Here is a 144179-nt window from a genome sequence, read left to right as displayed (position 1 = left end):
AAAATAACATAACAAACCCACCGCCGCAAAAACACAACCCCCAATCATCACCAACTCCCCCCCCACCCCGGGTTGCTGCAGAGACCGACCACTCTCTACCCCTTCGCCAGGAAATCAGAAAAGGGCTGCCACAAACGGAAGAACCCCTGTACCGACCCCTTCAGGGCAAATTTCATCCTCTCCAACTTGATGAACCCAGCAATGTTGTTGACCCAAGTCGTCGAACTCAGGGGCCGTGTATCCCTCCACTGCAACAGAATCCTACGCCAGGCTACTAGAGACGCAAAGGCCTCTCTCGCCTCCTGCACTCCCAGCTCCGAAGCTACCCCAAAAATCGCAAGCCCCCAGCCCGGACTGACCCTAGACCCAACCACTTCCGACAAGATCCCTGCCGCCCCCTTCCAAAACCCCTCCAGAGCCGGACATGCCCAAAACATATGGGTGTGGTTTGCCGGGCCACCCAAACCTCCCACACCTGTCTTCCCCTCCGAAAAACTGGCTCATCCTTGCCCCCGTCATGTGAGCCCTGTGCAGCACCTTCAGCTGAATTTGGCTGAGCCGTGCGCAAGAGGAGGAAGAATTCACCCTCTCCAGAGCGTCCGACCATGTCCCATCCTCAATCTCTTCCCCTAGCTCTTCCATTTATCTTTGAGCTCATCAACTGAGGCCTCCTCCTCTTCCTGCATCAGTTGGTAGATAGCTGAGATCTTCCCTTTCCCGACCCACGTCCCTGAAAGCACCCTGTCCTGCAGCCCCCTTGGCGGCAGCCGCGGAAACTCCTCCACCTGCATCTTAACAAAGTCCCTGACCTGCATATACCTAAAAGCATTCCCAGGGGGGAGGTTTCACTTCACCACCAGCTCCTCCAGAGTCGCGAACATCCCATCCAAGAAGAGGTCCCCAAACTGTCTGATGCCTGCCCTGTGCCAACTCCCAAATCCCCCACCCATTCTCCCTGGCGCAAAACAGTGATTGCCCCGTATCGGGGCCCAAACTGAGGCCTTCACTTTCCCCCTATGCCGCCTCCACTGTCCCCAGATTTTGAGGGACGCAACCACCACCGGACTTGTGGAGTACTTTGCTGGGGGGAGTGGAAGTGGGGCCGTCACCAAGGCCTCCAGACTCATACCCGCACAGGATGCCACCTCCAGCCTCTTCCACACGTCACCCTCCCCTTCCGTCACCCACCTGCGAATCATCGCCATGTTCGCCGCCCAATAATATCCACACAGGTTGGGCAGCGCCAGGCCCCCTACCTCCCTTCTTCGCTCCAAAAATACCCTCCTTACTCTCAGGGACTTCCGTGTCCACACAAACCACAGAATCGACTTATTCACCCTTCTAAAAAAAGCCTTCGGGATCAACATGCGGAGGCACTGGAAAAGAAACAAAAACCTCAGGAGCACCGTCATTTCAACCGACTGGACCTTGCCCACCAACGAGAGAGGCAACGCATCCCACCTCCTAAACTCCTCCTCCATCTGCCCCACCAGCCTCGAAAAGTTAAGCCTATGCACAGGTCCTAGCCACGTGGACCCCAAAATACCTAAAGCTCCCCTCAGCCCTCCTCAACGGGAGTTCCCCTTTCTCCCTCTCCTGATCCCCCGGATGCAGGACAAACAGCTTTCTTTTCCCCACATTTAGCTTATATCCCAAAAAGTCCCCAAACTCCTCAAGTATCCTCAGCACCTCTGGCATCCCCTGAGCCGGGTCCGCGACATACAGCAGCAGATCATCTGCATACAGCGACAACCGGTGCTCCTCCTCCCCACCCGCACAATCCCCCTCCAACCCTTCGAGTCCCTCAGCGCCATGGCCAGGGGCTTTATTCCAAGAACTTTGTTAACATACTTGCATCAACAGACACCAAGAATGTTTATCAATTACGAGACTTCCGGTGGCAGCTATGAGGGAATAAGTCACGCTTTTGGTGGCTCTCGCTCCGGTCAGTATTTTAGACCTTTTCCCCCGACTTTTTTGAACTTTTTAGGGCTGGAGTGGAAAACAATATCAATCTAGATCTGAATCCATACAGAATTGTATGGATTTAAGGAGCAGAAGGGAGCGAAAACAGGCAAAGAAGGGTCTGAATAAAGGTGCTGTGGAAGTTCAAGTGGGAGGAAAGATGGCCAACGAACGGACCACGGAACGGACGGTACAGGCAGCACTGGACAATATGCTGCAGATCATGAAAGAGAGCTTCGCAGCACTGAAACAGGATAATTTGGAACCGCTCCAGAAAGCGGACCAGAGGCTGGACGCTCAGGATAAGAAGGTCCAGGCACTGGAGAAGACAGTGGAAGAGCAGGCGGATTTCCAAACGGTAGCAGATGTGGAAATTAGAATGTTGAAGGAGCAACAATCAAGGCTGATGGATAAGCTGGAGGACCTGGAACACAGGTCTCGCCGGCATAATCTGAGAATCATTGTGCTCGCGGAGGGGGTCGAGGGAGTAGATGCCACGGCATCTGTGGCAGACATGCTGCAGAAGCTGGTGGGAGATGATTTCTTCCCCCATCCGTTGGAGCTAGAAAGGGCACACAGAGTGCAGGCAAGGGAGCCGCGAGGGTGGGGTTGCCCCCGGGCGATGGTGGTCAGGTTCCATAGGTTCGTGGACAAGGAGGGGGTTCCACAGTGGGCCAAGAGCACAAAGAGCTGCTCATGGAACAACAGTGTCCTGCGCATCTACCAGGATCTGAGCCAGGAGGTGGCCATAAGGAGAGCAGCCTACAGACAATTAAAGGGATCGTGTTTATAAAGGTCAAGTTCTAGCTATGTTTCCCGGCACGCCTTTGGGTCACATACCAGGAACAGCAACATTATTTTGATGACACGGATGTGTGTGTTTGCCGGTTTGAAAGTTTAAAAGTTCAAGCCAAATGTATAGTTAAAGTGTAAGTTATTGTGTGCTGGGGGGCTGTTCGGGTTTTTTTGCTATTATCCTGGGAATGTTAGGAGGGGGGTGGGTGGTAGCGCCCACCTCATTACACAGTTTAAATTGCACCATTGTGGGGGCGAGCTTTGTTCTTTGTTTGTTTTCTCCCTGTTTCGGTCCCAGAGTGATTGCTCGAACAGGGCTGTTCTGGGGAGGTGGTGTCGATAGGCGGGAGGGAAGGGGAGTGAGGGGACAATAGGTGGGAGACATGGTGATGCCGGATTTGAGAGCCACCAGGCTAGCTGCTTTGAGCTAGTCAATGGGAGCGAGGTGGGGAGTGTGTATACAGCCAGTATATGGCAGGGGTTTGGTTACAGGGGATTCTGGTTTGGGGGGGAAGATGATCTGCTGACGAGGGAGGGAACTGAACCAAGTAACAGGGAGGAGGTCGGATGTGGGAGCTGGCAAGAGGCGGACCAGGGGAGGCACGGCACATGGGCAGTGGGTGGGACCAAGAAGGGGGATGGCTGATCGGCGTTGGGGGGGTGGGGGGGGGGGGGCGGTGCAGGGTGCCCTCCAACCAGGCTGATCACCTGGAATGTTAGAGGATTAAACCTGCCGGTCAAGAGGGCACATACGGGCTCTGAAGGCGGATATAATGTTGCTGCAGGAGACACATTTGAAAGTAGTGGACCAAATTAGATTACAGAAGGGCTGGTTTAGCAGGTCTTCCATTCGGGACTTGACGATAAGACCAGAGGGGTCGCGATCATGATTAACAAATGGGTTCCATTTCAGGCAGACAGCACAGTTGCGGATGGGGGTGGTCGATTTCTCATGGTCCGGGCTAAGCTTGAGGGGGTGAGGGTGGTCCTAGTGAATGTTTACGCTCCAAACTGGGATGATGTAGAGGCTGCTGGCGAAAATCCCCGACTTGGATTCGCACAAGTTGATTATGGGTGGGGACTTTAATACAGTCCTCGACCCCGACCTGGACCGGTCGTGCTCCAGAACGGGCAGGGTCCCGGCAATGGCAAGGGAACTGAGAGGGTTCATGGAACAAATAGGGGGGTAGACCCCTGGAGAATCAGCCGGCTGTCGGGGAAGACGTTCTCATTCTAATCACATGTTCACAAGGTTTATTCTCTTATTGGCTTCTTTATTATGAGTAGGGACTTTTTAGAGGGGGTGAGGGATACAGAATACTCGACGGTCACTATTTTGGACCATGCTCCACATTGGGCCGACCTGCTGGTCTGCAAAGAAAGTTACCAGCGCCCACTATGGAGGTTAGAGGTGGGATTGTTGGCAGAGGAGAAGGTGTGTGAGAGAGTGGGGAAATGCATACAGGACTACCTGCAGTTCAACGATACAAGGGAAGTCTCAGCAGCGGTGCTCTGGGAGGCGCTGAAGGCGGTGGTGAGAGGGGAACTCATCTCAATCCGAGCCCATAGGGAAGAACAGACAGGGCAGAGATGGACAGACTGCTGCAGGAGATGATACGGACGAATAGGGAATATGCGGAGTCCCTGAGGGCAGAGCTACTTAGGAAATGTCAGAGACTGCAGGCAGAGCTGGGGGCACTATCCACAGGGAAGACCGGAGAGCAGCTCAGAAAGGCCAGGGGCGCGGTGTATGAGTATGGGGAGAAAGCCAGCAGAATGTTTGCACAGCAACTTAGGAAGAGGGAGGTGCCAGAGAAATAGGGACGGTAGTGGGCGGGGCAGGGAACCAGGTTGGAGACCCGGCAGGACTGAACAGGGTATTCAGGGACTTTTACAACAAGCTATATACCTCGGAACCACCCAGGGGCCGGACGGGCTGAGGCACTTCTTAGAAGGACTGACCTTCCCAAAAGTGGGCAGGGGGATGGTAGAGGGGCTGGGGGCCCCGATTAGAGCCAAAGAAGTAATGGGGGGCCTGAAGGCCATGCAGTCGGGTAAAGCCACAGGTCCGGACGGATATCCAGTGGAGTTCTACAAAACCTCCCGGGGATAGTGGGGCCAGTGCTGGTTAGGGTGTTTAACGAGGTGAGGGACAATGGGATGCTACCCCCATGTCGCTAGCCACCATGTTGCTGATATTAAAACGGGATAAAGATCCGGAAGCTTGTGGGTCCTATAGGCCAATCTCCCTGATTAATGTGGACGCTAAACTGCTGGCTAAGATCCTGGAATCCAGAATCGAAGACTGGGTACCGGACGTGATTGTGGAGGACCAAACGGGGTTTATAAAGGGCAGGCAGCTGGTAACCAACTGAAGAAGGCTAGTCAATATGATTAGGATGCCTCCGGAGGGCAGAAAGGTGGAGGTAGTGGTGGCAATGGATGCCGAAAAGGCCTTTGACCGGGTGCAGGAGATGATATGGATGGATAGGGAATATGCGGACTCCCTGAAGGCAGAGCTACTTGGGGAATGATGGAGACTGCAGGTGGAGCTGGGGGCGTTATCCACTTGGAAGGCCGGAGAGCAGCTCAGAAAGGCCAGGGGCGCGGTGTATGAGTATGGGGAGAAACCCAGCAGAATTTTTGCACAGCAACTTAGGAAGAGGGGGGCGGCCAGAGAGATAGGGGTGGTAGTCGGCGGGGCAGAGAGCCGGTTTGAAGTCCCGACAGATTAAACGGGGTATTCAGGGACTTTTACCGCAAGCTGTATACCTCGGAACCCCCCATGGGGCCGGAGGTGATGAGGCGCTTCTTAGATGGGCTGACCTTCCCAAAGGTGGGCAGGGGGATGGTAGAGGGGCGTGGGTCCCCGGTTAGAGCTGAAGAAATAATGGGGCGTCTGAAGGCCATGCAGTTGTGTAAAGCCCCAGTGCCGGACGGGTATCTAGTGGAGTGCTACAAAAAGTTCCCAGGGATAATGGGGCCAGTGCTGGTTGGGGTGTTTAACGAGGCGAGGGACAATGGGGTGCTACCCCCGATGTTGTCGCAAGCTACCATGTCGCTGATATTAAAATGTGGTAAAGATCCGGAGGCTTGTGGGTCCAATAGGCCAATCTCCATGGTTAATCTGGAAGCTAAACTGCTGGCCAAGATCCTGGACGTGTTTGTGGAGGACCAAACGGGGGTTGCAAAGGGCACGCAGCTGGTAGCCAACTGAAGAAGGCTAGTCAATATGATTATGATGCCCCTGGAGCGCAGAGAGGTGGAGATAGTGGTGGCAATGGATTCCAAAAAGGCTTTTGACCAGGTGGAGTGGGATTATTTATGGGAGGTGCTGAGACGGTTTGGGTTTGGGGAAGGCTTTGTGGACTGGGTTAGACTGCTATATCAGGCCCCGGAGGCTAGTGTAAGGATGAACAGTATTTTAATATTTTAATCTGAGTATTTTAGACTACACCGCGGGACAAGACAGGGATGCCCCGTCTCTCCATTGCTATTTGCGTTGGCCATAGAACCGCTGGCAATTGCTCTGAGAGCGGCAAGGGGATGGAAGGGAATGGTCGGGGCGGCGGGTGGGGGGGGGGGGGGGGGGGAGGGTCTCGCTCTACGTGGATGACCTGCTTCTGTACGTGTTGGATCCAGTGGCAGGGATGGACGGGATTATGGAAATCCTCTGGGAATGTGGCTAGTTTTTGGGGTACAAGTTGAATATGGAAAAAAGGGAGATGTTTGTGGTGCAGGCGAGGGGTCAGGAGAATAGGCTGAGGGAGCTACCATTTAGGCTGGTTAGGGAAAGTTTTAGGTATTTCGGGATACAAGTCGCGCGGGACTGGGGCAAGATGCATAAGGTGAACTTGTCTAGGCTGGTGCACTAAATGAGGAGCGAGTTTCGGAGGTGGGATGCTCTCCCACTGTCACTAGCACGTAAAATACAGACTGTGAAGATGACGAATCTCCCAAGATTCCTGTTAATTTTTCATTGTCTCCCTATTTTCATTCCGTGATCCTTCTTTAAAAGAGTGAATAATGTCATCCTGGGATTTGTTTGGGTGGGAAAGTCCCCGTGGGTAAAGAGGGGGTTGCAGGAGTGGAACCATAGCGAGGGGGGACTGGTGTTGCTTAACCTCAGCAACTACAACTGGATGGCTAGCATAGCCATGATAAGGAAATGGATGGTGTACGTGGTCAGTTTAGGAGCGGGTGGAGGCTGCTTCATGCATGGGCACCAGCATGGCTGCCCTGGTCACGGCTCCTCTGCCGCTCCTGCTGGCCAGGTACTCCACCCGCCCAAGAGTGGTGGCAGCTCTGCGGACTTGGGGCTAATGGAGGAAGCATGTGGGGGAAGTGGGAGAGTCGGTCTGGTACCCATATATGTGACAACTACCGATTTGTCCCAGGGAAGTTGGAAGGCGGGTTTCGAGCGTGGCGGAGGGTGGGAGTGGGATGGATGGCGACTTGTTCCTGGACGGGAGCTTCGCGAACATGAGGGCGCTGGAGAAGAAGTTCAGGCTGTCGAGGGGGAATTACTGTCGGTACTTGCAGGTGCGGGATTTCGTACATAGACAGGTCCCGTCTCTTCCACGCCTTCCACTAAGGGGGATCCAGGACAGGGTAGTTTCCAGGGGTGAGGTAGGAGAGGGGAGAGTCTCGGATATTGCAACCGCAACATGGGCCAGGCTCGGCCTGATTCAGTTTAAGGTAGTCCACTGGGCCCACATGACGGGGTCCCGGACGAACAAATTCTTTGGGCTGGAGGACAAGTGCTAGATGTGGGGGAGGACGAGCAAACCATGTCCACATGTTCTGGGCATGTCCAAAACTCAGTGGGTACTGGCAGGGATTCGCGGACATCATGCCCCGTGTATTGAAAACAAGGGTGCGGATGAGTCCAGAGGTGGCGATTATTGCGGTGTCGGAGGTCCTGGTAGTCCAGGCGGAGATAGAGGCTGACGTTGTGGCCATTGCTTCCCTGGCAGCCCGGCAACGAATACTGTTAGCCTGGAGGAACTCAAAGCCCCCAACGACCCAAGACCCAAGTATTGCTGTCGGATATGGCAAGCTTTCTTGGCTTGGAGAAAATCAAATTCGCCTTACGAGGATCATTATCGGGTTCGCCCGGAGGTGGCAACCACTCATCGACTTCTTTGCGGGGAACTAATTGCCAGCAGGGAGTGGAGTGGGGGGGGGGGGGGATTAGACTAGTGTACAGTAGGCGGGAAGAATAGGCGGGTCTATTTGCGAGAGAGGAACTGTTATTTGCACTATGTTTTTGTAATTGGTATTTGCACACTAACGTATTGTGGGCAGCACGGTAGCATTGTGGATAGCACAATGGCTTCACAGCTCCAGGGACCCAGGTTCGATTCTGGCTTGGGTCACTGTCTGTGCGGAGTCTGCACATCCTCCCCGTGTGTGTTTCCACCGGGTGCTCCGATTTACTCCTACAGTCCAAAGATGTGCAGGTTAGGTGGATTGGCCATGATAAATTGCCCTTAGTGTCCAAAATTGCCCTTAGTGTTGGGTGGGGTTACTGGGTTACGGGGATAGGGTGGACGTGTTGACCTTGGGTAGGGTGCTCTTTCCAAGAGCTGGTGCAGACTCGATGGGCTGAATGGAGTCTGCACTGTAAATTCTATGTATATTGTTACTGTTTACAATGCCAAAAAATAGCTCAATAAAATTGTCTGTTTAAAAAAAAGAATGCTTATCAATTAGAAACATAAAGACCCTCCACATCGACAGTAATGGATGTATAACACTCAATGAGTTCCCTCTTAACTGTTCCAATTCAGAAACATAATCCCATCAACTACAAAAGCATTTTAAGGGCATGGCCCTGAACTCTGCATTCTCACGTGAATAAGACTGGCTTTCCATGAGATTCTGACCCCATCACGTTTAAACCCTCCCGGAAAGCAAACTCTATATTTTAAGTTACCACAGCAGAAGGTAGCTATAATCAATGGGACTCTCAAGAATGAAAATAGAGAGGCAGGCGAGAACACTTATTTTCTCTGTCTGTAGTCCACAGCAGGCATACTGAAAGCAAAACCAAAAACCTCACACAGCCACAGCCCAGCTCCACCCACACAATGACATCATTGAAGCCATGTGAGATAAGACAATAACCTTTCTGAAAGGGACACTCACATGACAAATGAAATACATCACCTCTCAGCCAGACAACACTTGAACTGAAAAATGTATGTGACTGAAATGTGTGTGTGCCTGTGTTCAGTCGGCAGTAGATACAGTTTTTGCTGCTCACCTCAACAAAGTTAACTTTCATCCTCCAGTCCAATCGATTGCAATCGAAGACCACGCTCTACTACTTCCAGTTGCAGTTTGAATAGATTAGAATTTAAATTCTAGCCTGTTGAGTTGTTCAAGTTCCATTGGGAACAAAATGAATTACCGCGCTAATATCTGCAAATTCTGTTGTAAATGTCAGTTTGCTGTAACTCTCAATCCGAAATGTAAACTCTATTTAATTACATGGCAGATATTCTCCGCTCTGATACTGATCTGGAAATGATGATACTCTCAGCCCTGGCTCAGTTCCAGCATTCTCACTCCCCAGTCAGAAGAGACTGCAGTACAAACTCGAGACTTATTTAAAATTCGGAGTCCCGATATTTTTCATATTTAAGGGACAATTGAGCGTGTCCAATCCACCTACCCTGAACATCTTTGGGTTGTGGGACAGAGATCCAGGCAGACACGAGGAGAATGTGCAAACTCCACAAGGACAGTGACCCGGAGCTGGAATGGAACATGGGATCTCAAAACATTTTTAAAAATGGATATTCACATCTTGGATCTTACTATTCAGCTTCCGTCGTTACTGCCCACTGTAACCCCTCCTCATCCCTTCTACCCTCCTGGGTCTGAGAAAGCTCCCTCCTCAGTCCCAGCTTCACAATCCCTCTCAAATATCACACCTCATGGCAAGCGGTCTGCGCAGACGCAGAGCAAGCAGGATGGCGCATGCGCGGTAGTGGCTGCTGTTTTGTGAATGGAGATTGTGACATTTCCATCAATTCAGTTCATTCACTGCGGCCTCAGGCTAAATATCAATGGAATCTTCTGCCTTCACTGTCAATATAAAGAGCATCAGACCCTTACTGCTTTTGGTGAGGCGTGTATTAAATGCAGTACCAGGGATATAAAATAAAGCAACTCGTCATCCTATATTAATATAATGTGAATAATCACTGGAGAATTCCTAATTTGTTATTATCTCCGGCGGCACGGTGCGCAGTGGTTAGCACTGCTGCCTCGCGGCGCCGAGGTCCCAGGTTCAATCCCAGCTCGGGGTCACTGTACATGTGGAATTTGCACATTCTCCCCGTGTCTATTCTTGCCTCACCCCCACAACCCAAAGGCTGTGCAGGGTAGGTGGATTGGCCACGTTAAATTGTCCCTTAATTGGAATATGAATACATTAAATTAAAGAAACAATCATCTCACTTTCCCGATTATTGCTATTCAGCTTTTAATGAAACCAGCATATCCGGTGGGTAACGAGAGGCAGCAGGAGGATTCTTACCTGAGCAGATGACACCGGCATCATCGGAGTGTGATGATCCGGTCTCATGCTCCCATTCAAATGATGGACACTGTGACAGGGCGCTCTCCTTCCCGGTGCACCCAACATCTCCTGTCAGAAGAGATCCGGTTCCTTCTCCAAAGTGAGCCCTGCCCACTGCAAAGAGCGCCGTCCCGCAGTCCAGCTCCCGACACACAACAGCGGCGTCCCGCATGTCCCACAATCCGTGTTGCACAGTCCCCCACTGACCCCTGTAGTGAATCTCCAATCTCCCAGAGCATGGACTTCCCCCATCCACCAGTCTCAGTGTTTGTAATTCTGTAATAATCAGAAATAATATCAAGGGTAACAGTGCACAAAACCCACAGCCTCCCAGCGCACCGCCCGTCCCCATGGCCAGATAAAGGGGGAGGTGGGTCATTGGGAACATTGGATTCTGTCCAGACCCGAATAAATCCCAGTGTAAATATTCAGCATGGTTAATGGGAAATAGACACAATGTTAAGCGGGAAAAGTGAGCAGGGAAACTGGATTCTGAGGGAAGTTTCCACCATCACAGCTATTCCAATGGGATCGAACTGGTGTGAGTTTCAGCAGAGATTTAAACTTCCAGAGGTCGGGAGTTGGACTGGGGAGAAATGATCTCTTGTCCTGGTGGTCAATCCTGATTGGACCAAAACATTTGAATCGCGTCCCAGGAACGATCAGGAGAAATGACCTCAGACCATCACAGCCAATGAATCTCGGCCTGGATGTTCATTTGATCTCGGTGTGACTGCTGATTGGTCAGGTGGAACATGGAGACCGGCAGCAGTGTGAGTGAGGCGAATCTTCACACTCTGATCCTCACTGTGCTGCAGTTGTGATCTCTGGGAATGAAGACAGCAGCAGTCTGTCAGCTGGAGTGAAAGATCATTCGGGACAGTCCGCGGGACACTCCGCCATTCTTTTTTTAAAATTTCAGAGTGCCCAATTCGTTTTTTACAAATATGCGGCAATTTAGTGTGGCCAATCGACGTCGCCTGCACATCGTTGGGTTGTGGGGGCGAAACCCACGCAAACACAGGCAGAATGTGCAAACTGCACACAGACTGTGACCAAGTGCAGTGATCGAACCTGGGGCATTGGCGCCCTGAGGCAGCTGGGCTAACCCACTGCACCAACGCGCTGTCCACACTCCGCGGGACACTCTCACCCTCTGATTGGCAAGCAGACAGCAGCTTAATCTGTGATCAAACAGACATTGAGACGGGGACCTAGTCTTCACAGTTAATAGATTGGAGAGGGAACTGCGATAGAAAGCATCTGACAATAAAGGGCGATTACCTGATGCGGGTGTCTGACTAACCCCGGGGCTGCCTGAAATGAGACGTTGAGAATTAGAGTGCACTAAACCAGGACATGAATGAGACCGTCACAAATAACAGATCACAAACGGCGCAGTAAGAATTCACGCTAAAACAGAGGGAATCTTTTCCAGTCACTCACACAATGGAAGGGCTCCGGAAAAATGCATGTTTTAATAACTTCACTGCAATAAATAAGCACAAATGAACTCGGGGTAATGACTTAATAGGTAACCACATACTTAATTGTTCACTTCAATTACTCATATTACAAGTTGCCAAATATTAGAGATGGGAGGATTTTGTTCATGTTTGTTGTTCGATTTGGTTTATTGGCTTTTATTTCAATAAATATTTTTCATCCAAATTGGTAGTTTCATTTTGTGATTGTGAAGAATGGCTTGTTGCCACACGCAACTTTCCAATTGATAAACATGAGATGCTGAACTCAGATGGATGACCATCTCCAACAGGAGAGAATCTAACCATATCTCCGTGACTTTTAACAGCATTACCATAGACCACAATTTACTGAATTCCCCACCATAAACATCCTGGATGATGTTACCATTGACCAGAAACTTAACTGGACCAAGGCTGGAAGTTCTGCGGTGGATAACTTACCACCTGACCCACCAAATTTTGTTCACCATCTACAAGCCAGCGGTACGATGAAATGCAGGGCCACAGTTCCCTAAAAGTGGCAACATAGGATGGCCAAAGTGATTAAGAAGGCATATGGCCTGCTTACCTTCATCAGCCGAGGAATTGAGTATTGGAATTGGGAAATCATGTTGCAGCTATATAAAACCTTGGTTAGACCGCATTTGGAGTATTGCATGTAGTTCTGGTCACCACATTATCAGAAGGACGTGGAAGCTTTGGAGAGAGAAGCGTTGCAAAGAAGGTTCACTAGGATGTTGCCCGGTATCGAGAATATTGGCTATGAGGAGAGGTTGAATACACTTGGTTTGTTTTTGCTGGAAAGATGGAGGCTGAGGGGAGACCTGACAGCAGTCTGGCAAACTGTGTGAGGCATAGGCAGGGTTGGTTTTCAAAGGCTTTGTCCGAGCTTGGAAGTGCCAACTACAAGGGTACAGAGCTTCAACGTGAGAGGGGGAAAGTTAAGGGAGATTTGTGGGAAATTGTTCCCCACAGAGAGTGGTGGGTGCCTAGAACGCGTTGCTAGAGGATGTGGTGAAGGCAGACACATGAGCAACATTTAAGAGGCATCTGGATGGGTACATGAATAAAGTGGAAATAGAGGGATACGGACTAAGGGCCGGAAGTTTTGTTTTTAGTCAGGGCATCATTATTGGTACAGTCTTGGAGGGCCGAAGGGCCCGTTTCTGTGCTGTCCGTTTTTTTGTTCTTTGAAACTGTGTACTGTTTTGATCGCTGTTGTCAAGAGGTACCTTTACTTTAAGGCACGTCCAAAGATCTTTGGAGGTGGAAACACAAGTGGACAAGGTAGTCAAGAAAGCATATGGAACGGTTGCCTTCGTTGGACGGGGCATCGAATATAAAAACTGGCAAGTCATGCGACAGTTGTTCGAACCTTGGTAAGGCCACACTTGGAATACTGTGCACAAGATTATAAGGGCCATGGATAGTCAGGTATTCTTTTCCAAGGTGGAGGTATCAGTCTCAGGGGGCAGAGGTTTAAAGTCCGGGGGGGAAAAGTTTAGTCATGTGCTAGGCAGGGCTTTTACGCAGAAGATGGTGCCTGGAAAGCGTTGCCAGGGGAGGTTGCGGAAGCAGATACATTAACGGCGTTCAAAAGGCATCTTGACAAACACATGGATAGGATGGGGATGGAGGGATACGGCACAAAGAAGTGCTGAGGGTTTTGACAAAGGCTTGTATCATGACCGGTACAGGTCTGGAGGGCCAAAGGGCCTGTTCCTGTGCTGCACATTCCTTTGTTCTTTGAAGCCGTCTACTGTTTGGATCACTGTTGTCAAGAGGTACGTTTACTTTCAGGTTAATGATCTCTCATTGCCAGGTCCAGGATATCCGGCTCCCTGTTTGGCTCAAGATCACATGGCTCCCAGAAATTGTCCCGTATACATTGTATGAACTCGTGTTCCCGTTATATTGGCCCATTAGATTCGCCAACACAATGTGTAGTTTAAACTCACTGATGATTATGGTGGTACTTTCCTTCCATGTCCCATTTACCGCATCCTGTATACCATGTCATACAGCAACTATTGTAAGGGGGCTGTTTACTACCCCTAAAGTCATTTCTATTTATTGTCTCTACATAATCAGATTTAGCATCTTGCTCTTTCGATCTAAGATCTTCTTTAACGGCTGTACTAATGCTATTTTTAATTAGCAGAGTATTGCCACCATATTGTCTTACCTTCCTGTCATTCTGAACTGTCCATCACCCTCCAATGTTCAGCTCCCTGCCTTGATCAACTTTCAACCGTCTCTGTAATGGCTGTCAGGTCACATGTATTTCTGAGCTTCCAGTGAAACTCAACCCAAACTGGAGGAACAATACCTCATCTTCCGGTTAGGCACACTACAGCCTTCCGGCCTGAACATCGAATTCAACAACTTCAGATGATCAGCTCTACCCCACCTCGACCCATTTGTTTTCATCCCATTTCAGTTTAATTGTCTTTTACCATCTCTTTTTTTCTTACTATATATTTAATTCCCTCCCCTCTCCCCCAATCTTATCCACCTTTCCTTAACCATTCTCCTCTTTGCTTCCCCCTTACCCCATATCTACAGTTCATCCTCTGATGTTAGTTTCCCTGCTGTTTGACCTTTCACATCCTTTGTTCTCTCTGAGGACTGCTATTAGTTCTCTTTCCACTTGGTTTCTATGACCATTAGCACCCGGTTTCCCTGGGTTTCTGTGGCTATGACTCATCATTAATTCTCACCCCACAGCATAAATATTTCCCAATTTCTCTGTCTGTTCGCTTTGACAAAGAGTCATCGGACTCGAAACATTAGCTCTTTTCTCTCCCTACTAATGCTGCCAGACATGCTGAGATTTTCCAGCATTTTCTCTTTCGTATTTATTTCTATTTGTGCCTTCGATTCATCCATTTTCTTATGAATGCTACCTGCATTCACAAACAGAGACTTTAATTCAGCCGTGTTAATACTTTATGGAATTTCTGGCCTTCTCTGCTGGTAACACTGAACTTTGTACTTTATGTCTCTTCCTGCCACTCTCTGGATAGCGTTTCACAAATCGGTACTCTGCTCTATTCCCTTCTAGTTTCCCTTTGATTTAGGACATCTGGGCTCGCATAATCGCCTCTCCTCTCTATTCAGTTTCAAGCTCTCCACTGCCTTAGTTATGGACGACGTCAGAGTCCTGAAGTCAACACAGTTCAGACTAAGGCCAACCCAATGGTACAGCTCCCACTTCCCCAGGAGAGGTGACAGTGACCATGTATGGAAACATATTTCTCCCATACGAAAATGAAAATGAAAATCTCTTATTATCACGAGTAGGCTTCAATGAAGTTACTGTGAAAAACCCCTAGTCGCCACATTCCGGCGCCTGTCCGGGGAGGCTGGTACGGGATTCGAACCGTGCTGCTGGCCTGTTTAGTCTGCTTTAAAAGTCAGCAATGTAGCTGAGTGAGCTAAACCAGCTCCCGTACAGTTTGAAGCGCGCATTCATCTCTCTAATTATTTACCCTACATCAATTCGCTCAAGGCTCAGGTAATAATCCAGAGATAATTACCTCTCTGGCACTGGGTTGGAAACACAACCTCCTAGACAGACCCAAAGATTTTTTTTCTCGTCTTCTGACTGTACTATGCTGAGCTACCACTATATTTCTTTCAAATTTTGAATGGCTTTCTGTACCATGATCATCATAGATCATAGAATTTACAGTGCAGAAGGAGGCCATTCGGCCCATCGAGTCTGCACCGGCTCCTGGAAAGAGCATCCTTCCCAAGGTTAACACCTCCACCCTATCCCCATAACCCAGTAACCCCACCCAACACTGAGGGCAATTTTGGATCTAAGGGCAATTTTTCATGTCCAATCCACCTAACTTGCACATCTTTGGATTTTGGACTGATGCTAAGGTCCACCAGGCTGCAACCCCTGCTTTAATAGTTACCTGCTGCAGATACCTCGAATCTGTTGCACAATTCCAAGGGCCACTTCTATCCCCCGGATCCTACTATCTCTCTCTCTCCCGCAGTCACGCCATCCCGCCCCTGACCGAATCAAAAGTCTATCCTAAAGTGTGTGACGGCTACCTGGAATGAAATGTCCAGGTAACTCGCCCCTCCCAGTGTCTGCATCTCGGCCTCCAGACCAACGCCCGAAACTGAACTGCCCCAAATTTCCCCACCGTCACCCCACCCACCCCCCCCCCACCCCCCCCCCCCCCCCCCCACCCCCCACCCCCCACCCCCCCCCCCCACCCCCCCACCCCCCACCCCCCACCCAGAGATCTTCAGGTGCCGTATATGCCCAACATTGTCCAGTGTGCTTGCGCAGAATTTTCCATCATTCCAATTGGCCAACCATTGACCTCTTTCTGTCCTGGTTCCGTAATATAAATTGTATGTGATCATTGTTTGCCGTCTGGAGTCTCAACCGTCTTTGCCAAATCTCTCTGATATCAGTCAGCATCCTGAAATAGCCCATTGCCTGCATTTCAGTGAAAGATCAGAGGCAATATTTTTTCAATATTTATTCCGAAATGTTCTGAATCTGAATGTGTATGTGGTTTGCGTGAATCTGCTTCAATCCATTCAGTCTTTTCGATCGTCTTCCTGTGTCCCCTTTCAGCCCGCCAACCAAGCAGATTAATCGCCCTCAGTTATCCCTGTCACTGTGGACCTTATTCCAATAATTTATTGTCTGTCGAAGTACTCTCACTTCCACCTTTTCTGGATAACTCGGGTCGATCAATTCATTCCGCGCTCGCCAACGCTGCTTACCTCGCGGAAATTAGTAACAATAATCTAGAACCGAGGCTCCCATTCTCACCTATTCGCCTGGATTTTCTCCTGGTAACTCAGATAGGTGTTCAAACACTGTTCTTTCTCACAATTTACTGCTTTCGCATTTATTTACACGACTCCTATTATCTCCATTTTTTCCCATTTTTAATCCGCTGTCTTTGCTGCTATGGTCACGAAGTGTGAATGTATTTTTCTGTTAACCCCTTGTCCAAATCGCAGGTATATGCGTCTAGATATCAAACTGACGATTCCTTCCGCGTCCTGGTCAGTTGCTGAACACGCTAAACCACAACTGACTGGGAATCCCGCCTCAATTTTCAGTGGGAATACTACAATTCGGAGTTATCTTCTTGGTGGCCAACTGAGAAATTACTTTAAAACGTTGCACCTCAGTTAACTTGTCGTTGAAGCTTCTTAAGACAAACAGTCCAATTTTAGTATAAATAACAAGAAACTCAGAGGAGTCGAAGTAAGCAGGGACAAACTGAAATTCCATAGTCCGCAATTGAACTTCCTGCATGACATTTAAAAACATGGGCATTTCAGCTGCTGGAAGTTAATTCCATGGGTGATCTTTGAGATTGGAAAATATCAGTTCATGTGTCTCCAATAGATTATTGACTGCGTGAATAATTGAAATCATTATTTTACATTAAACCGTTTAATGTCCGTTTACAACAACTTTCGCAGCTCAGTGAGTTCTTATTGGCGGAGGAAGCAACATTTTTTTTAACAATGCGATAATGCACCATTAAAATAGCGGACACGAATAATTCAGCTCAAAGAAACCGGACAAACATCAATAGTGTCAGCCGTAGCTTCCAAAAAAACAATCTCTAACTTCCTGAGCTTGTGCCTGAATAAAAGTTATCTTCGGGAGACAATAAGCAAACACGTAGCAAAGATTTACTGGAACCGTGCAAATTGTTCTGGTCACATTTAAATATGGGATTTGTCACAGAAAGGGACCACAATGTGGAATTTGTGAAAGGAGACGAAGGAGCATTCACTAGAGCAGGAAGCAACCACAGAGCCCACCCACCAAGCCTGTTCCACTGTTCAATAATATCCTTTCTGATCTACTGTCCCAAGTTGTTCTTGTCGTTCTGGATGGTAGCGCCCGTGCATTTGGAAGGTGCTGTCGAAGGCACCTTGGCGAGTTCGTGCAGTGCATCTTGTAGATCCACATTGCACCCCTCTCCCAGGAGATGCCGGACATATACATAAAGATTCTAGGGCATGTGGAAGGACGTTCAGAAACATGTCTGGGTATGAAATACTGCATCAACTTACGGATCACGTGGAAAGAGACCAAATACAGGAAATATCTCAAGGCACTACATTTGCCAATGTATGACATCCAAAATTAATTTGATGAAAAAGGTCAGACAGATACAGCAGATCCGCATCAGATCAATGGCATCATGTCTGGATTGTGCAGCTTGGAATATCTCCATTAATAATTAATAACAATGTCACAATATTGTTTCCACCCCTGATTAATAGATAGTTTGAGCCATTGTCCAACCAGATAAATAGTGTACAGACTATTTACGCTCAGTTAGTTCCTTCTTTGAATCACACTGCGAAATTTCGGGGACAGAATTATGAATGCGGCATGAATGGGGATCAAAATATGTCGAAAATCTCCCGTCCAAATTCAGTTACCAGTGAATGGCGGGATCAGATATAATGCACATTTTACTGACTGCGACCAGAATGAAGAATTGTGCCTTTCTTAATTTGAGGCTCTTAAAAAAAAAACATTGGACATATATTGAGTTAAATTTCTTTAAAGTGCTCAAATCTGTTTTTCCAATTAAGGGGCAATTTAGCATGTCCAATTCTCCTAACCTTCACACCTTTTCGGATTGTGGGGGTGAGACCCACGCAGACACGGGGAGGATGTGTAAAATCCACACGGACACGGACCCCGGGCCGGGATCAAACGGGTCCTCGGCGCCGGGAGGCAGCAGGGCTAACCACTGTACCACTGTGTTGCCCTAACATCAAATTAGAAATACACAAATGAAATGAATGGTTTGAACTGTTCACCCTCCCTCACCCTGTATTGAAGAGAAATATGTCCCTTTTCATCGCCCCATTGGTGAAAAATGTTTCCAGGAGCAATCCGCACTGGAAGTAACGGGAAAGAGCAAACTTTGAGCTGCAGATTACTCTCTAAATCTATTTCTCCCATCGTTTGGTGATCAAAATCTGTTGAGAAAAGCGGCTTTATTTTATTACAGTTTATTACCGAATGCTTCCGTAAAAAGTGAATAGTTTGTGCAGTTTCTGGAATTCACATTTAACACACGTCTCGACTGAGTTGATTTCAAACTCCATCAACATCTATCAGGAAACCCTGACCATCTCTGTCACTCAGTCAATATTTTTGTCCAATATCTTACATCGGATTAACACGCATTCTAATTCCCAACCTCATATTTCCACTAAAATGGAACACCAATGCATCGCCCGTCTGCTTCACTTGGTTCTCCGCGGCGCATGTACAGAGATAACAGACACAAATTGAAGCAGACTATTTAGACCAGGGGTGGGCAAACTACGGCCCGCGGGCCGCATGCGGCCCGCCAAAGGTATTTCTGCGGCCCTCCAAGTCATTAAAAAAAAAAAAAAAAAAAATTTTTTTTAAATATTTTTTTTTTTTTTTTTTTTTTTTTGAGGTTAATGGGGGGGGCTGTTGGGTTACTTACTGGTATAGGGTGGATACGTTGACTTGAGTAGGATGATCATTGCTCAGCACAACGTCGAGGGCTGAAGGGCCTGTTCTGTGCTGTACTGTTCTATGTTCTATATGAGGCGCCCAGAATCATAACCGGTGAAGTAATTATTTTACTTAATATACTATGCGGCCCTTTGTGAATTGTGAATTTCTGAATGTGGCCCTTGCACGGAAAAGTTTGCCCACCCCTGATTTAGACCCAACCTGTTGGACGTGACCACTCCAATTATATCAGAGCCTGGAGAGTCAATTAACTCCGTGAGTGTACAGCACAAGTCCAAGTTATACCTACTACCTACTGAACTCAGCAGGGTATTCCTATGGCAATATTGAGCAATCCAGGTGCAGGCTCAAACCCAGCGACATACTGAATGGAACTTGAAGATAGTGGAACTTTAATTAATCCACATATACCGGATTTTAACATCCAATATTGGCTACCTGCACAAAGTATCAGGGAGCAGTGGCAGAAATTGTCCCTGGCAGCAAACCAGAATACTTTTCTAGTATAAAAAGCAACTAATGTAACCAAGCAGGTTTGTTCCACAGACACATATTGGAGGTAGTGGGAACCTGGATGGAGTCAACTCAAACAACATATGGTGTCGGTGGAAATGTAATGAAGAGCAAGTTTCCATGTCATTAAACACAACATGATTCTGTGTAAATATACATGGAGCATATGGTCCATTGTTAAATGTGCATCAACACAAGGCACTGTGTATAAATACATGAAATAGAACATATTGAGCAATATTAAAGGTGATCATTTTGAAGGTCACCACTATCTTATCAATAACGCAGAGCCAATCCCGCAACATATTTTGGGATTTTCAGTAACATAATTTTCTGAATACATCAGTCTATTTAATAATGCCAATAATAAAGACACTTTTGAAAAACACGTTCCATATATACCTAGGATACTGAGAGCAACGTTTTCACCCCGAACAAAGGCCGCAAATACTTTAATTTGACGACCTGTGCCACATGGATTTCAGACTGAACTTCTATTCAGAAATATTTATAACAGGACCATATGTGTGTGATCAGTCGGCAGTCGATACAGTTTTGACTGGTGTTCTGCACTAGGTAGGTTAATTTAAACCCAGATGGTAAGACACTCTGATCGAACAAAGACAGCACACTCCTTCTCGCATGCTCGCTTTAAATGATCAGATTAGAATTTCACTTCTAGTTTGTCATTTCTGCAGATAGCGACAGCGGGCAAAGTAAAGCAAACTGCATTGTATTTGCTTTCGCTTTTAAAGCTAAGTTTGACAGGACTCATAACGGGTAATATGAAATATATTTTGATTAGAGGTGAAATATTCGAAACTCCGAAGTTGCACGGAAACACTGTTCCTGTTGGCCCAGGCTAAGTTTCCAGCACTCTCCCCTGTTTGGTGAAGAGGTCCTGCCGACGAGAGCCATTGTCAATCAAGACTTGAGCCTAAATTCCAGGCTGCAAAGCTGCTGCCGCACTGACCGTGTGCCACACGGTCGGAGATGGTCTCTACTGAACGAGGCGCTATTCTGACGCTCAGCTTTCCTCGCCAACATTAAGCCCTCAGCCAACATCCCAAACCGATGGGGTTAGTTATGATCATGTTATTGTTTGTTGGGACTTTCTGTACCTAATGTAACGGCCGCGTTGCCTCCATTATAGCAGCGAATGCACTTCAGCAATGTGTCCTCTGACAGTCGAACTCTTTGGCATTTCCTGAACTCTACAAGCGCGATATGAATATCACCGGTCATTACTCATTAGCAGAAATGGAGGACATTTCCCCGTTGCAGATGATAGAATTGAAATGCGAACCAAACAATCCACAAAATGTATCAGCTGAGGTTCTGCAAATGAAATAAACCATTTCAATATCCATTCCACTCCATCCCAATGAACGGCAGCTTTGATTCAGATGGATGGTTTTCTGTCATGGGTTTCTGGAATACTTTTGCAGACACCGGCACACCCTGTGATCTGGGTGATCGCACTCTCTGTATAACAGACTCAGTTCAATAAACCACTACGAGTTTGAAATCCAGCCTGCGCTCTGGACCATAGTCACAAATCTAAGGCGAGAGCCACGATTTCTGACATCTCATTAAACGACCCATCACAAAATGAAAAGTGAAGAAAATATCTTTTACTTTTCACATCAGCTCATTATGTTGTGTTAGTGTGGACGGAGATCAATATTAATAATGAAAATGAAAATGGCTTATTGTCACGAGTAGGCTTCAATGAAGTTACTGTGAACAGTCCCTAGTCGCCTCATTCCGGCGCCTGTCCGCTGGTACGGGAATCGAACTGTGCTGCTGGCCTGCTTGTTCTGCTTTAAAAGCCAACGATTTAGCGCAATGAGCTAAAGCAGCCTCTAGGAATAATGTACATATTTCAGTAATGATCAGTGTATCATTGGAGAATCGAAGACATTCAAAAACTTACATATCAAAAGCTGCAGTAGAATTAAGGTCAGGCAGGACCGTGACATCGTTCCAGCTGCCAGTTACAGCGATACAGTCTGAAGATTGACCCAATTCTGAGCGGCCGCTTCAGCACCTTTCAACTCTCCGCCTCTTCTGGACCTTAATCCTTTGACAACAGAGTCTACAGATACTTCCTTCCAAACACCCAATAGGATTTGGTATGTGTAAACCGTCAATTGCAGTCTGGTCAAATGCACCAATGAGAAGTAATGTGACCTTTAATAGATAAAATGTGTCCAGGTTCCCTACCAGCTTGTCCTGAGAGGCTAATGACGTTCAACAGTCTGAAATGAAAATGAGTCAATGATCTTGCATCTAGAGTATAGGTTCAATCAAGAACAGGAGGAATCTGCTCGGTTCAGCTTCTTTGAAATAGCTGTGTGAGAGAGTATCATTAACGCAGCTTCTCCCCAGAACCCAGCAAATAGGACTCTTCATGTTGATCAATCGCCTTTAAAGAGCTCCTCTAGAATCGCATTTCATCACTCTGCTAGCTCGTGCTTTAAATTTGTTTTAAAACCACTGTGCATTAATTTCCCTAATTACTTCTGTCCTTTTATTAAATTTGTTCAATTTACCAATTGCTGTCCCTGACCCACTTGTGGGAGCAAATCGTTCCCCTCTACTTCCTCTATCAAAACCTCTCAGCATTCTGAATAACTGTTGAATTTCCCCTCAGCCTCTCTGCTCCAAGCTGATCAATGCAAGTTCCTCCATCAAACGGAATTGCTTCACCCATGGTGACTTCCTGCTAGACCACCTCGGTGCCATGTCCAGGGCCTTCATGCCCTACAGACAGTGCAGTGTTTAGAATTGTAGACAATGCTCCAACTGAAGCATAAAGCATAAAGGTTTACCGCGATTTCTTTATATTCTCTTTAACATCGTATTCAAACACACATCTGCCTTTTGAAAATCACCTTCTCTACTTTCCCAGTGACCTTCTGAGAATTGTGGGCCTTTCCCCCACGCATCTTGGTTCCTGAATCATCTCAAAATACCATTATTTACATACTGTCACTGCATGTCTTTTTGCACAATATGCATCACTTCTCACTCAATCCCAATAAACTGAACCTTACACCCCGTCTGCCCATTTTAACAGTATCTCTATGTCCTCCTGAATTCTATTGTTGATATGTTCACGATTTGCTTCACCGCCAACTTTTGTGCCGTCTGCATATATGGGAATTCTGCTTTCTACACGTGATCCAGGGCCATTTGTACACGTCAAGAAAATCAAGCCTTCGGTAGAACTTGACCTCAGACGAGGGCCTGTCCTCGGCTTCTAAACCACCGCTGATGTTCCGAGGATTAGTTCCTCGTTCCAACAGTTATCTTGCCCATCATTTATCATCAGGGGTGTTCTATTGGTAATCTTCCAGTCTGCAGGCAGCAGAGTAATATCCAAGAAGCATTGAACGCTTTTTGTCAGAGTTTTAGCGTTATTATTTTGTTCCTCTTCTCGGAATGAATTTAGTTTATATCCGAATAATGTCTGCCCTGGACGCTAACATTATCTACAATCCTTTCTTCTATCACTGGCAATGCCTCACGTTATGATGAAAATTGGCCTCTTTGACTTTTCTTCTGCCCTGCCTCATTTCTTTATACCTAATTATATTCTGCTTTCCGGGCTTAGATTTCCTTCCTCTGAAACACTTGTGTTATATCATTCCCCGGAACTACTTGGAAAAATGGTCCATTACTCTTTGAGCTGCAACCATAGTGATTTGGGGAATTCTAGTCTCCACAATTGAGGAATCATTCACCCATCTTGATTCTTACTGTCGTCAGCACCAGTCTACATTAGGGCCATTGAAAAGGCCTGACATTGCTGCTTTATTATTTGGACATTGCCATAACGTTCACCGACAGATTAACTTCGGAATCTGTAACCCACTGTTTGGGAATCTATGATATACGGCGCGCTATTAAACATGTTGTATCCCCACAGCTCCTCCATTAGATGTAGTTGCTGAATCCTCTGGTTTATCGTTCCACACTTCAATATTGTCCCTGATCAGTGGGCCTCCCATTCTCTTCTTTTCCCTTCTCTATCCCTTAAGAATATATTGCTGGCAGAAATATTCAGTTTCTGTTGCTGCCGATGTTGAATAAAGATGTAATGCACAATTAATAGAAAACCATGTGATAACTTGCTGCTCTTTTCTCCATTCCCTCCCGAGTTGCTGTTTCCTACCCCTGTAACTGGCTCCTAGAATCATAACCCTGCCAGATGTTTTGAACTCTCGCACAACGCTAGTTATCGTTCGTGTCTGTACATTGACCCCAATCCCGTTCTGGTGGAACGTGTGTGGTTTATCCACGACCCTCTTGCTCCACATCTTGTCTCGTGTTTCAGGGAACTGAAGCCATCCCTCCTCCATCGCTTCTTCGAACAAGCATTCCCCTGAACTGACTTTCTGATTCAGTAACCCAAAGCCCATGGATGTGGGAGAAATCTCGGGACTATCACGTTGGTCTCTCCCTCTTCTTTCCACGTTATTGTAGCTGCTGAAACTCTGCCAGTTTGACTTGATCCATTCGCTAACCAGGCCATTTGTTTGTTTCCCAACCATGTCTTCCGGATTTTCCCCTTTCCTTCAGGGAATTTCCTTCATCCATTCAGGGATATTCTCTGCTCCCAATACTGTAGCTACAGAAAGGGCTGCAACCCTCTGGGAATTTGATGGCCCTACAACTGCGCATGTGCCTCCCGGTGTAGCCGAATCCCGCACAGGGCCTCGACATTGTTCTGATTGCAATTCCTCATCGAGTTACCATCGACCTTATTGAAACTTAATACTGAAAACCAGTTATAAAATATCAGGCTAGAGATTTGAATGGATTTACATTCATACAGTGAATGAAAATCACTTTCAAACAATAGGTCCATATCCAAAATACAAATAAACAATCCGAACGTCCTAATTAGTGACTCATTCGAATCAATATTAAACATGTCCTCCAAGAATGCTGATTGCCAGTTTCCTTAATTATACTTTGCCACAACCTGACTCTTGTGTGCACTCTGCTGCATTCTCTTCGACTCTCCATCTCTGCGACTTCCATTCAGATAATGCTAGCTTCCATACTCATGTATCTGATATCCCTTCCTTTGCCTCACCTCTGGATCTGTTCGCACTGTGGGGCACCGTAGTTGCCGGGACCATGGGCATATCTGTCCCATTGCACACATTTCTGGTCTAACACCTTCTCATCCCTCTGCTCGGTATAATATGCTTTCCCTTCTCATCAGCATCCACGCCAGCAGCCAGAACTTGAGGTCCTGCCACTTCCATCGCACGGAGCGTCAGACTCCCAACTGACACAGTCGCTCCTGCTCTTCCTTTACAGAATTTCGAGGGTCAAATTCCCGACACCTTTTTTTGATACACTTCACCATAATTGCTTTGCTGAGTGCCACCGCCAGATCCGCAAGCAAAGCCCGAACTTTCACTAACTTTCTCATATCATCCTCTGCCCCTCTCCCACCCTGACCTCTCCCTCTCAGCCCCGGCGCTGTTACAGTGAAAATCAGACGTAGTTCAAGGAGCAGCGCCTCATCTTCTGATCAGACAGGTCAGTGATTTTCGAATTCAGTCGCGTTGAAAAGAATCAGGCCGTGACCACTGCTCCCATTTTATTGCTGTCAGGATGCGCTGGTAATAATTCAGTCTTTCATGTAATCGCTCCCTGACTCTCATCCGATCACAATGTTTCTTCCCAGTGTTTTCAGATCCTTCCTCCCCCCCCCCCCCTCCCCGCAGCCTGTGTTCTGACTTAAACACCACTGGAACTTTTATCCCAGTTCACACCAAAGGACAAGGGCCTGAAATGTGAATACCCTTCTCTCTCGACAAATGCTGACTGTTCAGCTAAGTTTGGATTGGATTGGATTTGTTTATTGTCACGTGTACTGAGGTACAGTGAAAAGTATTTTTCTGCAAGCAGCTCAACAGATCATTCAGTACATGGGAAGAAAAGGGAATTAAACAGAATTCAAGAAAATACATGAGAATACATAATAGGGCAACACAATATATACAATGTTACAATATATACAAATAAAATCCCACAGGTTTGTTTGGAATCAATAGCTTTCGGAGCGCAACCCCTCTATCAGATCACATACCCGATGAAGGAGGTGCGCTCCGAAAGCTAGTGATTCCAAACAAATCTGTGGGATTTTGACCTGGTGTTATAAGACTTCTTACTGTGCCCATCCCCTCTTATGCGATGTAGCTGAGGCATTGTCTGCTGGTTGTTAGAATTGCTGCATTTGCAGAGTTTTACTTTCTAAGGAGACAGGGAGGGAGGTGGGATGCAAATGATGTTAAATAAAATGACCGGCAAAATGTGTAAAGAACTGTGGAGAGTTTGGCAGCAAGCATAATGATGGGATTAGGAGAGTGGCCTGCTTTGTGGCAGACATGGTGACTGCTGCTTTGATGTTGAGGGCAGTCACCTTGGTTAACATGAGCATCATACTGACTGAGTAGCCCAGTTTCTCTTCATTGCCCATTGGAGGGCGGCAGACCGTATAAACGGTGCCTGTCAGAAGTGCTGCAGAATTGCACAACAAACAGGGGCCACGTGTATTTCCCGGGCATCTTGCCAAGCGCATGAGGAAATGTCAGCACTCAGTGTGAAACAAGTCACACAAACACGTTTACTGCGAATGTGAAGTTCACAAATGCCCCCGTCGTAGACCCGCAGGGATAGCTGATATGGTCCTTGTTTCCAACCAGGAGCACGGTTTGTAGGATGTTATCACTTGGAATGAAGGAAGACTCCCATAAATCCCAATGCATGGAAATCAGCTGCCTGTCTGCAGAGCCCCAGAGCAGTCTCTGCGTGTTTTGGTGTTGTGTTGAACTAACAGGAAACACCTGGCGCGGTGGGGATTTCCATGTTCTTGTTTTGATAGCAGCTCCCTGTAGTATTAGTAGAATGTTGCTGGACATTTAAACTTGTAATTTGAATTCAGGCTGCATAAAATCCAAGAAGGAAATGTACCAACTTGTGTTCTGTGCATCTGGTCAATATCATTAATTCATTACAAATACATGGAGCTCACAAGTTTGCAAATAAAATTGACCCTGACCACAAAGACTGAGTCACAATACAAAATTATGATAATCTGCATACACTTTCCTGAAGACCTAACTCAGAACATCAACAGGCCAAGGATACGCCACTCTGTCCAAATCAATCAGCAAAATCAATGAGACCAGGAGCAGCAATCCTCCCTGTCCTTTCAATGTGGAATTAAAAAAGGCACGAGGTGTCTGATTCTCAAGGTAATCATACTGTAGGAATCAGATGGAAAATCAGGGTCATTCAGTCTGTGTCAACATAAATGACTAACTTGCTGTTGTCCAATCACAGGGAGGTCAACCCTGAATCCATATCTGGTAACCTGCTGTGATTCCATTGGAGGACAGGAGCTGAAGACATCTGCTGTTCCCATACATTGTCCACTGGAGCCCGAACAAACACACGGTAATATCAGCCTGATCTCTCCTGGAGTGTAATAAGATCTGGAGAATGACAAGTGAGAGGATTTAATAAATATTATTAAACTGCTGAGGGGTCACTCTAAAGTTACCAAAAGTTCAGCAAATTAAAATTATTCATATGAGTTGGCGGGGGGGGGGGGGGGGGGGATCTCTCCGGAAATGGACATTTCACTGAAGAATTCTGCAAACTGTATTGTGAATGGAATGAATTGGAACAGGATAATGCCCTTCATATCACTGCCAACCACTCCTTTGTCTCTCCAGGTATATCCAATACTGTCCCAATTTGACAGACTCTCCTCCCTTCCTGGATATCAAACTGCATTTCAGTGAGGAAGAGGCCTGAGTGGTTACTCCAACCCGTTTTACAGCCGCTTAAAAAGACACACGCAGAACGGCGGAACATTAAGGTATTTGTCTCGGTCTCTTGCATCTGTGACCAGCTAGTCAACCCTGTTAATATTGGCGCTTATACATGAACAATGTAGTCATGTCACTGGACTAACAAAATGGCTGATGTTCTGTGGTCAGGTGTTTAAAACAGCGACAGGGCGGCTGGGATTTAAATACAATTAATGATTTGAAGGTCTGAAATTGCAAGCTGATCTCTTTCATGTTGACCATGAAACGATGGCTGTAAAATCCCATCTGCTTCACCAATGCCCCTTTAGGGTGAAATTTGTCATCATTGCCCAAGCGAGGCTCCAGGCCCACAGCAATGTAATTCACACTTACTGAAATTTGGGAGAGGGAACAAGTGGGTGCCAGAAACACCATGAACCAATCAGACAATGAATCCTGAAAATGTTAACACGAAGGAATGTCTAACAGTCACTGATATTCAGCAAGGACCCAAGAAATAAGCTTTGACAAAGGGTCATCGGTACTCCAAACGTTAGCTCTTTTCTCTCCCTGCAGATGCTGCCAGACCTGCTGAGATTTCCCAGCATTTTCTCTTTTATTTCAGATTCCAGCATCCGCAGTAATTTGCTTTTACCCAAGTAAATAATGTGGCACGCCAAGATATCCTCATAATTACTGAGATATTTCATGGAATCGTCTCTGAGCTTGAGACTCTCCAGTAAATCGGGTCATTTCCTCCGACCCGTGTTAATAACGTAACTATAACATAACGATACATACATAACATTTACGTATGTGTATACTCGCCGACACCCAGAGATTCTGTTCCAATACTGGCAATGACATGGACCAATTGGAAACATGGACAGACAATTCCTGAGCCATCTATAAATGACGAAATCCTGAATGGAATGTTAAAGTCGACAGTGCTCATAGAATCTTGTAAAAACTGGCAGTCTCACTTCCAGAAATCTGTGGTAAGTAGAATATGACAGAGAGGTCTCTCAGTGGTTCAAGTATGACCAATGTAAAGCGATGCCAATTACAGGCAATAAACAAGCGAGTTCAGCGAAACACGCTCAGGTGAACAGTCCAGACCGTCATGCACACTTAACTCCAAAGCCCGCAGATGGAAATTCAAACTTCCCAAGATGCAGTGTACCCATGCAGCGCATTGGTTGGACTAAGGCAGTATTACCTCTCTCTGCTGGTGAATAGTGCAATAGTAATGCCTGACGTTATCCAGCAATTCTACAATCCACCCCCTTGTGGATACGTTAGTGCAGTGATACAGAGTCTCAGTTTTGTCCTTCGTTTGATGTGACGGTTCAGACAATGGTTTTCGGATCATTTTTTGGGGGATTGGATTCACCTCTGCACAAAGAGTCAGATTCTGAGTGTCCAGTTAGTTAATGAGTGTTATTCCGTTTATTGGAGTGATTCAGTTTATTGATAGTGGATGTTTTTACAGGTAATCTAATGGTAAATGAGTACAGCGCATCACAAGGACAGTGTGTCCATGTGTTGGTACTGGGGCAGATTGTCATTGCCGATCGGTGTATTGTGCTGGACAAGTATATTATCCTGGCATCAGTTTATGGGTGTTTGGGAAGTTTATTGATATTGGGTCAGTTGATTTGTAACGTCATAATACAGACGTTTACTATTCGACTTGACTTTATCTGTAGTGGTACAGTTTTTGTTTCAGTAAATCAGAGTGTGGCTTTATGCGGTCCTTTTTATTGCTCAGATGCAATAGCCCGATTTAAGGCGGCTCTTGTTATTTGTTATTTACAGTACAGAAGGAGGGCATTCAGGCATCGTGTCTGCACTGGTCCCAAAAGTGCAACCTAGCTAGTCCCATTCCCGCGCCTCGGCCCTGACGCCCTCTAAATTCGTCACTTTCAATATATATCCAGCTCTCTTTTAAAACCTCCTGTGGAATCCACCTGCATCACTCTCTCAGGTAGTGGATTCCAAATCCCAACAACTCTCTGAGTAAAGATGTTCCTCCTCCCTCACTCCTAGCTCTCTTGCTGACCACCTTGAAATTGTGATCCCGAGTCACTGACATATAAACTCGTAGAAACAGAATATCCTCTTTTCACTGTCAAAATTGTTCAGAATGTTGAATACCTCAGTAAGGTCGCCTCCTAATCGTCTCTACTCCGAGGAGAACAGGCACAATTTCGCCAATCTTTCCTGGTATCTAAAATACCTCATTCCTGGTATCATTCGAGTAAATCTCCTCTGCTCTCTCTCCAGGGCTGTAATATCCTTCGTTTAATAAGGTGCCCAGATCTGAATACTCCACACGTGATCTGACCAATGATTGGTAGAGGTTTCGCATCACTTCCGACATTTTATTCTCTATGCCTCTATTTATAAACCCGACGATGCCATAATCTTTCTTAACAACTGTTTCAACTTGCCTGGCCACTTCAGAGAATTATGCACTTGAACCCCGAGGTCCCTCTGCTCCTGTCTTCAAAGTCATGCCATTATATCTATATTTTCTTCCCGTGTTTCCCAGTGACAATATCACTATGCCACCACCTCCCCATAATGTGCTAGTGCATGTCAAAACATTTAGTTTGAGGGTAGTAGGCTAGCGCATGGTTGGTGGGTTAGTTTAATGGTAGTGGGTCAGTGTATGGTCGGTGGGATAGTTAAAGTGGAATGTATATTGTATGATTGTAGGTTTGTTTAAGGATTGCGGTGTTGTTTCTGTTTGGTGAGTTAGTTTAAAGGTTGTGAGTTAGTTTAAGGGTAGTGAAGTAGGTTATGTTTGTTCTATTTGTTAATGGATAGTGTGTTAGCGTGTGGTTGGTGTCTTAATAATAATATTTATTAGTGTCACAAGTGGGCTTACATTAACATTGCAATGAAGTTCCTGTGAAAATCCCCTCGTCGCCACACTACGGCACCTGTTCAGGTACACTGAGGGAGAATTCGGAACGTCCAATTTACCTAACGAGTATTTTGTAGTGGCTTAGTGTATGGTTGGTGGGCTTGTTTAAGGGTAATAGATTAGTTCAAGGGTAATGGGTTCCTGGATTAGTTTAATGGTGGTGGGGTAGTTTATCTTTCATGAGTTAGTTTAAGGGTAGTGGATTAGCTTAGAGTTGGTGGATTAGCTTAATAGTCGTGTGTTAGTTTATGGTTGGTGTGTTAATTTAATAGTAGTGGGTTAATGTATGTTTGGCTGGTTAGTTTAACGGTAGTGCATTAGTGTATGCTTGGTGGCTTTGACTAAGTGTAGTGGGTTAGCTATGCTCGGTTGGTTAGTTAGATTGAGTATCTTGTGTTAGCGTATGTCTAGTCAGTTTGTTTAAGTGCCGTGGGTTAGTGTATGGGTGGGGTTAGTTTAAGGGCAGTAGGTTAGTTTAAGGGTAGTGGGTTAGCGTATGGCTGTTGGGTTAGTTTAAGAGTAGTGGGTTAGTTTATGGTTAGTGGGCTAGTTTAACTGTAGTGGGTCAGTTTATGGTGGGTAGGTGAGTTTAAGTGTAGTTTGCTCGCGTATGCTTGGTGGCTTTGATTAAGTATAGTGGGTTAGTTTATCGTGGGTTGGTTAGTTTGAGGGTCGTGTGTTTGTGTGTCTGGTTAGTTAGTTTAAGGGTTGTAGGTTAGTTTAAGGGTAGTGGGTCAGTTTATGGTTTTGGGTTAGTTTAAGAAGAATACGTTAGTTTAAGTGTTAGGGTATGGTTGGTGGGTTAGTTTAAGGAGAGTAGGCTAGTTTAAAGGTAAGAATATGGTTAGTGGGTTAGTTTGAGCATAGTCTGGTAGTTTATGTTTGATGAGTTAGTTTAAGGGTACGGGGTTAGTGTCTGTTTGGTGAGTCAGTTTGATGTTAGTGATGTAGTTTATGTTTGTTAGGTTAGTTTATGGATAGTGGGTTAGTGCATGGCTGGGTAGTTTAAGGGTAGTGTGTTCGTGTATGGTTGGTGGGTTAGTTTAAGTGTAGTGGGTTAGTGTAAAATGGTGGATTAATTTAAGGGTGGTAGAGTAGTTTATGTTTGCTGGGTGAGTTAATGGATAGCGGGTTAGTGTATGGTTGGTGTGAATTTAATGGTAGTGGGTTAGTGTATGGTTTGTGGATTAGTTTAAGATTAGTGGGTTAGTGTATGGTTTGTGGATTAGTTTAAGTCTAGTGGGTTAGTATATGGTTGGTGGGTTAGTTTATGCATTGTAGGTTAGTTTATCATTGGTGAGTTAGTCTTAGCATAGCGGGTTAGTTTAAGCGTATTGGTTAGTGTATGATTGGTGTGTGAGTTTAAGGGTAATGGGTTAGTGTAAGGTTGGTGGGTTAGTTTGAGTGTAGTGAGTTAGTATATGGTTGGTGGGTTAGTTTAAGATTAGTGGGTTAGTCTATGGTTGGTGGGTTAGTTTAAGCATAGTGGGTTAGTTTATCATTGGTGAGTTAGTCTTAGCATAGCGGGCTAGTTTAAGCGTATTGGGTTAGTGTATGATTGGTGTGTGAATTTAAGGGTAGTGGGTTAGTGTAAGGTTGGTGGGTTAGTTTAAGTGTAGCGAGTTAATGTAAGGTTGATGGCTTAGTTTAAATGTGTTGGGTTAATGTCAGTTGGTGGGTCAATTTAAGTGTAGTGGGGTAATGTAAATTAGTGGGTTAGTTTCAGTGTAGTCAGTTAATATAAGGTCGGTGGGTTAGTTTAAGGCTAGTAGGTAGTTCATGTTTGTTGGGTTAGTTCATGGATAGCGGTTAGTGTCTGGTTGGTAGGTTAGTTTAAGTGCACTGGGTAAGTTAATGCTTGGCTGCTTGCTTACTTTGAGGGCGTTGGGTAGTTTATGGAGTCTGTGTCAGTTTGGATGTAATCAACCCCTTTAAAGTCACTGGATTAAGTGATTCTGTTAGAAACGGGCAGCACGGTAGCACAAGTGGATAGCACTGTGGCTTCCCAGCTCCAGGGTCCCAGGTTTGTTTCCCCGCTGGGTCACTGTCTGTGCGGAGTCTGCACAATCCCCCCACGTCTGTGTGAGTTTCATCTGGGTGCTCTGGTTTCCTCCCACAGTCCAAAGACGTGCAGGTTAGGTGGATTGGCCATGAGCAAAAAGGTTAGAGGGGTTATTGGGATAGGTAGAAGTGAGGGCTAAAGTGGGTCAGTGCAGACACGATGGGCCAAATGGCCTCCTTCTGTACTGTATGTTCTATAAGTATAACTTTATACTTCGATAAGGGGCTGGTTTAGCTCACTAGGGGCTGGTTTAGCTCACTAGGGGCTGGTTTAGCTCACTCAGCTAAATCGCTGGCTTTTAAAAGCAGACCAAGCAGGCCAGCAGCACGGTTCGATTCCCGTGGCGACTCGGGGGTGTTTCACAGTAACTTCATTGAAGCCTACTCGTGACAATAAGCGATTTTCATTTCATTTCAAACAGTTCATCGGCAGTGTGTAGCTGACGAATACCGATGGCTGTGGAGTCCCATTGTGGTCGATGGCTCAATTGGAAAATATGTGATTGTTTGTAGTAGTTACATAAGGTGCTGGTCAAGTGCTTCCCTTGCAAGGGTCATCTTAGATCCAGGATTCTGGAAGAATGCATGCATACAAGAATATTTTCAATCAATTTCAGACCTGGGTCAATCCTGGATTTCTGTTTAGGGTGCAAATGTTGGATCGATTTGTGAAATCTCTGCAAATTTTCAGGCTGTGGATGAGTTTGGCCGATTCGTTTTGAATTGTTCCATTATTCTGTAATCAGTGTTAGCGTATAGTCACTGTGACAGTTTATGCATCAGTTGTTACTGTATAGTCCCGGTGTCAGTCACTTTCCTTAAGGTAGTTTCTGTGAGCTAAACTAATATTGTCAGTGTTTCACAACACAGCTTGATTTTATTCATGTACATGTGTGTGTGTGGGGGGGGGGGGGGGGGTAGGTTCAATTATTCACATAACATAATCCACTCAGATGCTATGTTGATTTATTCAAAGCAGGAACTTCAAGCATAAAACAAAATACTTTTCGCCAAGTGAATTTAATTACGGAAACAATAGTTACAATTCATTCACTCACTCTTTCCGACTAATTGATCTACATTTATTCTAATTCACCTCTTGGTTTGGTGCAAAAAGTAGATTTTATGGCATTTCCAGGATGGAAGCATGGGCCAATTTCCCTTGGCCCGCGACAGGATATCATTGCTGGGTGACAGTGTGCAGCGTACAAAGCTTCTTTGATATGGACGAAGTGGACCTAACTGTCTGTCACTGTTAGCAAATGTCCATTGCCATAAATGATGTGTTTCCTCTGATGTTGCAGTCCTTGAGGTGTGCAGACCATTGATTATCGAAGTATTCTCAAGTATAGGAACCAGCAATTTCAAGTGCGTCTTCTAACAGCTCCAACCTACTCTAACAAAGAGGTAAAGTGTGCAAGTTCTTTAGAATTCTGAATCCAGACGCCTGAGCCCATATCCATCCGTTGTGGTTTACATTTTAGATAGGTGGTCAGCTATTGGATAGTAGGGAAGTCTCTGCGTAATTAAACAGATGATATGTATTGTCCCAGAAAGCGGTGTAGGGTTTGGCTTTGAGGTGATGGATACTGTGAGTTATGGAAATAGAATTAGTGTCCAGTTCTGGATTCAGTTGATGAGTGTTGGTTAGTTTATTGTTCAATTGTTTGTTTGATCAATTTGGACACAGTCGGTTCGCCTCGACAAAAGAGCACAGTGTTCAGGCTGTGTGCTGTGTTCTCATAGCCGTATCGCCTCCAATAACCTGCCTTCCTCCGATTCTGGTCTGTCCTTTATCCCCAATTTCCTTTAGGGCAACATTTCTGGCAATTGTCTCAACTGTTTCGTCAAGATTTGAAATTCCAGAAGCCCAGAAGTGAACGTCAGTTTGAGGTGCAAAGTTGTTCCGAGGCCGAGTTCGGCCGTATTCTTGTTGAAATTAGGACTTGTCACTGCGTCCCGATTTTCTACCCTCTTGTAGCCAAGGTGCTCCCTTTGCTGCCTTGTCAATTTTGGTCAACCAACGCTGTATTGTTTCCATTGTCTCGTTATGAACAGTCAATTATAAAACTATTCTCAGTAACAAACTATTAGTTTTCAAAGACAATTGCAATTGTGGAAATTGACAGGTTTGGATCTGGTTAATTTGTGAATGTGATTCTTAACTCTCCCAGTTTCAGGTGAGTGTCGCTTATTACGCTGCATCTCTTGGAAGATTTCTCTCTTTCGGCATGTTAAGCTACACGTGGTTTCAAGTTCCTTTGAGTCGATGACTTATTTTTAGTTGCCCTTGCTGTTGCAGATTCAGAGTGGGTGCTTGGGCCTTGTTGTGATGTCACTTTGTGTCCAGTCCTTAGTGCTCACTCTAAGGAGTGGACACAGACAGATAAGGAATTGAACACTTGGGACATGTTGCATCAATTTGGGGATGTCAGAAGACCCCTTGAGAAGTGGTCCTCAATCCATTTAGCTAGAACGGCCAGATTGAGAGAAAGGCAAGTATTGGATAGGATATCAATCTAAATGCATCAATCTAAATACAGTATAGTTATGGCAGGGGATATTTCACAGACATGGATTGCCAAAATAGTTACTCACTGTGTGCCTCGAAGAGACAATAATAAAATTCAGCAAGTTGATCATTGAAGCCTCAAACGAAATTGCATTCAATACTGAACGATAAAGACATGACCAGTTATTGTCACAATTCCAGTTTACATATGTTTTTGGTTCACTACAATGACAGGTGCAACCCCAAGATTTCTAGCTTTTCACAGCTCCATATTGTAGCAGATACAAAACCTTGTAACTGTTAATTATTATAGAACACAGTAATATCTCTCACTGGCTCAGCCAGTCATTAAATCAAGAATAAGTTGATTTTAAAAGGAGAGTTTATAATACTTCTCAGTATCCAATCAAATTTGCCAGACAGATTGGTTCAGACAGGAAATTCAGACAGGTTCTTTTCACTTATCCTCTTTCATCACTGATGGAAACCAAAGCCAGCCAGCAGTTCAACAACTCATTGAGAACTGTGGTCAAGTGTTTAGAGTTGGACAATAAGCTGTTGGAAGCTGCTGGTTCGACACAAATGAGCTCGAGGACCGAGGACCAGATGCCTGGCAAGTCCAGCCTGCACCAAAACTTAGTCTGGGCTGTGCAGCTGAGTGCTAAAGAATAAGCCCCTCCCATACTTGGGCCTCTCGCTATTGGGAGTGCTCAGCCTGCACACAACCTAATGTAGACACAAGAATGTGCCCAAACCAAAATCCTTCCTTTTTAGAGTCAGATCGGTCGACAACAGAAACAGAATGGATTCAGATGGAATTCCCCATCCGGGAAACACCATGTCCATTTTCCTTCCTACTGAACTTATCCCAAAGATAAGTATGCAATGTCTTGGACTGATTTTGGCTGTACAATGGATTACAAAACGATTCTCAAGAGTTATTTGCGAGTGTTGTAGTACTTGGGAATCATATTTAAGGTGTATTTTTGACTGACCAATTTCAATGTTCTATACTTTGCAGGTCATTTTGACTCAGGTTTTTACGGTGAGTAAATTGAGTCTCTGTGGGTTCATTCATATTTAAGTTCTATGCTTTAGGGTTTTGTTTATACATAGAACGACTCTGGAACGAGACTAAATTGGATAGAGTACAAATTGGAATTAAACTGTAATGCTAGAAATCTTCAGTTCTTCACGTCATTATAGAATTGAACAATTACATTAAATGGATATTTGATCACGTATGTGAAGTCTTCTCTGAACTTACCCAGAAATACAACATAAATGCAAGGTTTTGTGCAGTAACTCAGGAGTTGAAGCATGAAGCCAATTTCCCTTACAAACTGAGGTAGGTATCTTGATGTTTTTCCCAACCAAGATATCTGGCTCAATATAGAATAGAACACGAGTACGGCCCACAGCAATATAAAATTAACTGACATGGCAAACAGCAGATTGATGCATTTTCTCTGGCTCTCCATCTCAAGGTCACTGGGATGCTCCTCAATGCTGTGCCCCCTGGAACTCCGTGATTCTCTGCTGGTCAATACAATATGTCTAATTGTTAAAACATTGAGCAACAGGATCAAAATAAATGGGATTACGGGTGATAGAATATAATGAATAAATTCAATTACATCCCACGCGATTGAATCGATAGCCCCATCTCTTTCAGCACAAAACAAGGGCACATTCCGAAACTGATACATATCAGCCAACATAAAATACCAGATGGTGTTCACTAAACTAAACAGTGCAATCATTGCTCCGAGAACCAGGACCGCTGTTTTATCAGTGCAATATTCAGTTCTCAGTTTCTGACAACAAATCATCACAAATTGATCAAATATAAAAGCGACTGTGAACCAGACAGAACAGTCTGTGACTGCATAAAGCAGTATGGCATGGTTGTTACACAAGGGGATGGAGTACATGAACCTAAATTGATTCTCGTAATGTGTAGGAATATGCCTTAATATCAGATCGCTGAAAATTACCAGTAGATCTGCCACTGTCATAGCCATCAGGTACCGAGTCACGTGTTTGGAGAGGTCGCACTTTTCCCGATACAGGATCGCAATCGTCAGTGCATTACCTGGTGGAAAGGGAAATCAATGGGGAAAATAGACATCAGCCTTGGAGAACAAAAGTGGTTTAATAGCTTCTTGTAAAATTTGCAGTTTTGTTGCTCCATTCAATGTTGGGATTTAATTATTGTGCCTGCGGCAGAACCTTTTTGTCTGAGAAAATATTTGAATCAAGACAGAAAGGAATAATGCCGACGGGAAAGAATTTAACATCACAAATAATGGGATTCTAATATGAGATCACTCTCAAAGGCTTACAACCCTCTAGGCATTGGTGTAGTTTTCGGTATCCATTTGTAAATAATTGTATGATTCTTGGATTTCTGTTAGTTGATGACAACATCGGATTCCCTTGCAAACATTAATAAACTTGGATTGAAAGAAGTTATAGATTCAGTGTCTGCAAAACATAGTCCATATCCAGAGATCAGTGTTTATGCAGCCCGTAGCTCCCAATGCAAATATTAGTACTGTGTTTGAATTTCCTTTAAGTATTTGTGGTATCTCAATCTCCAGTAAACACTATTCAGCATTAGACACCAGGAATAGATCCATTTTTCTAACACTGGCAAAGTAGGAATCGCGAGTGATCTGTAAGATATGAAGACCAAATACTGAACCCGCATGTAAAATCTGATTAACAAAAGTTAATTGAAATGTTAATGCAATTCGACCCGAATTAGAGCACTGAAATACAAAAAGGTGCAATTCAGGGTAGACCCAGTCTGGAAGAATTGGTTCCTGGCACTGAGGAAGATTCACCAGATTCATCCAAATACAATTGGGGTTAAAGTGATTAAATTATGAGCTTAGCTACTTTAGACTAGGCTTATGTTCCTTGAATATGCACAATAAAAAATTGTTCTAACGGAGGCATTTGAGATGATCAGGTTAGAGAGAGAAAAATACTCTTTTGTCTGGTCTCAAGAATGAGGCATTACTGTAATATAAGAGATCGAGGGTCGATGTCAGAAGGCAAAGAGTGGTGAAAACATAGAATTTTGCTCCGCGACAAGCTGTTAAGTACAGCTCAATTGAATTCTCAAAGTTGAGATTCTTTGATTATTACAAAGGCTGCAGATACACAAAAGCAGGGTCAAATTTGTGGTTGTACAATAATGTTCAACAATGGGAATTCAATCCTGTTTTGTTATGCACGTGCATCAACTGTTCCACAACCAAGGCAGCTAAAATACAGATCAATCTGAACTTACTGGAACACCGGAAGTGTTTGCAAAGCTTCTACTTTACATTTCTCCGGGTACTCCGGTTTCCTCCCACAGTCCAAAGATGTGCAGGTTGGGTGGATTGGCCATGAAAAATTGTCCAAAATTCTATGATTAACCTAGGACAAAAGTTCGGCGCAACATCGTGGGCCGAAGGGCCTGTTCTGTGCTGTATTTCTCTATCTATTTGTGATACATGCTGGTGGTCCCTAAATATGAACGTTCCCAGGTGGCTCAGTAACTATCGACTTAACGCTACTGTGCACTGCCTGAATGTTTACTATTCTAGATCGTCTTTCCAAATATTATTTTCATGAAGACATATCTCTTCTCAACTCAAACCTGCCCCACAGAACCACAAACGCGTTCCCCTCCCCACCCCCACATCGTGCGAATCAGACCTGCACAATCAATCCATCATCTTCCATCACTACCACCCGCTCCAGTGTGATGCCTCTACATTGCAAAAGGGGTCTTCCCTCTATTCTGCCCTCACACACCCGAAACAACCTCTCTCCTTCACGAAGCTCTTTCCTACAGGAAATGCATCGCCTGAATATTTTGTTCCATCCACCCATAGAGCAAGGCCCCAACCATTCATTTTAAATGAATAAATTATTTACTTGTACGTTTGTCAATTTGGGATACTCTGGTTCATCGTTCAGGATGAATCCCACTTACAACTGGCGAGGCCAAAGCACTCGGGTGACTAATTTGCCGAAAACTAACTACTCAGTCCACGGGCATTTTCCTCAGCTGTGGGTGGTCCGGATTTTCATTCTGCACTGTATTGCCACATCAACCTTTCTGATCGTGTCCTCCAAGACGGTGCCACTGAAATTCAGCTAAATATCAAGATTCAAACGTTAAATGTCAGCACCGTGCCGTTTGTTGAAGCGTATGGACTCAAAACTAACTTCAACAATTCCAGATCCTGTCCACAATTCCGTTTTTTTTCTTTTAGGGCTGTAGCTATTGGAAGCAGTTCTAGAATTTCATTCAAGACTTCCTCTGGACTCCACCTTTGTCTCTTTACTTGTCTCCATGACTACCACCTTGGTCTTGCACCATCATGCCTTTTGTCATTTAATCTCTCCTACTTTTGTACACCATCAAAGACTTCCCTTTCCATTATATCCATCCTTCCTCCATTTCCTTGTCTGTGTGCATGCTTCAAACCTTTTTCCAGTTCTGATGTAATATCAGAAACCATTAACTTTGTTTCCCTGTCAACCGGTGGTTGCTAGACTTGCTGTGTTTACCTGAAATTCTCTCTTTCAAATTTGCGGCACCCACAGCATTTGCATTTGTTCCCTTGTAACGATCCCAGAGTTCCCCTTGGTCACCTCCAATCTATCTCCCATAAACATCTATTTTAGGGATTAACTTTAATATTTTGTCACATTCCAGCATTGCATGAACTGTGTCTTCCTTTACAGTGGCGCCTTGTAAATGCATGTCCCTTTTCTGGGTTTGTCTAAAATCTCTCTCTCCAGGATATCTTCAAATATATATTCCATCCGAAGGAGACTGGTGAATGTATATTTGTGCTGGCGTTCTCCGTCAATGTATCTCAATCCACAGTATATCCCCGTGGTGCACATTCAGTAGAATCATTAATCCCACATTGCCCATTTTCGGGAGTACTGTATGCAAGTCCTGTCCCAGCTATCCAAATAATAGAGAACAACAATATTGCAATGAAAAAGATTATACAAGTAATTGAGATTTGTCAGAAAATCCAATAATTGTGGATACGAGTATTAAAAGACAAACAGTGATACAATTAAACAGGGTTAAGGAATTTACAGCAGAACAGAGACTTACCAATCACACCTATGGCAGCGAGGATCGGAAAGTAAATCTGTTCGATGTTATGAAACACATCTAGTGTCCCATAATTTGGTGGTATTTGCCTGCGAAAATGCATTGCCGTATTATTCCATTCTATTGCACTCAGTCTCTCATCCATTTTTGGGAGACTCCAATCAATTGATACGAGTGTCTGATCGAGTCTTGACCTCAATGTAAAGCTGGAAATGCACGTTAGTGCTCGATACTCCAACCGGGAATATGATGCAGAGGATTGAATTATTCTTAGATATATATATATATATATATAGCAAAAGGGAACCTTCTGCAACACTTAACCATCTGTAACATTGCAAATCTGTAACATTGTAACGTCCATTTAGTCCACTAAATAGTCACAGTTAATTAGCACCAAAGTAACAACCGTCATAATATCTGAAATGTTGGGAGTACTCTCACTACCTCAGGAACATTACAGGATATTGACACACTCGGGGAATCTGACAATTCCTTGGAGATTCCCGTGATCAACACAATTCACGAAGAAACCCGTATCAACACTAAAACCCAATCGTGTACATTCTGTAATATTGGCGAGTCACCACACAAACAAACAGTCTATCCACGCTTAAATTAATGTTGGAACATCCAGTATTGACTGAAAACCATTCAGTAACATTCTCCAAATTGTAGCCACCTCCCAGGGACCTTCCGGAGGCCACGGGACACTCCAAGACGAATTGCAAATATTGGTCCGTTACATTTTCCCAGATAAAGACACATTGCCAAAATCACCCCATAAATATAGACATTGAGGGTCCCTCGAAGTCAGTGCTGGGCAACCTCTTATGAATGGAGTGCACGTCGCAAGGGCGATGAAGTGAGGTGCAGTCTGATTGCTCACAACATTGTCTGAGAGCCGTGCACTGTGTAAATGTGTATTTTGCGTTTAACCATTTGAAGTTGACGATAGCTCCATTCATATATGATTAAGCATTTTCTATAACTCGTTATGAAGTATTCGGCGTGTGTTAAATGTATTCAATCTTATTGATGGGGTCACGGTTAGTAATCAAGCCCAATTTCAATCTCGAGATTAGGGAGGACTAGTCACGCAGCCCACTCACTCGCCTCGGTTGCCAATCGCTGCTCTAAGAGTCCGGTCTTCCTCAGAAAATGTTTTAGAGGACTGACAGACTCCGAACTCCAGAATTCCCCGTCACGATTCCACCCCAAGCATGCTGCCAATATTAATGGTATACTGATAATTATTGGCAATAAACCATATAAATGCAGTGACACACTGATCCCCATAAAAATGGCAGGTTGACTGCAATTAGTTTGACCACACGTGTACACGCACACATATGGGCAAACACATCCATAAACACAGACAAGCATACGCAATCTCTCTCGCGCACACACACACTCCACAATTGTACATTAAGTCCTTTATCCCCAGACCACCTGCAATAAATCTTCAGATTTACGGAGCTGTAATGAACAATCGAATGCGAGATTTCACAACCCAGGAGCTCAGTAAGAAGTCTTACTACACCAGGTTAAAGTCCAACAGGTTTGTTTCAAACACGAGCTTTCGGAGCACTGCTCCTTCCTCGGGTGAATGTAAAGCATTTCACGTCCTCAAAATGGATCTAAGAACCCAGAAACTCTCGTATAATAAACCCGAGATCCCACAAGGTACCCATATAGTGCGTCTTATATCCCAAAAAGTCCTACAGTACAGTTGACTTTGCAGCGTACTGAAATCCCTCTGCAAGACATTTCACATGCCATGGACTCCTTTTAATACACGCCACAGCACAGGGACCCCATCGCAGCGAATGTCCTAACCATAAGGCCACCTGAAATGTATGCCCCCTATCATGAGACCCTGTAATAAAACTGGCAAGCTGGTGACCAGACCTTGAGCACATCTCAGACGTCAGAACCCGCTGTAATAGACAGTACATCACAGGACCTTATTAAAAGCGTCCAATGTTATGGACAAAAACGGAACACAGAACCAATGAGTGCTCTTTTTGACTGTCCTTGAATTCATCTGCATGATAATTATTTCCTTCTGTTCTTGCAGAATCTGCCATGGGAATACCTTATCAAATGTTTCCCATCGAGCAGTCTCATTAGCTAATGGTTTACTAACCCATTGGCTCAGATCGGAACATTCGCCAGAGTTCCGAGTTCGTCTTGACCTTGATCGCCGATTGAAATTTGAATCACGTTCAGAAATATTACTACACGTTGAGACATGGAAAATTCCCTCCCCGAGCTGGAAATGGGAAACAGGTAGAAAAGGATGTCCCAAGCTGACCAGGAAAAATCGATCCCATCTTTCTCTTTCAGATCAGGTCCGGCTAATTTACATTGCTACTTGAAGATCGAACGCTGCACAATGGAGTTTGAATCAGAACACGGATAGTCATTGCATTATATGACCAACAGCAGCCAATCGGTACATGTGCTGGGGAGTGAGTGGACAGTGCAACATGCAAGAGACAGGGGACTTGACAGCATGCGACGGAAGGTTAGTGCGGAGTCTGGCCCCAAAGATGCTGGCAATTGCTGAGCTGTGGGAAGAGAACCAGAGTTAACAGTTTAGCTCAACATCATTGCGATAGAACTGGGAAAGGAACAGATTGTCAGCAACCACGCAGACAGGGCAGTAATGGGAAGGAGAGGAGAGTCTGTCACAGCCTCTACACCGAGGAGAGAGAGAAAGAACTGTGGTGCAAGACATAAAGGAGATGGTAATGGAACAAGTCAAAGCATAACAGTCAGGTCAAGTGCGGGTAGAAAAGTGTGTACGAGGGAGCTGCGGGAAGTGAAGCATGCTCCAGGAAATGGCAGGATGGCGAGGTGGGTGACAGAAAAGCAGCTTCCACTGAAACCTCTGGTCCCTGGGGATAACAGTCCCCTCATTTCCAATCTCACCATGACAAATCTCTGTTCCCATCCTAATCTCTGTAGCTACTCCAAGGCCGTGGCAACATTGTTCAACTGTGCCGCCCACAATACGTCAGTAACAATCTTTATTATTGTCACAAGTAGGCTTACATTAACACTGCAGTGAAGTTACTGTGAAAATCCCCTGGTCGCCACACTCCAGCACCTGTTCGGTTAGACTGAGGGAGAATTCAGAATGTCCAATTCACCTAACAGCACGTCTTTCAGGCAGCTGAACCGTAACAAATGACCAGTGAGGTTTAAGCGTCACTTGCTTGCTTTTTTGTGTAAAATTATATTTTTCTGCCTCCCATTCAGTTTCTTAACTTATCAACTTGCCATACTTTCAACAAGGATTTGCAAACATGTATCACCAGAGCCTTCTGCCCTTGCACCTCTCAAATACTGCCATTTGGATTGACATGTTGTTCCATGTTGCCTCCCTCAAGGATTAATCATTTTGTTTTAGAACATATTTTGGACAAAGTGATTAACTGTATCGGTTTGTGTGGTCGCTTGTAATTATTGCCATACCTCAAGGGCCATAATTGTGCAACTGCAATATGCCTTGCTGTTCCAAAAAGACTTTGCTTTGAATGAATTAGTCAGTGCCTGGGAGAGCATCACCCCCAGCTCCAGTCGGGATCAATTAATCAAGAGAACGAATAGGTTTGTATGTTAGAATAGCGAATACAACTATTATTACAATGGAACAGAGTCATCCTAAATTATTAGAGCTACTTATGGGCACTTTCTGAAATGCAAAAGGTATGCTATTACTCTTTGCTACTGTTGAAGCCCTAATTCTCTAAATGCGCTTTAAAATTTGTTTAGCAACTTGTTGTTTGTTAATTTGATTTCTCACTGCTGTTGATTATGCTGTGAACAAAACAATGCAATTGTGATAATTAAATATCGGGCATTAAAAATACATGGAGCTATTTGAAGCAGGTAATTATTTGTTTTAATGTTATTCATTCACGAGATCAGGGTATCACTAGAAATAACAGCTATCCCCAATTGCCCTTGAATTGAAAGGTTTCCTGGGTCATTAACGGGGCGTTAAGAGTCAATCACATTACGGTGGTTCTGAAGTCACATATAGGCTAAACCAAGTAAGCATTGCAGATTTCCTTCCCCAAATAACATTAGTGAATCAGATGGGAATTAGTGATGGAAAATAAAGAAATGGGATACGAATTGAGCAGGCATGTTGTATCTGCCTCCATTGTAGAGGATACATATGCCATGCTAGATACAAGTCGGAATCAAGAGATGGAAACTTGGCTGATGGAGTATAATGTGGGGAAATGGGAGCTTGTCCATTTTGCCCACTTGTCCTATAGAAAAGCATCATATTTTATTGGATCGAGATTGATGAGCTCTTGCCTCCCGAGGGATGAGTGAGCTGGTGCATGACTCACAAAAGGTGAGTATACAGCTACGGCGAGTTATTAGGAAGGCCAATATAATGTTATCCCTGATTGTAAGGGTAATGGACGATATCAGCAGATATGATGTACTGTAGTCATGCAGGATGTTGCTGAGGCCACATGTGTAAGACCGTTTTGGTCTCCTTATTCAAGAAGCATTTCAAATACATTAGAAACGGATTAGAAAAGATTGACTATACTGAAAACTGGAATGGGGAGGAGGGGGTTATCTTGTAAGGAAAGGTTAGTCAGGCTGTGTCTGTATTCTTTGGAATTTCGAAGATTGATCACATTGACCATTTCAAATGGAGAGGCAGGTCAAATTATTGGAAATCTATATTATTGGGATTATAAAGAACATAAAGAATGACGAAAAGATTGACAAGGAGGGCGGAAAAATCACGTTGGAGAGAAAGCCATCTGTTAATATAAGGACGGACAGGAAGAGTTCCTACAGGTGTTTAAATAAGACGAGTTAACAACGCGAATATTGGTTCTATACAAAGTGTGCCTGAAGGATTGGAGATGAAAAGTAGGGCTATGGCATTTTAAGCAGATATTTTGCATTGGTCTTCACTATCGAGGACACATGTAACGTTACAGAAATGGCTGTAAATTACCAAATGGAAGACAGGAACAAATTCAGGAAAATTCAATCAACAAGTAAATGGTATTGAGCGAATTATTGGGCTCTCAGGCGGACACGTCCCTTGGGCTGGATGGATTTCACCGTCGTCTTGAAAGGGGGGGGGACTTCCGGTGACTGCGGGCGGGAGGCAGCAGCACAATGGAGGGCTCTCATTCGGGAACGGTATTTTCGGAGCTTAAAGCCCAGTCCCAGGGTCCACGGAAGCAGCAAAAGCAGGGTGAAGGCACAGAGGAGGCATAGTGAAGGCACAGTAAAGGAAAATGTGAGGGTGAGCAAAAAAACGGCCATGACTGAGGTAATGGCTGCAGAATTCGAAAGGCAGTTTACAAAACACTTGGAGACAATGAGGAAGGAGATGAGGGAGGTTTTGAGGTGCTGGTGGAGGAGGCAATTTCCACGGTGATGACGGCGGTGGCGGGCGCAGTGGCGGAGGTGTGGGAGCAAGGGGAGGCGCTGAAAAAAGTGGAGACGACATTATTGCAGCACAGTGATCAACTTACCTCGATGGGGAAGGAGATGAAGAAGGTGATGGAGATTAACAAGGATCTGCAAGGAAAAATGGAAGACCTGGAAAACAGATCCAGGCGACAGAATTTGAGGATTGTGGGGCTGCCCGAAGGAGTTGAAGGGCCGAGACCGACTGAGTATTTTGCTGCAAGGCTGGCGGAACTATTGGGGAAGGGGGAGGATCCCTCCCGATATGAACTGGATTGGGCTCATCGGTCGTGGAGGCCTGTACCAAAAACGAGTGAGCCACCAAGAGTAGTGACTTTGTGCTTCCGTAGGTACACTGTGAAGAAGGTCGTCCTGTGCTGGGCCAAGCAGAAATGGGTGGTGCAGTGGGCTGGAGCTGGGATATGTGTATACCAGGACTTTACGGTGGAGCTGGTGAGGAGGCGGGTTGCCTTCAACTGGGTGAAGAGGGCACTGTACATTAGCAAGGTGCAGTGCAGCATTGTATATCCAGCGAAGCTGAGGGTGACTTACAAGCTCAAGGACTTTTATTTTGGAACGGCAGAAGCAGCGGAGTTTGCAAAGGCAGAAGGACTGTGGCAGAACAGGGTCCAAGTGGTCTAGCTGGAGTGGAAAGTTGGGGGAGGAACAGTTTGGGGGGAGGAGTTTTACAAGAGGCAGTGGACGGGAGGAGTTGGAGTGGGGGGGGTGTGTTTACAACTCTTGGGTATCATGTACGGTACTCTTTCAGAGGTTGGACGGCATTGAGTGTTGTGGGGGGGGGGGGAAGAGATTGGACTCTATGGTGACCATGGGCGGTCCCGGACTCCTTTTTGTTTTTCTCCTTTGTTTTTTGTTTCCACCGTGGGAGGGTTTGTTTTATTGGATGCATATATTGACAGGTGGCCCGTTGTTTGGGGTGGTGGGAGGATGGGATTGTTGTTATTGTTAAAGGGATTGATTTTGTATTTCTTACCATTTACGGTCTGTGGATGGGGTGTAAATTTTGAAGAAAAATGTGAAAATTGAGAATAAAAACATTTTTGAAAGAAGTGGATGAGATAGTTGATGAATTGCAAATTTCCATGGATTTGAGTGACGTTCCACTAGATTGGAAGCTAACAATGGAAGATAACAAATGGAACACTTTCATTCAAAAAGGAGACAGAAAGCAGGAAACTACAGGCCAGTTAGACTAACATCTGTCACAGGGAAATGTTAGAATCCATGACAGAAGATTCAATAGCAGGGCATTTGGAAAAAATCAAGGCATGAAGAGTCAGCTTGGTTTAATGAAAGATAAATCATGTTTAACCAATTCATTGGAGTTCCTTCAATGAGCCACATGTGCTGTGGATAAAAGAGAACTGGTGGATGTATTGTACAGGATTTCTAGAAGGCATTTGATAAGGTGCCACATCAAAGGTTATTGCACAAAATATAAGCTGGTGGTGTTGGACGCAAAATATCAGAATGAATTGAAGATGAACATATTTGTTCTGATATTGTCTGGTTGGTAGGATGTGGTGAGTGATGGGAGTGCTGGGGCTTCAACCTTTTTCAAGTTATTTAAATGCCTTGGGTGAAGGGACCAAAGGTATGGCTATGGCTAAATTTTCTCATGACACAAAGATAGGTGGGAAAGCAAATTGTGAAGAGGACACAGATAGGTTGAGTGAGTGAGCAAAACATCCAGTGAGTTTACAAGTACAAAATAATTTTCAAATTAATTAGATTTTACACAATGTGTTGATAAGATCTGCTTGGTATTATTTGAATGGACAGTGGAATTGGATTAGGCAGGCATTTTCAAAAGACAATTTGGCATGAGAATATTTGAAGAGAAGCAACTTCTAGGATTCTGGGGAAAAAACAGGTGTACACAACAAATGCTCCTTTGAATGAATCACATTGGACAGAGCGAATCGCCTGGTCCTTCTATGTTCTATACTCATAACCAGACATTCCGAATGGAAAATAAAGCACTGTCAAACCCAAAATATATTACTTCCACATGCCTCTCCAATAGCCATGTTTGCAGAGAAAGTACCTTTAGTTCCCAAATAAAGAGGAACTTCTTCACCCAAAGGGTTTGGGAATCCATGTAATTCCCTGCCTAGTGAAGCGGTCGAGGCTACCTGTTTTTAAGGTAAAGATAGAGACATTTTTTGAACAGCAAAGGAATTAAAGGTTATGGTGAGTGGTCGACAAGTGGAGCTGAGTCCACCAAATGATCAGCCATGATCTTATTTTTTTAATATAAATTTAGAGTACCCAATTCATTTTTTCCAATTAAGGAGCAATTTAGCATGGCTCTAGCTTGCACAATTTTGGATTGTGGGGGTGAAACCCACGCGAACACAGGGAGAATGTGCAAACTCCACACGGACAGTGACCCAGAGCCGGGATCGAACCTGGGACCTCGATACCATGAGGCCGCAGCGCTAACCCACTGCGCCACCGTGCTGCCCCCAGCCATGATCTTATAGAATGGCAGAACAGGCTCGAATGCCTCTTGATCTCACATACGATGCAATGCTACAATTACAGACTCCCTTGGTTGGAGTAGACCATCAGACCTGAACCAGTTCATGCAGTTAATATCAGCACAGTTCCTGGATCCTGCAGTTGTCTAAATGCATCTCCTCCAGTTAATAATCTTGGTCCAAGGATAAATGGCTTTGTTTTCCCCAGTGCTTAAACCCCCATCATTAATATCCGGCAGAGCCCACATCAAGATCGCAGGACCATGACTACTAAACATTTCACCCCACTCTGAACCCTGCAGTCATACAATCAGGAAATGCAAAGTAAAAGTCTATTGCCACTGTAGGGAAATGCACTGTAGTTAATTCCTTTCCCTGTCCCCGCAGCCAAACAGTCAATAGCAATCAATAGGGCTCAGTGTCCACTATAAACATACGCTGTATGTAAAACAGACAGGAACTTCACCAGTCCCCTGTGGAAGGCAAGTCCAAAATGAACGGCCGATGTTTTTAAATGTTCCCCTCCTTTCAGTTATTATTGTGCAGACCTTAAAAAGATTAACCGCTGTACGTTCCAAGACTTTCTTGTTTCTTTTTCTCCAAGCTTATGCAGACTTACTTTCATCAATTGCTTACCTGGCGCACACATATTTGCTGTTTTGCGATATTTGTTGCTCCGGTTTTGGGCTAACAAACTGAAGTTCCCAGGGAAATTACTAAATTATGAACACTGCTTTATATTACTCAAGGCATTGTGATTCGAGCACTCCATCGCTTTGTTTTGATCATTCTAGCTGGTTAAAACAACATACCCAAGTGTTAAGTAAACAGATCTGAGAGAGTGGAGCAGATTTAATGCAATTACAAAAACTAGAGGCAAAATTAGGAAAACGATTTTTACACAGCCAATCTGGAATGAACTGAGGATGGTGGAAGCATATTTAATAATCTTCTAAATATAATTGGATAAGTACTTGATCCCAACCATCTATTGTTCCCATTGGTATTTGGTGATATACGTGTTAAACAATCCACCAACTTCACTATTATTAGTCCATGGCTGTATATTTCTTTAAATACAAAGAGATACTACCTTAATTTGTGAAGCATAAGCCATGTCTAACAGACCATCTTTCTTTGTCATTGTGTCTCAGGACGTGTTATAGATTTTTAAAAATTCTTTCATGGGAGGGGGACATTGTTGCTTCGGCCAGCATTTGTTACTCAACCCTAATTGCCCTCCCACAAGGTGAAGGAGATCCACTTTTGTATTTATCATCTACAAGGGCACTCAGTGATGTTGGGAAGGAGTTGGGGCAGAGATCTCCTTGGCAAAGGGGTGGATCCCACTTCATCCCTTCTGGACAGCAGATGAAGTCAGAGCTTTCCAACACTTTCCACAAGGGAAGATTAAGCAACCAGGTACAGTCAGGAAAACAACTCCACATTAGACAGCACGGTAGCATTGTGGATAGCACAATTGCTTCGCAGCTCCAGGGTGCCAGGTTCGATTCCGGCTTGGGTCACTGTCTGTGCGGAGTCTGCACATCCTCCCCGTGTCTGCATGGGTTTCCTCCGGGTGCTCCGGTTTCCTCCCATAGTCCAAAGATGTGCAGGTTAGGTGGATTGGCCAGGCTAAATCGCCCTTAGTGTCCAAAATTGCCCTTCGTGTTGGGTGGGGTTACTGGGTTATTGGGATAGGATGGAGGTGTTGACCTTGGGTAGGGTGCTCTTTCCAAGAGTCGGTGCAGACTTGATGGGCCGAATGGCCTCCTTCTGCACTGTAAATTCTATGATAATCTATGATTAGCGACAGCTTCACAAAAATAGGAAATACAGCAACTGCCCTTCCAGTCCTCATCAGTGTGCAAACTATTGTTCACAAGTTCAGATTCCATGTCCACCAGCGTGAGTACTATTGTTCACAAGTTCAGATTCCATGTCCATCAGCGTGAGTACTATTGTTCACAAGTTCAGATCCAATGTCCATCAGCGTTAGCACTTGGTCAAGGCTGTTTGTCTGACTCCTTCAGAATTAACACTGCCACGTCTTCAGATTCCCTAGACCAGAGGAACAGAGAACAAGCTTCGCTCAGTTTCTAATGCAACGGCAACATTTATTTAGAGGTCAAACTGAAGACAGAAAAAAAATGCATTTACTTATTGAGTGAAAAGATACCAAAGATTTGTAGAAAAATCAAGGCAGGACAGGGGAGGCAACAGTCAAATCCTGCTCTTTGTTCTTCAATGTGCCAACTCATCAGAATAAAGACAAATTAAACCAGAAACAATTTGCACAGTTAATGCAGCAGAAATCCCAAGCACTTCTGTGAAATTTACACCAGATAAAAATGGATGCTGATGCAAAGAGTTGGAGAAAAGGAGGCAGGTGACCAGAAAGGTTGGCAAGGAAGAGGGTTATACAACATACAGTGCAGAAGGAGGCAATAAGGCCCACCGAGTCTGCGCCGATCTAGTTAAGACCTCACTTCCACCCTATCCCCGTAACCCAATAACCCCTCCTAACCTTTTTGGACACTAAGGGCAATTTATCATGGCCAATCCACCTAACCTGCACATTTTTGGACTGTGGGAGAAAACCGAAGCATCCGGAGGAAAGCCACGCACACAGGGAGAATATGCAGACAGTGACCCAGCAGGGAATCGAAACTGGGACCTTGGCACTGTGAAGCCACAGTGCTAACCACTATGCTACCCCAGTGCCCCAAATAAACCCACCACTTAGGCACACAGTATTGGTAAACTATAAGTAGGTTTGAGTTATCTAATGAAACATATATCTATATATAAATATAGATTACAGGTTAGATCAACAAACTCTTGCAATCTCAGCAACACAAATTCACCAACCTGACTGTTGGTCACATGCTGCCTCACATCCTGGTTCTTTGGTCATGTGTTTATTCTCTTAAAGTGGTATGAGAACAATCAAAAACTGACCTTAACACCAGTGAGGGGGACTTAAAGAATTGATTAACAGGTGGCAATAGCACAGTTACACCATGCCTTCAGCTGTAAAGATGTTCCTCGTGCCCACGTCAGTGACTGTCTGGACAGAGAAGCAATGGAGGGGTGGGATAGGGTCGTCTGAGGGGAGTGGCAATCATTGCTCACACCGTCTGGACATGTGGTTTCACTGAGAAAAACACTGGACTAGGCTACTGTCAGAATTTCCTGATCCTCGCGTGAACAGGCACCACTCACCTGGGCATTGCAACGTCAACCAACAAACTGGGTTCAGAACTGTGAGCTGCGGACCCCACATCCCAGCTGAGACCAGCAAGAGGAGAACTATTTCTACATCTGCCCTGCAGTGCCAAGATAACACCTTTTCTTCCCTGGGTAAATAACCCTTTGGGTTGAATTCACCCTCTGAGCAAATAGCCATGGTTTCAGATGGAGAGGTGGCACTGCAGTGTTGCAGCCCATGACCCATGGGTAGCTGTTTTGTGATTGACTGGATCCAGGTAAATGACTACCAGGTTTTATTCAGGGAGGAAAAACAATCCACTCGTTAATTCAGAATCCATCCAGATCACACTGTCCTTTTGGAAAATGAACATCTGGATATCTGAGAGACATAGGGACCCACCACGCAGAAATAAGTGGAAACAGCTGTTTTAAGACAAGAATCAAGATCTTGGAATGAGACATGGACTACTTTAATTCAGTATTTTGTGAACAAAAGAGTTCTGCTCAGTAATTTGCTGGCATCCATTTTCTTTTAAAACAATGTGGAACTCTATTGAAGAATGACCCACTCTTAGTGTGCATTTTCTTTGCTGGAGTTAAAAGCAGAGATAGCCCCACGAACCCACATATCCACATACATAGCCTTTCTGGCTAAACACACTCTCAGACATACATAACACAGACACACTCCCTCACATCCTCTCTTTCTCACACAAACACTCTCTCATACTTACACACTCTCACACACACTCCCTCACACATACCCATTCTCACACTCACTCCCTCATAAATACACACACACTCTCTCTCACACTTTCTCACAGACACATACATACTCCCTCACATGTAAACACACACTTACGCTCTCTCTCACACACACACACTCCTTCACATATACATACTCACACACACTCCATCTCAAATGCACTATCTATCACACACGCACTCTCCCTCACACATACACACATACACTATCACATGCACACACACTCTCTCACATGCACACATTGCCTGACACATACACACATTCACATGCACAGTCCCTCACACACAAACACACACACCCTCACACATACACGCTCACTCATACTTGCATACATGGATCAGCCATGAGAGAAACAGAAATCCTCCCTTCCCACGCAGCCAGTTAAACAAGGCAGACATATATCACCCAATGAACATGCAATAGACAATGCAGAAGGAGGCCATTCAGCCCATCGAGTCTGCACCGACACAATTAAGCCCTAACTTCCACCCTATCCCCATAACCCTTCCAAACCTTTTTTTTTAGTCACTGAGGGAAATTTAGCATGGTCAATCCACTTCACCTGCACGTCTTTGGTCTGTGGGAGGAAACCAGAGCACCCGGAGGGAACCCACGCAGACACGGGGAGAATGTGCAGACTCCGCACCTACAGTAGCCCAGCGGGGAATCGACCCTGGGACCCTGGCACTGTGAAGCCACAGTGCCATCCACTCGTGCTCCTGTCCTGCCCATCAAGAAAGTCCATGCAGACCATCAGGTCGCCATGTCGACATACCCAAAGATCATCTGCCAGCTCAGCATTCTGAGCTGAATGAACCTGGTAGTTTAGTCACCATCCATATTGGAAACAATAATAATCTTTATTCATGTCACAAGTAGGCTACATTAACACTGCAATGAAGTTACTATGAAAATAGGGGAAAGGCTGCAACTTAACATTTGAAGCCATCCACGTTACCGAGGATGGAAACGGAGGTGAATGGCAGGGTGATCAATCGGGCACATGCTGAACTCAACAGAAATGAACTCTACTCTGTTGCTACCTTCCACGTCGGAAATTAGGACACCTTTTTTTCCTCACCTCTGATTCCCTTCCTACACTTCAGTCGCATTTGCTGTGCATTTGCCTTGCCCATCAAGCAACCTGAATGAACGAGAAGTAATGGCTGGAAATGTCTTGAGCAAATCGTCGTGCAGCATTTCCCCGGATTGCTTGGTTGCGGAACGGTGTTGCCTTTTTGTCACTTTGACCTGATTTCATTGTCAGCTCCTGGGTTGCTGAGGCGCTCTGTGCTCACTGCCGCCCTCCTGTGGACAATAATGATAATAGCAGTTTGATGCACGGAATTGGTTTGCTTCACCATTTTATAAACACTCACCGTCAATTTCCAGAAACAGTCAATCTTGATAGAGGATCTATAATATTTTCCTTTCCGTACTAAGTTTATAAAAGGGGTTACGGGACAGTCGGACGCAGAAGTTAAATGTTTCGTTAATCAAACCGCAATGTCGCCGATGTCCACAGGAGGGCAGCCGTGAGCACAAACCACCTCAGCAACTGAGGACCTGATCATGGGTGATGGAGTCAGCCTTTCAGAGAATCCCTGCAGGGCAGAAGAAGGCCAATCGGCCCATCGAGTCTGCACCGAACGTCTGAAGGGGCACTTCACATACGTCCACTACCCCGCCATCCCGCAACCACACCTAACCTTTGTACACCAAGAGGCAATTTAGCATGGCCAATCCACCGCATCCACATCTTTGGACTGTGGGGGGAAACCGGAGCACCCGGAGGAAATCTATGCAGACACGGGGAAAACGTGCAAACTCCACACACTCGCCCAACTCTGGAATTGTACCCGGGCCCCTGGCGCTGTGAGGCAGCAGTGTTAACCACTATGCCACTGTGCTGCCCAAATCAGGCACATGGGGCAGCATGGTAGCACCGTGATTAGCACGGTTGCTTCACAGCGCTCGGCTCCCAAGTTCGATTCCCACTACGTTCACTGTCTGTGCGGAGTCTGCACGTTCTCCCCGTGTCTGCGTGGGTTTCCTCCGGGTGCTCCGGTTTCCTCCCACAAGTCCTGAAAGATGTGCTGTTAGGTAATGTGGACATTCTGAATTCTCCCTCTGTGTACCCAAACAGGCCCTGGAATGTAGCGACTAGGGACTTTTCACAGTAACTTCATTGCAATGGTAATGTAAGCCAACTTGTGACAATAAAGAATATTACTATTATTATTATTATGCCGAGCTCAACAGGAATTAATTCTACTCTGATAGTATCTTGCACATCAGAAATTTTGGCACATCATTTTGCTCTTACTGAGGTTCCGCTCTCTGCTGTGAACTTGGAATCTTCACCCAGTCTGTCCCATGTGCTGTTCTTTTGCTTTTCCCACTCCCATCAAAACAACTTCAATGACGCTGCAAGTGATGATTGAAAATGTCTTGAGACAATAGAACATAGTGCAGAAGGAGGCCATTCGGCCCATCGAGAGTGCACTGCCCCACGTAAGCCCTCACTTCCACCCTATCCCTGTAACCCAATAACCCTTCCCAACCTTTTTGGACACTGAGGGCAATTTATCACTGCCAATTCACTAACCTGCACATCTTTGGACTGTGGGAGGAAACCAGAGCACCCGGAGAAAACCCACGCAGACAGGGGGAGAACGTGCAGACTCCGCACAGACAGTGTCCCAGCGGGGAATCGAACCTGGGACCCTGGCACTGTGAAGCCACAGTGCCATCCACTCGTGCTACTGTCCTGCCCATCAAGAAAGTCCATGCAGACCATCAGGTCGCCATTTCGACATACCCAAAGATCATCTGCCAGCTCAGCATTCTGGGCTGAATGAACCTGGTAGTTTAGTCACCATCTATACTGGAAACAATAATAATCTTTATTCATGTCACAAGTAGGCTACATTAACACTGCAATGAAGTTACTATGAAAATAGGGGAAAGGCTGCAACTTAACATTTGAAGCCATCCACGTTACCGAGGATGGAAACGGAGGTGAATGGCAGGGTGATCAATCGGGCACATGCTGAACTCAACAGAAATAAACTCTACTGAGGTCAGAGGTGGGTTTTTTACGCAAAGAGTGGTGAGGCCGTGGAATGCCCTACCTGCAACAGTAGTGAACTCGCCAACATTGAGGGCATTTAAAAGTTTATTGGATAAGCATATGGATGATAAGGGCATAGTGTAGGTTAGATGGCCTTTAGTTTTTTTCCATGTCGGTGCAACATCGAGGGCCGAAGGGCCTGTACTGCGCTGTATAGTTCTATGTTCTATGTTCTACTCTGTTGCTACCTTCCACATCAGAAACTGAGACGACTTTTTTTTCCTCACTTCGGATTCCCTTCCCACACTTCAGTCGCATTTGCTGTGCATTTGCCTTGCCCATCAAGCAACCTGAATGAACGAGAAGTAATGGCTGGAAATGTCTTGAGCAAATCGTCGTGCAGCATTTCCCCGGATTGCTTGGTTGCGGAACGGTGTTGCCTTTTTGTCACTTTGACCTGATTTCATTGTCAGCTCCTGGGTTGCTGAGGCGCTCTGTGCTCACTGCCGCCCTCCTGTGGACAATAATGATAATAGCAGTTTGATGCACGGAATTGGTTTGCTTCACCATTTTATAAACACTCACCGTCAATTTCCAGAAACAGTCAATCTTGATAGAGGATCTGTAATATTTTCCTTTCCGTACTAAGTCTATAAAAGGGGTTACGGGAACGTCGGACGCAGCAGAAGTTAAGTGTTTCGTTAATCAAACCGCAATGTCGCCGATGTCCACAGGAGGGCAGCCGTGAGCACAAACCACCTCAGCAACTGAGGACCTGATCATGGGTGATGGAGTCAGCCTTTCAGAGAATCCCTGCAGGGCAGAAGAAGGCCAATCGGCCCATCGAGTCTGCACCGAACGTCTGAAGGGGCACTTCACATACGTCCACTACCCCGCCATCCCGCAACCACACCTAACCTTTGTACACCAAGAGGCAATTTATCATGGTCAATCCACCTCATCCACATCTTTGGACTGTGGGGGGAAACCGGAGCACCCGGAGGAAATCTATGCAGACACGGGGAAAACGTGCAAACTCCACACACTCACCCAACTCTGGAATTGTACCCGGGCCCCTGGCGCTGTGAGGCAGCAGTGTTAACCACTATGCCACTGTGCTGCCCAAATCAGGCACATGGGGCAGCATGGTAGCACCGTGATTAGCACGGTTGCTTCACAGCGCTCGGCTCCCAAGTTCGATTCCCACTACGTTCACTGTCTGTGCGGAGTCTGCACGTTCTCCCCGTGTCTGCGTGGGTTTCCTCCGGGTGCTCCGGTTTCCTCCCACAAGTCCTGAAAGATGTGCTGTTAGGTAATGTGGACATTCTGAATTATCCCTCTGTGTACTCGAACAGGCCCTGGAATGTTGCGACTTGGGACTTTTCACAGTAACTTCATTGCAATGGTAATGTAAGCCAACTTGTGACAATAAAGAATATTACTATTATTATTATTATGCCGAGCTCAACAGGAATTAATTCTACTCTGATAGTATCTTGCACATCAGAAATTTTGGCACATCATTTTGCTCTCACTGAGGTTCCGCTCTCTGCTGTGAACTTGGAATCTTCACCCAGTCTGTCCCATGGGCTGTTCTTTTGCTTTTCCCACTCCCATCAAAACAACTTCAATGACGCTGCAAGTGATGATTGAAAATGTCTTGAGCCAATAGAACATACAGTGCAGAAGGAGGCCATTCGGCCCATCGAGAGTGCACTGCCCCACGTAAGCCCTCACTTCCACCCTATCCCTGTAACCCAATAACCCTTCCCAACGTTTTTGGACACTGAGGGCAATTTATCACTGCCAATTCACCTAACCTGCACATCTTTGGACTGTAGGAGAAAACCGGAGCACCCGGAGGAAACCCACGCACACACGGGGAGAACGTGCAGACTCCGCACAGACAGTGACCCAGCAGGGAATTGAACCTGGGACCCTGGCGCTGTGAAGCCACAGTGCTAACCACTTGTGCTACCGTGCTGCCCAATCTTCCTGCAACAATTTCCCCAGATTACCTGGTTGCCTTGTTCACTTTTTGTCTCTTTGACAAAGGCACCAGTGGCTCGCCGGGTAATTCAAACTATGACAGTGCAGTTGGCATAGATAATCACCTAGTGTGGCACACTGCCTTGGATCTGAACATGTCATTGGCAAGTTTTGGTGGGGAGCCAGAAATGTGGGACAGGTAATATCTCAACTCTGGCCAGGAGTGGCCTGACCCACGATACCTCTGGTTTCTGCAACCACCTGACAATGGTGGGTGGAAAGAGAGGCAGAGGTGAATACAAAGTGTTCAGAGCAAATATCAGGGAGTTCTCCATAAAGACTTGTGACTTGTTGTGCTAAACGTCGTGATGGTATTATAGACTGAGTCTGGAATCAATCATGAACTAGGATCATGCGGAGATTGGGGAGAACTCCTCTCATTGTCTGAATATAGAGAGAGAGAGATGAGGCTGGTGTGTCAAATAAATTCTCCCGTCTAAATTGATTTCTGCTATATTTACATAATTATTTATATTTGCACAGCATTGACGTTGCTCTAATTTAAGTGTAATAAGTTTGTAATCAAACACATATTAGTCTTCAGCAAGCCTGCCTTCATTACCAGGTCCTCAGTTGCTGTGATGGTCTGTGCTCAGGGCTGTCCTCTGATGGACAATGATGGGATAGCAGTTTGATCCACATAGCTAGTTCTGCCTCAGCTTTTAAAAAATACCCACTCACCATCAATTGCCATCGGTGATGGCATCATACTAGAGTTGGAGGGAGTGATGGAGGGTGGTCCTTTAAATGTGGAGGCTGGTGGGTGAAAAGTGGGGACACAGGGGACCCTATCCTGGTTCTGGGAGGGAGGGGAAGGGATGAGAGCAGAGGTGGGGAGATGGGTCGGCACGATTAAAGAGGAAGGACGCATATCAGCAACACCATTTTGGAAACACCAGTCATGTTGAAAGGAATATAAGTCTATATTCTATATCCACCACTGTCCTCCGTCTGGCAGAACTTGTCCTGTGACTCAACAATTTATCCTTTAACATGTTTCACTTCCTCCAAACAAAAGGTGTGGCTATGGATACTCGCATGGGTCCCAGTTTTGTCTGTCTCTTTCTGGGGTACATGGGACATACCTAGATCCAGTCCTACTCCGACTGCACCCCACAACTCTTTCATCGATACATCGACAAGTTTCGCTGCCACTTTATGATCCTGTCTGGACCTGGAAAAAAATTATTAATTTCTCTTCCAATTTCCACCCCTCTATCACCTTTACATACTCCATCTCCAACACCGCCTTTCCCTTCCTTGATCTTTCTGTTTCAATTTCTGGAGACAGATCATCCACAAATATCCATTCCAAACCCACAGACTCCTACAGTTACCTCGACTACAGCTCCTCACACCCCACAACCTGTAAGTACTCCATCCCATTCTCCCAGTTCCTTCACCTCTGCCACATCTGTTCCGATGATGCCACTTTCCAAATCGGTGCTGCTGACATGTCTTCATTCTTCCTCAATCGTGGTCTCCCACCTACTGTGGTGGACAGGGCTCTCGACTGGGTCTGACCCATCTCCCCACCTCTGCTCTCATCCCTTCCCTTCCCTCCCAGAACCAGGATGTTCCCCCCATGTCCTCACTTTTCACCCACCAGCCGTCACATTCAAAGGATCACCCTCCATCAGTCCCTCCGACTCCAATATGATGCCATCACCAAACAAATCTTCCTCCCACTTTCCCACAGCATTCCGCAGGGACCATTACCACTGGGATATCTTGGTCCACTCAGCCATCACCCCCAACACCTAATCCCCTTCCCATTCACACAGAAGCTGTAGTACCTGCTCCTTTACCTCCTCCCTGATCACCATCCCAGGGCTTAAACACTCTTTTCAGGTGAGACAATGCTTCACGTACACCTCCTTCAATCTGGTCTATTTCATTCACCACTCACAATGCAATCTACTCTGCATTGGAGAGGCTAAACACAGACTTGTGGAATACCTTTGGTCCATCCTCAAGCAGGACACAGACTTTCCTGTCACTTGCCATTTAAACTGTGAACATCTCTCTTCCACCCTTTACTCTATTTTTATTTCTGTCATTTTATTTCTTCCGTTCATTCATTTTTCTATCCTCCTTTTCATCCCGCTTTCCGTCTTAATTTTCCCTTCCCACCATCTCCGCTCCCTAGTTCAGGAAGACCATCTGTTCCCTTTTCCCGGTTATCCTTTTACGCACTGCTTACCTTTGTCCTGCCGTTAACACATTCTGATCTTTAAATGTGCCACTATCAGCTGTTAAGTAATGGGTTAAGAGACATTCCAAATAGTTGTCTCATTTATGTTAAGTATCCAATAATTGACACTGATATGTAAAGACACTTCAGGTGGCCTTTGTGTGAAGCGATGTGAAGATAGAGTTTTGTGCAGAGTCTGTTGAAGTGAAATAAAGATTTTGTGAAAAGGAGCTGTACCTTTGACTCTTTATCCAACAGCAGCTAAACGTATAACATCAGCAACCCTTCTTCAGTATGATCACCGCCATTTACATTCCCTTTGTCTATTTGATCGTGACTTCTCTGTCAATCTCTCCCAGTATCTATCTGCCCCTCTATCCAGCCCTGTGCTCCACTCCACGCTGCACAACAGTATAAATCTCACCCCATTTCCAGATCTCTCTAGCCCTGATGAAGAGTCATCCAAACTCGAGTTGGTAGCTCTCTTCTCCTTCCACTGATGCTGTCGGACTTGCTGAGATTTTCCAGCATTTTTTGTTTTTGTTTAAACTGCTGTACGATCATACATAGAAAGATGCGTAGAAAATAGAAGCAGGAGGAGGCCATTCGGCCCTTTGATCCTGCTCCGCCATTCACATTATGATCATGGCTGATCATCAAGTTCAATACCCTGATCCCGCCTTCCCCCCATATCCCTCGATCCCTTTTAGCCCCAAGAGCTGTATCTAATTCCTTCTTGAAACTACACAATGTTTTGGCCTCAACTACTTTCTGTGGGAGTGAATTCCACAGATTCACCACACTCTGGGTGAAGACATTTCTCCTCACCTCAGTTCTAAAACATTTACCCCTTATCCTCAAACTCTGACCCCTAGTTCTGGACTCCCCCCACCATCGGGAACATTCTTTCTGAATCTACCCTGTCCAATCCTGTCAGAATTGTATAAGTTTCTACGAGATCCTCTCTCACTCTTCTAAACTCCAATGAATATAATCCTCACCAACTTAGTCTCTCCTCATATGACAGTCCCGCCATCCCAGGAATCAGCTTGGTAAACCTTCGCTGCATTCCCTCCATAGCAAGAACATCCTTCCTCAGATAGGGACACCAAAACTGCTCACAATACTCCAGGTGTGGCCTTACCAATGCCTGATACAATTGTAGTAAAACATCTCTCCCTATTCCTCTACTCAAATCCTCTCGTTATGAAGGCCAACATACCATTTGCCTCCTTTACTGCCTGCTGCAGCTGTGCACTTACTTTCAGTGACTGATGCAAGAAGGCACCAAGGTCTCGCTGAGTATCCACCTCTCTCAATTTACATCCATTCAAATAATAATCTGCTTTCTTATTTTTTGCTACCGAAGTAGATAACCTCACATTTATCCACATTATATGGCATCTGCCATACATGTACCCACTCACTCAGCCTGTCCAAATCCACTGAAGTATCTTTGCATCCTCCTCACAGCTCACCCTCCAACCAACTTTGTATCATCTGCAAATCATTCTCATCCAAATCATTAATATATAATGTGAACAGTTAGGGTCCACATAGATTCCTCTGGTAGCCTGCTAGTCACTGCCCGCCAATCAGAAAAAGACCCATTTATTCTAGCAGATTGCTTCCTGTCTGCTCACCAGCTTTCTATCCATCTTCAGACACTACCCACCATCCCATGCACTTTAACTTTACACAGTAATCTGTTATGTGAGACCTTATCAAAGCCTTCTGAAAGTCTAAATAAACCACATCTATGGTTAACTCTACTTGTTACATCATCAAAGAATTCTAGTAGAATTGTCGAGCATGATTTCCCTTTCGTAAATCCATGCTGACTTTGTCTGATTATACCGCTGCTTTCCAAATGTTCTGCTATGAAATTCTTAATAATGGACTCAAGCAACTTCCCTACTACTTCCTACTTCCCTACTATTAGACTCACTGGTTGACAGTTCCCTGTTTTCTCTCTACCTTCCTTTTGGAATAGCAGGGCCATGTTATCTACTCCTAATACCCATTTCCTTCGGCTCCTCACGAAAACTTGTGCTCCTCAGAACTTTGATATATTATTCATGTGAAGACAGAAGCAAAGTATAAATTTCTTTGTTCCCTGTTATGAATTCCCCCGCTTCTGACCGTCAGGGGCCCACATTTATTTTTATCAATCTTTTTTTCTCTTCACATATCTGGAGAAATTTTTACAGTTATTTTTTATGTTCCCTGCTAGCTTACTTTCATATTGTTTTTTCCCCTTCTTAATCAATCCCTGAATTCAGCCTTTGCTGAATTTCAAACAGTTCCCAATCCTCTGGTCGATTGCTTTTGCTCATTTGAATGCCCACCAGAGGGCAGCCATGAGCACAGACCATCTTAACAACTGATCATGAAGTCAGACTTACTGAAGACTAATATCTGTTTGATTCCAGACTCATCACAATGAAATTAGAAACAACATGAATCCTGTGTGAATCTGGATAATTATACAAATATAGTAGAACTGAAATTAGATGGGAGAAATTATTTGAAACACTTGCCTCATCTCTCTATTGTCAATCACAGGAGCACACCCTGGTCACAGCATGGTCCCAGTTAATCAGGAATTGCAGAGATTCTTCTTCCATGACTCCGTGATGAAATCCAGTGCAGAAGGAGACAGCTTGAAGCATTTTTTCCAAAGGACTTTCTTTCATCTCAGCCTTCGTTTATTTGTATCAACTCCTGTTCCAATATCCTCAAGATTATTGTAACTTAATATTGCTTCAGATCTGAGTTTGGGTTTGCCTTTGTACCTGGTATTTATCTTTCATTGTGCATTGCCGTAAAGAGAGAGTCAGTGTGCACAGCTATTGTTTTGTTACGTCTCCAATTGTAGTGTAACTGAGGCCAGTGCAGCATCTGAAGAAAGCAAGAGCAGATCTTTAAGGAGATCCTTGCAGTCTAAGTGCAAATTCCATTATTGCCAGTTCCAAAGTAGGTTCCCTACCAAGTTCAAGACTGACCTGCTTCTCTGATATCATGATTGAGATCACTGGACTGGCTAATGAGTGGAAATTGAGGGGTCACTGCAATTCATTCACTGAAACTCAGATGGATATATCATCGCCCGCACTCCACCCCACCGCCTGTTCTGATAGATGGCCCTTCAGCACTCCAACAGCATTACAATTGACAGCCAAGATTGTGTGCATTTTGTTCTGTTAGTTACTCTCACTGAGGACCATTCCTGCCTGGATAACTGATCTTTCTCCATATGCCTGTTTGCGGAAAGTAATGAAATGATAGTGGTCCCTGTCCTCTGCCAGGTTATTAACAAGATGGAAACTATATGAAACAAAGCAGTTCCAGCCATTCCTCCAGTTCCAATTGAGCCCCTGCCTCCAGCTGTCAGGTTTGTTCATTTCTATTTGATGAATTTGCGAGAGATGTTTGTGCCCCGGCCTGCTGCCAGACGTTAAATGGACACTTCTTGGGTGAAATATATTGGGCCAGATATTCCAGACTCCAAATTGTCAAAGTCCAGATGTGCCCCCCATCCCAAGACATATGTTGGGACCCCTCAGAGGTCCCGATGCAATGGGTCCATGGGAATTGCACGGGAAGTTTGAACAGTTCATGGGAATTTGCCGTGCTCCTCAGGATCCTGACAAAGTCTCCAACACTGAGTTGGAGTCGGAGAATTCAGACAGTTTGGAATTACCTCATAGTTACCCAGACAATCTCAAACAGTTAACTATACAACTGACTCCCCAGTCACACACTGTCCCCGTGCTCTTCACTTCCTCCCCCACTCCACATCTGACCTCAGCTCACCATCCTACCCAACTATTGCTCTCCTGCCATCATTCTACCCCCTACCCACAACACATTCACCCATTTACTCAGACATGACAACACTGAAAAGATGCATTCGCATCTAATCTAAAATATAGCATCTCCAACAAGATATCATCTCCGCGCACACAAGAGATTTCTGATATACAGAGGGAGCTAGGTGTCCTGGGACATGAATCATGAAAAGTTGGTATCCAGATACAGCAAGTGATTAGCAAGGGAAATGGAATATAAAAGTAAGGCAGTCTTGTTATAGCTGAGTACTATGTGTCATTTTGGTCTTACTTAAGAAAGGAGATTATTACACTAGAAACGGTTCAGAGAAGGTTCACGCCACTGATCCCTGGGATATGGTCAATATCTTATGAGGAAAGATTGGGCCCGTATCTGCTGGAGTTTGGAAGATTGAGAGATGATCTTATTAAAACATATAAAATCCTGTGGGGAGTTGGCAGGGTGAATGCAGAGAGGATGTTTCTCCTTGTGGAAGAGACTAGAACGAGGAGAAACGGATACAAAATAAGGAGTTTCCTATTTTAGAACTCTCCATGAAGGCCAGACCATTGAATATTTTCAAATCTGGGTTTGGTGCATTCTTGAACAACAAGCACAGCAAAGGCTATTAGGGTGGACAATAAAGTGGAGTTAAGGCCACAATCAGGTCTATGATCAGCTATCATCTTCTCAAATTGTAGCACAGGCCTAACCAGACCAAAGGCCTACTTCTGCCTTAGTCCTTCTGCTCAAGTGTCTGGTTGTGTTGACAGCTGGCTGTCACGTTTACCTACCATGTGGAAAGGAATGTGGTTATGCTGCAGAATGACGACAGGAAGTCAGTGTCTCCTTTGTCTGAATGATAATGCAATGGCGCAACTCAAAGCAGAAACAAAAGCAGAAACACAACAAGCCCAAATTAGACCCAGATCAAGTGACTGAGCAGTCAATGTCAAGGCAAAGGATCATATGATGGGCTAATCGTGCCCGTGAAGCTTTGTATAAAGATTTACATTTCAAAACCTTTGCCCTGTTACTTGATGCGGACATCCAGCTCAAGGTTGTTTATCCATTCTTGGAGTGATATGACAAGAAGGTGCTGAATAGGCTGTCTGTCAGATAGAATGCGGGAAGAGGTTTGGTATCATTTTTCACTTCAATCAAATCAGAAAATGGTCAGAGTAGAAAACAAGAGAATTTGACGAAGGAATAGATTTAAGAGTCAGTAAGATGTTGCAGCATGGAATAGCATTGATCTTGTTTTCATGTGGAACACTGAGACAATGGCAACACAGCTGAAGGAAACACAATACAAACTGCTAATTCAAGTTGGAACAACGGAACTCCATGGCATCCCGACATGAGCAAGCAGAAAGTCTGGAATAACCAACTGGATAAACCCAGGTCAAAGCAGAACCTTCAACTGCATCTTTCAGCACATAATCGCGACCAGCTAGAAGGACAAGGACAGCAGATGCATGGGGACATCACCACCTGCAAGTTGGAACTCTGTTGGCCATTCCTTCACTGAGTTAAAATCCTGGTGCTCCCTTCCTAAAATCACAGTGTGTGTTCGGACATCCCAGGAACTGCAGTGGTTCAAGATGGCACCTGAGCACCACCTTCTCAAGGACAACAAAGGGTGGGCAATAAGTACTGACCTGGCCAGAAACACTCACATTCCATGAATAATGAGTTAAAAAATGTTTCCAAAGCCATTATATCAGAAGACCATAAGACATAGGAGCAGAATTAGGCCATTCGGCCCATCAAGTCTGCTCTGCCATTCAACCATACATAGCATATATGGAGATTTTTTTTCCTGTGACAGATTAGAAATGATTCAGAAGATGTTCATTGTGATTTTAATTAGGTTGCAAATTTCATATTAGAAATCAAATGAATGCTGATAACCCACAGGATTTGGGTCAGGTTGGAATATCTCTCAAACCATTGTACAAAATGAATGGAGATTTTCACGGTTGAGACCCAGAGTTTGGTTGTAAGTCCTCTCAGGATGTTGGTTACAGGGAAATTGGGAATCTGGAAAGCCACGGACCCCAGGAATAGTGCTGCCTGGCTGTGCAGATAATATCGAGCCCTCAGGCACATTTCAGCCTCACCTTGGATGAAGAATCATGGTGGGAAATGAAGTATGAAGAGAGCTCATATTGCACGTGTAGAGACAGCAAAGTATTGTGTCCTGACTGACTGTATGTTACACTCATTGCAATGGTCAACCCTCTTTTCAGCAATTGACATTTTATTTTATACCAACTGCAATGTCCCAATTTGGGGATAAAGTGACATCCAAAAAAGCATTTTGCTTTAATCCCTGCAAAGTTCGTGCCATCGTATCAAAGAATGATGAGTTCCGGATCGATTTTCCTGTTTACGTCACTTTAATCTGGACACAAATCCAATTGGAGTCACGTTTGTTGGAGTCAGCTTGCTGGTTTGAGAAATAGTCGACATATTCAGGGTTAACGCTATTCTCTCTGCTTCAGTGCAATTGTACAACCTGTTCAACCCATCAGTACTTGGTATTTCTTTGAATTTGGCCCTTTAAGGATGTAAGCCAAAGGATCTCAAGGAGGATTTGGCCATCACAAGCCTGCTCCCAAATTCAATAAGATCATGATCGACCTTAAATCCACTTTCTGCTTTATATCCCTTAATTCTCTCAATGTCCAAAAATCTATTGGTCTCAATCTTCAATTTACTCAATGGTGCAACACCTCTATTCTTTCCCCATAGAAGCAATTTTACAGATGATATATTTTACATATGAATGTGTATATCTAAATCTATATTATTTTCTCTAACTTCATTTCAATAATTGGGACCCACATTTTCAGTAGTTGACCTCACACAGATCACCTGAATCACGTAAGTACCAACATATGAATTTCGAAGACTCTGCCAGTGTACACATGTGTACTCCAGCCCTGGGAATGTTGACAATGATCAAACACCTGAGGACCTTGCTGGTCCCAAGCGAAACGACTGATACAAACAGCAGATGGCGCACAGGAGCTGGACTGAACAGTCGGGAGACAGGTTTGTCAACTTCGCATTTACTGAATGCTGTTTTTTTAAATGATAATGAAAATCGCTTATTGTCACGAGTAGGCTTCAATGAAGTTATTGTGAAATCAGCGAGACCTCACAATACCGTTGATTTGTGATCAACCAGAATGACAGTTAGGAAACTTTTATTCTGCCGAAGCTTTGTTACCGCAATACCGATGTACAGTGAAAAGAGGCAGCGAGTCTGGAGACGGAATGAAAGGTCCAACATCCAACAAGATTCTCTTAAGGTTAACGTGCAGGTTCAATTGGCAGTGAGGAAGGCAAATGCATTGTTAGCGTTCATGTTGGGAGGGCTGGAATACAAGAGCAGGGATGTACTTCTGAGGCTGTATAAAGCTCTGGTCAGACCCCATTTGGAGTATTGTGAGCAGTTTTGGGCCCCGTACCTAAGGAAGGTTCTGCTGGCCTTGGAAATGTCCAGATGAGGTTCACAAGAATGATCCCTGGAATTCCAGTGACGGTGATGTGCTGAGCGGGCGCACCATCAGGTGACGCTCTTCCAAACCAGAACTGAAAAGGCACTTTCAGTCGAATTTTGCCCAAATTCCAAAGACAGAACTATCTTAACAACAAGAGGAGAATAACCACGATACAATGCCAGCAAACGGGAACTCGCAAGAGACGGCAGAAGTGGCCACAAGTGAACGAGACAGCGGATGAAATGGCGAAGGTGACCCGGTCACCCAGGAGAGAGGGAGACCAATGACCCGAGCATCAGCCCCCCCCCCCCCCCCCCCTCCCCCTCCCCCCTCCCAGGGTCCCTAGCACCTCCAAATTAAACACTTTCTCTGCATGGAGATAACAACATACCCCAGGGCCCCAAGAGACACACTACGAGAGAAACTACTAAACATAGACAGTCAGGAGGGGGGTAACTGTGGGAACATATACGGATGGTTGCTGGACAGAGCAAGGTGACCACTTGACGAAGCTAAATAGAGGACGAACCTGGGATAGGAGTACGTTGGGGACTCTGGAGCTAAGCACTGAGGAGGGCCAACTCTACCTCCTCCTGTGCAAGGCTAAGCCTCATGCAGTTGCCAGAGTGAGGGTGGAGCCGTACCCGAGAGTGGCAGGATTTGGGGTATCAGACCAGCCAGTACTACACATGGGGCAGATGGTTGAAGCCCTGGCTTTTGCTTCCCTGATCGCTCCCTGGAGAGCACTGCTCTGCTGGCGATCAGCAGCACCACCCACCGCTGGAGACTGGCTGACAGACCTATCGGAATTTCTCCACCTGGAGAAGATCAGGTTCACCATCCGAGGTTTGGACGGAGGGCTTCCACAAAGTGTGCAAACTCTTCATCAGCCTGTTCAGAGCAAAGGTGACTGGGAAGAGGGGGGGAGAGCGAGGAAGAGAAGGGAAGGCACATGCAAGGGAAAGGGGTAGGGTATAGAGAGGAGAATCCAAGGGAATCACTGAACGAAGCATGGGGAAAAGGGGAGGAAGGGAAGGGCCACACAGCCCCTCTCTCCTCAACAATAAGAACTAAAAACCCCAACAGAAAGAAGCGGAACACAATATGTGATATCGTGGGCAGAAGACAACACTAAGAGGGAAACTAAGCTACCAACGAAGGAAAGGAAGGGGGGGTGGGGAGGGTGGCAGAAGCGGGGGACTAAACATAAAAATCATTGCAAGTCATAAACAAATTTATTTGTAAATATCAGATAGACTTGAGCTGTTACTCTGTAAAAACTGGAAAGTACCAATAAAAATATATACTTTTTAAAAGATTCATCCCGGGAATGAAGAGCTTGTCATATGAGGAGCTGTTGAGGACTCTGGGTCTGTACTTGTTGGAGTTTAGAAGGATGAGAGGGGATCTTATTGAAACTTACAGGGTACTGAGAGGCCTGGATAGAGTGGACATGGAGAGGATCTTTCCACTTGTAGCAAAAACTAGAACCAGAGGACACCATCTCAGACTAAAGGGGCGATACTGTAAAACAGATGAGGAGGAATTTCTTCAGCCAGGGGGTGGTGAATCTGTGGAACTCTTTGCCGCAGAAGGCTGTGGAGGCCAAATCACTGAGTGTCTTTGAGACAAATATAGATGCGGCCTCACGGCGCCGAGGTCCCAGGTTCGATCCTCGCTCTGGGTCACTGTCAATCACCCGGCAAATTGTTTTGACCTGCAACGTCTTTGCTGAAAGCAAATGTAACAGTGATTTACAAAAGGGGAACTGGATCAAACTACAGGACAGGGGGAAAGAGCGGAGCAGTGGGACTGGCTGGATAGCTCCTTCCAAGATGCCACAGGGACAATGAGCCACGATTCCATGGTTCAATAGCCCTGACCAAATCAAAAGCAACTCCGGAAAATATATTCCCGCCGCAATAAATATCATATTTCACTTAAACCGAGGTTAGTCTAGCTGCCAAGGGTATTTCCCTTCTTAAAATCTTTCCGAAACATTATTATAGCTTTCAGAGTATTGAAACCAATAGCACAGGTTTGGCCTCCAATTCTCAAAGCGCCCTCGCCTGGATATATATCATAGTCACTGGTCAATACTCTGAAATCCCTGCATCACCACAGCAGTTGCTGTGGATCCAGACACCTGGGTGCAAAAGCTAGGCTGACACTAGAGTGAAGCAGTGAAGCTAGTTACTGGTGCACCCCCACCGCCCCTCCCCACCCCTCTGCCTTGCACAGATAGCAAGCACTGTTACAATAACATGTCCATAGGGCAGCACGGTGGCACAGTGGGTTAGCCCTGCTGTCTCACGGCGCCGTGGTCCCAGGCTCGATCCCGGCTCTGGGTCACTGTCCGTGTGGAGTTTGCACATTCTCCCCGTGTTTGCGTGGGTCTCACCCTCACAACCCACCCTAGTCTAGGTGGATTGGCTACGCTAAATTGCCCCTTAATTGGAAAAAATGAATTGGGTACTCTAAATTTATATATTTTTAAAAAAATAATAACATGTCCATTCCCATTGTCCCCAGTGCAGTAACATCAGTCAAACCAAGAGTAGATGAATCAAGGAGGAAATAAACCATTTCTTAGAAAGATGCCCCAGGTATTTTTTGAAGTGTATGGATTCAGAGGGACTTGGGAGCCTTACTTGACACCAGCAAATCATTCCCCCTGCTTCCAGGGTCTCGGTGTGACCCGTCAAATTAAACAGTTGGTGCAAACATTATTCTCCACCCTTCAGAATTAAACTGGGCAGCAAATCGTCACCTTCCTCCAGTCATTATCCTCTTCATTTCATTCCCATCCCACTTCAGTCCTGTGCAAACCTCAGCCCTCTGCCTGCCCCTTGGGTGACTTCGCCTGGTGTCTTTGTTCAGGCAGGAGGTAAACTGGAAACCAGGAACATAATCCTAGTTCTTATTCATTAACCCAGAATCAGGCCCACACTCCAGTTTCCCAACACTATTTTAATCAAACTAGTTCTCTCCAGTGCTGATCCATTCCCACCGACGCCTTTGAACATGTATTTAGAATGCACTCATTAGCAACCTGTCACTAGGAAATATATACATGAATAAGGTGCCATAAACAACATGTTAAATGACCAGTTCATGTGTGTCAACGGCGTTGGGAGAATGGTTAAATATTGGCCAGCACACAAGGAGAGCTCCTCTCCTCATCACGGTGCCAATTGAACGTTTGTGTCCATGTGACCAGGAACGCTGAATTGACCAACACCCAGTATGCCCAAGTGCTGCAGTCTCCTCTACCTGGAATGTACTCTTCCCCCCCCCCCCCCCCCCTCTTTCTTCCAGTAGTTCCAAACTCCTATTGTGCAAAGGGAGCTGCAGTTGAAGACTGGAGTGTGTGGTGGTGGTGGTGGTGGTGGTGGTGGTGGTGGTGGTGGTGGTGGTGGTGGGGGAGGGGGGGGGGGGAACATGTCTCCCTGGTCATAACCGCAGAAAGTGTTCTGACGAGGAAAGGTTGAGGGTGCTAGGCCTTTTCTCATTAGAACGGAGAAGGATGAGGGGTGACTTGATAGAGGTGTGTAAGATGATCAGGGGAATAGATAGAGTAGACAATCAGAGACTTTTCCCCCAGGTGGAACACACCATTACAAGGGGACATAAATCTAAGGTAAATGGTGGAAGATATAGGGGGGGTGGAAGATATAGGGGGGGTGGAAGATATAGGGGGGGTGGAAGATATAGGGGGGGTGGAAGATATAGGGGGGGTGGAAGATATAGGGGGGGTGGAAGATGTAGGTTCTTTACCCAGAGAGTAGTGGGGGCATGGAATCAGGGCCGGCTCAAGGCACCGGCAGCTCGGGCTGTCGCCCGGGGCGCTATGTGCTCGGGGGCGCCAGAGACTCGGGTCCCGCTCATGCGCAGTTGGGCCGGTGCCAACCAGCGCATGCGCGGTGGCCGCCCGCCCCCAGCTCGGTCCGCCCCCCCCCCCCCGCTCGGTCCGCCCCCCCCCCCCCCCGGCTCGGTCCGCCCCCCCCCCCCCCCCCCGCCCCCCCGGCTCGGTCCGCCCCCCCCCCCGCGCTCGGATCCGCCCCCCCCCCGCTCGGTCCGCCCCCCCCCCCCGCGCTCGGTCCGCCCCCCCCCCCCCCCCCCCCCCCCCGGTCCGCCCCCCCCCCCCCCCCCCCCCCCCCGCCCCCCGCCCCCCCCCCCCCCCCGCGCTCGGTCCGCCCCCCCCCCCCCCCCCGCGCTCGGTCCCGCCCCCCCCCCCCCCCCCCCGCGCTCGGTCCCGCCCCCCCCCCCCCCCCCGCCGCTCGATCCGCCCCCCCCCCCCCCCGCGCTCGGTCCGCCCCCCCCCCCCCGCGCTCGGTCCGCCCCCCCCCCCGCGCTCGGATTCCCGCCCCCCCCCCCCCCCCGCGCGCGTCGGATCCCGCCCCCCCCCCCCCCCCCCCGCGCTCGGTCCGCCCCCCCCCCCCCCCCGCGCTCGGATCCCGCCCCCCCCCCCCCCCCGGCTCGGTCCCGCCCGCCCCCCCCCCTCGTCCGCCCCCCCCCCCCGCTCTCGGATCCGCCCCCCCCCCCGGCTCGGTCCGCCCCCCCCCCCCGCTCGGGAATCCGCCCCCCCCCCCTTGCTCGTCCTCCCCCCCCCCGCCCCGCTCGGTCCGCCCCCCCCGCTCGATCCGCCCCCCCCCCCCCCCCCACCCCGCCCCCCACCCCCGCCTCGGTCCACCCCCCCGCCCCGCCCCGCCCCCCACCCCGCCCTCGGGTCCGCCCCCCCGCCCCGCCCTCGGGTCCGCCCGCGTCCGCCCCCCCCGCGTGTCCGCCCCCCCCTCGGGTCCGCCCCTCCTCGGCCCCGTCCCCCCCTCGGGTCCGCCCCCTCCTCGGCCCCGCCCCCTCCTCGGCCCCGCCCCGCCCCCCTCGGCCCCGCCCCCCTCGGCCCCCCCGGCCCCTCCAAGAGCGCCGAAGTTCAGCTAGCCCGGGGCGCCAGCAACCCTAGAGCCGGCGCTGCATGGAATGCACTGCCTGTGGAAGTAGTTGAGTCGGAAACATTAAGGACCTTCAAGCAGGCTATTGGATAGGTACATGGATGATGGGATAATAATGGGGTGTAGATGAATTTGTTCTTAATCTAGGACAAAAGTTTGGCACAACATCGTGGGCCAAAGGGCCTGTTCTGTGCTGTATTTCTCTATAACTATTAGGTTTCTCTGTCATTTCTTGTTCAGCCATGAACCCTGACACTTTCCCAACAGCCAATTCATTGCTTCACATCGCTGCCATTAATCATACTCCAACATCAAATGCAATATTTGGTTTCCTTTATCTGCAGGGCAGTATTCAACACAGTGTTGCCGTTCAAGGTTCTCCACTTGTGATTAGAAATGAGTGCAGTTGGCCTTGTTACTTTGCTTTCGGCTCAATGTGTCAGATGTCAGACAATAACATGATTCACAAGGGTGTTCTTGTATCAGGATGGCTACACTGCAGCCAGACAATAACAATGTTAAGGTTTCTAATCAGTATTCGGTTGCAGTAACATCCAGTAATCAAAGCTTTCTCCCCTTGACATGGCATTAATTGTGTTTGCGCTGTCAGTTCAATGATAACTCCTGATAAACGTCTGTCACAATTCTCACCGTTTCTATTGTAATTGAATCAGCAAAACTGCTCCTCTTAAACTCCAAGTAACCTGTTCTCGAGTTAGTCCTATTCTCAGCCAGGAGATCATGGGATACATGCATACATACGCACACTCACTCACTCTCAAACACACACTCTCACTCCTCACTATCTGGTCTGCTGTTTCGGTGTGGACTGGGAGAGTGCTGACTTGGATCAGGTGCCATATTTCAGCCGCTGCTGTTCAATCGATGTCCCTACTTGCTGAGCTGGTCAAAAACAAAACATTTTAAAAGTGGGATCAAAAGTGCATCAGGGAACATGAAATGAAATGAAAATGGCTTATTGTCACGAGTAGGCTACAATGAAGTTACTGTGAAAAGCCCCTAGTCGCCACATTCTGGCGCCTGCTCGGGGAGGCTGGTACGGGAATCGAACCGTGCTGCTGGCCTGCCTTGGTCTGCTTTAAAAGCCAGCGATTTAGCCCAGTGTGCTAAACCAGCCCAAACATGCTGGTATCCCAGCCAACATTCCTCCCTTGCAAATACTATCAAAATTAGACTATGTGGCTCGGGTTATGTTGTTTGTGAGACATTGCTGTGTGCAAATGATTTGTTCCGATAACTCACAGGCCATCCACCAGATTGTGGAAATATCAATTATATCTCATTGTTCTTCTCTGCATTCTCACCATTTTCAAACCAAGGCTGTTCATCATAACTCAGGACATGAACAAGTTATAACTCACACTGTCTTTCCCACTCTCAGAGAATTCACTGATTTCACTGTCATGGAACCATCTCTTTCCCACAAACCTTCCCATCTTAACTGAGGCACTGTCCTACACCGGGGATCTAGCCTCTCGACTCGGGTTTCTCAAACTTCACTTGACCAAACACACACACACATACCAATCTGACCCACATGACGTTTCCTCTGTCCTTTGTTCAGGCCACACATGCCATTTCTGATAAGCACATTGTCCAGACTGCTTCTGATATCCCCCACACTACCTAGCCAACCCTTTTCCCAGTATCTGTCACAAACATCACTATGTGGGGAGATTAAAGACTCGCTCCAAAGTTGAGATATGGTGGCTCTTTCCTGAACACCATCAGGGCCAAGAGGCAGATTTTATTAACCTGTCTTCAGATGATCTATAACATGCCAATCAAGAGACATCAGGGTCGGCCTCCCACAATTCAGCCACTCACCCGTACCATTCCCATACCAAACTGCACAACAGTCATCTCGCTATTCATTCTTTTCAACTCTTCATAATAAAAGTGAAAAGGGAAATCATAATCTAGTGTGCATTCTGAAGTGAATCATGAACTATCAGATCGCCCAATCTCATCAGTGAGCAGCGAGGTGACATATAGAGCAATTGGGGCCTCTTTAAGCACATTGTTACTTCTCTTTCAGAGATTCTGGTTGTGCATTGGAGAGATATTTCAATAACCTTCCTCATTCTTGAGGAATAGTGTGGAATGAAGACATTGGCTCGTCAAGCACAGAAATGCAGAGCTGTTTCCAAAGAGCAATACCAAAAACAATGAGAAAGACTCTGACAATGAAGAAGGCAACATTCTTCATCCAGGTGGCATCAGTGGCACTCGATATTGAGTCTTCCTCTGCAGAAAGTGAACAAATCTGATGTGGTGTTAGCCCCAGCAGCAATTTGCTATTCAAGTGTCCAGATCAGAGAGATCATAGATCATAGAATTTACAGTGCAGAAGGAGGCCATTTGGCCCATCGGGTCTGCACCGGCTCTTGGAAAGAGCACCCCACTTAAGCCCTCACCTCTACCCTATCCCCGTAAACCAGTAACCCCACCTAACCTCAGGGCAATTTTTGCATGGCCAATCCACCTAACCTGCACATCTTTGAACTGTGGGAGGATACTGCAGCACCCGGAGGAAACACACGCAGACACGGGGAGACTATGCAGACTCTGCACAGACAGTGACCCAAGCTGGGAATTGAACCTGGGACCCTGGAGCTGTGAAGCAACTGTGCTAACCACTCTGCGACCATGCTGCCAATGCAGTCTACAAAACTCTGGGGCATTTCCAAACCAAAGCAATGAGTTTGCACAGAGTAAAAATAAGAAATACTTCATTTGAGAAAGGGACGCGAACAGTTAAAATTCTTCCCCAGGCTTTTCCCGCACAGTTGCAAGTCTTCCAGTTAAGGGTAAGCACTCATTCGCTACTTAACTGTTAGCGTTAAGCATATTTATGTGAAACATTGACCTCCCTCTGTTGGCAAACACAACACATCGATGGGTCTGACTCTACATTTAACCTTTACATAAAATACACAGCCTTAGAAAATCAATGGAACTGCAGCAAATTCTCCACATTTCTGTGGTAAGCATTAGTCATCTGTGCTTTATTCAGGAAAAATTCTTGGAAGAAAAATAAATGCGACATGGTAATTAGTCAGAAGGTGTGACAGCAAGCAACAATTTATTCACTTGTTGGACCCGAGATAAAGGCATTGCTGTCACGTATGTTTCCAACAAAATAGATATGGAATAAATGTGATTCTCAGGAGAACTTGTCCTGTCTTTGTTGCAATCTCAGAGTTTGATTCAGGGCTCTGCAGAAATTGAGAGCAAGCTGCTGATTTGGATTTAGCCAGTGGTTGAGAGATCATTGTTGTTTACATTTCAATTCTTCACATTTCTTCATCTCTGGCCAGACTTCAGGGCTGTCCCCATGGATTGATTGCTGGGCCCAAGCAGAGAGCGATTGTGTTTAACGAATCAGCCAGGCTCAAGGGCTAAACCACAAGTGCAAGATAACACCAGAGCAGATTAAAGAGAAGTCTGGAAAGAGAAGGCACAAGCGAATATCTGCGATGTGTAAAGGATCCATATTGAGGACTTACAGGGATGAGAATTTTAAAATGGATGTATTAACTTAACCTATGACTCTCCCTTTTGTGAAGAACACATTGAGAAGTTTAAATGCACACCTCAGTGCACATCTCAGCTTATTGTTGTGTGAAAACATCCACCACAATTGTCCTCAGAATGATCATGACACTTATCCTCAAGGATCTTTGATCAATCTTATCGTTTGCCTCAAATGGATGCAAGGGAACTGTAGTGTTGACAGTTTAAACACCAGCAATATTCCCAGAGGACTTTTGCCCATCTCACAACAGAACTTTAAGGAACTGTGCTCCAATCACAGTTACTGCATTAAATCGCCAAATATGGGTCAGTATTCCTGCTCAGTTGAAGATGTTCTGAACCGTTGATCCCAACATTTCGGATGAGGGCAACAAATTGGAAAAGGGTGGAAACCTGGTGCTCTCCATATCACCACTTAAGGGAAACACTTTATCAAATTCACAATTGAGAAAAATGAAAACAACCCAAAAGGATGTTTGTGGTGATCGACATTCTTCACCTTCACACTGGGATTGGTCGACCTGGAAGACAGTCCCAAGTTTCTGGGGTCATGGGCTAATGGCACACACACACAAGATTGGAGCTGCATTGCGGATGTGGTTCTAGAGACACAAAGTGATGAGTTAACAAGAAGGTTCTCTTAACAACTGATGGCTAAGAAGGGAATTGGCAAGCCAGTTGGTTAATGCATTCTACACAAACTGAAGTGATTTTACACATCACTGATTGGAATCATATATCTACACAAAGATCGACAAATGTTTTTGAACACTTTGAACAAAAGAACAAAGACAATTACAGCAAAGGAACAGGCCCTTCAGCCCTCCCAGCCTGCGCCAATCCAGATCCTTTATCTAAACCTGCTGCCTATTTTCCAAGGTCTACTTCTCTCTGTTCCCCACCCATTCATATGTCTGTCCAGATGCATCTTAAATGATGCTATCATACCCGCCTCTACCACCTCCGCTGGCAAAGCGTTCCAGGCACCCACCACCCTCTGTGTAAAAAACTTTCCACACACATCTCCCTTAAACTTTCCCCCTCTCACCTTGAAAACATGACCCCTTGTAATTGACACGCCCACTCTTGGAAAAAGCTTGTTGCTATCCACCCTGTCCATACCTCTCATAATTTTGTAGACCTCAATCAGGTCCCCCCTCAACCTCCGTCTTTCCAATGAAAACAATCCTAATCTACTCAACCTTTCTTCATAGCTAGCACCCTCCATACCAGGCAACATCCTGGCGAACCTCCTCCGCACCCTCTCTAAAGCATCCACATCCTTCTGGTAATGTGGCAACCAGAACTGCACGCAGTATTCCAAATGTAACCTAACCAAAGTCCTATACAACTGTAACATGATCTGCTGACTCTTGTACTCAATACCCCGTCCGATGAAGGCAAGCATGCTGTATGCCTTCTTGACCACTCTATCGACCTGCGTTGCCACCTTCAGGGTATAATGGACCTGAACTCCCAGATCTCTCTGTACATTGATTTATCCCAGGACTCTTCCCTTGACCATATAGTCTGCTCTTGAATTAGATCTTCCAAAATCACCTCGCATTTGCCTGGATTGAACTCCATCTGCCATTTCTCTGCCCAACTCTCCAATCTATCTATATTTTGCTGTATTCTCTGACAGTCATCCTGCTATCTGCAACTCCACCAATCTGAGTATCATCTGCAAACTTGCTCATCAGACCACTTGTACCTTCGTCCAGATCATTTATGTATATCACAAACAACAGTGGTCCGAGCACGGATCCCTGTGGAACACCACTAGTCACCTTTCTCCATTGAGACACTCCCTTCCACCACTACTCTCTGTCTCCTGTTGCCCAGCCAATTCTTTATCCATCTAGCCAGTACACCCTGAACTCCATACAACTTCACTTTTTCCATCAACCTGCCATGGGAAACTTTATCAAATGCTTTACTGAAGTCCATGTATATGACATCTACAGCCATCCCTCATCAATTAACTTTGTCACTTCCTCAAATAATTCTATTAGGTTTGTAAGACATGATCTTCCCTGCACAAAACCATGCTGCTTATCACTGACAAGTCTATTTTCTTCCAAATGTCAATAAATCCTATCCCTCAGTATCTTCTCCAACAGTTTGCCTACCACTGACGTCAAGCTCACAGGCCTATAATTCCCTGGATTATCCCTGCTACCCTTCTTAAACAAAGGGACAACATTAGCAATTCTCCAGTCCTCCAGGACCCCACCCGTGCTCAAGGATGCTGCAAAGATATCTGTTAAGGCCCCAGCTATTTCGTCCTCGTGTCCCTCAGTAACCTGGGATAGATCCCATCCGGTCCTGGGGATTTGTCCACCTTAATGCCTTTTAGAATACCCAAAACCTCCCCCTTCCTTATGCCAACATGACCTAGAGTATTTAAACATCCATTCCTAGCCTCAACATCCGTCATGTCCCTCTCCTTGGTGAATACCGTAAATAGAGTAAAGCACTCTAAGAATCTCACTCATTTCCTCTGACTCCACGCAAAAATTCACTCTTTTGTCTTTGAGTGGGCCAATCCTTTCTCTAGTTACCCTCTTGCTCCTTATATACGAATAAAAGGCTTTGGGATTTTCTTTAACACTGTTAGCCAAAGATATTTCATGACCCCTTTTAGCCCTCTTTATTGCGCGTTTGAGATTTGTCCTACTTTCCCGATATTCCTCCAAAGCTTCATCAGTTTTGAGTCGCCTCGATCTTTGATTAATTGCATTGAGAGTATGAATTGTTTCAGAAAATTCGCTTGATAAACTTTGGTCTGATTTTAATTTACTTCACAACACTGTCAGATTGTGCCCAGTTTAAAATGAACTGGGCACTTTGGCAAGTGCTCCAGATGGAAGCAGATTTCATGGGACCACACAATACTAAGGGTTGCTCAACAGCATTGGCGGGCTGAACATTTGCTCATTTTCTGAGCGATACAGCGTGCTGCTGCTAGCTGTGTATCACTGTGCTTGCATCAGGAGGTTGAGGGATTTGAATATTAAAAAATAGGCTGGCATTCCTGAGCTAGTGCCACCTGTGAGAGGTGCTATCCATCAGTCAAGATATTAAGCCAAACAGATCCGGTGGCACTGTTTCAAAGGAGAAGGTCTTTACCCCTGGTGTCCTGGCCTATGTTTATCCCTGAATTAACTGCACAAAGAAAACAGATCATTTGCTTGCAAGTTGATTGCTGTGTCCCACATTTCCAACAGTGTCATCACTTCAAAAGCTTTTCATTGGCTGTGAAGCATTTTGGGAGGTCGCCCAAGTCATGAAAGGTGCTTCGGAAATGCAAATTTCTCTTTCTTAAGGAAGGGCAGGAAATCCCAACAACATTTTGAGAGTTTCAGACAAGTCAATGCATCGTCACGTTCTTCGAACCAGTGGAAGAAAAAGACCCCAAATCCATAATATAACGTGAATGGAAAATTTCCTCTGAACGTGGTGATTGGGCAGACCAACCCTGGTGCTCTTCTTGAAGTGGAACACTTTGTCAAATTCACAATTTACTGGTGTTGTTGGAAATCGAAATGCTGAGGTCACTCCAATTCACTTGTTGCATGGGTCCTGCTGAAGGAAGATCAGCTTGCGTTGCAAAGTATTCCAGCTTTTGTTCACAGGGAAAAGTAAAATCTTCCCACCAAATCTTGGCTCTCACTAAAGGGCAGATTGAATTTCTTAGTGCAACAAAAATCATAAACGTCTCATATGTCTCCCTCTTGGTCAAGTCAAAATTATACTGTAACCTACTGCTGGCACTCGTGTAGTTCCAAGACATTGCATAAAGAAAACTTTCTCAATGACTGGGCCTTTGTGAAGATAAAAGTTCCAACTGAAAGCCATCCACAAATGTTACTGATCCCCAAATATTTGCTCGGAGACAAAGAGGCAACATTTTGTTGCATCAAGCAATTCCTACCTTGCAAACACCATTGTTACGTGAGGCCGAGATGAGGAAATTGGGTCCACAAACGGGATCAAAGCGTTGAAGGCAATTTAGGGGTTAAACAGACAAAGGGGAAAACGACCTGCTAGCGTGGAGTCGGAGGGATATGCCATAACCATGCTGGTGTTACGTGGTCCCATTCAGGCATAAACACATTAGCGGGAATACACAGGATGTCCCTATTCAGCAAGGTGAGTCAGTAATATCCATAGTTCTTTGGAAACCCGTCTGACCAGCCATTAGCCCATTACAGAGTCTGATGTCTTCTTTGTTCGTCAATGGGAGATTAGTTGCATATCAATAGTGTGCCTGTGTTCTTTTGCATAAATGGGAGTGGGTAAAAACAGCCAAGATCATGGTGATGGGTTCAAATCTGAAAACCGCAAGAGAGAACCTTTATTTGAGGGGCTAAGCAGAGCAGAGAGAGAGGGAGAAAGAAAGGAGAGAAATAAAAAGAGAGTAAAAGAACATCCTGTTTTTAACTGGTACAGAGGATGCGGCTTAGGAAAGCAACTGAGATGTCAAAAAAGTTTGCACCGAGGCAGTCTTTGGGAGAAGGTTCTTAAAGAACCTTCCTGACAGAAGAAAAATTACTTTGTAAATGCAAGTATTGCCTTTGACTTCCTGTGTAAATGGAGTGAGAGCTGTATGTTCATTTCAAGTGCTGTTTAGTGGGAACTCCTGTCAAAGCTCACAAAAGACATGTAATATTATTGTTAGGGTTGAAGTTTAAATAGTGTTTTTCTTTTGTTTTAATAATGTTGGTTTATAAAATAACCAAGTCCTATTTCTGATATTATCACACTTGGAACAAATCGATCTTCTGCACCACATTCAAACTTTAAAAAGCTGCGGCTCTAGTCTAGAATCCTAGCCACTACTGAGAGCTGACCAGGCGTCCAATACACCATGTGAAAATATACTGGGAGGCGCGGGACAAGCTTATTCATTTTGGGATCTCAGGAAGAAGAAATCTGGTGCGCAAAAGAAATCTAGCCTAAATTTACATTGCATTTTAATTTGCTTCACAATAGAAAATGTGGTCATGTAAGGAGGCTCTGTGTCAGTCACATGGAAAAGTAGACTGAATCATTATGGCCACTTTTTTTTGATAATGTGTCATTTTGCTTCCTACCTGCTTGTCCATATTTGGTCCATCATTCATGATGGTTGGTGGGATTGGGAAAGCCACACTATAGCCAGACACAACAAATTCTCATTAATACAAAATTAAGTGTTTTACAACGGATGAAGTACAACCACTGAAGTACTTTTGATGGTTCTCATAATACAAGAAATATGGCAGTCAATTTTCACACAACATTGGAGGTAGTGACCATATCACTAAAATATCCGACTGCTTTCCCAACATCTTGTATTGGATGAGCAACAACCTCTTCCTTGGGAGGACCAAAGCTATTAATTTTGGGCCTCATCGTCAATATTGCCGCCTATTCACCAACTTCAAACTTCTCCCTGGAGATTGAGGCTGAACCATACTGTTCACAATGGGGTTGTCTGATTTACATGTCGGCGCCATCACGAAAATTGTTTTTCTTCACCTCTTTTCATCCCGAAATCCTTTAACTCTCATCTACTGCTGAAACCTTCACCCACATCTTTGTGCCAACTGGATTTAAGATTATGAAGTTTAGGAATTAGGAGGCTGGTCAGGCTGTAACACTTGGGATTATATGAAACATTACTGCCCATAATATCCTAACTCGCACCAAGCTTCCTTCATCCATCTCCCAGGTTCGCAGTTTTGGCATCCTCATTTGCTTCCTTGCCATCACTATCTTCTCATTTTCCTGAAAACATACCTTTTTGACGAAGTTTTCTGCCCAGTATTCTTTTTTGAGTAGCCAATTATTTTTCTTTTCCAATTAAGGGGCAATTTAGCGTGGCCAATCCACCTAACCAGCACATCTTTGGGTTGTGGGGGTGAGACCCACGCAGACAGGGGGAGAATGTGCAAACTCTACACGGACAGTGACCCAGGGTGGGATTCGAAACTCAGATTTTCAGCGTTGCAGTCTCAGTGTTAACCACTGCGCCACATGCTGCCCTCCCAGTATTCCTTCATGTGGCTCAGTGGAAAATTTGGTGATGTTCCTGTGAAAGCCCTTGGGGTATTTAGTTCATGAAAGGCATAATACAAATGCAAGTTGTTGTTGTGACGGTGGTGCTCGAGCAATGAATGTTGGCCAAGACACAGGTGAGAACTCACCTACTACTCTTCTTTGAACAGTGCCATGTGTAAGAGAGGGCAGACGGGATCTCAGTTTAATATCCCTGCCTCAGTGCTGCACTGGAGTGATAGTCGAGATTACATGCTCAAGTGAGAGGGACTGGAACGCACAACCTGGTGAAAGAGTGAGACTCACTACCCCACAGCGAGTAGCTGTCACTTCACTGCTCTAAACGGACCTTGGCCCACTCTCAACACAACAGCTACAACTGGCACGCAGACATTTGCCAGTGGAAATGAACTTGGTCTCCTTTCATGACTGCTCAAATATTTTTGTTGTACTAATTTTGACACAAAGCCTGACTGCTCACATAGTTACTGGTTAAATATCTTGGTAACTTTTAGGAGTATGGAGTGTTGAATTCATGGACCACCTGAGGACATTGTATGGATTACCAGGCATTTTGTTTGGGCTTCTCACAAGCTATCCAAAGTCACACCATCACCCATGCACAGTAAAATTTAAAGAAGAATGGAAGTGGTTAGGTATGATCAATTTGCACGTATTTAATAAATTGAAATAGAAAGTAGCATTAAGGTGGCAGTGTCCCTTAGCCCTCGGCCAGGATTACGGCCAACTCATACTATGAGGCTCGGTCTTTCTCACGTGGCCATTCATGTCTTCCATTCTGACCTGAACAGATAGAAGTGGGCTGGGATAAACATGTCGCAAACACACACACAAAGAATTCAAGCAACCCTCTAACACCAAGCTGAAATTGAGCAGTAGCTGAAAGATTGTTCCACCACAAGTCTTTCCCATCCCCACTTAGGAGACATCAACTGCAAAGCACCTTCAGGAAGCACTAACTTTTGTAGAAGCATTTTATTTATTTTAATCAGTAAAGATAGAAAACAAAACAAGCAAGAGAACTTGTATCAAAGGACAGGTTTTTTAAAACAGCATACGATAATAAAATAGAATCAAAACATCTTGGAGACAGACACACCATATAAACAATGAGATTCTTTGAGTTAAGGAACGTTTCAGAAGGTACTGCCTTATTTCACTCCAAATCACAGAATAATTGTCAAAGATCTGAAAGGAGTCCTTTTCACACACAATTCTGCTTAAATATCAAACAATGCCTATTGGACTGGTAGTCATCCAGATGACATTGCATACTTCTTTTTTTTTTTTAAATATAGGTTTCCATTCATTTATTTTCTTTTAAAAGCTTCATCAGTCATGGGCCTTGCCTCTGTTGCAGCATCCCCACCAAAACCTCAAATGACAACTGCACACAAGAAATCTGCTCCCCTATTTCACAGTGGATTTCATTAAAACTCCGAGAAATCTAGTCACATCAACTGGTACACTTAATGGATATAAAAATATGCAACTCGCATACCTGGTTTGGTTGTGTAACTCAGATCTTCCAAGTTCTTACCACGTTAACATGTGCGAAGGTGCACCAAAACAAATGAACTAGGTGGCATGGCCTATTTAAGGAAGAGGGCTTTTTCTCCTCCAGGTGAAAAAGGGTTGGGGTGTACCCGACACGGAGGCCAAGACAGTAAGATTTATAGCCCACTTCTTAAAAACTAGAAAGCAAAATCAAAAGCAGAAAATGCTGGACAATCTCAGCAGTTCTGGCATCATCTGTGGAGAGAGAAGGGAGCTAACATTTCGAGTCCGGTTGACTCTTTGTCAAAGCAATTATTTATTCCCCTTCCCCCATTAGGCCAAGACCATGGATTCTAGGTGACTATCTTCAAAATTAGAAAGACGCAAATCAGAATAGAGTTGAGAGCCAAATATGTTGCAAAACTCTACCCATCGCAAGCAGAAAATAATTGCGAACTCAGCCGTTCCTGGAGCTATTAGAAGTTTGAATGTCGTTTCAGATGCATTGATACTGCTGACAATGTTTAATGCCACTCTGCCACTTGCACCCCATCCCACTGTGATGAAATGAGTTGAAAGTGGTCAGAATTCTTTTGCCTTCTTAGGACAAGGGGCAGTTTTGTCTTTCATCATGTCGCAGGGCAAAAAATATTAACAGACACCCGCACCATAACTTGTTCATGTTCCACGGCAGCCCACATTATCACTGTGATGCCCTTTAATTTTTATTTAAATACCCTCAGCACGTCAGAAATGCAAAAAGAATAAACTATCACATCATCTGATTCTGCATTTCTGAACTTTTTTCCCCCTCATCCAAAAATTTAGAATTAGCATCCAGACTCTCAAATGGATTTAGTAAAGAATATCTTACTTTAAAAAATTATGCCCCACGGTAAACATTCTCAAACACTGACAAGACAGAAATTGTCATGCCATTATTGCGTTATTTTCAGGCGAATTTTCTTCTGTGATAAGGAAGGTGCAAATGCATAAAGGACAGCAGTTTCTGTGAATGAATTTGATCTTCTGGCATCCAGATATATCTCCAAACGTTCCCAGGTGAGGTAATGCACAGTTAAGACCCAGGATCTTCCAACACACTCGGCACAAAGAAATTACCACTACTTTAAACAGCAATGAAGAAATTTCTACTTCTCACATCACCTCTTATTCCCTCAGGGTCAACAGCAAGATAAACTTGTGTCACGGATCAAATTCACCCCAGTCAACACTGGTAGTTCAAAAACTTTTAAATCATTTTAAAAATACAACTGTGCCATTTCTGGAGCCTTGGAAATGTTCTATCCCAAGAAAAAAAAACTTTAGGATTCAGTGTGCACTCGTCATCTCACCAGATATTTGAAGACTCCAGTCTCTAGCTCGGTAAAAACCTTTACCAAAGTCAAAACGCAATTCAGACCCTCAATCTATTAAACTGAATCTGATTGTTGTAGAAAAATGTAAGGTATTTTTCGAAGTGTCAACTCATTTGTTCCTTTAAAAAGTTATATAACATTTTTGAAAATAAATGAGAATGTGAGAAATAGCACACCCCAATAGTTAAATTGAAAAGTTCTGCAGATTTTTTCAACAAAAATCTCCCGTTGATTTGTACTGACCCTGCCCATGGTCTCTGAGTGAGATTGCCCAATTAGTGCCAGTCAAATTACAGGCAGTTTTGTGCTGTGGACATATGTCCACTGGGAACTGGCTTGACACCATCCCCTCCCCCGCCCTCAACCCCCTACACTCGGCCCAGCTTCCCCTTCATGGTCGCCCTGAAGAGACCTTCAGTCTGCCAGTCTGAGCTGGATTGAAACCCAGGTTTGTGGAATTGAAAAGGTCAATGTTCTGTTCGTTCTACTCCAATGCACAACTCAAACCCCTTTCCCTTTTGTGCTCCCGAGGTCACACAAGGTTAGATTTAGTGTCAGACATGATTGACAGCCAATTGTCTTGGACTCTGTTCAAATTATTTTCTGGGGATCAAGGTCAGGCTTTGTATTTTTCTTTAGATGCACTAACAAGCAGCAAAACTGCTAAGACTGCACAACACTGAACACAGTTGGGTTTGTGACTAAGTACAACCAACAATTTCCCACATTTTATTTCTTTGTAAACCTCAAAAGACTGTTTTTTTTTTAAAAAATCAATTATATCAAAAGTGTTTATAAATTTTGCAGGTCTACAAGTTGGTGTTAAAGTTGTCACAAACTATGCTTCGTATTACAAGTTACAAGAGAAAACACAAATAAGCAAACATTAAAATTCTTACCAAGATATAAAGCTCCCAGAGGAACAAACCCAAGTAGAGCTAAACAGGGCATCAATACGTCATTAACCACTAAGAGTACTGACTGCTCCAAGGCTTCCATAATGCATGATGTGCTTTAGCTCTTGGATTTCAAAACTCACATATTTTGAGGATGTGGGGACTTGTTGGAATCCCTGGCTTGAATATGGTCAATGTGTGTGTGTGTGCGTGTGTGTGTGTGGGGGGGGGGGGCAAGAGGGTGCTGGTGGTCACACGTATAGAAACAAGTAGCACCCAAGGCCAGTGTACTACCACTCCCAGCTCAGCATTGTAAAAGTGCAATCCAAGCTTTTGTGCAGTTATATAAAACTGGAAACGAATCAGCTATCTTGCACAACATTCAACCTTTAATAAAACACACACACACAAACTTTGGTTCAACTTATTTCTCTATCAACCCATCCTCTCATGTTCTTTGCCACTAATCTACCATCTCAGTAACGTAATGCAATTGCCCCTTGTGGTCGTATCTGCAGCATTTGCTAAGTGTGGAAGTTGTACATCAGTCAGGAATGCCAACAGTGAAACTTTGATTGAGGAAGCTCACAGAAATGTTATTTATTTTTAATTTGAATTGCCCAAGTTACTAAAAAAAAACACAAATGGGGTGCGTGCCATCACAACGAGCTTGGTGACCAAAGATATTGAACATTTCTATTTTCATGGTTTGGATGTCCCTTGAACACCCCAACTGTCTTCACAGCTTTGAAGTATGCCCCTCACCAATCTTCATTTCTCACTGAGCAATGCACTGCGGCAAAGCTCCTGTACTACCCAAGGCTTCTCTTTGTCTCAACTGCATAACCTTTTCCCAATCTCTCAGATTCTTGGTCTTCTTTCCATTCTGAGCACTCTCTTTTTCTTCCCTCCAGATTATAACTCATGCTTGCCCACGGCATCACTGTGTGCTGAGCTGGTGACTGATTAAAGGGTATACAATACCCAATCACATCAGGATCCTGTCCAAAGGTTCGACACCCGGCTCCATCAGGGATACTGCTGGAGGAACTCAAACCAATTCTCACCTCCTGATATTAGGGACATCTCTGCTGACTCCGCTGAGATAAGCCCACTATATGCTGGGACCACCTAGTTTTGATCGCATTGTCTTATACCTGGTAGAGCCCTCCCCTGCCAAGATAACAATGCAGTTTTCTCGGAATTTTTTTTAAAAATCAGTCAAACCTATGACTGAGGTGTCTAAAACCTCCAGTACTCTTAGGGTTAATTATATCGCACTGGCACACACTCAGTTTTCCCAGTGCACTGAGAAAGAAAAACATCTTCAATTAGTTGTTGGATGACTAGCCAGGGCTTCCCACACCTATGAACTTACACTATGAGAGAGCATCACCACTGTACAATCAAACACTTCCTCAGACTCTTTCTTACGGTCTTCTAGTGATGTTAAAGAAACCTATTCAGAAAAGATTACAATTTGATCACAATAGTTATTTGCTTCCCCCCACCCACCTAACCCTCACATAGTATACATCATTCGAGGATACAGCAGATTGCAAAACATCCAATGTTTAAAGTGGCACCAAGGTCCTCAAGAGTTTGTGGAATGATAGTCCAGAGACGAGGTAGGGTACGTGTTTGGTGCAGAAGTGGCTTGTATCCTTCGAAGCCTTGGTCCCACTGGTTAACAAAGGAAATGAAATAAATGAGGATATGGCAATCACAATATAATCCAGCTCCATATAAAATCACTGTTAGTGCTGAAAGAAAACAGCGTGCCTTGCAGTGAATGGATCACTGCTCCACCTTTGGCACTTAATCCTCAGCATCAAGTACATCCAGACCAGAAAGTTCAGGTTGCCTCAACTCCAACTTGTCAATAAGCATCAACTCCAATCTCAGTGGGTGAGCGAGGTCATTGGCAGACAATTTAACATTTACCTATGTTTCGTAATATTTTATTTAAATGGTTTCTCCCAAGGTCAGGTGCACCACAGTCAGATAGAAACTCCAGCTTCTTTTGTACAATCCTAGCGGGGGGGCAAGAAATAACAAAAACTCATCATGCTTGCAATGACCTTCAGCCAAAGTCAGAAAGCTGAAAGAAAGGACAGCACGGTGGCGCAGTGGGTTAGCCATGTTGCCTCACAGCACCGAGGTCCCAGGTTCTATCCCGGCTCTGGGTCACTGTCCATGTGGAGTTTGCACATTCTCCTCGTGTTTGCGTGGGTTTAGCCCCCACAACCCAATGATGTGCAGGGTAGGTGGATTGGCCGCGCTAAATTGCCCCTTAATTGGAAAAAAATGAACTGGGTACACTAAATCTAAAAAAAATAAAAGGTGAAAGAACAGCCAGCTGACTCACTAGGCCATCCAGTCCCTACATAAAAGTATGTCAATGGAAAGATAGGCAGCAAGTTGGAATATAATCTAAAAAGAGGATGATTTAGTTTCTGACTATTTGTCAATGGCTGTGAACAACAGATAGCTTTTGCTGCACGATGTTTATTTCGGAAAGCTTTCCACAATCTTCATCGTGTCCTGCATGGTAAGCCATCAGCTTCTTTTCAAAATATATTCCAACACTCTCAATGCATAGCTCGCTCTCTTTCTCTACTTGCCCCACCTATTCTCAGATATCCTATTGTAATTACCAGGCAGTCATTCATATTTAAAAGTCCCCACCCCAATCTCAGCGAGTAATTTGAAGTCAAATCATTTCACACAGGGAACAACGCATTCAAAGTGTGGCAACAATTTTGACCAACTTGCAAATCAATTCTCTGAAACCCCATGGCAGCACCATGTAGAACGTGTTGCCAGGCAGAAACAACGCTTCCAAATTCTGGGATTTCAAGCCATTGTTTTCCAGCAACTGAACGATAAAACGGAACCACATGATTTGACTTCTTGAATTTAGTTTTGAAGGGAAAGAGAGGCAGAATTGAAGAGTGTTACTGTCAAGTCAAACAAATGCCATTAATTGAAGCAACCTCCTCTGCACATAAAATAATGATCAACACATGGCATGTACGTCTGGGAGGGGCAGATCTGTAAGGAGCATTAAAGCGAGCACAAACCTATTACATCAAACATGCCTGTGCTGTAAAATCCAAGCAAGACTACAGGAACCGTGGACTGATGTTAAGAAGTAGCTGGACGTTACAACAGAGATTTATTGGAATGGATGGATGGACGTGCCTCCCTCATCTGTAACAGTCCTGTGAAGTGAAGCTACAAATCAAAACTGCACATTTACTCTGTTCAAAATGTAAAGCAGATTTCTGACATACAAAAAGCAATGCTCAGGAAAACACGGATTCGTTCCATTCTTTTTTTTTTTATAAACAAGATTTTAAACTTAAAATTACTTCATCAGGCCAACCTCACGGTGCAACAGAACAGAAATGCTTTGAACTCAAGGATATATTGGCACTTGTTAAGGCGAGGAGGAGTGAATTCGCCAGCTGAGGAAGGGAAAATGGCAGGAGATGCAGAAGGGTTTTTAAAAATTCTTTCATGGGGTGTGACGTCGCTGACTGGGCCAACATTTATTGTCGTTCCTAATTGTCCTTGACCTGAGTGCACTGCTTGACCATTTCAGAGTAAACTATATTGTTGTGGGTCTGGAGCCCCATGGAGGATGACTGATTTCCTTCTCCAGAGTACACTAACAAAGCAGATGGGTTCTTAACAACAATCTACAATGGGTTTTATGGTCACCATTATACTTTTAATTCCAGATTTTAAAAAAGAAACACGGGACTCAAATGCCACGATCGGCCGGGGTGGGTTTCAAAGCTGGGTCCAAAGAGCATTTCCTGGGTCACAAGTGCAATGACAATTTTACTCTGCCACTGCCTCTCCCGTCATCCATCTTAAAATCAATCTTTCAACTCCAGAACCTGATCGCCAATCCACCACAAACTAACAGGATACAAACTTGGCATCTTTGCTGGTGACATGGGTTCTTCAATAAACTCTGAACTTAAAGTGATCGCATCCAACTGCACACAACCTAGTAATGGTCATTCAGAAGTCACAGCAATGGCATGAACTGCCAGCCTTCTGCACGTGGGGCTCAGATTGGGGAGAGGGAAGCAGATGCAGGGACAGCAAATAGGAAAATTAAATGAGGACAGCCAAATATTAACTTGCCTTGAGCCCATTTAAATCCCGTGTTCGAGAAATAATGCAAATACTGTTTAACTGGCCCAAACATCCATCATAGTAATGAATATAACTGAGGGCAAATGTTTAAAATCTCCAGTCGCGCAGACTTCATACTAGGGGAAATTTCATCTTCACTCACTTGCCTCAATGCAAATCTGCATTAAAAAGAGAATGGGGGGGGATCATTTTTGAAATATGGATGGTCTCCAATTGGGCAACTTTTGAACAAATTTCATTCCGCATCTACAATGGTGTGAGACCACCTATTTCATCGAGACACACTTTGTTAAGATGCTGGGGTTCTATTTTGTACAATTGTACACTGCAGATTCCTCGTGTTACTTCACAACTGCTAGATACCAGCCAGAATAACTTCAAACTAGTGAAAGGAGTGAAAGGAGCCCAACAACAAGTGAAGTCGCCTCCCCCCCGCCACTTCACTTGCAGACCCGTTGAACAAAGCTGCTTTTCGGTATCGGATGTCAGGAATGCTTGAGCGGGGACACTCCATACTTCATGATTGAACATTGCCAACACCAATCTATCATTCAACAGTGATGGCACATTAAGATCTTCAGTGAGAAAGAACTTCACCTTGTGTTGCTGTTTAAGAGAGAGCTGTGACCAATCCTGAAAGTTCCTACCTTAGTTTTTGCACACTTCATCTTCCACTGCTGAAATTTCTATCTTCATAAATGGAGATTTCAATCTGCAGCAGCCAGAGTTAAGGAAACAAATGGAGTATTCAAAGCATCTCGGAGATAATATAACACAGACTTCCTTTGGAGTCATTTGAAAATAATGGGATATGTAAACTGTGATGACCAGGATGGGAGGACTGCTCAGTTTATCTCACCGTACAACTCCACAGGTTGCACCATGCGATTAAAAGTATCAAAATGGCCACTTATTTACCTTCACTACTGTTACTCTCAGAATATAAGAGACTTTCACAAGAATTCTTTCAAAAAACTCAGAATAATTGAATTACGAAACTAAACTTTTTTCATAATTTGCAAGAACTGGCTGACACAAATGTCCTCTGGAAGTATAATTATCTATCCCCTTTTTTAAAGAATACCCGAGCGCACACCCACAAACAAAGGACAAACAGATAGGGTCTCTGCAGAGATGGGCTTTGAAGGATAGGCTTTAGAAAATAAACAATAAAGGGCACACTGGGCTGCGATGCTTTTGACCTGGAGCCGGTCCCAGGAGATATCTGCAGGTTCTCACGAACAAGAGCTTTGGCTTGGAGGAGGGTGTCTGTCAATAGTAACTGTTTATACTTGATGACTATCTATTAGTATGCGGTATGTGGCCAGATATAGCCTGTGGAGGCAAATATACCAATCAAGCAGAATGTGAATCCAGGAAAATAAGTAGAAAACGTTCTGTGCTGAGTGAGTTGATCTCCTGTTAGACTGTAGTTATGCCATTATATTAGAAGCAGAACATCCAATATGAATGTGACATGTGGGATCCTGGGCAAGGACCGTTGTGAAGACTTCCACAGTAAAGTTGCCCAATCATCAACCCAACATTTGAATGGAGCATCAAGGACTTCAAATATCAAAGGAAGCAAATCCCAGCTCATTCAGCATCTTCAGCAGGTAGGAAAAGTAAAAAAGGAAGGGAAACCATCAAATCCAAACAACACACTCCGCATATACAGGTGCATCATGGAAATTCCTACAGTGCAGAAGGAAGCCAATCAGCCCATCAAGTCTGCACCGACCTTGTGACAAAGCAAGTTTCCTCCGGGTGCTCCGGTTTCCTCCCACAGTCCAAAGATCTGCAGGGTAGGTAGATTGGCCATGCTAAATTGCCCCTTTGTGTCCAAAAGGTTAGGTGGGACTACCAGGATATAGAGTGGAGACTTGGGCCCAAGAAGTGTGCTCTTTCCAAGGGTCAGTGCAGATTCGATGGGCCAAATTGCCTCCTTCTGCACTGTCGGGATTCTATGAATAAAGATGCTTGTAGCACTTTTATTTGTAACCAAGAAATCCAGAACTGTGCAGCAGGGTTAAAGGGCCAAGTTTCACATCAAAAGAGGGAGAGAGAATGGTACGATTATCCGTCTTCAATCAAACAACACAAATTGAACTAATTTCTACAACAGCGAGAGATTAGGAGCAGTGGAGAAGAAAAGGAATTTATCTGGCCACATACACAACCTAAAAGATAGTCAGCAAGTATAAAAACCAATTAGAAAGGATCTTGAATTTTTGGCTTTCATCTCAAAAGGGGTGAATTTTTTAAGCACGAGGAAGAGATGCTTCAATTGTACAGACCCTCGGTCAGCTCCGAGACAGAGGATTCTGTTCACCTTTGGGCACTGCACCGAGGGAGGAGTACAGTAGATTTAACATCACTGCATTGAGCTGTCACACAAACAGTTTGTATTCCTGCGAGTTCAGACAGTTATACGGTGAACTAAACCAAGCTCTAACATTATGAAAGGATTCCAAGAGAAATAGAGAAACTATTTCCTCTTGGGGTGGAGTGTGGGTAAGGGCTGCACTGCTCAGAACGAGGCAACATCGTCAAATTAGAGTTGGGCCATTTAAGAATGAAATCAGAATGCACTTTTTCCTGCGTAAAAGGGTAACAAAAGTATGGAACTCTCTTCCCGACTACACCAGTCTGCAGTAGTTATCAGATCATCATTCTGACTATCGAGATTGAATTGGCTTTTAAGAACTAGGAGCAGGAGTAGGCCATCTAGCCCCTCGATCCTGCTCAGCCATTCAATGAGATCATGGCTGATCTTTTGTGGACTCAGCTCCACTTTCCGACCCGAACACCATAACCCTTAATCCCTTTATTCTTCAAATAACTATCTCTATCTTTAAAACATTTAATGAAGGAGCCTCAACTGCTTCACTGGGCAGGGAATTCTATAGATTCACAACCCTTTGGGTGAAGAAGTTCCTCCTAAACTCAGTCCTAAATCTACTTCCCCTTATTTTGAAGCTATGCCCCCTAGTTCTGCTTTCACTCGCCAGTGGAAACAACCTGCCCGCATCTATCCTATCTACTCCCTTCATAATGTTATGTTTCTATAAGATCCCCCCTCATCCTTCTAAATTCCAACGAGTACAGTCCCAGTCTACTCAACCTCTCCTCATAACACAACCCCTTCAGCTCTCGGTTAACCTAGTGTTTCTCCTCTGCGCACCCTCCACCTTTCTCAGGTAAGGAGACCAATACTGAACACAATACTCCAGGTGTGGCCTCACTAAGACTTCGTACAATTGCAGCATAATCTCCCTAGTCTTAAACTCCATCCCTCTAGCAATGAAGGACAAAATTCCATTTGCCTTCTTAATCACCTGTAAGCTAACTTTTTGCGACTCATGCACTAGCACACCCAGGTCTCTCTGCACAGCAACATGTTTTAATATTTTATAATTTAAGTAATAATCCCTTTTGTTGTTATTCCTACCAAAATGGATAGCCTCACATTTGTCAACTTTGTATTCCATCTGCCAGACCCTAGCCCATTCACTTAACCTATCCAAATCCCTCTGCAGACTTCCGGTATCCTCTGCACTTTTCGCTTTACCACTCATCTTTGTGTCGTCTGCAAACTTGGACAGATTGCACTTCGTCCCCAACTCCAAATCATCTATGTAAGTTGTGAAAAATTGTGGGCCCAACACTGATCCCCGAGGGACACCACGAGCGACTGATTGCCAACCAGAGAAACACCCATTTATCCCAACTCTTTGCTTTCTATTCATTAACCAATCCTCTATCCATGCTACTACTTTACTCTTAATGCCAAGCATCGTTATCTTATACTACAACCTTTTGTGTGGCACCTTGTCAAAGACTTTTTGGAAATCCAGATATACTGCATCCATTGGCTCCCCATTATCTACCGCACAGTAATGTCCGCAAAAAATTCCACTAAATTAGTTAGGCACGACCTGCCGTTTATGAACCTATGCTGCGTCTGCCCAATGGGACAATTTCCATCCAGATGCCTCGCTATTTCTTCCTTGATGATAGATTCCAGCATCTTCCCTACTATCAAAGTTAATCTCACTGGCCTATAATTACCCGCTTTCTGCCTACCTCCTTTGTTAAATAGTGGTGTCACGTTTGCCGATTTCCAATCCGCCGGGACTACCCCAGAGTCTAGTGAATTTTGGTAAATTATCACTAGTGCATTTGCAATTTCCCTAGCCATCTCTTTTAGCACTCTGTGATGCATTCCATCAGGGCCAGGAGGCTTGTCTACCTTTAGCCCCATTAGCTTGCCCATCACTACCTCCTTAGTGATATCATCTCAAGGTCGTCACCTGTCATAGCCTCATTTCTATCAGTTACTGGCATGTTATTGTGTCTTCCACTGTGAAGACCGACCCAAAAAACCTGTTCAGTTCCTCAGCCATTTCCTCATCTCCCATTATGAAATCTCCCTTCTCATTCTCTAAAGGACTAATATTTACCTTAGCCACTCTTTTTTGTTTTATATATTTGTAGAAACTTTTACTATCTGTTTCTATATTCTGAGCAAGTTTACTCTCATAATCTATCTTACTCTTCTTTATAGCTTTTTTAGTAGCTTTCTGTTGCCCCCTAAAGGTTTCCTAGTCTAGACTCCCACTAATCTTGGCCATTTTGTATGCTTTTTCCTTCAATTTGATACTCTCCCTTATTTCCTTAGATATCCATGGTCGATTTTCCCTCTTTCTACCGTCCTTCCTTTTTGTTGACATTAACCTTTGCTGAGCACTGAAAAATCGCTTGGAAGGTTCTCCACTGTTCCTCGACTGTTTCACCATAAAGTCTTTATCCCAGTTCTTCTCTCATTTTCTCTCATCCCATTGTAAAGTCTTCTCTCATCCCATTGTAATCCCCTTTGTTTAAGCACAAAACACTAGCGTTTGATTTTACCTTCTCTTTTACCCTCCATCTGTATTTTAAATTCAACCATATTGTGATCGCTCCTTCGAGAGGATTCCTAACTATGAGATCATTAATCAATCCTGTCTCATTACACAGGACCAGATCTAGGACCGCTTGTTCCCTCGTAGGTTCCCATTATATACTGTTTGAGGAAACTATCGCGGATACATTCTATAAACTACTCCTCAAGGCTGCCTCACCGACCTGGTTAAATCAATCAACATGTAGATTAAAATCCCCCATGATAACTGCTGTACCCTTTCTACATGCATCAGTTATTTCTTTGTTTATTGCCTGCCCCACCGTAATGTTACTATTTGGTGGCCGATAGACTACTCCTATCAGTGACTTTTTTGCCTTACTATTCCTGATTTCCAGCCAAATGGATTCAACCTTATCCTCCATAGCACTGAAGTCATCCCTTACTATTGCCCAGATGTCATCCTTCAATAACAGAGCTACACCACCTCCCTTACCATCGACTCTGTCCTTCTGAATAGTTTGATACCCTCAGATATTTAACTCCCAGTCTAGACCATCCTTTAACCATGTTTAAGTGATGGCCACTAAATCATAGTCATTCACGATGATTTGTGCCACCAACTCATTTACCTTATTCCGAATACTACGAGCATTCAGGTAAAGTACACTTATGTTGGCTTTTATACCTCTGTTTTGAATCTTAACACCTCGATCAGTAACCTCTCCAAAGTTATATTTCCTCTTAACTTTTCTCCTAATTTTCCTTGTTGTTGAACCCATATCTTCATGCAACAACCTGCCACGTTGCTTACCATTTATGTTTTTACTTCCCGTTTTATTCCTTTGAGTATTACTGGGCCGATTCACAGAGCTCCCCTCAGTCATACATTGTACTGTCGCCCTTTTTGATTTTTGACTATGGCTTCTCTGCTTTACACTTACCCCCTTACTGCCTTGTTTCTGTCCCTGCTTTACTACCTTCCGACTTCATACATTGGTCCCCCTGCCACATTAGTTTAATGACATCATGAACGCCACGATAACCCCAAAGAGATTGGACTTAAAGTCCTCTGAATCCCATCCAATCCAGCAAAAAGGCCACATACAATGGACGTCACAGTAGCACAGTGGTTAGCACTGTTGCCTCACAGCACCAGGGTCCCAGGTTCGATTCCTGGCTTGGGTCACTGCCTGCGCGGAGTCTGCACATTCTCCCAGTGTCTGCGTGGGTTTCTTCCAGGTGCTCGGTTTCCTCCCACAAATCCCGAAAAATGTGCTTGTTAGGTGAATTGAACATTTTGAATTCTCCCTCAGTGAACCTGAACAGGTACCGGAGTGTGACAAGTAGGGGATTTTCACAGTAACTTCATTGCAGTGTTAATGTAAGCCTACTTGTGACACCAATAAAGATTATTACCTCATGACGTCCCAAAGTGTCTACCAGAAATACTTTTGAAGTGTTATCACTGTTGTAATGTCAGAAATACAGCAGTTAATTTACAAACAGCAAACTTCCACACACAACAATGTGATAATGACCACATTATTTATTCCTAGGTGTTAGTCAAGGGATGAATGTTAGGGCAGCATGGTGGCGCAGCATGCTGTCTCACTGCTGTCCCACGCCGCCGAGATCCCAGGTTCGATTCCAGCTCTGAGTCACTATCCGTGTGGAGTTTGCACATTCTCTCCGTGTTGCGTGGGTTTCGTCCCCACAACACAAAGATGTGCAGGGTAGGTGGATTGGCCACACTAAATTGCCCCTTAATTGGAAAAAATGAATTGGATACTCTAAATTTATCTTTAAAAGGGGGATGAATGTTGGCCAGGACACCGGGAGAGACCTCTTAAGTCATGCCATAAGAGGGAGCAGTAATTGTGCCTCTGCTTATCAACCCTTCTGAAAGATGGTAACCTGTAACAATACAGTATTCCCTCAGTACAACACGAGTGCCAGACTACATTTTGTGTTCAAGAGCTCAGAATGCACAGCCTTATGACTCAGGCCAGAAGCTACTTACTAAGCTACGGCTGACAAAATCTACACAAGAAAATAAGTCACTCTGAAGGAGATGAGGAAGCAGAAAGCATCAGCTCCCAACAGCTGTTCATGATTCAAGGAAAGTTGGGACCTGGATGTCTGGGTACAGAGATCCCCCCCGCCCCAACCCCACTCTTTACATAAAGTGCACCTCCTGCCAACGTCAATAAAATCAGTCTACTGTGCTCTTATTCAAGTTACACAGCCTTTCTGCTAGTCCGTCTCATATTCTTTGCCTTGCAGAACACGCCCATAATTCAAAACACACTCCGTGAAAGAGCAGAGACCGTGAAATTGCTGTGGTATTTTTGTCAAACATTAAATAAGTACAATGTGTTGAATGTGTCCCAAGCATCAACCATTCTGTGTGAACATCTGTATGACATGCAGGCAAACACAGCACTTTTTTATTTTCCCACAGCACAAGGCAGCTACTTGAATCTGAAGCACAAGATGCTCCAATTGCTTCAGTCACTTTCCTCACTATGTCTCATCCACGGTTCAAGAAAATCAAAATTAAGATCCCTGTGGTTACAATAAGTAATTGCCGTAAGTAATTGGAATATCTCGCCAAGACCGGTAGGGGTTACAGAGGTAACTAACCATACGAAACACAGCGCGTCAATTCCACTGGCACCATTTAAAACTCATTCGCAGAAATCTGCCATTTATTAAAACAATTAATCTGGATTGTCAGGGAGTGAGCAAAATGCACAAATCGCACATTCCTGAACTAAGGAGATTAGGAAACGTCCATCACGCCATTTCGGTAGCTGATCACAACAGAGGCTTCACAACAGCCGGGAGATGAGAAGCAAACGCACATAGACATTCTTTTGGTTTTTTTTTTACGGATTTTTTTTTTTAATTTAGATTACCCAATTATTTTTTCCAATTAAGGGGCAATTTAGCGTGGCCAATCCACCTACTCTGCACATTTTTTGGGTTGTGGGGGCGAAACCCACGCAGACACGGGGAGAATGTGCAAACTCCACACGGACAGTGACCCAGAGCCGGGATTCGAACCTGGGACCTCAGCGCCGTGAGGCAGCTGTGCTAACCACTAGGCCACCGTGCTGCCCTCGCACATAGACATTCTGAAGGCAGGGTCAGGAATGGCACAAATGCCCTCCATGGTTCAAAAAACTTGCTGATGCACTCATGACAAAAACAAATGGTGATTTGGCAGGAGTCCGGGAGCCCAACTGGTCACGGCAGAGAAGCACCTTTCACTATCTTCAGAGAGGTCAGTTGATGGGAGCAGGGAGGAGGGCATGGGAGCTGGTGTTGGAAAAGAAGGCAGACTGTGATCTGACAAGCTGATTTTCCCAAAAGGCAAGTTCTACCATGCAAAAGAACTTGCAGCTCAAGAAGTCAGTCAGCAGAGCCATTGGCCATTCTGACCCTGCACTACGGAGCTCTTTCCAACATCCCTGTGTTTTGCAATCCCCCTCCATCCCTATGCTCCCACTTGAAAACAATCTCTTCAATCACTCCACTGATCTCCTCCCTAATTTCCCTCCAATTTCTGTTCAATACTTCATGCTCTCAAGAAGGGTAAATCTTGTTCTTGAGGGAAGGGAAGAGGTGGGTCAGTAGCCCCACTGTCTTTCTTAAGATTTTTTATAATCTTTATTATTGTCACAAGTAGGCTTACATTCACACTGCAATGAAGTTACTGTGAAAATCCCCTAGTCGCCACATTCCGGCGTCTGTTCAGGTACACAGAGGGAGAATTCAGAATGGCCAATCCACCTAACAGCACGTCTTTGGGGATTTTGTGGGAGGAAACCGGAGCACCCGGAGGAAACCCACGCAGACACGGGGAGAATGTGCAGACTCCACACAGATGTGATCCATGCCGGGAATCGAAACTGGGACCCTGGAGCTGTGAAGCAACAGTGCTAACCACTGTCCTACTGTGCCGCTTATGCAAATACAAAAATAATTTACTTTGTAACTAAGGAGTTTCTTAAAAAAAAGCTTATTTTCTGTAATATTCTCAGGAATAAATTAAATGCATGGGTTCTAACTTTTATTATAAGAAGCGCAGAAGTCACACTGCTGGCCCCCAAGGAACCTATATTCCCCAGAGACTCCACTGTACAGGGCACAGGAATGGAAGAGAAAATATAGAGTCAGTGAACACGAGTCCCATCCTCTAAGCCCTTCTTCTATGGAATATACATATAGGAAATATATATATTTTTTTTTTTACATACTGCTGCTTGTTCTCCATACTCAGCGACAGGAATGACACCATGTGCTCTGTGGCAGAAAGATATTTTGTTTTTATTAAGCTTGATCAACATTGAAAAGAATTGAACTATGCAACTGTTTTACTGCCTTCACTAGTGTGGTACATTTTTTAAAAATTTATTCACGGTAAATGACTGCACAACTCTTTCCTAATGCTGGGGGTCTGAACTTCTTCCACATGATTTAGAGGCCATCCTACAACATCATAATCTCTACGCAGTCTCAGATCCCAGATAGCCAGGGATCCAAGGATGAACCTCCCTCTGTGAAACATCATTATTAGTGAACAGCAGTCAACAGTGCTGACAGCTGCTTCAGAGAAGCAATGCACCTCAGTGGTAAATCAGGCACCATACAGGCTTTTACCACAGAACTTCCATTTTAATCAGCAACAACTGCCTGTTGACACTCAATAACATCAAATACCAGCTGAGATCTTTGACATTAAATTATCACATGGCTACATAGAAAGATGGATGCGGGAGCCTGTCAGAGGTGTAGGCTTACATTCTGGCAAGTGGAATCATTACAGGCGCCTGTGCTTTGGAGTTACCTTATAAAAGCAGAGCACTGTAGAACTCCCAATACCACCCAGGGTTGCACCCAAAGGAACCAATACTTGCAACACCACACAATCGGATAAATTTCACCTGCCCTTAATTCAAGTGAAAATAAAGTCAGTACAAATATTTCCCAAGGCGGATCTTTTTTCCATCCAATTATCCAGAAAGAATTTCACCAAGTGAGCATTCTTTAAATGCTCAGACAGCATTTTCTGATCACTTATCAAACCAAGGTTGCTTGTGAGACAAGCAGATGGTCTCTGACTGTGATCTATCTTAGAAATGGGCCACTATGTTCAGGCACATAATAATAATCTTTATTGTCAAAAGTAGGCTTCCACTGCAATGAAGTTACTGTGAAAATCTCCCAGTCGCCACACTCCGGCGCCTCTCCGGGTACAATGAGGGAGAATTCAGAATGTCCCAAGTTACCTGATAACACATCTTTCAGGACTTGTGGGAGGAAACAGGAGCACCCAGTGGAAACCCACGCAGACACGGGCAGAACGTGAAGACTTCACACAGACAGTGACCCAAGCCGGGAATCGAACCTGGGACCCTGGAGCTGTGAAGCAACAGTACTAACCACTGTGCTACTGTGCCATTAAAAGGAATCTAAACATTTATGAATTAAAGGCTGCCAAGAAACTAAGCTGATTCTCCAATTATCACACAGGACTTCAAAAGAGTTTAAAAATGGACCAGCCTGCAAGTTTCACACACAATTCCTTCAGTAGATGCCAAGTTTTTGAGCAGTGCTTTGTCACTTCAATGAGCTTAGAGCTATGCATTACTGCTTAATATCTGGACTGTTGAAGTGTGAATCTTGGGTTTTCTGCTGACTGATGAAAAAAAAAAGCAAATTCCAAATAGAAGACCAATACAAGGAACTTGAGGAGATCCTGTGGGCGAGATCTCCCGACAACACACTCCCGCTGTGGGTTTCCCCACCAGCGTGGGGAGAACAGAGACCGAAAGCAAATATAACCAAAGACAATGTGTGCAATGGCCAAGTTCAGCCTCATCCAACTGCAATCCCATTTCAACAAAGGCTTGATATCTTTAACATCCTAATCAGCAGTCTACCCAAACTCCACCCAATCTCATCCAGAACTCAGGTGCTTATATCCCATTCTGTATGAAGTCCTAAAGACTGATCTCATCCTCACAAACCTCTTCAACCCTTCGCCATACAACATCATTCTTCCCAAATTCACTGCCGCCTCTCTTTCCGGCCATTTGCTCAAAAAGTCATATTTTAGTTTCATGATTTTGTGGCCATCTGCACCCCCAAAAATTTCCAAATTAGTTCAGATGTTTCTGACTTGACCCAAATGTACTTTCAACTATTCCTTATTTCTGTTCAGTTGTTGCTATCAGAACGCGCAGCATGACACTCAACAATATGGTTTACATGGTAACCTCTATCTGCACATTAAGGAGTCAGATAATCTTCTACTTGCACTGTTGTCTTCAACTTTACCAATTAACCTCACTCACTTGCTGCTCATTGTCCTCAGATACCTTGCAAAGCACCACAAAGGTGCTGCAGTCAATTTTATATTGCTTTACACAAAGGATGCATTGAGAGTTAAATTAAGAACTCTCCAAAATCTTTGAACTGCAGTTCAACAGCGCAGGAGGTCCAGGACCGGGAAGACGAAAGCCCCTTAAAAGAACAGAACAAAAAAAGGTGGATAGGACTCCTCAAATCTGCTCCACTATTCAACGTTATAATCAAATTTCCACCTTAACTTGCCCACTCTCCCCCAGTAGTGCCTGAAAATCTACCAATCTCAGTCTCGAATATACTCAGACTGCTGTGGCAGAGAATGCCAAAGATTTTCAAACTTCCAAATGAAGAAATTTCTCCTCATCTCAACCCTGAATTCAAACTCTTGGGCTGGAGCAAAGATCCCAAATTCTAGATCCTCCTCAGCCAGGGGAAGCAGCTCACCCAAAGTGAGCGACAATGCTGTGGTTCTGCAGGAGGCTGTCCAACTTACCTCTACACACAACAAAATGGGCAATGCAGGGGATCAGATTTTTAAAAAATGAATGGCAGGAAAAATAACTGGCAAAATCACAACAGCTTCTCAAATCTGCAGTTTCCCTTTTCAAAAACAGAAGCTTATTATATTAAACAAAGAACAAAGAAAAGTACAGCACAGGAACAGGCTCTTCAGCCCTCCAAGCATGCGCTGACCATGCTGCCCGTCTAAAGTAAAATCTTTAACGCATCTGGGGTCCGTATCCCTCTATTCCCATCCTATTCATATATTTGTCAAGATGCCCCTTAAACGTCACTAGCGTCCCTGCTTCCACCACCTCCTCCGGCAGCGAGTTCCAGGCACCCACTACCCTCTGTGTAAAAAAAAATCATTTCTGGAGATTCCGAGTTTATTTTTAAAAAGAAACTTCAACCTTGTTGACGACATGTAAACTACTGCCCATCAGTACAGTATTTACACAGGAACTGGAAGAAATACAAAAAGGCGTCTTTTATTCCAGCCCAGCTTTTGTCAAGGTTTAAATGAGAATAGAAAATGCAATACTTTTATGCTTAAAATATGTGCCACCAAAATAACATTGGGAAATCTCCTTCCATACAGCTATGGAAGGAAGATCGACAATGTTCAGAACAGGTTAGCAGGTGGATTAAGGAACCAGTAACCAGAGAAGGATACAACTCTCAATCCTCTTTCAATTGGATCGACAATGATGAGGCCTCGCGGTGCATACATCTTCTCATTTTGTTCCTGGATGTATTTGGCGATCTTTTTCAACACCTGTAGCCAAAAAATTAAAAGGATCAACAACATAAATGCAGGAAATAAGTTTTAAAAATCAATTTGATCTGTTTAAGTATGACTTATTACCAAAAATGGGGGTTGCAGCAGACCACTGGTGCATAATTTTGCAACCACACACATTTTTTCCATTCTTTCGTGAAATGTGGGTGTTGCTGGCAAGCCCAGCAATTGCTTCCCAACACCAATCACCCTCGAGATGGCAGCAGCGAGCACATTAAGGGCTTATGACGAAGATCGGGCGAGGCATGCTCTCGGATGCGGGTGAAAAAGAGGTGGGATGAGGTTATCGGACCACCCTCTCGACCACAGAAGTTCAGGTTAAATTGAATGGTGGGGTCAGAGAGAAAGCAAAATACTCAATTTAAGGCCGAAGACGCACTGTCTGTCCAGACATTTGCTGAAAAAAATGTTGCATTTTCTTTAAGAGGTCCAGTTTACTCTTCAAACACAGAATATAACGGAAGTCACAAATCAATGGCTCGCTGCATCTATTCTTGGGGGGCAGGGGACGTTGTCTGTGAACATTAGGGGTGCAGAAGGAGGTTTCTTTAAATGCAAGGACGAAGCATGCCTCTGCCAGCGTGGAATGTGTATTATCTATTCATCAATACTGCTCGTCAGTCACTCTGGCAATGAACGACAGAAAGGCTGCCAAACTGCAGGCTGAAGTCACTTCAACTCCGCTATTCTCCAGATCTCTGACAAGCCAAAACTGAAATGGGAGAAGCTGGATCGTTTTTCAAAATCAATAATTTGTGACAGACATTCTCACTGGGTAGAAAATGTGCCTAGTTCTCTCTTGCCTGCTTATAAAAGGGAGCCTTCATAGTTTAATTAGCTCATGCATACTATTTCAGGTCACAAGAAAGGCACAAACAATCAGCGGCAGTCAGATTTGATTCTGGTCAGTCAATCCCTGCAGTATGAATTCAAGTTTCCATCACAATCTGTGGAAGGAGAACAATTTCCACATTTCTTTTAAAAGGCTATCTTTTCCATAGAGCTTCCATTAATGGGGTAAGTGTCAGAAAGACTTCAAGTGACTAATGCACCATTCTCCAGAAAAAAAAACACAATGGGAGTCATTCAAAACTCACATTATGGGCAGAAGATTAGTAATAAGGGGGCCAGTAGAGCACTGGCAAGGGAAACAATTTTCACTGCTAAAAAAATGGCTGATTTCCTCTTCTTTGTGCATTTGGAGAGAGCAACATGGAACGACTTCATTCTGGTCATGTGCCACAGGCCTCGCACAGAAGCAGGGACAGAAGTTTGGGAACATGTTGCCCATTCACCCTGTATTCATAATACTGGTCTACACAAGACAAAGTTAATGTAAACTAACAATGCAGAGTGCGTCAGAACACCACCACCAAGGTTCTGCAAACAGGAACTGGCAGAATTCACAAATGCTGAAAATGTTCAGCAGGTTAGTTAGTCAGAATCTGTAGAGGAAGAGATTAGCTGTTCTAATCTACCCCAAATACAAGCTGCCACCTTCCCTCTTTACAGATTTAAAACCATTTTCAGACGGTGAGGTGGGACAGATTCGGGGTTGCAACTGTCTTATTGCCATTCCAATTTCTGTAGAACCAAAGTACACCATTTAGCTTGGAGTAGTCCTACCCACTGACATGACTTGATATCCGTACTGCGAATCTACTCACCTTCTCGTAGTGGGTCTCCATGCACAAGAAAACGGTGTAAGCTGTCAAGCATGCCAAGCATCCCTCCACATAGGACTGCCCCCCAACCTTCTCAGCCTCCGCATATAGGTTGTTTAGTACCCTGATGGTTTCTTCAAACTGCTGCCTGTCAATCTGCGGAGAGCACAGTATTCACACAGGAATCAGAAATACAAAAAGGCAACTTTAATTCAACCACAGCTCCCAAACGGACAGGTTATTGTTCACTTGCAATTAACTAAAGTAAGTTCACAGTTTATTGCCAATAAACGTACCTCCCAAATTAAAACTCAACTATAAGTGGCTGGGTGGGAGATCTAGTAAAGTCCTGATACAGAAAATAACCAAGAAAATCAAAACTAATCACGTTTCTCAAATATGTCCCTGGCTTTTTTGGGGTGTGGTCCAAGGAGTATGTGGAGGAAAATAAAATCCCAAACTAGCTCAGCAGTTTGCAACCACCAGTCTGGGCAGAAGTTTCCATAACTGCGACCAGGGAGCCAAGATTAGGCAGCAACAGAATGGAACAGCAGCACACAAAACAGGGCCCACGTACGCGAGAAAAGAATGTGCTTCCACATCATCAAAGTCCGTGCTTAGACTAATCTGCACCAAGGGTTTTGTGGCAGAACCATCATGTTATTGCTGACGAATGCGAGATTTGCCAAGCACCAAATGCTGCCGTTTGGCTTCCTCATCAGTACAAAGCAGATCACAGCAATGATCCCTTCCTCCCCCCACAGAGAGGACAGCTGACTTCAGTTTCACCCCCCCCCCCCCCCTCGAATGATACTTCAGCCAGCTGCGAGAAACATCTCCATTCGCAGGTACAGCAATTGACTGAACAAAACAAAGTCAAAATACCGCAGAGGCTAGAAATCGGAATTCACAGCAAATGTTGGAAATCGGCAGCAGGAGTTCTGATCAAAGTTCCCAGAGCTGGAGCACGAACTGTAACTCTCTTCACAGATGCTGCCAGACCTGCTGAGGTTTTCCAGCATTCTCTGTTATTACAACTGACTGAGAAGGTTAAGGGAGCTATGGAAATGAGTGGGTAACGCAAACAAAACAGTCAACTGCGAAGCTTAGCTGTTTATATCAGAGTCAAGTTCGGGTCCAATTCCTGGCAGCAATCCGCCCTCTCGAGCAGATGGGCAAGATTTAGTCACCTTACGGCCAGTCCACAGAAATCTTTCCTCTAACAGACATGGTCAGCTTAAATAGCTCTTACTACAGTTTGGCATAGAAAGTTTCCAGCAATTGAGGACCACACAAGTCATAGACAATAGCCCTTTAAATGAATGATTTTTGTCATTTGTACCACATTTCTCATTAAATTGTCACCCATTGTGGAACTGCTTGCATGGACTGTACCAAAGCTCATATTGAGCAGTAATTGAAAGTCAAATCAAAGGATGTGTCAACCGAAAGCCAACCCCATTGGTCTAATCAGTTGTAACTGTGCACGTCTGAGGGGGAAAAGGAAGCATATTTGGAGCCACACAACACACACCATACTTACCAGATTTAAATACCTACAATGTCCTCTCCTTGTAATTTGGCACATTCTACTGTCCACCTTTCTGCTAATTAAGCTGTGTTTCAGCCTTCACACACAGCAGGCATCAAGGGCAAAAACATTTTGTGTGAAGAAATGGGGTGAACTTGAAGTAGTCACAATGAGAAAAGATTTGGGGACCCGAGTGGACAGGTCAGCAGAAAATTATTGAGGCAGAACAAAGAACACAAAGAACACAAAACTTACAGTACAAGTTAGTGTGGCACGGTGGCACAGTGGTTTGCACTGCTGCCTCTCAGGGCTGAGGAGCCGGGTTTGATCCCGGCCCCGGGTCACTGTCCGTGTGGAGTTTGCACATTCTCCCATGTCTGCATAGGTCTCACCCACAACCCAAAGATGTGCAGGGTAGGTGGATTGGCCACGCTAAATTGCCCCAGAATTGGAAAAAAAAGGGTTCTCTCTTTTTTTTTTTAAAAAGGACTTGCAATGCAAGTTGACAGGAATCACAGCTACAACACACATCACAAAAGAATGAAAGACACAGCAGAGAAATAAGACTATGAAAGCAAAGGTGTGGGGTTGGCACATTAACAGGTGTAGGGTTTAATGTGGCAATGACCTATTCCTAAACATTGCTGTATTCTCAAACAATACTGTAAGTTTCATCTTACCCTAGTCTCCAACTCAGAAGGGAATTTAGTCTGAAACTGGCAGACCGTTCCACCGGAGTAGTCTCTCTGTATGAAGACTTTCGATGCCAATGCTGTGTTCTGCCTCAGGTCTTGCAAGCAGTGTGTCTACAAAGCAGCAAACATGAAAGAAAACTCCCAAATGTTAGTCACGTCTAAAATAGGACAAGTTACTATTTCACAGGCCTTCCACAAAAGAAGTGATTTTAATGCCAGATATCATTCTCAACAATATATTACAGGAACCGAAATAAGAAGGATCTTCCCCAGCACCAAACAGATATCCAGTTTTGCTTCACAAGTTGTGACAGGAGAACAGGATGGCAGGAAAAGGCTGGTGTGCTGGGTAACCTGATGACTGAGATAGTCACAAGCACATACGGTGTTGCAACAAGAAGGGGAAACATGGAAAATAATTGACTTTTCTCCAATTGATGCAAGTGGATGTATGAAATGGCAAAACATGAAGCCAATTCCATCCCAGCAAATTTGGCCACAACAAAGGATAAACTTCCGAGAAAGTGTCACATATACCACACCACAAATTATGCACATGCAATTCTTGGAAGAAATATTTGTATACTTGAATATTTTGTACACGTCTAAACTCTGTCCTTTTCACAATACGTGGAGGGGGTTGCTGATCCCAATCATCTTGCAATATTATAGGAAAAAGACTATTTTGCGCATTTAGACATAGACAGAATACAATGGAAAGATGAGGTAAATTTGAGTGCATTTTATTTTTGCCACAGACAGGGAAAGGTGGCTGAATTTCTGTGGTCAACAAGCCGTGATGATCATACTGGCAGTACAGAACTCATGCCCACTTTTCATATGCAGAGTCGACAGCAAACATATTGACAAATAATGGCATCGACAGAAGCTAAATTAACTTGGTGGCGCATTACTAAAATACCTTCATCTCCCTCTCCACAATTGCACAATTTGGATTTCAGTGCATCCATACTTTGTGCAAAATCATCACCAAATATACAGGGAACTTGCACTCTCTTGAAATTGGTTTACAGCTACAGATTCTTACACAATAGATTTTTTAAAAAATTTACAGTACCCAATTATTTATTTTCCCCAAGCGGCAATTTAGCATGGCCAATCTACCTAACCAGCACATCTTTGGGTTGTTGGAACCCATGCAGACTTGGGGAGAATGTGCAAACTCTACACAGACGTGACCCAGGGCCGTGATTCGAACCTGGGTCCTCAGCGCCATAGTACCAGTGCTAACCACTGTGCCACATGCCACCCACATATAGGTTCTTGCAATCAATGAAGGGACAAGATTTTCAGTCCATCATTTCACTCAAATGTAGGGAGAGTTGGAACAACATTTGAACCAATGCATCGCCACAAGAATTACTCCTTTTTCTCATGATATGGCAAACATTTTTGTCATACCGGCTGATTGCCAAATGCTGCACCTTGGAAAATGAAATCCCAGATGCATTGCAGCCTTGTGTTCTCAAAGATGTAAAGTGAGTGCAGTCAGTGATGTGACAGTGAGCACATGGAAACCTGAACTAGCAGATCTGGCAACAATTCTGGCACAGTGGCTAGCACTGCTGCATCACAGCTCCAGGGTCCCCGGTTCAATTCCTGCCACGGGTGACTGTCTGTGTGGACTTTGCACTTTCTCCCCGTGTCTGGGTGGGTTTTCTCCGGTTTCCTCCCACAGTCCAAAGATGTGCAGATTAGGTAGGTTGGTCGTGCTGAATTGCCCCTTGGTGCCCCAAAGGTTAGGTGGGGCTCCTGGGATAGATGGAGGGATGGGCTTAAGCGGGGTGCTCTTTCCAAGGGCCGATGCAGACTCTATGGGCCGAATGGCCTCCTTCTGCACTGTAAATTCTATGATTCTGCTGTCTCTTTGGGATCGCTTGGTCTGTGTAGGTATAAGTCGTCAGGGAGGCTGGGTAAGGATCAAAATATAAAGCAGAAAGTGCACCATTCAATCAGGTCTAAGTGTGCGGTTCCAATAAATGCTAACAAAGGTGACTGCTCTGTGATGTGGCCAAGTATCCTCAAACAAATGCTCACAGGAAAATTAATTTCCAATCACATGAATACGCTAAGCATGTCACAAGAACTGGAAGTCACAAGGTATTGGCTGGTGTAAGTTGAGTATATCCAAACAGGTGATATAGAAAACATCAGCATGATAACCTGACACGCCATAAGCTCAACCCTTATGAACACAACTGATATATCAGGCAAGACCCATTAAGTCATGTATCCTCCTGCAATTCTATATCCTTTGTCAATAAATAAAACTAAGCGCATTGTGCAAATTGCACAATGCAGCCTTCTTTCTATGACACTTCTCCTACAATGCCACATTAAATTAAAACTTCACAACTTTACGTGCAGAAATAAAATGGAATCATCTGCTAATACATTTGGGGGCTAGTGGGAGGGGGATTTTAACCCTCAGAAGATAGTGTGTGGTGCGGGGGGGGGGGGGGAAGAGATGTGAAAAATGTTTCAAAAGATGACATTCGATCCTAACCCACCCACTTCCAGTTTTCACGGAGGCAGGACGAGAGCACTTTGGTCATTAAAATATTAGAAAGCTGCATGCCTCTGATTCTACCTCCATTTTAATTTCACCTGGGCCAATCATGTTTCACCTGGGCCTCAGTAAACCTGACAGCGAAACTGAGCACCTTGGTTCCTGCTTCCTAGCCCCATAATCAAACAACGGCAAGCCTAGCCACAGTCTCCCACCAAGCTAAATCTACAAGATCTTCCACACACCCAACCCCATTCCTCATACCGAGACACACCATCTCTTCCTGGCTGTGGCCTGCTGCCACAGGCATTCCCAGCCAATAGTCAATCTGATTGGCTGCAACGGCAAAATCAGGTCAATCTCTGCCACTATATGAATATCCCAGCCCCTGTGTATCCTGACAATATCCACCACCCTCCTCAACACCCCCCAAAACACAATCAGTGAAGTACACAAGGAGTGGAAAGAAAACATTCTGTGGTCCCATATACAAGTACTGATTATTAATCTTTTCACAACAAAATTATGTTGCCTGGGCTAAAACCCCCAAAATGACAGTGCCAGAAATAACCAGACAGAAAGGTTGAACCCACCATGGTGAAACAAGGTTTAAAGTGAACTGGTTCTGTTCCATAGCCAATTGAAGAGCTCCAGTTTCAACTGGCTTGCTGTGTGCACTCTCAGCAGTTTTGGGAAAATAGTTTCCATTGAGATGTCCACATTATACAGGTTGCACAATGATAGCATGAAAATAACAGGCCAATATTACTCATCCAGACAATTTCTGTGCTTCTTGCCATGAATGCTTCCAAACATGGTGGAGTGCAAAGCCAGATGCGCATGCTGGTAACCACAGGAATGTGTTAGCAGAGTACTGGAACATGGTGGGGTGGGAAGCTCACAGACAATGGTGCCTCTACTTAACATTTTATGCCTGGTCACTGGCTGGTGATCAGGAATCCCATCTCTGGCTTACTTTGAACTCTGACTGTCCCGTTCCATCTGCTGCCCTGGTTCAGCTCAAGATAAGAATCAAGCCTGGGGCCTTCCATTCTGTGTATCTGGATCACATCCTGCTTTTTTGCCAAATTCAACATCCTGGGAGTTCAAGCCAATACAAATATTTCTTTGCTTTATTTTTCAAAAAGACATGAGCATTGAATCCACCCACATGACTTTATTTTCTCAGCTCTAAAACGAGTGCTTTGCCATTCCACTGAGGGCGGTTTATCTTGTTGTCCCTATTTTCGCACTACAGTGACATAGAGATACATTACACTGCAACAGAAGAAATAGAAAATGATTGAAATACTCAGCAAATCAGGCAGCATCTACAGGAAGACAAACAGATGACCTTTCACTGGAACAGGAAATATGTCAGAGATGTAACAGAGATTTAGACAATTTCAGAGGTAGGGACAGCACAAAAGGCCAAGTCTATAACCTATGCAAGGAGAGTGAACGACAACGGCGATAGTATTGCAAGGCCAAAGGAGATGGCAATGAGGCAAGTAAATAAACAAAAAGAGGGCTCTAAGAGGTATAAATAGGAACTACAGAATCAGCAACGGCTGCTGGCCAAAGAAATGGGAGCAGAGGTTGTGATCCAAAACATTTGAACTCAATGTTGAATTCAGGAGGCTGGAGGTGCCAGGTGGAAAGATGAGGTGTCACTGGAGTTTACGTCAAACTTCATTCATTGAATGAACAGTGCAGGAGGTAGAGGGCAGTGTGGGAGAGGGGTGGCAAGTTAAAATGGCCGGTAACCAGGAGCTCAGGGTCACACTAGTGGACAAATCGGCATCTGTCTCCCTGATGTAGAGAAGATTACTACTGTAGCAGCTACATCTGTAAACAGAAGCACAGGTAAATTGCTGTTTCAACTGAATGAACATGTTGGGGGTGGTCAGGTTGGGAATAAAACGGCAGGTGCTACATCTCCTTTGCTTGCAAGGTAGGGAGGAAGGAAGAGAAGTGATTATTGGGAGTGATTAAATCGGGTGTTGAAGAAAGAATAGGTCCTTTGGAATTCAGAAAAGGAAGAGGAGCGGAAAAATATGCTTGCACTCAAACATTATCTTTCATTCTGTGGGTAGGCCCCAGTGCAGGAATTGTGTTATTTCCTCAACAGAACTGTGAAGATGAATTTCACTTTCATCGACAACAGAGGGTTTTCCTCCAAACCATTCACTGCCAAGCAGATCATGAGGCAAACAAATAAATAGAGAAAAAGGCACTCTTCTTTGAACACCATGAACTCAAAAAATCTACAGTTTAAAAGAAGTTATTGTGCATCCTGGGTTTTCCATTTGTTTTGCACAACTCAACTGATCCATTCTTGGCAATATATCCCCCCCCCTTTTCCAATCTCTCCCCTTCCTCCAAACTTGCTGCACTGTAAATTCTATGAATCTATGATTTAGCCAGCAGCTGTGATCTGGACCCAAAGTGACTTTCCAGCAAAATAAAGAACAAGAAAATACCCCAGCAAGGAGCAGCAGCTTTAAATACAGAAAAATTAGTTTCCTCCCGCCCCAGACCGCCCAAATCAGTGAAAGATTTCTCCCCTCCAAGCCAAAGCTTGTGGGTTCAAACCCCACCACCATCCTTGACCACATAACCTAGGCGAACACCGCAGTGCAATATTAAGTGAATTTGGGTTTATCGCAATGACTGAATCAAGGTCTTGCCTGCCCGTTCAGTAAACCTAATAAGATCCCTTGGCACTCTCCCAAGAGGAGCAAAGGAGTGCTCACTGTGCACTGGCCAACATACATCCCTCAATCAACTCTAACAACAAGGTTATTTTGCTCCTTTACTCTCTGTGGGAAAACTGGACACAAATTAGTTGCTTCATTTCCTACAAAAACAAAAGGTGAACACAAATCTAAAGTACTTTGCAGGTTCTAAACTGCTTTGAGGCCTCTTGCTTTATCTTGGCGGTCAGTTGCATTCTCAATGTGCAATAAAAAGTGGTTCAAGTATTCAGGTGTGTAGCTACACCTGTGTAGCTACTTATACCCCTGTGGCTTGGCAGGTAAGTTATTCCAAAGCCAGCTCTTCAACTTTCTGCAGATATTTATGCTGATAGTTGATGCAAGTCACTCAAGCCCGTCAGATGACATCACACCATTTCACAGTGAAACTTGAAACAGTTTGTCAATGTCCAAGGAACACAAGAGACTGACTCAATTCCTGTAATGTGCCAAAGAGTAAGCTTTATAAAACAAGCCATGCTTTGAATCAGGGTTTCCTTACTCTGCCAGATGTTAAGTGCAAGGAAACATAGCTGCGGGTAAACTGAAAGTTGAGGGAAAGGACACTTGACATCAGATGCAGCATAGTACCATCACCAAAGTGTCAAGTATTGACTGACAGTGGTTCAAAATGGCATCAGAAGATGGGACACTAAACAAGCCATTGATTAGCATCATTCCAATGATACATCATGACTTCAAAGCAGTTTCCCCTTTTTTCAATTGACAATTTCAAAATGGAATGTGGGTAAGGAACCGAGGCTTCATTTTAAAGAGCCCGTGATTAAATCTCTCATTAAAACAAACTGAAATGATGTCAGACGCCTTGAAGTAGTACCACCACAGTTTCCTCCCTAGATGCATTGGTTAGGTGGATTGGCCATGCTAAATTGCCCTTAGTGTTAAAAAAAATGTTGGGTGGGGTTACAGGGTTACGGGGAGGATGGGGGTGTGGGCTTGGGTAGTAGGCTGCTCTTTCCAAGGGCTGGTGCAGACTCGATGGGCCGAATGGCCTCCTTCTACACTGTAAATTCTACGAAATCTGAGATTTTCATGTTATATTGTAGGAGAGGCAACAGAGCTCATAGATGATAGAATGCAGAAGGAGGCTATTCGGCCCATTAAGTCTGCCCTTGGAAAGAGTACCCCACTTAAGCCCACACTTCCAACCTATCCCCTTAACCCAGTAACCCCATCAACCATTTTGGACACTAACGGCAATTTAGCATGGTCAATCCACCTAACCTGCACATGTTTGGACTGTGGGAGGAAACCGGAGCACCCGGAGGAAACCCACGCAGACTCGGGAGAACGTGCAGACGCCGTGGAGACAGTTACCGATGCCGGAAATTGAACCTGGGACCCTGGAGCTATGAAGCAACTGTGCTACCGTGCTGCCCACTAATACACAATCAATAGTTTATATAGTTTAAAACAGTAAAATACCTGATGCTTCACAGAAATGTCCAACTTTATCACCAAGCCACATTAACAGATATTAGAACAGATAACCAATAGCTTGGTGGAGATGGCAGGTTTTTGGAGTTTTCTTAAGGGAAGAGATATATGGGAGGGGAACTGCAGAGCTTCAGGCCCTGTGAGCTGAAAGCACAGGCACCAATAGTGAATAGAGTGATGAAAATAGAGGAGAATGTGAAGGGACACAGGTAGCTCAGAGAGCTTAGGGTGAAACAACTCGTTTTCATCACCAGGTCACAGAATTTAGCAGATAATAAAATAAATCTGCAGGACAAGTTCAGAATGAATCCTCTTCATCTGACACAGGTACTGTTTTACGGCATAATGTAATCAATTGTTCCAATATTAAACAATAGCTTAACAGTTATAGGCTGTACCATCTTGCAAATCTGACACCAAACATTTTCACAAATTCCAAGCATCATTTGCAAGAGTCTGGCGAAACAGAACTACTGACATGCACAGCACCTAAAGACGTAGCAAGGTAAACATAATACAGAAATCATCTTCATGACTTAAGGTGTGAACAGCATACATCAGAGTTTTAAGCAGCAGAAGTGAAGGGCAGGGGAATTCAGAAGCATTTGCATGTTTATTATGAAATCACATTTTCAAATGATGAGAAACAATTCATGAGGTCAGCTGAACCACTCATTTATCTCCCAGTCTGACTCACTCCCACAGAAAGAAAACAAAATCAATCACCTATCACAGAAGCTTCAGCATCATGTCACGTTCGGAGAAGAGAAACATACTTGCTGGCAGTCACATCTTCAATAAATAAATCAATGAATCAGCAGCAAATTAAAGAGCTTTATGTTCTTTTCCCCAAAACCAAGACATTAAGATGTTGACATGCTGCCAGCACAAATCTGTATAGAAAATGGGTGTTGTAGGTTTGGCAGTGAGTGGAGGCTGGAGCGGGAATAAAATTGTTGACCTGCACAGTTGCAATCTCATGTTCCCTGCGCAGATTACAATGTGTCTTTCAATTGCCAATTGCAACAGGCACTCTTCAGAACAGGGGGCAGGGTTCTCCGGTTCCCCAGCCGCACGTTTCTCGGCCATGTGCTGTTCACTGACGGTGGAACTTGATCCTCCCACTGCTTGTCAATGGGATTTCCCATGGGACCCACCCCACCTGGAAACCCACTGGCAGCGGTGCGCTGCCAGAAGGAAAAGTGAATCTGATGACCGGAGAATTGCAGACAGGGGGCATCAGATTTGCAGTAAGGGATCAAGTAGCAACTAAATAGATCACTCAAAAGGAGAAGCAGAGACAGCAGTTGGTCCCAATAGTACACAAGTCTAATTCATTAAAAGAGCAATCACTACGGAAAGTACACTATCCAAAACAAAGTCCAGTATCCTCAGATGTATAACCTTGTTACACACAATGTTACTTGCCAAATATACCACACACCTGAAAGTGGAAAAAAGCAGAGGAAAAGACATCTCTTTTCCGCATAGGAGCACGGAATTAAATATCGGCAACCTGAGATTCCCCTCTGACAATTAATACAGTTTTCTATAATTATATAAAATAAATTATTGCAGATGCTGGAATCTGAACAAAAACATAAAATGCTTGGGAAATCGTTTCAGGTCTGACAGGCATCTGTGGAGGGGAAACAGAACTAACTTTTCGAGTCTGGGTAACTCTTCCTCGGAGAGCCTCTTGTACAATCGGCTGAAAGATCACAACCACTGATTGACACGGGGGAACTTCCTTGTCCACCCTTCCTTCTGCTGTTCCCATTTTTAAACTTCACTCTTGCGAAATGGCCACGTACAAAACTTGGATTGGAATTGTTTATTGTCACGTGTGCCGAGGAACAGTGAGAAGTATTTTTCTGCATGCAGCTCAAACACATCATGCAGCACATGAAAAGAAAATACGCAATAGGACAACACAAAACAAGGAGGAAGTCACCGATTGAAAAAGGAGAGACTTGTGTGTGCGCAACACCATTCCCAGCCAATGATGGACTTTTCACAGCTCAGTCCAGGGAATACAGCAGCCAACAATGTCATCATGTGCAAGACATTTGCTTTTGAAAGTAATGTTGGTTGAGGGAGAGATGAATGTTGTCCAGGACTCTGGGGGGGGGGGGGGGGGGGGGAGGCAACTGGCTCTTCTCCATCCAAACAGCAAAGGAGGATCTTCTACCGGGGCAGACCTCTGGTTGAAGCCTGACCCGAAAGAGTTTGACCGCTGCCGATGGTTTTGTGATGGGTTGTTTGGCCAGCAGCGTCCCAGACGGTGACTGAGATTCACCACCCGGGCCTGGGAGTGAAGGGGGCGGAGCGCTTTCCCGGGGACACCACCCGACAGCCGCCGCCCAGCGGGGGCCTTCCCCGAGAGGTCGATCCTGGAGCCTCGGAGCGGCTGCACACCCTCCGCCAGCGGGTGTCCCGACGCCGTATTCACCCCGGCCGCTGGGCACCCGTCAGTTCCACTCCCCCTTTCTCTCCTTACCTCCGCCATCTTGAGCCGCCCCCTGCTTCCGGGTTGCTGGGTCCTCCGCTCGGAGTTCCGCCTACTTCCGGGTAGCTGGCTCCCACGCTCAGAGTTCCGCCTGGAACAAAAGGGCCGCTATCCAAAGTGCACACAAGACAACATTGCAACTTCAAATAGCCTTTCACATTCTTTACACCTTTCACCTCGCTCGTCTTTATATTGCTCAGATTGAAAGTTGCTTTATTGATATGATGCATTTGTATTTATTACATCAGGACAGTAGTTTGGAGCAGGATTAAAGCAAAAAACTCCAATCAGCCCAGGAAATCCATGGATCCCACGCACAGTGCAGAAGGAGGTTGTTCAGCACACCGAGTCTGCACCAACCATCTGAATGAGCACCCTACCTTAACCCACATACCCCATCCTATCCTCCGTTACCCCGCGCATCAACCCTGGCCAATCACCTGAGGAAGGAGCAGTGCTCCGAAAGCTCGTTTGAAACAAACCTGTTGGACATTAACGTGGTGCTGTAAGACTTCTTACTGTGCTCACCCCAGTCCAACGCCGGCATCACCACATCATGGCAATCCACCTAACGGGCACATCTTTGGACTGTGGGAGGAAACCCATGTAGACACGGGAGAGAGTGCAAACTCCATGGGTGAGACTAAGGGCACGATTCTCTGCTCCCCACGCCGGGTGGGAGAATCGCGGGAGGGGTGGGCAAATCATGCCACGCCGCCCTGGCACCCCCCGCAATTCTCCTACCCCCAGACCCCTGACGGGTGCCCAGCGGCCGGGGTGAATACGGCGTCGGGACACCCGCTGGTGGAGGGTGTGCAGCCGCTCCGAGGCTCTAGGATCGACCTCTCGGGGAAGGCCCCCGCTGGGCGGCGGCTGTCGGGTGGTGTCCCCGGGAAAGCGCTCCGCCCCCTTCACTCCCAGGCCCGGGTGGTGAATCTCAGTCACCGTCTGGGACGCTGCTGGCCAAGCAACCCATCACAAAACCATCGGCAGCGGTCAAACTCTTTCGCGTTTTGGACACGCCGCTCGGAGAATCGCCGCTTGCCGTTTTTCCCGGCGATTCTCCGGCCCGGATGGGCCGAGCGGCCTGATGACCCCGACGGCTTCACGCCGGCGGCAACCACAGCTGATCGCTGCCGGCGTGAACAGCGCGTGACAGGTAAGTGTGGGGCCTGTGGAGGGCGGAGAGAGGATCGAGCACCATGGGCATGCTCGTGAGGGGACTGGTCCGCTATCGGTGCCCACCGGTCGTCGGGCCGGCATCTCTAAGAGACGCACTCTTTCCCCTCCGCCGCCCTGCAAGATCAAGCCGCCACGTCTTGCGGGGCAGCGGAGGGAAAGATGGCAACCGCGCACGCGCGGGTTGGAGCCGGCCAACCTGCGCATGCGCAGCTAACATCACTTAGGCGCCGCTGGCAGGGCCATTCTCGGCGCACCGCTTTGACGCAAGCATCAAGGCCCGGCGGCCGAGTTTCTCGCAACGCCGCCCTTAGCCCCCCGGGGGGGGGTAGAATAGGGGGCGAAGAGCGGCCTCCAACACCGGAGTGAAACACTCCGGGTTTCCTTGAATATCCCTTGAATATCCCCTCCAGGATGCTGTCGAGTGCTGCAGGGGCAGCGACTCTGCCTTTGGGTGGTCCAGTCTTATCCGATGGTGATCCTGCACGACAAGGAACACACTGTCAATGAATGGGAAGGACAAAAGTGTGCGCAGTTAACAACCCACTTGAGACAGATCATCTGGATGGAGGCTCAGTGGATCCTTAGTTCTAAGGTGCAGGACAACTTCGCTGATAGTGAAGGCTCACTCCTCAGCCTCCCCTACAAGGATCCCTGTATATATAGCAGTATTCAGCTGTACCCCGGGGCGGGCGAGTCAGACGCCTGGCGAGTCAGGTCGGGGAGCATTAACTTCACTAAGTGGGGAAATCGCAATCGGAATTGCACCGTCAGTACTGGTGGGAAGCACACTGATGGGATTTCCCATTTAATCCACCCCGCGCCACCGGGAATATCCCGCCCCCATTCCCTTTCCATCAATGCTGCTGGATCTGCTGAGGTTTCCTCGCATTCTCTGTTTTATTCATTTTAGATTTGGCAAGATAAGGAAATGAAGGATACAGAGCCAAGGCGTAAGGACGGAGTTAAATTACAGATTAGTCATGATCTCATTGAGTGGCTTGAAGGGCTGAATGGCCTATTCCTGTCCTGTGATACCGTTAATTCACTGTGAGACCATGTGAACAAGTGAACATTAGGCTTTAATATCCATAAACTCGGCTGCCAGAGTCGGCTGTACAGATGAGAGCCACCCACAGGTGGCCGGACTATATATGGCCCCGGTGAGGGCAGAGCCAGAGGCGGAGCCCACCAGGGTTCCAGTACAGTACCTGGAAGTAGCCCATATCATCACTTCCAGGTCATGGGTCACATTATTATACAGGCAGTACAGATAGCTCATGCATTAGGTGAAGTACATTCACCACATGTCCCTATGTGTATGAAGATAGATATATTTATCTATCTGGTTCCATGTTTCAAATGTATCTCAGGATGGTTCTTGAGCCTGTCAGATTTATGGTCCATTAATCTATGCTGGGCTGACTGATTACACGGTGAACAAAAATACTTTATGGTCTGAATTTAAAATGGTCACAAAGCCACTAACTGAGCACAATAACCCAAGGGTACAGACACCAGTACTGAGAACAATTCACAGTCTGAAAATGTCTGACTATATTGCTGCTGGGGTCAGTCTGATCATTCTTATCTCCTGCAATCATACAACTTGTGACAATGGACAAATGGACAATGGACAGCCATCCTGACAAAAATACCCTCTCCCTTCCTCCCTCACACAGAGTTTGGAAAGCAATATCTTTGATCAAATCAGTGATGGGTTGCAAAAGGCCTCGGTTTTAAAACTGACCTTCTAATTAAGGTGCAAAGACTCATTCTGCAGAGATTTACACTGTCAAATGTGACAACAGAGTGTACCTGCTGGATTCAGGATCCTGGAAGGTGTGTTTGGGAGTCAGGGGGTGGGAGATACTGAGAGTCACACTTTTCCCCTTGCTTCTTACCCTCCCCCCCGTCTCTTCTCCCTGCAGCCCCCACCTTGTGAGCCCACCCCTCCCACAACCTCACATCACCATATTACTCACCCTGTGGTCTGGCTCACTCCTTGATCCAGGGACTTTGGTTTCAGAGCCTTCCGGCAGATACCACAGCCTCCTCAGTGGTGATGCTGAGCGCAAGAGATGCCGGCCTTTGATCTCTCTCGACGTGCCTTCAACCCCGATTGTCATTAAAAACCCATCTACTTTACCCCTGTCCTTCGGAGAAGGAAATCTGCCATCCTTACCCGGTCTGGCCTACATGTGACTCCTGGCACACAGTAAGGTGGTTGCCTCTTCACTGCCCTCTGAAATCGCCGAGCGGGCCACTGAGTTCAAGTGCAATTTGGGTTGGGCAATAAATACTGGCTTTGCCAGCGACACCCACATCTCATGAGAGAATAAATCAAACACTTCGGTTCCATCATGCAGCAAATATCCCAGGGCCATCCGCAAACACTAAAGACGCTCAGAGTACACCTCCCCAAATCCACACCTCATTTAAGTTGAAGCCAAATACCCAACTGCAACCTGATACACGTCACTCACCTATATGCTGTGTCCTCTGGGTGATGAACAAAAACAGACACAATATATGGTTTCTACCTTATAACAGGGTCGAGACTTGCTATGGGGAAAAAGTAAGGGAGTGGGACTAAATAATCAAGAGCTGTCACAGGCATGATGGGCTGAAAGGCCTCCTTTTGTGCAGTATAATTCCACAACACTTGGAAAAGAACTTAATTGGCTATAAAGCCCTTTTGGGTGTTCTTGATTCATGAAAGGTGTTAAACAGATCCACATCTTTCCAAATACATAAAGAAGCATATATTAGTATTAACTTACATCAGTTGATAGATTTTATGGGACAACTTAAAATTCATGGAATTTGATCCCTGGCCATTAAGACAAATTCCTGGGTGAATGTAATAAAATTACAAATGTCTTGTTCAGTCACTATGAACCAGTACTTCTGATAATACATTGCATGTGACCTGACATAATACCCCTATTGTTGAAAAGCAGCATATTCTCCAGGGCCACTTTAACTCCTGGGGGGAGCAGACAGTGGTGATGTATCGAGAGCCAGCCCCAGCAGATTCTCAGAGATAAATAAGAACAGATAGTCCAATTGTGCTTGTGAAAGGATTAAAAAAAGAGTGAATTGCTCTGATGTGGGATAACCGCGCTGTTCCACAGAACAGGACCCCCAATTTTTTTACGTATGTCTGACATGACATAGAAGATAATTGAGAAATGTTCATTGTGATCTTTGTGCCCTCCTCTGACACAGCTCTATCCTGTTTGTGGGTCCATTTTTTAACCACTGCTTTATTCTGTTGGAATTTCGTGGAGGTTTAGGAAGGGTTCTCTCTCTGTCTGCCAGGGTAAATGTACAACCTTTAAAATCATGGAATTATAGAATAGTGCAACACAGAATGAGGCCATTCGGTCCTTTAACATTTCCTCATGATCCCTCTGCTTCTTTTGCCAATCTCCGTAAATCTGTATAGAATATTCAGTCATTGGAAACCATCCCTCTCTATTTATTCCATCAAAACCCGCTATGACTTAAAATGTGCCAAAAAAATATACTTTGGTTAAGACTGAGATCAGTTAAGGTTTTGTTAGGGTGGCACGGCGATGCAGTGGTTAGCACTGCTGCCTCACGGCGCCGAGGTCCCAGGTTCGATCCCGGCTCTGGGTGACTGTCCGTGTGGAGTTTACACATTCTCCCCGTGTCTGCGTGGGTCTCACCCCCACAACCGATTCTCCCACAAAATTTTGAACTTAATTTGTGCCGGATTTTTCAGGGAGTTCCCCACTGCAATTCAATTCCACTTAGTCACTTTTTGGGTCCTTGGGAGTTTCTCATTGGTTTAGCCCACACTTAGAGGGCGGGATTCTCCGACGACTGGAGAATTCCGCCCGTAGTCAATGGATTTTTCCATTGCCCGCGTCTTGCCCATGGCGATCTTGTGGCGGGCGGCTGGAAGAATCCAGCCCAGAATATGTTTTAGCATTGAGGAGCTGAACGCAAAGATTGGGGGCCGCCATTTTGAAAGGGTGCCCCGATCACTAAGTCAGCTTGTCTCCCCATCGATGTCATCCCCCCACGCACATGGGCACTGCCCCACAACCCCCAAGTGAAGACACCCCGTAATAGGGTCCTTGGGGCCTCCGTCAGGCTGCCCAAACCTCTAACAGCACTCCCTCCCTTCCAGGACCCCCACCCATCACCCCCAACCTACCTCAGGCCCCTATTTACCTGACCAGCACTCCCCCCACCTTTCAAACCCCTCCTCCACCTTCTTTTCATGGGCATGGCCCCCTCGGCCCCTGACCCTTGGCAGTGCCACCCTGGCACTTGAGCACCCTTGCTGGTACCCAGGCAGTGCTTCTACTGACTTGACAGTGCCATGCTGCCAGCTGAGCAGTGCCAAAGTGCCCCTATTCCAGGGGGAGGGCCAGTGAGCCACCCTGCACTTACCCTGACCACCCAGGCATGTCCAATGGCCTGGGGGCCCGCCCTGGTGCCATTCTGCCTGGTCCACGTTTGTGTGGGCCAGCACTGATTGGTGCCTGCTGCAGCCCCCTGGGGTTGCCGGATTATTGAGGGGCACTGGTGGATTCAGGCTGGTAGGTTGTAAGTAGGTTTAAGACATACTTCCAGGAGTGTCATTTGGTCCCGCCCTTTTTGGCAGAATTCCGACTCCGGCGTCGTGCAGCACTTGGGTAAATCCCGCAAGGCTTGGAGGCTTATTGGGAGGCCCTCTGGAGGGCAAGAGAATCATGCCCATTAAGTTTAAGGCAGCAAATGTGGCAATGTGGTTGACTCTGAAATGGCCGATCAAGCCAATCGGTTTATCTTACAACCCCTACAGTATAGAAGGAGGCCAGTCGGCCCATCAAGTGTGAACTGACCCTCCGAAAGAGCACCCTACCTAGGTCCACGCCCCACCCTATCCCCGTAACCCCTCCTAATCTTTTGGACACTAAGGAGCAATTTAGCATGGCTAAGACATCTAACCCCCACATCTTTAGTCTGTGGGAGGAACCCCACGCAGGTATGTGGAGAATGTGACAACTCCACACAGATAGTCAAGCAAGGCCGGAATTGAACATGGGTCCCTGGCGCTGTGAGGAAGCAGTGCTAACCATTGTGCCATCGTGCCAATGGCAATTATGGATGTGTAACAAATGTTGGGGGTGCCAGAGATGCCAAATCTTATGAATGTTTTATTTTAAGTGCAGAGGGAGTTCCAATGATAACAGCATGGTCTAATCTGCAAATTTATCCCAATGCCTCAGCAGCTTCTTCCCAGCCAGGCCAAACCCGTCAGGAGCTGAAACGTGGGTCAGAAGAGGCTCATTCAAGTAAATTGCGGGGCCAGGCCAGCTCAATAATGTATATTTCCTTTTAAATTGTGGGCCCTGCAATGAAATCATGCCCACTCCCCCACCGCCCCCAACCCCTCTCTGCGAGACCTACTGGATAGCTGTGCTGAATTCCTCAAGTCCTTGGAATTCCCACTTCCTTCCACCCGATGAGAAGCACCGATTCCTGCTGGGTCCAGCTGGTAGCAGGGTTTGAGGGTAGGGAAGTGTGTCAAAGTTGGATATGGAAATTAGCGCCAGGAGTCAAAATCTCTCCAGGCCCTGGTGTACACATTTGTCACCCCCCCCCCCCCCCCTCCCCCACCTCTCCCCCCACCACCCCGCACCCTCACAGGCCTAAGACCGAGGTCTGGATGCAGATTCCGAGGTTCCGTTTTTATACACCTATCCCAAGCACAGAAGCTAAAACCTCCCAAGTCCTAATTAAAGCTCTTTTCGTGAAAATAAATGTCTTACTTTGCACCCTGAGGTTTAAACTTTTCAAGAGACTTATAAATGGGAGAAGTTGTTAATCAGGCAGGCTGAAAATAAAGAGCTGATAGTTGTCAGACCAGGCAAGTCGCAAGTGACGATTGCACTCGCTTACAAAGGGGCATTGATGGCTTCAAATAGCGTCATAATTCATTGTGAAAACTCTTCCATCAGCATTTGGGTTTGTTATTATTATTCTCCTCTCTAAAGGATCAGCCCAGTTTTCCAGCCGCTCTAAGGACTTCTTGCAGTTGTGCAATTCAGAGAAGCCATCCATACTCAGAGAAAAAAAGCCTCGATGACCCATGCCCCCACTGTCTATTCACCAAGTGACTAAGGGCTTGACTGACCCTGGTAGTCAGGACTCAGCAGTTCCCACGCCTCCCATGGGACTATGGCTGCAGAGCATATGTCGCACTGTCTGCTTTCCTGAGTCTATCTATATTTTTACATCTTTTTTTCAAAAAAGGTTGAGATTACCGCACATCTCAATTTCAACAAAAAAAGTTCTGCTTTGCATCTGATCATTTAAATCTGTTCGTCACATCCACATAGTCAAAACTGCTCACTTACTGGTGAGTCTAAGGACTAGAGAAGCATATAAAAAGTAACAGGGAACTAGGGAGTGGGGGTGCGGGAGGGAACACAATTTCTTCTGTTTGCAACTGAGGCCTCAACAGCAACAACAAATTCCAATTATATAGCACCTATAAAACAGCAAAGTGTTGGTAAGCATTTCCCAGGAGTAATTATCAAACAACATTTTAACATTGCTCTGCATCAAGAATCATTAGGATAGAGGAGAATAAAGCTTAAAAAGATTAAATTGTATGATTATTTTAACTTTGTGCGACTGCGTAAAGAGGGTAATAGTGAATCAGCAACCTATGTTGGATTGACCATGCTAAATTGCCTTTAGTGTCCAAAAAGGTTAAGCAAGGTTACTGGGTCACGGGGCTAGGGTGACGGCGTGGGCTTGAGTAGGGTGCTCTTTCCAAGGGTCGGTGCAGACTTGATGGACCGAATGGCCTCTTTCTGCACTGTAAAATCTATGATCTATGATCTCATCCTTACTTTAACTGAAAGGAATACTTGTTTTTCATGACCTCAGGACATCCCAAACTTTACAGCCAATGAAATACTTTTGAAGTGTCGCCATTGTTGCAATACAGGAAACATGATAGCCAATTTGCACAAAGCAAGCTCGCACAAATAGGAATGTGATAATAGTCAAATCATCTGTGTTTATGATGTGAGGGATAAATATTGTCGAGCACACCAGGAATAACTCCACTTTTCCACTTCAAAATAGTGCCACGGGATCTCTTGCAGTGCCTGAGAGAATGAGGACTCGGTTAAACTGATCCGAACGATGCAGTTATGACAGGGCAGTGCTCAGTATGTCACTGGAGTGCCAACCTGGATTCCGTACACAATTCCTTGCAGTGCGACATTAACCTTTGATTCAGAGGTAAAAGTGCAATCAATTAAACCATGTCTGAAACCTGTCAGTGGAAATAAAATTCAGAAAGGATATAAACTGTGGTCACCCCTTCTTTCACAAGGATAAGCCTTACTCCAAGGTGTTATTGGATGCAACAGACCTGTTATAAAACAGCTAATCCTCCGACTCATGGACAATGCAGTTAGAAATCTCCCCATCTTTGAACATAACCATCACTAAAATCTGATCCCAGCTGATATTCTACCCGTTAAACTGTGATCTCCCAACCCTTTGCTGTGTATAAAAGCTCAGGAGACCCAAGAAGGTTAATCAAAACACCGTTTATTTTCAGTCTGAAGAGAAAGACTGCAATGCGGCGTACAGCACATAGGTCCCAAGCAGGACTACTGATCATACCGCCCCCAATCTCTTTTAAGAGATGATTCTGTGAGCTCCAGCTGATGGGCCTCCATCCATTCATAGTTTCATAGAATTTACAGTGCAGAAGGAGGCCATTCGGCCCATCGAGTCTGCACCGGCTCTAGGAAAGAGCACCCTACCCAAAGTTAACACCTCCACCCTATCCCCATAACCCAGTAACCCCACCCAACACTAAGGGCAATTTATCATGGCCAATCCACCCAACCTGCACATCTTTGGACTGTGGGAGGAAACCGGAGCACCCGGAGGAAACCCACGCACACACGGGGAGGATGTGCAGACTCCGCACAGACAGTGACCCAAGCCGGAATCGAACCTGGGACCCTGGAGCTGTGGAGCGATTGTGCTATCCACAATGCTACCGTGCTGCCCTCATTCCTGGGAAAGTTTGTATTCCACAAGTCTCAAGGGGAGATGGATCGGGTCGTCCCCATGGATCTCGTGAGGGTTATTACAATATGTCCTTTAATTGAGAGTGTTAAATATCCAGAGCAGCTGGGTGATTTTTATTTTCCCCATTCTCTGATATTTTCTCCTTCATCTCCTTCAAATGGTCTCTGGTAATCTCCCGTAAGTTTAGGAATCTGATTCCGTGAAATTTGGTTGACCCTTGTCAGGTATTTTACCAACAATTTATTTGGAGGATAAACATATCATCAGCACTAACTCATTAACTTCCTGACTCCGCGGCTTCTGCTGGTGCCAAGAGTTTGAAAAGGGGTCAGAGGTCAATCCGCTCAGGAAGTGTGTCAGTGGCAGTAAACGGTTTGGGAAAACACTGTTTTGTTGACACGTTGAGAACACTGTGACATTAGGGATACAATGTGTGTTTTCCTGTACATCTGACTGGAAAACCTGTGTTAATGTACTCACCATTGATCTGGAGTCACGTCACACCCTCTGTTTTGAAACTTGGCAGGGCTGTGGGATTAGGTTCAGCACCTGACTCCTCCAGAAACCGAAGATCAATAACCAGGACATTGTGATGAACAACCTGGAAGGAAAATTGGAGGAATTTCCCAAAATAAACATTGAGTCAGATTATTGTTGTTTGCACCTTCTCATCGATTTCGTAGTTCTATGCTTTGAAAAAAGATAAACAATGAAAAACAGTGAATTTCAGGACCTTGGAATATCCCAAAGCAATTTCCAGCTGATAGTGTAGTAACGTGGAAAAGACAGTAGCCAGTCTGCATCCTCCAAGCTCCCAGCAACAACAATGTGATAATAAGCAGATAAAATGCTTGGTACTGGTTAGGTGAGAGATAAATATTAGCCAGGATACCAGGGAGAATTCCCCTCCTCTCCTTTATGTGCAGCACGGTGTCACAGTAGTTAGCACTGCTGCCTTTACAGCTCCAGGGACCCGGGTTAAATTTCAGCCCTGGGTCACTGTGCGGAGTCTGTACCTTCTCCCCATGTCTGCGTGGGTTTCCTCCGGGTGCTCCGGTTTCCTCCCACAGTCCAAAGATGTGCAGGTTAGGTGGATTGGCCATGCTAAATTGCCCCTAATGATGAGGTTGCAGGAACAGGGCAGGGGATTGGACCTAGGTGGGGTGGTCTTTTGAAGAGTCGATGCAGACTTGATGGGCCGAATGGCCTCCTGCACTGTAGAGATTCTATGATTCTTTGGAATAGAATCAGTTTTACAACAGAACAACAAACTTCTTGCAGTTGTGCAATTCAGATAAGTCACCAACTTCCAAGCCCTCCTGACCCAGATATCCTAAGGATGGAGAAGTTCTCCTGACAAGGAAGACACATCTTTAATTTCTCCACATCTGAAAGATGGCAGCTGTGACAGTGTAGTACTCTCTCAGCACTGCACTAGAATGTCAGCCTAACTTCTGTCCTCTTTGGAGTGTGGCTCGAACCAGTGACCATCTGAGTCTGAGGCAAGTGTTACCCACTGAGCCGAGCGAATACTCTGTTTCAGATTGATCTGTCACATGACACTTCCTGCACAGTAGGTGGGGTGAGATCGGGTTTGGCCAAAGGGCCTGCTTCTGGTTAGATAAGCTCCGAGTGCTGAGTGTCTGGATCTGACACCTTAAGAAGGGGTTTGGTTAAGGTGTTCAAAATCATGAATGGTTTTGAGAGAGTAAATAAGGAGAAACTGTTTTAACTGGCTAAGGGATGGAAGGAGCGCACACAGATTTAAAGTGATTGGAAAGGAACCAGATACAAAATGGCAGCAAACATTTCTACCCAGCAGATTGTTATAATGTGGATGCACAGCCTGAAGGGGTGTGGAAACAGATTCAGCAAAAATGTTTCAAAGAGCACTGGGTAAATAAATGACAGAAGATAATTTACAGATTATGGGGAAAGCAGGAGGTCGTTCTACCAAAGACACAATGGGCTGAATGGCCTTCTTGCTTGCTGTACAGACTATAACAGTATAGGTGAGGAATTTGAGGGTGCCCAGCACATATGGAACTTATCTGTAATGGATAATCAATCAAGGATATGAATGATGACGAGGGCCAATGGCTATTTAACCATGGGAGACTTTACAGCTAAATCCAATCCCATTCTCATCTGATCTCCCAACTTTCAGCAAGGGTCAACAGACAGCAATAAAGAGCAGGAACCCTCAATAATTATGTATCCTTCCGTCCAGGAGAACAGGAGTGAATTGCAACATCCCTCCTGCAACAAACCCCTGCAATTTATGAACATTAGAGTTAGAAAAAAAAGACATGTGGAATACAGTTTATGTGCTCTCTGTAGATATGTGTGTGAGGATCTTCAGAACAGAGTGTCCCCATAATCAGCAGCAGATAATCATTGGCTGAACACATAATGATTGTTAAACCTTTGTGTGGGTGTCATTATGTGTCAATTGGAATCATCTCCTGACAACTGCCACCGGGAACGAAAACACAATAAAACTGCGCTGCAGCTTCTTAATGCAGCTCATCGGAAACAACCGTTGCTGAGGTAGTAATCTGACCTGAGGATTTTGATGGCTGATAAATCTCTGCACGTTTATCACTTGGGCATTAGAATGAGACCACTACTTTGCAATTTCATCATTGTCATTGCAAAGAATGATGTTTGATTATTCTTCTGCTCCTTGTCTTTCGATTCCTACCTGCATCGCGAGCCTGGCTTCCCAAGTTTATTGCCCATCTCAAATTGCCCTTGAGAAGATGGTGGTGCAGGTGCACCCACAGTGCTGCTATCCTTTAACATTTATGCTGGGTGGGATTTTCTAGACGTTTACACTGGCGGGATCTCATGGTCCTGCCGACGACACTCGGCCCCTCCTGGGTTTCACGGCGGCGAGGGGTGAGTTCGACGTGAAACCCCATTGACAACGGCGGTTTCAGGAGTTCCCACCCCAGCCACTGGTGAGCTACCCTCTGCCCGCTGCAGAACACGCCAGGGAGGGGAAGGAATATCCAGCCCAAAGAAAGGAGTGTTCACAACCCTGGATGCCTCGAAGTCCTTTCCAGCCAATGTAGTACTTTTCTTGATGAACGGTCACTGTTCTAACTTAAAAGCGAAAATGATCGTAGCATTATGTTTTGTACCTGAGTCCCACATGGATGTCTACATCGATGCTTTATCGGAGGACTTACCTGATGAACTTCAACCATTGCTGAATTGGCTCGAAGATAATTACGCTAGGAGGACTATGAGACGAGGCAATGGGCGGCATCCGCCACTTTTTCCTACAGAAATGTGGAATCAGTACAGGCAAACAGTAGCTGGTGAGGACCGAACAAACAATCATGCTGAAGCAGCACACAGAAAAATATATGCAGAATTAGGAATGAACCATCCCGTTATATGGAAGTTCATCGATGGTATAAGGAAAATTCAAAAAGGGCGTGATGCTTACTACGAGCAGTTGATTGCCGGGAATGCTCCAAATCAAAAACTTCTGAAATACATTAAGGCCGATGAGCATATCTTAAACATCGCACAACAGTTTGATTCACGGGATCCACTTGAATAGTTACGTGGTTTGGCCCACAACTATGAACTGCATTAAACTTTTATACTCATTGTACTTAATATTTGGTGTTAGAAATAAATGTCATGTTTTTATCCATTATTATTAATATTATTAACTATGAAATGCATTAAACTTTTATACTCATTTTACTTGTTATTTGGTGTTAGAAATAAATGTCATGTTTTTATCTATTATTATTAACCTATCATTACATTCCTGGCAATATATTCAATACACAACAAAGGCGCCAAAACAGCTGGGTGCCAAAATAATGAGCGCCAAATCAATTTAGCGCCAAAATGGCGGTGTCAAATGATCGGTGCCAAAAGGGCGGCGCCAAAACATACCCAACCCACTTCTTTCCTACTGCCATCAGACTTTTGAATGGATCTACCTCGTATTAAGTTGATCTTTTCTCTACACCTTGCTATAACTGTAACATTATATTCTGCAGTCTCTCCTTCCTTCCCTGTGTAGGATATGCATTGTTTGTACAGCATGCAAGAAACAATACTTTTCACTGTATACTGATACATGTGGTAATAATAAATCAAATCAAATCAAATCATTCAGCTAAAGCTTCATCCTTTTTTCCTTTGAGGTCCCAGACTGCCCATTGTGGCCAGAGTGTGTACCGGCAAAACAAAAAAAAAACAGCTTTTATTTCCAGAGAACAACAATGACTCCACAATGTGTAAAGTTAATACTCATCATCTCTCGGTTTATGATGTTGATGCAAACAGTGCAACCAATTTGCCCCTGTAAGACACAGCCCCGCTATGAAATAAAAACTTGTCTTCAAACAAAATAAGGTGGCCCAGAAATAAACTGACCTGATTGATTCTCTAAGAGCTATTCTAACTTTCAACCAAAGGGTAAGTCCTTCCAAAGCCATGAGTGATATTATTGAAAGGATAAATAATGAGAGCGTCTGCAGTTGGAGTCATCAGGCATGCAGATCAGAGGTCTGCGCAACATGATTGACAGAGACGGTCAGAAACCTATCAAAATGAATATCCAAAAATGAATTGGCAGTTGTGTGAAGGTGACTGAAGAACTGGATTTAGGGAGGTTCTTTCCTAATCTGGGGGATCCATTCATGACAAAAGACATCGCTTTGAAAACCCAGGCAAGCCAGCTTCAGTATACCCCTCATCCCTCGCTCACCTATTTCACTGCCCCTCCAAAACAGTCCACCTTAGCTGAAAATAGTCTGAGGGTTGTGGGAGTTAGTCTTGTTCCACAACTCCAGCATGGAAGCTAGGCCAATACTGCATTGCCTGAGCGAGGCTGACCCGCTGGCTGAGCTGTTAAACCCAGGGCCCCATCAGCTTGTGTGAATCAGATGGATGAAAAAGATCACACAGTGCTATTCAGGAAGGTGCAAAGTAAGGGGCACGGTGGCGCAGTAGTTAGCACTACTGTCTCACAGCACCGAGGACCCGGACCCGGCCCTGGGTCACTGTCCGTGTGGAGTTTGCACATTCTCCCCATGTCTACGTGGGTCTCACCCCCACAACCTAAAGATATGCAGGTTAGGTGGATCGGCTACGCTAAATTGCCCCTTAATTGGAAAAAAACAATTGGGTACTCTAAATTAATTTTTTTTTAAATGAAGGTAAAAAGTTCTCCTGGACAACATTCCTCCCTCGATCAGCAGCACAACAAACAGCGGATTAGTCATTTGTCACTTTTACGTTTGCTACAGCACATAATCACATAATTATCTACTCATATAATCTTCTCTGCACTTCAAAGCAATTCAGTGTATGAGGTGTCTTTGGATGTACAAGAGAGATAACGGATAAAAGCCAATCTCTTCTGATGATATATTAATACGCAACAAAGTGGTTCTAATGTTTCAGTAACGAGCTGACAGAAGCAACCCGAGCCTGAATATAGAAATTCTGGTGACAGAATTATCAAGTACATCTCACCTTTCATATTCCGCAGACACGGCTGGAATCTATCCAGCCTGCTGAACATTCCTAAAGGCCATTGTGATGCACAGATGTGAGATTTGCAGGAAAGTACTCCACAAATCTACTTAGCAGCTCATCATTTTGCTCTCTGCCAGGTGTCATTTGAGACAGATTTGTTTTCCTGTTACTGTGAGAGCTTTGTGTCAGAACGAAGAATAAGAAATGGAGAAGTCAGGCCTTCGAGGGATTGCTGCCACTCTCCCGGCAGTGATACTGCAAGCCCCCATTTCGAGGTGAGAAGCTGCAGACACAATGTAAAATAAGATGTGTTGAATCAAAGGGAAACATGGCCTTTTCACATTTGTCTGTGTTTACAAACTTTTTGTTCCTTCCATATACAAAAATGAACGAGAACACTGAAAGTGAACCCATCCACTCTAAAAGCTCATGAGTTTAATTCAGCAACGAAAGCAAAAGCCACAACATGGCTTAAAGTCCAAAGGTCCCAATCGGGACAACCGATTACGCCGGTCCCAGTTCGGACAGTCTTTTATGGAGCGATTTTACAAGCCCCAGCTTGTGAAATGAAATGAAAATCGCTTATTGTCACGAGTAGGCTTCAATGAAGTTACTGTGAAAAGCCCCTAGTCGCCACATTCCGGCGCCTGTTCGGGGAGGCTGTTACGGGAATCGAACCGTGCTGCTGGCCTGCTTGGGCTGCTTTCAAAGCCAGCGATTTAGCCCTGTGCTAAACAGCCCCAGATGTGGGCCTCCGCCCACTCATGGGGAAGCTCATATTCCACGAGGCTCATGGGGAGATCAATTGTGGTGTCCCTACAGGACTCGTGAGGGTTATTACACACTCCTAGGCCAAGTATTGGATTCATAGACAGAAAGGTAGTGCAAACTGAATGTAGCAGTGAGTTGGGCATTGCAAAGCCATAATGTATTGCCTATCCCCAGCTGCCCCAAGAAGGTGGCCTTCTTCCTGATTCCTTTTTTCAAAAATTCAGAGTATCCAATTCTTTTTTTTCCAATTCAGGGGCAATATAGCATGACTAATCCACCGACCAAGGCTGCAACATTGGGCAGAGAAATGGCAGATGGAATTTAACCCGGACAAATGCGGGGTGATGCTTTTTGGTAGATCCAATTCATTTGGGAGCTATAAAATAAATGGCAGAACCATCAGGAGCATAGCGACACAGAGAGATCTGGGCATGTAGGTCCACAGATCCATAAAAGTGGCAGCACAGGTGGAAATGGTGGTAGAGAAAGCATATGGCATGCTTGCCTTCACAGGACGGGGTATCAAGTATAAAAGCTCAAAAATTATGTTTGTTATATAGAATGTTTCTTAGGCCACTTTTGGAATACTGTGTCCAGTTCTATTCACCGCACTACCAGAGGATGTTTGGAGAGAGTACAGAAAAGGTTTACCAGGATGATGCCTGGAATGGAGGATATTAGCTATGAGGAGATATTGAATAAATTGGGATTGTTCTCCCGAGAGGGACGGAGGCTGAGGGGCGACCTGATAGAAGTTTATAAAATTGTTAGGGGTATAGGGAGTGTGAACAGTTGAAGGCATTTTCCCAGGGCAGAAATGACAACTAGAAGGGGGCACAAGTTCAAGGTGAGGGGGGAAACGTTCAACGGAGATGTGCGGATAAAATGTTTTACACAGAGGGTGGTGGTGGCCTGGAATGCACTGCCAAGTGAGGTGGTTGAGGCAGATACGTTAGAAATCTTTAAGACTTATCTGGATAGTCACATCAATAGACGGGGTATAGAAGGATACAGGCGGTTGGTCTTGATAGGACACGTGATCGGCACAGGCTTGGAGGGCCGAAGGGCTTGTTCCTGTGCTGTATTGTTCTTTGTACCTACGAGACCCATGAACATGGGGAGAATGTGCATCTCCACATAGACAGTTACCCTGGGCCGGGATAAAACCCGGGTCTTAGGCGCTGTGAGGCAGCAGTGCTAATCACTGCGCCACCGTGCCGCCCAATGTGGTTGACTCTGAACTGCTCCCTTAAGGGCTATTTGGGATGGGATGCCCACGTTGCATCAATCAATTTTTCAAAACTGAGAAAATCATCAATTGCTGCTGGATCTTCATTCAGTGAAAGACACCCTTTGTCCGGGGTAAGAAATTGTCCATGACCGAGAATCGTGAACTGGCACATTCCAAGGTCCAACATTACACTCTACAGGATGTGCGAAAGCTGCTGAGGCAAAGGCCAAAGTCGAAGGCCCTCCAGCCAAAGGAGAGGGCACGGGGGTGGGGTGGGGGGGAACTCATGTAAAGCCCCTCGGGGCTGTATGCACCGGAGAATACTGGACATGAAAGTTAAATGTATACTCCAAATGTTACCTCTAACTGTAAGTGTAATGGGGCAATGCAGAATGCCACAATCTGCAGGGAAAGATAGGGAACAGCATCACACTTTATGCAATGTCAAATCTGAACTGTTGTGCAATGCACTTTCAGGAGATTTGATTTATTTACTTTTTTATAAATTTAGAGTACACAATAATTTTTTTTCCAATTAAGGGGCAATTTAGTGTGGCCAATCCACCTACCTTTGGGTGGTGGGGGTGAGACCCATGCAGACATGGGGAGAATGTGCAAACTAACTCCAGACGGAGAGTGACCCAGGGCCTGGATCAAACCGGGTCCTCGGCGTTGTAGGCAGCAGTGCTAACCCTTGTGCCACCGTGCCGCCCTTCAAGATCTTTATGACTTAAGTATTTTTTTGTGAGAAAAAACTTTCAGTATTTTCTTGAGAAAAGCAAATTAAGGCAGGAGTCTAAAGGTACATAACTGAGCTCAGCTACATAATACCAGTGTTATTTAACTTGACCACATGCAGGGGTATGAAAAATTAAAATAATAATGACAGCAATGACATTTCCGGCAATTTCAGCAACCCACAAGATATTAATCAAAAGCTGAACATATATGCTTTACAGAACTGATGTCACCATGGGCCAAGAATTAACTTAAATACAGTATTATAGTAATTGTATTAAGATATTATTCTGGGATTAATCAGAGGATTTACTATTATTTTCATAAGGTTCTAATGTTTTGCTTGGATTCGGCTATATTTTCACATTTATACATAATTATGGCACATATTTTGAAAGTCTCCGGATTTTTTCTGGAGCACAGATATTATATTAAGGAAATGGCACGCTCTTATTAAATTATTCCCAGAGATTCCTGCTCACCGCAGTATTTTAATATGGAAGTGCTTAACCTTTTCTCTCTCTCCCAGATGGGGCATTCTCTGCACATTCCAGAGTGGAGCACATTTTTTTTTCTTGTTTTGACTTTCTCACAAAAAGACTGGGATTAAAATCTGACTCCGATCGGGAGCTATAAAATTACCAGTAGCCGATTTCTGTCCCCCCCCCCACTTCCTTCATACCTCAATTGGATTTTCACTCCATCGACCTCAACAGAAAGCAAAGTCAACCCATAAGACCATTAGACATAGCAGAATTAGGCCACTTGGCCCATCGTGTCTGCTCCGCCATTCAATCATGGCTGATATTTTCTCATTCCCATTCTCCTGCCTTCTCCCCATGACCCCTGATCCCCTTAATAATCAAGAATCTTTGTCTTAAAGACACTCAGTGAATTGGCCTCCACAGCCTTCTGTGGCAAAGAGTTCCACAGATTCACCACCCTCTGGCTGAAGAAATTCCTCCTCATCTCGGTTTTAAAGGATCGTCGCTTTAATCTGAGATGGTGTCCTCTGGTTCTAATTTTTCCGACAAGTGGAAACATCCTCTTCACGTCCACTCTATCCAGGCCTCGCAGGATCTTGTACGTTTCAATAAGATCCTCTCTCATACTTCTAAACTCCAGTGTACAACCCAATGTACAAGGGTGTACACCTTTTGTGCCACCCAGCCACCAAATTTACCCTCTATCCTGACTCTTGCCAGGCAACACCACTGCCAGCAGCCCTTTGTCGCCTGGTTATTTTCCATCTGCAAGCAGATGCTGATGGTCGAAGAGAGCATCACCGTCAAAACCAACCCCAGTCTCACCCTTCCTCCTTGAGAAAGCACTGAGGGTTGGGTACGAGCAGCATTTTCTCTTGCCATTGGTAGCACCACAACTCATTCTGGCTGCAATCAGGAACAAGGAGCTGATCCCTTTCATCTGCATGCCTTCAGCCACTGAGACACTGGGGGAGTTGGCACACTTTCTAACCATCCCACAACAGAATAAATTCACTGGGTTGCTGCAGAGAATGTTGTAGACTGCACAGTATTCCAGTGCTGGAGGGGTGGATTCTCAGTCTGGTTGCACAGAAGCGCATCAAGCAAACTGCTCTCTTGTGATAATCTTTTGTTTGCAGCCATTTATGCAGGAGATGAGGGTTGTCGACACTTAAGTGATATAAGTCACAACCACTGTTGTTGTGATATTCATTAATGATCTGGACAAAGGTATAAGTGGTCTGATGAGCAAGTTTGCAGATGATACTAAGATTGGTGGAGTTGCAGATAGCGAGGCGGACTGTCAGAGAATACAGCAAAATATAGATAGATTGGAGAGTTGGGCAGAGAAATGGCAGATGGAGTTCAATCCAGGCAAATGCGAGGTGATGCATTTTGGAAGAGCTAATTCAAGAGCAGACTATGTGGTCAATGGAAGCGTCCTGGGGAAAATTGATGTACAGAGAGATCTGGGAGTTCAGGTCCATTGTACCCTGAAGGTGGCAACGCAGGTCGATAGAGTGGTCAAGAACGCACACAGCATGCTTGCCTTCATCGGACGGGGTATTGAGTACAAGAGTTGGCAGGCCATGTTACAGTTGTCTTGGACTTTGGTTAGGCCACATTTGGAATACTGCGTGCAGTTCTGGTCGCCACATTACCAGAAGGATGTGGATGCTTTAGAGAGGGTGCAGAGGAGGTTCACCAAGATGTTGCCTCGTATGGAGGGTGCTAGCTATGAAGAAAGGTTGAGTAGATTAGGATTGTTTTCATTGGAAAGACGGAGGTTGAGGGGGGACCTGATTGAGGTCTACAAAACTATGAGAGGTATGGACAGGGTGGATAGCATCAAGCTTTTTCCAAGAGTGGGGGTGTCAATTACAAGGGGTCACGATTTCAAGGTGAGAGGGGGAAAGTTTAAAGAGATGTGTGTGGAAAGTTTTTTATGCAGAGGGTGGTGGGTGCCTGGAACGCTTTGCCAGCAGAGATGGTAAAGGCGGGCACGATAGCATCATTTAAGATGCATCTGGACAGACATATGAGCGGGTGGGGAACAGAGAGAAGTAGACCTTGGAAAATAGGCAACAGGTTTAGATAAAGGATCTGGATCGGCGCAGGTTGGGAGGGCCGAAGGGCCTGTTCTGTGCTGTAATTTCTTTGTTCTTTGTTGTTCTTTGTATATAGTTAAGTGACTTAGAGGCAACAAGAGGAGAGCTAATTATCACAGAATACCCAGTTCTGCCTTGTTCCTGCAGCCAGGGAGTGTCGTAATATACACATCAGTATATAATGGTGCAGAGACACACACTGACTGACACACTACAAGACCAATCAACACACAGAACACAGCAGCCAATCACCAGTTAGTGCACACTCACTATAAAGCCAGAGGGCACTAGTTTTCCCGCTCCTTCAGGATGCAGCCTCTGAGATGGACAGAACTCGCAGCTAGTAGTACAAACCTTCACCATGTGTGAACAGTTTAGACTGGTCAGGATAGGCATAGGTCTTCAGTTAATCTAACATAGTGTCGACCCACAGTGCAAGTATCTTCAACAGTTCTTAGCTTAATAAAATAGTGTTGTACAATTACAAGTGTTGGTTGTCTATGTTACTGCTAAGGTAAACGCAGTCTCCACAGATCCAGACTGCCCAACACATCAGGGTGGTCATGTATTTCTTCCCGTCAGGCTTCTGGTAAAGGCTGTACCCCTGCTTTTGAAAGTGGGAGGCCGAGGACAAAGAGATCTCTGCACATATCATTCAAATGGCATCAAGTTTCACATACAAGATTCCCATAGGTCATCCTATACACCTCCTGACCTGGCCATATATCCTGATTGGCTCACTTCGTATTCCTCAACCCTGGGCCTCTTGTTACCCAGCATTCTTTTCACCATCCTCTGCACGAGGCTCCCCTCCCACCTTTCTGGCCATGCTTCGCTCAATTCCTTTGTTCTTTACCCTGTTAACTCACTACCATCAGACTGGCTCTATCCTCTACATTATTCTAACTAATTATCCTATTTTATATCACATTCGTTTGTTCAATTCCTCAACTGCTGCACTGTCCGGTGACATTGTTGCATTAATACTTCAATGGGATGAAGGAGGAAGGGTGAGACTGGCATTGATGAATACTTCAATGGGATGAATTTATTCTCGATGTCACCAGCCATCAGCAGTGTACACCCCCCCCCCCCCCCAGCCTCACCTCAGCCCACCCCAACAGCTTTACAACATGCATTACAACATGCCTCACCTCAGTCCACCCCAGCAGCTTTACAACATGCATTACAACATGCCTCACCTCAGCCCACCCCAGCAGCTTTACAACGTGCATTGACTGTGGGTGAGCCACTTCACTGTCAGTGTGGACCTGGAAACGCTGAGGTAAAGCTGCTTCAAATAGAGGGGGCCACCTTTAATTAACAGAGAGAAACATTTCACACAAATACAACTTTGTAAAATATATGACCAACGTCATTCACAGGCTCTGATTATGGGCAAATGTAGAGCACATGACTGAGTATTCAATCCATGGTTAAATCAGAAGTGTGTTACAGTCTCCCATAACGTTTGCTATATTTTACCTTTTAAGGCTTGTTTCTTTTCGACAGGTCTTGCCGTTAAATTTACTGCTGTACCATCTTTCGACCTGTAAGATCTATTCGTAACTTTCTCTCACATTTCAATAGTTTTGATCCCCTTTTCCAAAAATGTTTCAAGTGGCATGGGCCAAATTCTTCTTTTGACTGAAAGAAATTGTGAGAATGTCTGACTTGTAATTACTGAGCCACTGATGAAATTGCAGGAATGCACCCACTCGAAATGTCATTACTGAGAATGTGGTTTTGTTAGCAGGTCTTAATTACAAAGAAATACGGTCATTCTCCTGGTTTTCATTAAAACATTTCACCCCTATTGTCATTCCATCTCGCAGTCAGGATTCATTTGTTTCATCGACATTTTACACTTCACTGGCGGACTTGCCAGAGCCCCATTTCTCTGTGTCCTGTTACAGCAGAGTTTATTTTAAATGGGCTAACAACTTCATTAAAAGAGCACAGACAGGAATCTGATGCCATGCCATAAGTAATGAACAAGAATTTCAATCCCTGGGGATGTTAAAGAGGTCGTCTGACTCCCAAATCTTACAATAGTCCAGTGGCCCTTGAACTGTCATTGTGTTCAGTGTCAAGGTTTTAATCCTGCACTATAGTAGTTTCTAAAAGGTATGCCTTCCTCCTTATCCCAAACTATCATCTTTTGGTTCCCTCAAGGAAGGATGAAGGGCAATGTTATTGAAACTTACAGGATTCTGCGGGGCCTGGATAGAGAGGCCGAGGAGAGGATGCTTCCACCAGCAGGTAAAACTCGAACCAGTGGACACAGCCTCAGACTTTTAAAACTGAGATGAGGAGGAATTTCTTCAGCCAGAGGGTGGTGAATACAACATAGAACATAGAACAGTACAGCACAGAACAGGCTCTTCGGCCCTCGATGTTGTGCCGAGCCATGATCACCCTACTCAAACCCACGTATCCACCCTATACCCGTAACCCAACAACCCCCCCCCCCCCTTAACCTTACTTTTTAGGAACTACGGGCAATTTAGCATGGCCAATCCACCTAACCCGCACATCTTTGGACTGTGGGAGGAAACCGGAACACCCGGAGGAAACCCACGCACACACGGGGAGGACGTGCAGACTCCGCACAGACAGTTACCCAGCCGGGAATCGAACCTGGGATTGTGGAACTCTTTGCCACAGAAGGCTGTGGCGGCCAAATTAAGACAGATTTAGACAGGTTCTCGATTATAACAATCCTTATTGTCACGAGTAGACTTACATTAACACTGCAATGAAGTTACTGTGAAAAGCCCCGAGTGGCCACATTCCGGCACCTGTTCGGGTACACTGAGGGAAAATTCAGAATGTCCAAATGACCTAATACAAGTCTTTCGGGACTTGCGGGAGGAAACTGGCGCAGACACGGGGAGAACGTGCAGACTTCGCACAGACAGTGACCCAAGCCGGGAATCAAACCTGGGACCCTGGCACTGTGAAGTCATAGTGCTAACCACTATGCTACCATGCTGCCCACAGGGATAAGGGGTTCAGGGGTTATGGGGAGAAGGCAGGAGAGTGGGGATGAGAAACCTATCAGCCATGATTGAATAGCGGAACAGCCTCGATGGGCCGAATGGTCTAAGGGCTGGTTTAGCACAGTAGGCTAAACAGCTGGCTTGTAATGCAGAACAAGGCCAACGGCGCAGGTTCAATTCCCGTACCAGCCTCCCCGAACAGGGGATAGAATATGGCGACTAGGGTCTTTTCACAGTAATTTCATTGAAGCTTACTTGTGACACTAAACTATTATTATTATTCTGCTCCTATGTCTTCTGGTCTTAAGTCTATGGTGGCAGTTTTGGATTTGGAAGAAAGTTCTATTTTTATTCTGACTGACCAAATTGGAGACAAAAACTGGAAGAGGTTTATAATTGGTGTTCAAAGCAAAATGGCCTGTTTCACACAGTCAGCAAAAGTCAGAATTACCCCAAATATATCAAAATTTCAGGCAGGCTGGACAGGAATTATTCTGCAGTCTCTCCACCATAAGAAAGAAGCTGTTTACATTGCAATTTGGCACATGCTCAGGAAATTGGGAAATGCTTTACTACCAATTGATTTACATTTGCAGTGCATTGTGTTGTCAAAGGTGAGAACCAGTTTGCACACAGCAAGGTATAGCAAACAGCACATGAGATGAATGCCTACAGTTGGACTGCGTTTGGTGCCTGTGATTGAAGAGGTTTTGTTTGCTTTGAGGGTTGGACAAGTGCCTGACCTCTTTGAAAAGTGGCACTTGACCTTACACACTAACCTGAGCACAGCCAGGTACTTTGAAGTATCACCTGAGAGACAGCTACGCTGACAACACAGCTCTCCTGCAGCCCTGCTTTCATGCCAAATAAGTCGTGGAACATGAGCTCAGTGGGTAGAATTTTGCAGATACCCCCTGGGAAGAATGCCCTTGATTTTCATCCATTGAAATTAATGGTGGTGTTGGTTGACAACAACATTGAAGGTAAATTTCTGGATTTTGTGCAGTTCCAGTTATTTTTCTGTGACCTTACATTGTCCTTCAGAAGCTTCCAAGCAGTGCAACAATATCTGGCAGTGTGGTTGTCCTGAAAGGGTAAGCAGGACTCTCTCCTCTTCGCAAACCAAGCTACATTCAAAGGAATCGGAACAGGTACAGCTTCGTAATAGCATCATAAACTCATAACTCAAAATGATTAACTACACATGGTCACCAACCGTGAGTTGACTACCAAACTCATCTTAAAACCACACTCCAATTACACCTCTGCCTCGAGGCCGCCAGTTCCAAAACCAGAGGAGGAAGTCTTCCCTACACCATATGACAGAGTCAAGCTGAGGGTTAAATGTCTTAATCGGTCAGTCCAAAAACAACTTGCAAAGTAATATGGCCATACCAAATTGCATTATTGCAGGCTGACTTGCAATACCCACAGGCTGAAATAAAGCCAATTTTACTGAAAATGTCACAATCTAGGATATTTTTATTTCCAAATTTAGAGTACTCAATTCATTTTTTCCAATTAAAGGGAAATTTGGCGTGGCGAATCCACCTACCCTGCACATCTTTGGGTTGTGGGGGTGATGCGACCATCAATTCACGCGAGACAGAATGTAGATGTCAACTGTGGCTTTAATCGACTAGAACAGTACCTGCCTGCGACTGCTCTGCTACTGAGAGCCGCCTACAGGGCTACTGCTCTTTATACCTCCCCTCAAGGGGAGGAGCCAAGGGCACAGCCCACAAAGGCACCAACATGATACATCACAGGTACTACCTTACAATGGTCCATAGGTGGAGCCCTCATGGGCAACAGCGTGGTCCAGTTACATATATGATGAATGGTTACTGCAATACGTTCACTACAGGGGGGGAAGCCCACGCAAACACAGGGACAATGTTCAAACTCGACACGGACAGTGACCCCGAGCCGCGATCGAACATGGGACCTCGGTGTCGTGAGGCAGCAGTGCTAACCACTGCGCCACCTTGCTACCCACTCACAACCTAGGAACGTTCAGCGATAATCAGTCTAAAAAAGATAATAAGACTGTTTTCTGGATCTCCTGACTGACTGACTGGATATGAGTGTTTCTACCATAAAGTTCACTTCAACAAGGTGTGAGCATTCCATTGCAAGTATAGTTTAAGTGACCTGACAAACATGGAGCACGAGGTACCTCCCCACAACCTTTTTCACAAACACCTTCCTGGGGTTATCAAAAATGAGCTCCATCAAGTGGATCCAAATTGATAAAAACCTTTGTGATTCAGTGTCTGTGTTTGCTGTTTTACTGATTGTAGAACATAGAACAGTACAGCACAGAACAGGCCCTTCGGCCCTCAATGTTGTGCCGAGCCATGATCACCCTACTCAACCCACGTATCCACCCTATACCCGTAACCCAACAACCCCCCCCCCCCCTTACTTTTTAGGACACTAAGGGCAATTTAGCATGGCCAATCCACCTAACCTGCACATCTTTGGACTGTGGGAGGAAACTGGAGCCCCCGGAAGAAACCCACGCACACACGGGGAGGATGTGCAGACTCCACACAGACAGTGACCCAGCCGGGAATCGAACCTGGGACCCTGGAGCTGTGAAGCATTTATGCTAACCACCATGCTACCCTGCTGCCCTAATATTGTAATATGGAATCCAACAAGGATCTCAACATATGTGATTTATTTACAATATGTTCTCACACAGCCGGGTTCTGCCATTACAGATGAGGATCATGGCTGTTTTAACAATGCAAAAGAGAAAATATATATACAGAGCACTCTCCAATTTCTTGTTTTTCCAGCACTTCGTAACTGTTAACATTGCCAACAGAGTGCTTGAGAGAGAATAGTGCTAATGGACGAAAACCATTTTGAACCAAGTAGCATATATCAATTCCATAAGTGCTGATTGATCCAAGGTGCTATCATATTATGTGAGTGTTGATTCAATGCAGATTGGGTGTTTTGTGCATCTCTATCCATAACTCTAGTCCTGACTGTCTTCATTGTGAATGAACGGCAAAGAGGCTCTTTTGAGCTGTCAGTCAGGCTGTTAGTTTAAGGATTCTGCACGCAATTTTCAGAGCAGCCCAGACAGAAGTCAGTGTATTTTGTTACAGCCAATTGAGGATAGACGGACAGGAGAGCTTTAGCCATTATGCACACATTTTTCATTGACAGTTGTTACTACTGTTCACTCCACTCCAACCCTTGTCCATCTTTGCCCTTTCATAAGCAGTCACCTAATTACCCTCGGGTTCCACAGAGCAGATGAGTGAGTTGTGTGGGCTGCATCATAAGCTGCAGTAATGGTGCGGTGTGGCCTTACCAAGATGAAATGACTATTGAAGCAGAACAGCAGTGGACTGCATCTTTTCCACACATGTTTTTCATTTCATTATGTAGTCTGGTGCAGCTATCACAGTTAAGCTGAGAGCAGAAATACCCACTTTATGCATCGGTGTCTGCAATGGCACTCACCTGTGTTCATCCCACTCTGGTGCCTTAAGCACAAAATGTTGGCTGATGCTCCCAGTGCAGTAGTGCTGCATTGCCAGAGCTAATGGGGAGCAGAGACATCTGCCGATGGTGTGGGCTGGAGTCCAGAAAACAACATTAACTCCTTGATGCCAGGGTGAAAGTCCTCTATGAGCATATATTAAGATGTTCGGGAGGGTAAGTGAAGAGCTAATGGCCACACCTCAATGTTGGTTGACTGTGGTAGGATGGGCGGAGAGATGCAGAGAGAGAGAGAGCCAAGGTCTGCAAGAGGTGAACGACATGGAGGTTACTGAGATGAAAGCCGAAGAGGAATTAGAAGATTGAATCCCTTGTATTCTTGTGATGTGAACTGACATGATGTGGACTGAACAGCAAGCCTGGGGTTATTTATCCTTTAACATCTAACTCGTTTCCCTCATTGGCTGATCAGTCAGGTAAACAGATTGGTGTTGAATAGCTGATATCACAGAAAATAGGACTGGCACTAAAAAGCTGAGCTTTTTGTAAACTGTTTCAAAACAATTCAGCATGCCTGAGGCATACATTTCAAGGTAATCTTGAATCATTTTTTTTAAAAATAATTTTTATTGGAATTTTTTACAGAAAATATAACAACAAACAATGAAAAGCAACAATATAACCCCATAATAACTGTAACACCCCCAAGACCGTATCAACGCATGTATCCCACCCCTCCCACCCCCCAAACCCAGTAAACAACAAGAAAACTTAAAAATAAATGAAAATTAAATAAGCAAACATATTCATCGTCTCCCCCCCCCCCCCCCTTTTCCCCCTCCTCTTCCCCCCCTTCCCCCGGGTTGCTGCTGCTACTGTCCCAGTACCCTATCGTTGAGCCAGAAAGTCGAGGAAAGGTTGCCACCGCCTAAAGAACCCTTGTACCGATCCTCTCAGGGCGAATTTGACCTTCTCTAGCTTAATAAAACCCGCCATGTCGTTGATCCAGGTCTCCACGCTTGGGGGTCTCGCATCCTTCCACTGTAGCAAGATCCTTCGCCGGGCTACTAGGGATTGAATCATTTTTTAATCAGCTTGGGTTCAGTTTGATTCCTGGTTTCCCAGAACAGCCAGAGCATCAGTAAATTTAAATCAGAGCATTTTAAGTATTTTCAAAGCATTTTAGTGTATTTGAGTGCCCAGTGAGTTGCTTCAGTGCTCACAGTGCCCGGAACCACTGCGCACCTAGCCCGACAACTTGACAATTCACTTCTCCACTTGAGTGACACCAGGAGTTAGCTGAGTCCAATTTTCTTCTTTGTTGCAATACCAGACAACTGGGACTCTCAAACCAGTCACCCTGGTATTCTCAGTGTGGTAATGTGGGGAGGTGGCAATGTAGTGGTATTGTCACTAAACTAGTAATCTAGAGACCCAGTTTACTGCATGGGGGTCCCAGGGTCAAATCCTGCTGCTGCAGATGGTGACATTTGAATTCAATAAAAAAAAATCTAGAAATAAAAGTCTAATGATTTAAAAAAAAATTTAGAGTACCCAATTCATTTTTTCCAATTAAGGGGCAATTTAGCATGGCCAATCCACCTACCCTGCACATCTTGGGTTGCGGGGGAGAAACCCACGCAAACACAGGGAGAATGTGCAAACTCCACACAGACTGACCCAGAGCCGGGATTGAACCTGGGGCCCCGGCGCCATGAGGCTGCAGGGCTAACCCCCCTGAGCCACCATGCTACCCTTACTTGTGGCACTAATAAAGATTATTATTACCAGGGCAGCACGGTGGCCTAGTGGTTAGCACAGCTGCCTCACGGCGCTGAGGTCCCAGGTTCGATCCCGGCTCTGGGTCACTGTCTGTGTGGAGTTTGCACATTCTCCCCGTGTCTGCGTGGGTTTCGCCCCCACAACCCAGGAATGTGCAGAGTAGGTGGATTGGCCACGCTAAATTGCCCCTTAATTGGAAAAAATAATTGGGTAATCTAAATTTATTTTAAAAAAAGATTATTATTACCAGTTTGTCAGTGTGATGGCCTCTGCTCAATCTCTGCAGGTGTTGGACCCACTGCCACGCTCGTGGGCCTTTTTTGTTGGCATTCCAGGGTTTTTAAAAAAAATTTAGAGTACCCAATTATTTTTTCCAATTAAGGGACAATTTAGCGTTGCCAATCCACCTATCCTGCACATCTTTTGGGTTGTGGGGCGAAACCCACGCAGACACGGGGAGAATGTGCAAACTCCACACGGACAGTGACCCAGGGCCGGGATTCGAACCCGGGTCCTCAGCGCCGTAGGCAGCAATGCTAACCACTGTACCACCGTGCTGCCCTGGCATTCCAGGGTTGAAGTGTGATGCCGCTGTGGC

General features: G+C 45.2%; 2 protein-coding genes across 5 annotated transcripts; both read right to left on the bottom strand.

The window, feature by feature from the left end:
* Positions 1-34855: 34855 nt before the first annotated feature.
* Positions 34856-40688, bottom strand: LOC119957525 (probable G-protein coupled receptor 139). 3 transcript variants are annotated; one of them, XM_038785662.1, is made up of 3 exons: positions 40372-40688; positions 37229-37326; positions 34856-36770 (listed from the first exon to the last, which is right to left on the bottom strand). In XM_038785662.1, the coding sequence occupies exons 1-3, from the start codon at positions 40514-40516 to the stop codon at positions 36735-36737; spliced, it is 279 nt and encodes a 92-aa protein (XP_038641590.1). In that variant the 5' UTR covers positions 40517-40688; the 3' UTR covers positions 34856-36734. The 3 variants fall into 3 exon arrangements, with proteins under 3 accessions (XP_038641590.1, XP_038641591.1, XP_038641588.1); XM_038785663.1 differs by having other exon boundaries at positions 34856-36767; positions 40372-40687; XM_038785660.1 differs by having other exon boundaries at positions 34856-37326; positions 40372-40685.
* A 41824-nt stretch (positions 40689-82512) lies between these two features.
* Positions 82513-124984, bottom strand: LOC119957304 (golgin subfamily A member 7-like). 2 transcript variants are annotated; one of them, XM_038785158.1, is made up of 6 exons: positions 124966-124984; positions 105954-106079; positions 103746-103898; positions 101953-102054; positions 90145-90209; positions 82513-87007 (listed from the first exon to the last, which is right to left on the bottom strand). In XM_038785158.1, exons 1-5 carry the CDS (start codon positions 124966-124968, stop codon positions 90162-90164), a joined length of 432 nt encoding a protein of 143 aa, XP_038641086.1. In that variant the 5' UTR covers positions 124969-124984; the 3' UTR covers positions 82513-87007; positions 90145-90161. The 2 variants fall into 2 exon arrangements, with proteins under 2 accessions (XP_038641086.1, XP_038641085.1); XM_038785157.1 differs by lacking the exon at positions 124966-124984 and adding an exon at positions 115213-115317.
* Positions 124985-144179: the final 19195 nt, after the last annotated feature.

The sequence above is a fragment of the Scyliorhinus canicula genome, chromosome 26, assembly GCF_902713615.1.
Source record: "Scyliorhinus canicula chromosome 26, sScyCan1.1, whole genome shotgun sequence".
Taxonomy (NCBI): Eukaryota; Metazoa; Chordata; class Chondrichthyes; order Carcharhiniformes; family Scyliorhinidae; genus Scyliorhinus; species Scyliorhinus canicula.
The sequence above is the reverse complement of the archived record's forward strand: the minus strand, read 5'-3'. Positions and strand labels throughout refer to the sequence as shown.

Excerpts from the sequence above, each read along its gene's own strand:
- LOC119957525 (XM_038785660.1), bottom strand. The coding sequence starts at position 40,516 with ATGGATGAGAGACTGAGTGCAATAGAATGGAATAATACGGCAATGCAT. Across the intron at positions 37,327-40,371 it reads CGCTGCCATAGGTGTGATTG|GTAATGCACTGACGATTGCG; the intron begins GTAAGTCTCTGT and ends CCTTTCCACCAG.
- LOC119957304 (XM_038785157.1), bottom strand. Across the intron at positions 103,899-105,953 it reads CTTCTGAGTTGGAGACTAGG|ATTGACAGGCAGCAGTTTGA; the intron begins GTAAGATGAAAC and ends TGCTCTCCGCAG. Across the intron at positions 102,055-103,745 it reads TGGAGACCCACTACGAGAAG|GTGTTGAAAAAGATCGCCAA; the intron begins GTGAGTAGATTC and ends TTTTGGCTACAG.